This window comes from Pholcus phalangioides, unplaced genomic scaffold, assembly GCF_987345545.1.
Source record: "Pholcus phalangioides strain wild (caught in Gottingen) unplaced genomic scaffold, Ppha-v1.0 ptg000039l_1, whole genome shotgun sequence".
NCBI lineage: Eukaryota > Metazoa > Arthropoda > Arachnida > Araneae > Pholcidae > Pholcus > Pholcus phalangioides.
The window spans coordinates 11840530-11984708 of NW_028301625.1; the positions used below are offsets into that span (position 1 = coordinate 11840530).

The 144179-nt window shown below is 38.1% G+C and overlaps 5 protein-coding genes and 1 long non-coding RNA gene across 6 annotated transcripts; 2 read left to right on the forward strand and 4 right to left on the reverse strand.

Annotated features, from left to right (window-relative positions):
- Nucleotides 1–639: 639 nt before the first annotated feature.
- On the reverse strand, nt 640–58133 carry LOC149065577 (uncharacterized). The gene is made up of 4 exons (XM_089253909.1): nt 57977–58133; nt 7428–7533; nt 2597–2778; nt 640–1163 (listed from the first exon to the last, which is right to left on the reverse strand). The coding sequence occupies exons 1-4, from the start codon at nt 58073–58075 to the stop codon at nt 1038–1040; spliced, it is 513 nt and encodes a 170-aa protein (XP_089110035.1). The 5' UTR covers nt 58076–58133; the 3' UTR covers nt 640–1037.
- LOC149065578 (uncharacterized) lies at nt 8240–19505 on the reverse strand. Its single transcript, XM_089253407.1, has 2 exons — nt 19221–19505; nt 8240–12193 (listed from the first exon to the last, which is right to left on the reverse strand). The coding sequence occupies exons 1-2, from the start codon at nt 19446–19448 to the stop codon at nt 8444–8446; spliced, it is 3978 nt and encodes a 1325-aa protein (XP_089109533.1). The 5' UTR covers nt 19449–19505; the 3' UTR covers nt 8240–8443.
- Nucleotides 19415–22777, forward strand: LOC149065579 (uncharacterized). Its single transcript, XM_089253408.1, has 2 exons — nt 19415–20073; nt 20684–22777. The coding sequence occupies exon 2, from the start codon at nt 20688–20690 to the stop codon at nt 22089–22091; it is 1404 nt and encodes a 467-aa protein (XP_089109534.1). The 5' UTR covers nt 19415–20073; nt 20684–20687; the 3' UTR covers nt 22092–22777.
- Nucleotides 28153–39418, reverse strand: LOC149065580 (uncharacterized). The gene is made up of 2 exons (XM_089253412.1): nt 39134–39418; nt 28153–32106 (listed from the first exon to the last, which is right to left on the reverse strand). The coding sequence occupies exons 1-2, from the start codon at nt 39359–39361 to the stop codon at nt 28357–28359; spliced, it is 3978 nt and encodes a 1325-aa protein (XP_089109538.1). The 5' UTR covers nt 39362–39418; the 3' UTR covers nt 28153–28356.
- LOC149065581 (uncharacterized) lies at nt 39328–42690 on the forward strand. Its single transcript, XM_089253413.1, has 2 exons — nt 39328–39986; nt 40597–42690. The coding sequence occupies exon 2, from the start codon at nt 40601–40603 to the stop codon at nt 42002–42004; it is 1404 nt and encodes a 467-aa protein (XP_089109539.1). The 5' UTR covers nt 39328–39986; nt 40597–40600; the 3' UTR covers nt 42005–42690.
- An 18487-nt stretch (nt 58134–76620) lies between the features above and the next one.
- On the reverse strand, nt 76621–88143 carry LOC149065582 (uncharacterized). The gene is made up of 3 exons (XR_016195608.1): nt 87704–88143; nt 85997–86071; nt 76621–78086 (listed from the first exon to the last, which is right to left on the reverse strand). It is a non-coding gene; the product is annotated as an uncharacterized LOC149065582 (long non-coding RNA).
- Between the last annotated feature and the right edge of the window lie 56036 nt (nt 88144–144179).

Here is a 144179-nt window from a genome sequence, read left to right on the forward strand (position 1 = left end):
TAGAAAAAACTGTGGAGTTCGGGTTTTTCGGGGCCCTTTAGAAGTCGAGGTCCCGGGCGCGCACCCGGGACCCAGAGCTGTACTCCCCTCCAAAAAGTACAATATATACATATTAAATGCGTCTCTCTGTTTTGGTTGGAAAACAATTGTTCTTTGTTGGTGCACAGGCGCCATCTGTTGCGAAAATATGTAAGTGACGTTGTCAAGAGTGCTCACGCGCATGTGTCCTCATTTCAAAGTTCCATAAGTCATTCTTTTATTTCAGCAATTTTATAAAATTGGCTTTTAAAAGGAAAATCATTGCCAGCATGACACTCATCCTGGAGACGGGCCCCTCTTTATGTCGAATTTATAGTGTAAAAGTATAAAAATTATAAGATTTGTGCATGGGCGGAGATACGGGGGGCCGTGGGGAGGCATTGCCCCCTCCCCCCAGCGTCAAAGTGGAGTGGGCAGATCTAATGTATATGTGTGTATATGAATTGACATCATCATCGTGCCCCTCCCCCAGACTTCCAAGTCTATCTCCGCCTATGGATTTGTGGTAGACCTAGGAATGGAATCCTAACCGGGGCATGATTGTCAGAAATTTAAAAATTCGTTCCTTTCGTGCTTTAAATTAACAATAGATGGCGCCACTTCATGTATAAACTATTTATTGCTGTCATGTACATGATTTCAGAAAGCATACTATTATACAATGACAATTTTAGCAATCGAATGACTGTCATATAAAATGATTACACAAATAATCATGGAATCAGTCCACGCAATTCCGTCCACAAACAACTACAGTTCTTATTTATCGTTCACTTAAAAATTCATTTTGAATTAAAATTAATAAGATAATAGCAGGAAATTGCAATTTTTTTTTCGATAAATAAATAAAACTAATCTAGGTTATGAGAAAATAAAACTAAACTCATTCATCACAGTCCTGTGCGTAATTTCATTGTTCTCTCATTATTCGTAGCAAAAGTTCCCAACAGATGGCAGCACTACAACGAAAACATTCTACTGTTTTTTAATTGGTTTATCTACCCCGATGTCTGTACAGATCCAGCTTGGTATTTGCATATCACAGTTTTCACTTCGTCGCCATCGAGCTCAAGAGTTGGATGATACCTGATCACGAGGGTGTTTACGAATGTACCAGGATTACACTGAAAGAAAGAAAAAAAACAGCATATTTTGAGTTCATTTCAATTGGGGGTCATTCAAGTATTACGTCCGCATCGATGGGGTGAATTTTGATAAGAAGGGTTTGAATGATGCTTACGTCATCAACCACCTTTTATTTAGAAAAATATGAAATATTCTTAATGGCATCTTACTCGGTGTGCCAGAAACGAGAAAAGCTTTCACTAGTTTGTGGGCACCTGAACTACTAACATTCTACCTATTGATAATCCTCTACAGAGCCACTTTAGTGATCGCCAGATGTTCGGCGGATCACTTAAGTAATCTGGGAATGTGCCGCAAATCATTGAAGTATTTGTTCTACGGGTAACTTGAGAGTGATGTAGAACTGCACTGGAGGGGGGGGGACTTAAGTGCCCTAACACAGTGCCACATATCTCACTCAAAAGATCTCTAAATGTTCCACGGACCGCTTAAGTGTTCTAGAACTGTATCGCAGGTCACTTAAGTGATCTGTTAATGTGCCATGCGCCTATTAGAGTGATCTCAAAGAGTGCTTAAATGTTCTGAAATTATGCCACGGGTCATTTAAGCGATCTGTAAAAATTCGCCGCTAAGTTCATTTTTATAAAATAAGGTTTGATGTGGCGAGCCACATCAGATAACCAAAAGGGCGTCATTTGGTCCGCGGGGACATTGGTTTAGCATATGGCTTAGAGGGTGGGCCGCAATGAATTTCTTAAAAAGAAATTTTGAGTTCTTAGCCTTCAAATAGCATTGAAATGAAAAGAAATTGTTTATAATAACATATAAAAGATATTTTCTTCCGAAATTTCAATTTTTTGTATCAAAAAAATAAATTTTTGATCATTTGGGGGAGAGCGGCATGACCCCCCTCCCCCACATGTTCAGCCCCGCGTACGCATAGGCGGAGATTGACTTGGAAGTCTGGTGGGGGGGCAAGGTCATTGCTGGGGGGGGCACGATGATGATGTCAATTCATCTATATATATATACATTAGATCAGTCGACTCCACGTTTGACTCTGGGGGGCGGGCAATGCCCCCCACGCTCCCCCGTATCTCCGCCCATGCGCGTACGTCTTTGACCCCAATATACGTTAGGAGGTAAAGATAGGAGGGCAGAGCTGACGAAATTTTGCTGACAAAGGGGGAGGGGGTCAGAAATGACTAAAAATATGATAACGAAATAGTTGAACGGCCCCTTAGAAATTTTAAATTTCAGAAAAGTGTGAAAACAGTGTAAATTTTGAACAGTTTGCATAATTTACCCTTTAAGCGGTTTTTAAAATTTTCCTGATACGCATTATAACTACCACATTGGAAATAAAAGCGTGTTAAGAACACGAGATATTTCGAGTTGGCCGAAATAAAGCAGATCAAGTTTGACGAGATATCTCGGGATTGCCGCTGTAAAGGTAAAGTGTCACACTTACATTATGGCCTTTGCATGTTCCGCATCCATCTAATGGCACTGTAAGAACGTAAGACTGTCTTCTACTGTCGCCGCGGATCATGCAATCACGTGTAGCCTTGGGTCCTATTTGAGCTACACCACGGAAAGGCTGCACAAAATTCATCTTCAAGACAATTTTGCCAGTATCGCAGGACAAAGCAACTGTAATAAAATAAAAATTTAAAATAAATCATTTTTTAGCAAATAAAAACGGAACAGCAAATTTTCTGTTCATTGCAGAAACTCTGGCACCCCTGTTGAGATGCGGATCTAGGATGAGGTGTTGGGATTCACCGTTTCGATTCATTGTTTAGGTTTGTCGGATCGTCCCGTATTTTTTACGGGACATACGTTTTCCACAAATTTTTAGTTCTTGGGAGGGGCGATTGCTCCTATCGCCCCCCTCTCGCATGAGTTGAGGCAGACGTCTTCAGCTGCGAATAGGGCCTAACCAGTAATTTCCAGCTACGAATGGAGCTGAGGCAAACACCATCAGCAGCAAATAAAGCCGAAGTGATATCTTCAGCTACAAATGAAGAGAAAGCGGACATTTTCAGCCGTGAATGGAGTAGAGGCAACCGGACACTTTGTCACCCGGGACAAACCGGCAATTTGCTTCCCCCCCCCCCCGCAATGTAGAAGAAGCAGTTAATGGGTGAATTCATCACCCCTCATGGTCCAGCGCTCAGCAGTGCCGTCTTAACGCATGGGCCCACCCAGGCACGGCCCGGAGGCCTCAAGAGAAGAAGGGGCTTAACAAAAATGAAATGTAGTTGAAATTTTCGAGAATTTGCCTGATAGGGCCTCAGAAAAATCACTTGGCCCGGGGGCCCATGATGCTCTCAAGATAGCCCTGGCGCACGGGCTCCAGACCCGCCTGCTCTCCCCCCTCATCAGTTGTGGCTCTGAGTAGAGGCACACATCTTCAGCCTAGAATGAAGCGGAGGTGGGCATCTCCAGCTGCGAATGAAATCGAGCAGACACTATCAGCTACGAATTCAGATGTTTTCAGTTTGGAATGGAGCAGAGGCAGATACCTTCACAGCTGGGAATGAGGTGGAGGCAGACACCATCAGTTGGGAATAAATCCGAGGCAGATTGCCTCCACCTCATTCCCAGCTGTGAAGGTGACACCATCAGTTGGGAATAAATCCGAGGCAGATGTCTCCAGCTCCGAATGGAGCAGAGGCAGACATAACTCAGCTTTGACTTGAGTGGTCAGCTATGAATGAAGCCGAGGCAGACATCTTCTGTAGTGAATAAAGCCGAGGCAGGTACCTTTAGCTTCGAATGTAGTGGAGGCAGACACCATTAGGTTCGTTGAATCGTCCCGTAATTTACGGGACATACATCCCTCATTTTTTAGCTCTTGGGAGGGGTTTCCATTGCCCCACACTGGATCCGCGAATGTCCCTGTCCTAGAGTCTCAGTCACTGAGATTATGACAGGAGTAATCAACGTTTTTCGGAATGCGAGCCACTTAGTTATTATTAAACCTGTCGCTGGCCACTTGTTTGGTTTGACAGAAGGTCGCGTGCCGCAATCTGTGAATTTTAGCGATATTCAACCTTTAGGAAAAAGTCCTTTCGATATTCAACCTTAAAGAAACCTATCGCGAGCCACTTGAGTAATTAGTGAGTCCACTCGCTCGGTTTGATAGATAGTCTCAGGCCGCAATCAAATGAAATGTTTCAAATTCAATAATTTCTAGAGATACACGCATGTGTACTTCTGTTTTTAATGCTTTTATAAATGATTTTATACGATTATTCTTTTTCCAAGTTAAGACCTGAGGTACACATATGTGTATCCAGAGGTGAATTTATGGTATTGCCGCCTGTGGGCTACACGAATGTTGCCGCCCTTTTCTCATTTTAGTCTAATTTGCTTGACTACTCTTTCCTCGAATTCGCCACGCTGTGCAATAACACGCTTTGCCCCCCCCCCCCCTGCAAGTATATCCGTGCCTCTAAGTCACTCTTTCGGTCACTCCCATTCTCACACTCTCCAAGTCACTCTTTTAGTCATTCACATGCTTGTACAATGTTTTGGTCACTCACGTGCTTGCACACTGTTTCAGCCTCTCACATGCTCGCACACTGTTTTGGACACTCTTTTGGTTGCTCACTGACACGGTTGTTTGCTTTATGGGTCACTCTTTTATTCATTTACACATGCTCTAGATCAGTGGTTCTCAACCTCTTCAAGCCCGCGGTCCGGTTTCATTCATTATTGTCAGTCGAAGGCCCGGTCAAACACACGACAAACGGAAAATGAATGAGGCAAAAATGAAACGGCTAATCACTCGCGGCCTGGTATGAATGATATCAGGGCCCGGCGGTTGAGAAACACTGCTCAAGATCACTCTTTTGGTCATTCACATGCTTTCACACTCTGTAGGTCACTCACTGACCTGGTCCTTCACTTTGTAAGGTCATTATTTTGGTCATTCACATGCCTGCTCAGGCTCCAAGTCACTCTTTTGCTCACTCACGTGTTTGCAAACTCTCTAGGTCACTTTTATGATCACTCACTAATCTAGTCCCCAGCTTTCTAGGCAGATGGGGATTTATTGAGGGTTATACACACAAATTTTGACACCCTTCACCCATTCTACTAATTTTCTTTGTCACTCATTCCGCAAATTTGCCGCCCTGAGTCCGCTACCCCCCTCGTAAATACGCCCCTGTGTGTGTCTGTTGCTCAAATTGTTCAAGTAAAGATATCGATAGTAAATGTATTATGATTAGGGTCACATACCCTTTAACATGGGAGAAAGTCAAAATATCAGTAAACGTACTGTTTAACCATTCATTTATAAGAATTTTTTCCCCGCTTTTCTGATTAAATACGCTATCCTATGCCAGTATAAAATTTTACATACCTCTGTTATTTAATTTTTTGAAAATTTTCAAAAAATACATTAAAAACAGCTTATGCGCATGATAAAATGACATGACATCAATGTAACCATACAATATTGAAATTAAAATAAAGAAAACGGTACATTTTTCATAAAATGGACTAAAAGACTGAAATTTCTCATTGACTCATTCTTATTTAAAATTTAAATTTTCAAAAATTAAAAAAAAAAATGAATTTAGATTTTTTTTAATAAATCAAATATTTATGTATGGATCTGAAATCTTTTAGTTCATTTTATGAAAAATGTACCGTTTTCTTCATTTTAATTTCAATATTGTATGGTTATATTGATGTCATGTCGTTTTATCATGCGCGCAAGCTGTTTTTAGTGGATTTTTTTTTTAATTTTTAAAAATTAGGTATTAGATATATGTAAAATTTCATACTTGGCATAAGATAGCATATTTAATCAAAAATGTGGGAAAATATTTCTAAATAAATCAATGGTTAAATTGTAATGATATTTTAACTTTTCCCCACATGACATCCATGTTTGTTATGGACATCTTTTTCCCAGCCACTTCGTTGGGCATTTTGCCTGTTGTGGCTTTGTATTTGTATTTAAATGGTATGTGACCCCTTAAAATTTCAAACTAACATAATTTTTTTAAATGCGGCCCATCTACGCTAGATGGAGAGGTAATTAATTTTAATCAGGGCCTATTGGAATCCGTAGTGGAAGCTACAATGAAAAGGTTTCCAATTTTGGATAGCCACTGTTCAAATCAGCATCACATAATAGTAAGTAAGACCAAACAATACTAACGTGGAGAAAATCATTCGGTTCATTTTTTATAAAATCAGGTTCGAGCTCGTGGGCCACATCAGAGAATTTCGAGGACCACATTTGGCCCACGCGGAACATGGATCGGGAATATATGCTCTAGGACAGCGTTTCTCAACCTTTGGTCCGCGACGATGGTACAGGTTGTACGCAAGCAGACTTGGTAATTTTATACTAAATGAAAAATGTTCTTATTGATTTTAGCAAATAAATTTTATTTATTTGCAATAAATTTTATTGATTTTAATAATATTTTTATGGGTTCAAATACAGAAATTAGACTTTCACACTTAGGGTAACCATATGTATAATTGATATCATTGAGGAAAATACTGTTTATCGCAATACTAAATATGAAGTAAATTGTAGCTAAAAATGCAATTTACGACAAATTTGCTGCTTATTGCTAAAATTGCTGAAGAGTGGGGGAAATAAAGGACTAGCAAGTGCAATAAACTAAAATGTATTCCATGAAAAAGCTTTTATCATGACTGAGACCATTTCCATTGAGCAAAATAAGGGAAACTGATCTGAAATACAGCAAAATGCAGGATATTGCCAGTTGTTTTCTTATACATTGTCACAGTTGGAAAAATCACCAATTTTTGCTGAAATGGCTGAAAATTATGAATGGGTATAATGACAGACTATTGGAACTCGCACTAACTTGAAATGGTAAAAACGTTGATCATGACAATTATGTGAGATGAGTATTCATATATAGTCATAATTATCATAGTATAATTTATAAGTTTCGGAAATTATCTTCATTGACCATTTTAGGTAAAGATTCCAAATTCGAATAAGCATCATTGAAAAAAAACGGAACTATTGTTTAAAGTCGGAACGGACCAAAATACAGGAATGTCCATGTGTCCCGTAACTCATGCTGTAAGTTGAAGGCCCGTCGAATCATCTGAGATATTTTACTAGCCCTTGGGTTCAGTAAGGTTGAGAAACGCTGCTCTAAGACAAGAGAGAGGAGCGATGTTTGCTTCTTCAATTCCAAAATGAAGTGCAATAGAAATTTAGATAAATTTCAAACTTTGTACCGAATCCTATATGATCACGCGCATTTACTAAATGGTTTTGTATGACGTACCTTTACTTCGTGCTGATGTAAATTCACTTTGCACTGCAGGTTTCTGAGATCCGTACCTGTTTCCTTGGTAGGTGGGTCTACCTCGTTGTGCTTCAACAAGTAGAACCTAAATAATGAATGAAATGTGTAAGTACGTATTTCTTCAGAGCGTAGTAGGGTGATTTTAGCGGTTTTGGTGCACAATAGGACTGCGCATTTGCTGCGCATCAAACAATAGGGCTCCCCACTTGCTGCGCATCAAACAATAGGGCTCCCCACTTGCTGCGCATCAAACAAATGGGTGCTTCGCACTTGTTGAGGCTCGCTAGATGGCGCTTCCTATGACGTCATTCCTAAATTATCGTTCTTGCCTATGATGTCATTCCCAAATTATCGTTTTTCAGGGGGGTCATTCCTAAATTAAACTTTATTTCCCAAGTGATGATTTTTTTCAGGGAACATTCCTAAATTAAACTTTTGAATTCATTTTCTGACTTAGAAAAAATTTGCTCCTAAATTAAACTTTATTTCCTGACTTGTTTTTTTTTTTTTGGAGGGATGCTCCTAAATTTTTTTTTTCCATCCCAAGTGATGAGATTATTTCAAAGAGGGGTCATTCCTAAATTAATCTTTTCTTCCACAAATTATTGTTTTTTTACTGACTTAGTTATTTTTCTAATGATTTTTTTTTTTCATTCCTAAATTAAACTTTTTTTTTCACATATCAAGCTGTAAAATAAAATTCCCTCAAAAAGAAATGTTATTGACTTTTCATCATACTCAAGCTGAAAAAAAAAAATCACACGTAACTCAATTAATGACAGAAGCATTGATGATAAAGAAAATTAAATTTTAATGATACACAAAATAAATGAGAAAAAATATATATACAAGAATAAATGGAAAAAATATATATACAAAATAAATGGAAAAAAATATATACAAAATAAATGGAAAAAAATATATACAAAATAAATGGAAAAATATGTTAAAATAAATGGGAAAAAATATGTACATCAGTGTCCATGTAGCACTGTTCATCGAATGGCATAGTGGCCATACGCATATGTTTTAATGCCATCACCGAGAATATAGCGTTTATCGTCGCGAGGGCACAGCGACGTTTTGCGGAGGGCAACCGTTTGAAGTTTGTGGTTACTGGAGGAGATTTTTAGCATAGTATTTTTGATCGAGGAGTTGTTACGGAGGCAAGTCAGATAATCTTGATGTTTTAGTTGTTTTTTAACAACCGCACGAACGACCCCTTTGGCGGTCTTTTTCTCCGCGACTGCTGTGACCATGCTGTACATTTTTGATCTTAATCCGACGAATTCCACAACGGGTTCGCCGCCGTTCTCGTCCTTCATGACGCCCACCACTTTTTTATTCTGCAGGCTAAACAGAGGATGATCACCGGGGTAATTTGACGTGTCGAATCTGTGGAGCTCCTCCCTCATGTCTTTGTAAATGTCACCGGTTTTTATCTCGTAGAGGAATGAATCTGTATCTGTGAACAAAACTTCCACACTGGGTCCGTATTTTTTCTTCATAAAATTATAATGGAAGTCCGCCATCAAGTGTTTGGACAGGTCCAAAATCGTGACACCGGTATATATGGGCCTGTCCAGATGGATTTTCGTCTTCAACATCTTGATGACGGCTAACTCACCGGTGATTATCCTGAAGCATTCGAATGCCGGGGATGATATTAGCTTCCTCAAGCTCTTCTGATTGTTGGCGAGACGGATGTCGACGTGCTTCCTCAAATTTTCTAGCGATTTCCCGTACACAGCGTTGTTGAGGAGCTTATAGAAGTCCTTTTCGAATTCGCACCGGGCTTGCTTCCTCTTTTCCGTATTGAACGCTATGTACGGGCGTATCCAGGGCTCCTGTGTGAATTCGACTGCACGCCGAACACCCGTCAGCTTCATTCCCAGCGACGTGTATAACTTCAGGCACCGGTAATGGATCACATAGGAAGTTTTGTTCATCAGATTTGGTGAGAGCTTTTTGGATGGTTTATCACCGGGTCTTCTGATGAATGGAGAGAGCATGTCACCAGTAATTTCAATGTTTTCTGCCGCCAAGGGGAAACAATTGTGCTCGTCGTGCAACTTCACCGGGTATTCCATGTCCACTTCTAAAATATACCCCTTGACGGCGTTGTCATCGATGTTGAGAAAATCGATGCTCTCAAGTTCACTGGGGGACAACCATCTGAAGTCTCTCACCGGGAGGGGCTCCATCATACACTTTCCATATAAATTATTCACATCATAGTACATGATATATGATGTAGGTTCACTGGGGTTATAACCGGGTATTAACGGGTTGTTGGCTCGCGCATACCGCTTGGAGATCACTGAGACCCCACCTCGGATACCTTTCTCCATGAAGAGATGCATGTCCGGATCGTTGATCAATTCGAGCTTGACACCGGTCATTCGCAGACATGCGTTCCAGGCCAATCCCGGGGATGTGAACGTATGCACCGGGTCGATCTTGTAGTTTTCTTCGCAGAGTTTTCTAAAACTCTCGAACACATCCCCGAGAAGCAGCACGTCAGTCTTCACGTAGAGGTTGTGGTAATCACCGAGGTTGGAACACCGGAATTCTCTCCAAACGGTATGCGCATATGTATACTCGTCACTGGTTATATGTTGATCCCCCAGAGAGGTGTAAAAGGCCTCTCGTGGGGGCAGCACCGGATCTTCGAACTTCTCAAACGAGTCAACGTACTCGTACGGATAACATCCTTTACGTTGAAGAAGATGACTCGTAGCTCCAAAACATTTCTTCATGTTGTTGAAGTCACCGGGGTTCATCGCTTGCACGAGCGAATCCAACGACGCCGCCAAGAACTGGTTGGAATCCAGGAATCGCAGGCGACCGAGAGAAAAGGAGATAAATTTCTCCATATTCCTCCCGATCACCTGGATCCTGCGATCGGGGTACCGGGAAAGTCCTTGCATCAGGAAATGAGCGTCGTAGTTTTGTAAATTGTGAAATATAACCGGGATGTGACGTCTTAACCTGAGCTGGAGATTGCACTTCTGATGCAGCGCCGCTCTAAAACCACCGGTGATGTGACAGTGGTCACGAACCCTGTCGTCACCGAGTGGGCGGTCGCACACCATACAAGTGGTCGCATTCCCGAATCTCTCTTCATCTTCAGCTGTCATCTGCAGAGGCACCGGGTTGTCGAGCTTGCCCATAACCACTCGTTCTTCTTCGACGAGACACCGGAAGAAGACGTCCACGCAATCTTCACCCCTGTACACTGTGGGCTCTTTCACGTATACACCATCGGGCCCCACGACCGTATACGCGAATCCACAGGGGCGGTGAAGGCTCTTCTGGGTTGTGCTAGAGAGAGACGGGTTCGGCTTACAGCTGTCCACCTTCTCCAAGATCGCCTCAAAGTCCGCATATATGACGTATGGAACGTGCAGCTGGTAATGGTTGTTCTTGAAGAACATCACGTTGTCGTCTACACCGGGATACGTCACTCGTTGCAGACCGTGTGTCTGGCAAAGTGGTTCGTGCGCATTCAGCTGCTCGAGGGAGGAGAAGCGTTGCAAGCAATAATTGCAAAAGTGGGATGCACCTTCATACTTGGTCGTGTAGGAAAGCAAACGAGACATGTTTTGGATGAGGCAGTAGTGCGACGTTGTCTCGTTGCTGATGAACAAGAGGTTGATTGGTGTACCAGACACCACCTCACTAATCCTGAGAGGAAAGACTTCTCCCCCCTCCAACCCAAAGACGTTAATGCGCACTGAATTCGCAGCTTCGAACCGTGGGATTTGTTTAAGTGTCACCGGGTATACTAATTCACTGGTATTCAATTCATTCTCATACTGAATATAGTTGAACACCCTTTCGGGGTTTTGCTTCACCGGGTGTAGGGCAGCCAACACACACCAGAGAAAGCATTTCTCATCATCGTTCTTTACATTTACCACTGCTCTTCTGCTGGCTACCCCCTTTGGCAGCGGAATATAAGTGGCGGCCGCTAGTGGTTGGTATTGCGCCGTGTTTAGCTCAAGCAAGAGCACGCGCTCGAGCACCCAACCACTTCCGCTGCCTTCAAAATCCTCTGTCGCCTGCTTTACCTTTACGAAGGCTATTTGTAGGTGCTCTTCTATCTGGTCGGCGGTTAAAGTGGTGAGCATTTTACTTCGAAGATACCCGTTGCAGAACTCGTCCTCGCCGTCACTTCCTTTCCTGGAAAAAACAGCAGTCGCGACGATGTTCCATTTAAGGGACCTGTGGGTGGTCATGTCCTCCCTCAACAGCCGCGTCAACTCCTCTCTCACGCTGTCGAGGAAGGTGGTCATATCCATTTCGGTGTCTGGGGTGGGGATCAATTCGTGCGTCGACAACATGTCGAGTGCGCGCCTGACTTGCCCTCCTCCTCCTAGCTGTGCTCCTCCTTGGGGTGCTCCAAGCTGCTGCTGTGCCCCATGGCTCGGTGATGGCCGCTGTGGTGGTGCTCCTCCTTGCGCCCACTGTGGGGACGCATCATGCTGGGGTGGTCCTGCTCGGTGATGGCTCGGTGATGGCCTCTGTGGTGGTGCTCCTTGTGCCCACTGTGGGGGCACACCATGCTGGGGTGGCGCACCATGCCCCATGGCACGCTGGTGGCGCATCAAATCGCTCTTGCGGTGAAACGCTGCATCGCACACCAAACACTTGTGGCGACGCTCGCCATGCGTTAGCCTGTGCTGATTCAGATTCCTACGCAAGGAAAACTCCTTGCCGCACGTCTCGCATAGGTGTCGCTCCTGAAAAACAAATAAAAAGGGAATGTAGGACACGTAAGTCTAACACAAGCAATGGATGAGAGGTATAGAAACCCACGTCTTCCCGCTAGTTTCGGTGGCGTATCCGCCCTCAAGCGCGTGCTCAAGTCATCAAAGAAAAAAGAAATCAGAGATTGGTTGGCTGGCGAGAGAGCGTACACGTTACACAGATCCATTAAAAAAGTGTTTCCCCGCAACAAAACAATAGTGGCCGGTCTAAACAGTCAATTTCAAATCGACTTGGTGGACATGCGTAATCTAGCAATTCACAACGATGGTTACAACTATCTTTTAACGTGCATCGACGTCTTTTCCAAGTACGGTTTCGTCGTGCCTCTCAAAAGGAAAACCGGTGACAGCGTGGCCAAAGCTTTAGAAAGCATCTTTCAACAACGTCAACCAGTGGCGCTACAGAGCGATAAGGGGCGCGAATTTATAGCGTCACCAGTCCAGCGCTACCTCAAGCGTCAAGGTGTAAAGTTTTTCACTACGGAGAACGAACAGATAAAGGCCAGCGTGGTGGAAAGATGGAACAGGTCTCTCAGAAACTGGATGTACAAGTACTTCACTGCCAAGAACACGTATCGCTACATCGACATGATCGAAGACCTCGTGTGGAGTTACAATCACAGGTATCACAGGTCTATAAAAATGAGGCCCGTGGACGTGAACCCCGGAAACGAGCCGGAGGTGTGGAACAATCTCTATGGGGATACACCCAAGAAACAAGATTGCAAGTTTAAAGTGGGTGATCACGTGCACATCACAAGATCAAAACACACCTTCGAGAGGGGGTACGATTCTAATTTCACCGAAGAGATATTCGTGGTGACCGAGTGCGTGAAAAGGGAAATTCCCGTTTACAAGCTCGAGGACCTGATGGGGGAAGAAATCAAGGGCACATTCTACGCTGAAGAGATGGTAGGTGTAAAGATGGGAGAAAAATTTCCGATTGAAAAAGTTTTAAAGAAGAGGAGAAGAAAAGGAATTATTCAATACCTCGTGAAATTTCGGGGGTATCCGAAAAAATTCAACGCGTGGGTGGTCCTATAAAAACCCGGAAACAGTGCGCGCATCTGTCATTTCAGAGATGGCTTCTTTCTATCTCACTCTACCCAGCGATGCTTCCAGAGACTTTTTTCCCGACAACACGCTCTCGAGTTTCGTGGTTAAACTTCCAAACACCCTGGAATTCGAATCCGAGATGGAAGTCGCACTGTCGGAGATAATTTATCCCCATTCATTCCACAACATCACTCAAGAGACAAACACTTTCGAATTCGATGTCGGAAACAAGATAATGAAGACCGGTCGCATAGCCCCGGGTTTCTACGAGACGACCCCCGAACTGATCAAAGCCATATCCACTCAAAATTTTCAAGACAAGATTGGTGTGACGTACAATAAAATCACGAAAAAAGTTAAGGTGAACCTCAAGAAAGACACCAAGCTCAGTCTCAGACACGGTATAGCCGAAAACCTGGGTTTCGAACCCGGCCTGATAGAGGGTCCGACCATAGTCGAGGGTCCTTTCACAGCCGATCCTAAATTAGACTTTCATCTCTTGTACGTGTACTGCAACCTGGTCGAACCTCAGGTCGTGGGTAACACCTACGCCCCGCTACTGAGAATCGTGAAAACTAGCGGTCAGGACGGGGATATCGTCAGCGTGTCTTTCGAACGCGCCCATTACGTGCCGCTGGCCAGAAAGAGTTTCGACATCGTTCACATGTATTTAAGGACGCACATGGGCAAGTTTTTCACATTTCAACGTGGAAAGGTGATAGTGAAACTACACTTTAGACTGCGACATGCATTATAAACCGTATCGGAGCTGTGCACACAGCATCAACGATTATTATCTCGCTCAGGCTGGAAACGGACTCGGATATTATCAGGGTAGCGCCCTGCAGAGGGGGTATGGTCTCGGATCTATATTCAGCTCTCTCTTCAGATCGGCCGTGCCCCTGTTGAAACGCGGTGCCAAGGCAGTCGGTTCTCAACTGTTGCGCTCTGGTGTGGATTTCGCCAACGACATAGTTCAAGGAAAAGACGCAAAGATCGCAGCTCGCGATCGTGCCAAGGAAGCCGGAAGGTCCCTCACGGATAAGGGGGCCAATAAAATCAAGTCCATGCTCGGAGGAAAGAATAAAAGGAAGAGACTCGTCAAGAAAACCGTCAGTAAGAAGAAAGCTAGAAAGCTGTCGACACCCGATATATTCAGCGATGGTTTTTTTAATCCACGAAAATTCTCATGAGTGTTTGAAAAGCGAAGCCGACCTGTTCACGGTGCCGCCCACGGAAACCTCTATAGAATCAGCCGAATGGGTCCAGTACCATCCGATATCTCAAGTGCGCGATTCGGGGGCCCCCATCGAATTTCACGTGGCCGGAAGTGCGGAAGAATACGTAGACCTTTCCGCCACTCAGCTGTATGTCAGAGTAAAGGTGACAAAACCAGAAACCGCCGAAGCGGTCTCGACGGCGAATAATTTCTTGCATACCCTTTTCTCTCAGATTGACGTCACGTTGAATGGAAGAACGCTCACAAACTCATCACACACTTATCCGTATCGAGCTTACCTGGAAACGCTGCTTAACTACGGATCGGATGCAAAGAAAGGACCCCTGACAGCCGAGGGCTACTACAAGGACACTGCAGGTCACATGTCTGACCTAACCAAGAACGAGGGGGCCAAGAAAAGAGCTAAACTCTTGGAAAACTCTTTCGAAATGATGGGCGTACCTCACGTCGACATATTCTATCAACCGAAGCTGATGCTCTCTCTGGTGGACTTGAAGATGAGACTGGTTCGCTCGAAACCCGAGTTCTTTCTGATCACAGCTGCTGAGGGTTGCGACGTGGTGATCGAGCAAGCGAGTATTTTTATGCGTAAAGTAAGAATGAACCCGGCTGTGGCTGTAGCGCATGCCATGGCGCTCGAGAAAACAACAGCCAAATATTGCATTAACCGCGTGATATGCAAGGTTTATTCGATATCCATGGGGAGTATGAGTTTCGTTCAAGATAACGTATTTCTCGGGGTCATGCCCAAGAGATTGGTGATTGGTATGGTGGACACGGAAGCATTCAACGGAACGTTCAATTTGAACCCCTTCGACTTCAAGCACAACAACGTCAACTTTGTTTCTGTTTCTATCGATGGAAGACCCGTCCCCCACACGTCGCTACAACCAGACTTTAGGAACAGACACGTCATCAGAGCCTACAACACACTCTTCGTGGGCACCGGAAGGCCCGGAGAAGATAAAGGATGTGACGTGAGCAGAGAAGAATATGAAGCCGGCGGTTACAGCCTCTTCGCCTTCAACCTGATACCCGACATGAGTGACTGCGGACACGTGCACCTACAAAAGCAGGGTAATCTGCGAGTGGAACTCAAGTTTTCCTCAGCCTTGACCAAGACCGTGTCGGTTATCATATTTGCCGAATTCGAATCGTTGGTGGAAATAACAAAGTCCAGAAGCGTCTTGTGTGACTTTGCGGGATGAACACTAAACAGATAGAGCACGCCCTCTCGACACACCCCCACACTCGAAAGGCTTTCCTAGGTGTTTTTGCGAGTGACAATTTACCCGAAAATGTGATCGCTTATCCCGCTGCACTGGTTGTGAACACGGACAGAGAGAATGAACCCGGAACGCACTGGTTGGCTATTTACATCGAAAACGAAGCGAGAGCTGATTTCTTCGACTCTTACGGGAACCCGCCCACCTATTTCAAGAAGGGACACATAAACAGATTTCTACGACGCTACTCGCGCGTCGACTATAATGACGTCATGTTACAATCAGATAAGACAACCGTGTGCGGTCACTATGTGATTTTTTTTATCTATTCTCGATGTATCGGCAAAAGTATGAATAATATTGTATCGCGTTTTAATATGCAAAACGATATGCGCGTAGCAAGCTTTGTAAAGAAAAATTTTTCTGTTAAATAAAAGAGAAAAAAAATTCATTCATTTGTCATTTACTATGGAACCTTTCAAGCTGACACATCCGAGCACCGTGCTCATTGCCGGACCCACCGGTTCGGGAAAAACATATTTTCTCAGAGAACTATTAAAACACAGAAACGAAATGTTTCGAGAGCCTCGTCCGAAACGAGTTATATGGTTTTACGGCGAATATCAGACTTTGTTCGAAGATATGGAGGACCACGTGGAATTTCGAGAGGGGAGCAATTTCGAAAGCGTGGAAGAAGACAGCTTGGTGATTTTAGATGACCTCATGAACGAGCTATCGGGCGAGAAAAAATTAGCAAACCTTTTCACAAAGTACAGTCACCACAGAAAATTGACCGTGATTTTCATAGTGCAGAACGTGTTTCACCAGGGGCGGGAAATGAGAAACGTTTCTCTGAACGCGCAATATATGTTTCTATTCAAAAATAGAAGAGATGTCAGTCAGGTGACCCACCTGGGACGTCAGCTGTTTCCCAATAAAATCAAATTTTTCAACGAGGTGTTCGAGGATAGCACGAAAAAACCGTATTCGTATTTAATGGTTGATTTACGACCCGAGACGGAGGAGGAAATGCGCCTGCGCACTAACGTGTTACCTGGGCAGACGCAATATATCTATAAACCCAGGAAATGAAACTTTCCATTTTCGAACATGACGGCTGTGATAGAGGTCGAGGGTTTCCAGCTGTCGGATAGAACATTCATAATCAAGGAGTTGGCGTGGTGTTTCATGCATTCGAGAGAAAATTTTCACTATGTATATAAACCGCCCAAAAAGTTTTCGGAATTATCTCCTAGAGATAGACACCAATGTCTCTACGTCACCAACAACATACACGAAATATCGTGGTCGGCGGGTGATGTACCTTTTGAAATGCTGGAGCAACATTTGCAGCGATTATCAAAAGTCGTATTGTATACGAAAGGCCACGACAAGTGTCGGATGCTACTGCAGCAGTACGGGTTAAAAGTTTATAATCTAGATGCGATTCTCTGCCCCAACATTGTGGACTTGCCAGAAGTGAGCGCGAACTGTTTTCTCCACGAAAACATGATAAAGCACTGCGCGCTGAAGAAGGCTATAGCATATAGCATATGGTTGGAATAAAAACATCGTTATTTTAAAGTATGGCATTGGAGAAGCAACAAGTGCTTCGTCTACTCTCTGCCTGTCCGAGGAATAAACGTAAGGATTTGTTGAAGAAATTACCGAAATCAGCATTAAAGACAGTCTGCGAGTGCTCACTCAATATTTTGAAGGGTGTCATACCGTTATCCTCAAAACAGAAAAATAAACTGAAAAGGCACAGAAATACACTTCGCAAACTCGCCTGCAAAAAGACGCCGCTATACGAGAAAAAGCGCGTGCTGATTCAGAAAGGAGGTTTTTTGTTCCAGTTAATCCCAGCCGCCATACAAACCCTCGCCACTTTGTTCACGAGATAATGGAGCACGCACAGAAATTCGCTCTGGTTCCAGAACAATTGTTATCGCGTCATGTGACCACAAAAGAGCAGCTTTCTGAGTTGGACAACGAGATGTTGAAAATACTGCGAAGCAAGGAGCCCGAAGCTATAAAAATTAAACTCTATCAGAATCTGCTGAACAAGAGAATCAACGTCGCCGAGAACAATCCACCGCGGTTACCAGAACCGAAAATTCAAGAAGTAGAAAAAGAGAAGAAAAAGAAAGTTGACGAATTACCAATAGCTCTGATTTCTGTCCCGAAATCGCAAAGAGGGCACTCAGAAAAAATTATCACGCATATAAATAAGCATCCGAACATATTAAAAATTAATTCTAACGGCTCGATCGTTTATAAGAGCAGACTCATCAAAGGAAGCGACATTCGCGATTTGATATCAAGTGTGGTCGGTCGGAGAAAATCACCCGTGGTGGGTCAAGAAATTTTCCTGAAAGCGCTAGAAGAAACCGGAGCTCCGAGAGATTATATAAAAAACCCATTTTTGAAACATATTTGGTTAGAGCTTTGAAATGCCAACAACAGTGGAAGCCGTGATCTACGATCAAAACAATAGAAAGCAGGGTATCGCATGGAAAACGGATGTACCGTCATTCGATTTACCGAGCTGCTGGTCCTACGAATTGGAGAGTAATGGAGAACTGATAAGACACAAGAGAATGTTCGCCATATTCACGATACTGATTGTTATATTATTTACTCTTATAGCAACAACATATAAAAATCAAATGGACTTTGAAAGATGTAATTCCTCTCTTCCGCTGGGAGGAAATATTTTTCTCACGTATTGTAATAAAACCTACGATATACGCTATTTTAGCGGAAATGCGCCCACTACGAAAGCCGTTAATCTCACCAGTGCGCAAATGTATAAATTGATTCACGAGTCTGCTGATGTACAATTGAATAAAAAAATTTCTATTTGAATTCTTGTGTCGTTTTGAAATTGTTTCGCGACATGAAATTCCCAGATGTTTCGCAGCTCTACCATTAAATAAAGTTTAAATACCTTACATGAAATAAATTTAACTTGAAATAAATTTACGCCTGAGAAATTGTTTCGCGACATGAAATACAACTGAATAATTTTTTTTTCGATGAATGAAAATTTAACTCGCGACATAAATAAATTTGATTTGAAATTAAATTTACTCCTAAAATTTAACTTGTAATGAAATTCCCAGATGTTTCGCAGCTCTACCATTAAATAAAGTTTAAATACCTTACATGAAATAAATTTAACTTGAAATAAATTTACGCCTGAGAAATTGTTTCGCGACATGAAATACAACTGAATAATTTTTTTTTCGATGAATGAAAATTTAACTCGCGACATAAATAAATTTGATTTGAAATTAAATTTAACTCGAAATAAAATTTAACTTGTAATGAAATTCCCAGATGTTTCGCAGCTCTACCATTAAATAAATGAGTTTAAATACCTTACATGAAATAAATTCAACTCGAAATAAAATTTACTCCTGAAAATTAATTTGGAATAAAATTTAACGCGCGATAATTTAAAAAAACAACTAACCTCTTTCTTCTTCTTCTCTGACGGAGCATATCCACTTGGTCCAGCTTCTACTGGCGCAGGACGCTTCAGGCATTGCTGGATGAAATTCTCCTCATCCTCAATCATTAATTTTATATCGCGATCACTAACTAAATCCTCGTTGAGACATTCATTGACGAAATTATCGTCATTTTCCAACAATCTAACTAATTCTTCTTTACTTATACCGAAATCGATAAAACTAGCCATTGCGCGAACGTACGAAGCGAAAGCTAAAAAACTTGATGCTGTCTGGACAAAACTCAAAAACGAAGTGAGAGGATCTGCAAAGAAGATGATACTTTTAATGAGATAAAGGGTTAGGAAGCGATAACGAGTCTCGTGTGCTATGCGTCATTACTCGGGCAGACAGTACTCATATAGTTATCAGTGTCGCGTGCAGAATAATCGAAGCAACGCGAGTGATGCATACTCACGTCAATATCATTATCAGTGATTTATGTAACATTGGATAGTGTATCGTTAGATATTGGTACTGTATCAGTGATGCATGCTCACATGAATATATTGTATCAGTGATTCACGTGAATGAGATAGTGATGCTACTCACATCATTATCAGTGATTCATGTAACATTGGATAGTGTATCATTAGATATTGGTACTGTATCAGTGATGCATGCTCACATGAATATATTGTATTAGTGATTCACGTGAATGAGATAGTGATGCTACTGGGTGCACTTTGAGATTCACAGTATATTCCTATACTTATGCTTATCAACTGCAACTGCAGTATATAAACTGCGGGACAGACACAATTCCTTAACTTAGTTCTCTCGCTCGCTTGGATACACTTCTCTCTCCGCAACTTGGTAAGATTTTTTTTTTCTATGGCTTCTTGCGTGTTAGATTTTGAGGGATTCTTGCTTAAAAGTGGGATATATGTTGTTAAGGAAATGGCTTGCTTTGATTTAAGCACAGGGAGAGTATATCACTCTCTCTACAAGCCGCCATTCTCTAGCAAGGAGCTATCCGAAGAAGATTTCCCACAAATGCTCTGGGTTAGCAGAAATCTTCTTAATATTAGATGGGGGGAAGGGCTTTTCGATTATAATTTAATGAAAATTCATCTCACCACTGTTAATAACAGATATAGTTGCATTTATGTGAACTGCAGGCAAAAAAAAAAATTTCTAGAGCAACGATTCAACCTGGAGACAGTGAAAGTCTTAAACTTCCCAAAATCCTTGACTTCTTGCGGGTTTCACCCTCTGCAAAAAGGGCATTGCGCAAGAAGCAAGGTCGTAGCATGCGCTGAATGGTTAGATGCATAAAAATTTAATTTTGTAAAATAATAATAATAATAAAAATTTAAAAAACTTAAAAAAAAAAAAAACTTCTGTTAAAATATATATTTCGCAATTTTTTTTTTTTTCATCTTGAGAGTTGCGGAGAGAGACTGTATGCGTTGTTTTCATTTAGACAGATGGAAAGCCTCCGCTATGAATACGCTCGGAACGTACTGGATACTTCCGTTGCGATACTACACCAGCTCGAATCTGAAATCGTGTACCGTCCAGCAGAGGAATGCGTCTTCAAGTTTGGCGACAAGACTTATCCGATGCCCAGACAGCATGCTGGGTATGGTGACGCTGGCCTACACTACACCTTTTCCGGAATGACCCTCCAGGCCCAACCGTGGACACCTCTCCTCTTGGATTTGAAAGCCGTGGTCGAGAGCATCTCAGGCCATGACTACAACTTTGTTGTCGTCAACCGATACTCTGATGGAACCAAGAGCATCTCCCCGCATTCCGATGACGAATCACAGCTCGTCAAAGATTACCCCATCGCTTGCCTCTCCCTGGGCGCTGAAAGAAAGCTCGTGTTCTCTCGACGGGGGCACCAATCCGTGGACCGAATCCTGGAACACAACAGCCTGCTGACGATGCTACCTCCAACCAACCAGCTGTGGCGTCACGCGATACCTAAAGACCCAAAAGTAAAAGACGTCCGACTCAGCCTGACGTTCCGGAAAATGGTTTCGAGTAACAAGCGCCCATCACCGAACACTCAACCACCATCGGCTAAGAGATCTCGCAGCAGTGGATTCAATAAGGAAGCGCCGCCTCCCAACATCTTTCACGTGAAGGAGAACTTTTTCGTCAGCGTCGTGATCTTCAGTGGTGAAGTGCGCGTACATATTCGAGAATTTTTCGAACGCGATGGACTCATGCACCCAGCTAAAAATGGAGTGACTCTTTCGCCGTACGTGTGGGAATGTTTGAGAACCGAATTCTCTCGTCGTACTATGCTGCAACGCGTTGATAGAACTTTCCTAGTGTCGGAGAACCTGATCGTGGACTACAGCGGTGATGATGTGCTAATTCAAACTCTACATCGCGGGGACAACAAAATTTTCAAGTGCTCCGAAAACCCCCTCAAAATGACTTTCCAGGCAATCGAGGCACTCTTCTGGAGCGAGGATGATAAACCACTTCATACCGTGATCAGTGAGCTCGTGCAGAAAACGCTCTGCTTGGACTATCTGAAAGTGTGTGTGCGCGAAAACCAAACTAAAGGAACGAGTTCTATGGATATCACCGACATTTTGGCTAAATTGGTGAGTGAAAAACTTTTTGCTAGCATCGAAAAAATTGTTGACTGCCATGGGTGTTCCATGGGATATGCTAATCAGTTGGGTCATGAATGTCTGCAGTTGAATGATAATTTAATGTTTTATAAATATTTTGATCATGCTTTAACCCTGATTGACTTTCGCGAAGTCGCTAAAACTCTGGCGGAAAATTACGATGTAGCGGAAAAATGTTTTAATGCGATTGATTTTGATGTTTTGAAATCTAAGATAGAAGAAATTTATTTGAAATAAATGAAAATCATATAAAATGACTTTGTATTTTATTGCTCCTTTGGTTTATTTTTACTTTTCAGCTTGGACATACAAAAGTTTATTTGTGACTTGAAAAAAATTTTATTTTAAAATTAATGAAACGATTCATCTTTGTTTAGTTTAGAAAATAAAGTTTAATTTAGGAATGAAAAAATCATCAGAAAATAAAGTTTAATGTAGGAAAGATCCCCAAGTTAGAAAAAAAAAAAAAAGTCTGAAATTAAACGATAATTTGGGAAAGATCCTTCTCTTTGGTGATATCTTCGAAGTGACGTTATGGGAAAATCTTGGGATAGAAAAAAATTAAGTTAGAAAATGCATCCCTCCAAAAAATAACAAAGTCAGAAAATAAAGTTTAATTTAGGAATGACCCCTCTTTGAAATAATCTCATCACTTGGGAAGTCAGAAAATAAACGATAATTTGGGAAAGAGTTGAAAGAACGGTAATGAACTTTAAATTTCCCAGGGTGTTGAGAAAAAAAAAAAAACCAAGTCAGAAAATAAAGTTTAATTTAGGAGCAAATTTTTTCTAAGTCAGAAAATGAATTCAAAAGTTTAATTTAGGAATGAAAAAAAAAATCATTAGAAAAATAACTAAGTCAGTAAAAAAACAATAATTTGTGGAAGAAAAGATTAATTTAGGAATGACCCCTCTTTGAAATAATCTCATCACTTGGGATGGAAAAAAAAAATTTAGGAGCATCCCTCCAAAAAAAAAAAAACAAGTCAGGAAATAAAGTTTAATTTAGGAGCAAATTTTTTCTAAGTCAGAAAATGAATTCAAAAGTTTAATTTAGGAATGTTCCCTGAAAAAAATCATCACTTGGGAAATAAAGTTTAATTTAGGAATGACCCCCCTGAAAAACGATAATTTGGGAATGACATCATAGGCAAGAACGATAATTTAGGAATGACGTCATAGGAAGCGCCATCTAGCGAGCCTCAACAAGTGCGAAGCACCCATTTGTTTGATGCGCAGCAAGTGGGGAGCCCTATTGTTTGATGCGCAGCAAGTGGGGAGCCCTATTGTTTGATGCGCAGCAAATGCGCAGTCCTATTGTGCACCAAAACCGCTAAAATCACCCTACTGAGCGTTATCAAGATAAAGAAAAATTCCCATATACCGTCCCCCTAAGCAAAATCGTTAATTCTGAAAATTTGTTTGGAGTTGAAAATAATTAAAAAACTGATTTAAGTAACTCACAACTCAGCAACCTAATAGTGCTACAAGTGCGCAGGGGCGGCTTAAGCGCGGGGGCAAGGAGTGCGGTGCACCCGGGCAGCAGGTTCTAAGAAGCGGCAGCTAAGGATTCAGTTGGACACCAAAATTTTTAATAATTTTCAAGCTTTGATAACAAAGATGTTGAGAAAACTTGAGGGAACATACAGGGCCTGGAGCCGTAATACCAGAAACAAGAATACTCTGTCACAAGGGGGGAAAGTGTGTATTTTGGTGCCCTCAAATTGTAATATATTTCTGGAACGGTCAAATAATAGCAGATTTGACATTTTACTTGTCCAGCTCTGGAGCACCATAAACGAATTCGAAATAAATTTAAAAAAAAAAAAGTTACCTCGTTATACTTCATTAAACTAAAGTTACCTCCTTATATACTTTACGGGATAAGGCTCGGGATAAGGATTTATATTGCTCACACATTCATTATATTTTATTATATTATTATATTTACATAATCAGTTTTTTTTCATGAATAAGACATAGAAGTGTTAAACACTGTATAAAAAGGCGATCATACATCAATCAAAATGAATCTGAGTATAATCAGGAAAAATATGTATATATATTACAAGAATACGGGGTGTTCTGTTAATGGACCGACAAACTCAGAGGGTTGTTAGTAGGCATCAAGAGAAACAAAAATTGCAATGGAACATGGTGTCGCAAACCACGTTGAGAGGGAGAAAATCGCGAAAAACGCACGCAGGTTTCGACGTCACGCTGGAACGACAAAAAGTACAATAATAACAACAAAGATTTCTTTTATTAATTTTATTACAAGAGCTGTTGGAAGTGGCGGCCGCTGACGTCATTGCGCAGTCTACAACGACGTGAAAACGATTCCCGGACGCGCTCGAAGATACCAGGTATGCTTTTGATGTCTGCCGCAGCGACGGTAATCCGCTCTATGAGATCCTCCGGTGTGTCCACAGGCGTCGCATAAACGAGCGATTTAAGGTGATCCCATAGGAAAAAGTCACACGAATTGAGATCCGGCGAACGTGGAGGCCAAGCAACGGGTCCCGCACGTCCAATCAGCACCTCCTAGAGATAGAAGGTCTCCGCAGTCTGCTTGTGAGGTCAGTAAGTAGTCCATTTTCCCTCCGAATATTCAGGAGAAAAAAAATTCCCTTCTCGTGCAGTATCATCGTTGTGGGGAAAAGAAATGTTCGGACTCAGAATTGGCGATTTCTATGCCCCACATCCAATCACCGTGCGGTATTTGTGAGCCAATCAGGAAGATTCTACGCCAAAATAAGAAGAAACAAAATAGGATGCTGTGTTTCAAAATGTGGCAAACTTGCTAGGTAGTCTGAATGACGTTTATGGCAAACAGTGCAGAGGTCTTCTATCTCTAGGAGGTGTTGATCCAATCCACCTCCTCTGGACTCAGAGCCCCTGCATGCGTTTTTCGCGATTTTCAACCTCTCAACGTAGTTTGCGACACCATGTTCAGGTCTATTAACAGAACACCCTGTATATATAATGAGTAGAGCCCGGATTATATGCAAATGCATATGTGCATATGCATTTGCATATTTTGGCGTTTTTTAGCACTAATGCATAAAAATCAAAGAATTTTCAGAATGAGTGCATATTTTTAAAGGTTATTTAAGCTCAATCGCCTTTTTTGTAATATTTCAAATAAATATTACTCATAATATTTTTTGGTTTTTTTCCCCCACAGGTTATATATAGTAAATTAATAGAGATGTTTGTAAAAAAATACTTTATTTTCAAAATATCAACCGATTTTTTGTAAGGCTATTTCTAGAAATATATGAAAAGTGTTATATTTTTTTAGAAATAATGGTTTTTGTAAACCAAGACGGTTGGTTTGATAAAAGTCGTGCTAGCACTTACAGGACACCCTGTATAATGCATGTAAACAGTTTTTATTAAAATATGCTAAAAAATACTTCTAGTGCAGATAGAACAAGAATTTGAACACAATTAGACGCAGAAAATTTTATAGTATTAAAAATTGAAAAACTCGAGAAAAGTGTTTTTTTTTTTTGCGTGCACCAACCCCTCTAATCCGGTTAAGAGGGGTTCTACTGTAGCTGTCTTCGATTTGAAACAGAATAACACTGAACATCAACATACCCGTCAAAAAAAGGTTATACAAAAAGGTTTTTTTGATAATTTGATTAGGATCGCACTATCGTTGGAAACAAACCTTTTTTCCAGTTAAAGACTAAACATCAAAAAGCTCTCTTTCTGCTGAGTTTGATGCGCTCTAAAGTGCTAAAGGATTGACGAGCTCTTCGTGTTGCAACTCGGCGATTCCCAAATGCAAACACACTTTGCAACCAGTTTGAAATAATTATTCCGTCTTCATCTGTTAGGCCGGGATTACACTATAAAAGTTGTATAAAAGTCCTTTTTTTTATAAAACATGGAAAATTCAACCAATAAGCTTATCGGTTGCATTTGCTCGAATGTAACCTATGAGCTTTATTGGTTGGATTTTTTAAGTTTTATAAGAGGGATTTTATCAAACTTTTATAGTATGATCCCGGCCTTAGGCCCCTTTCACACGGAGCGGACGCGGGTCCGCATACCCTTTCAAACGAGCACTGAAGATGCGGACGAATCGCCCGCATCTTTAGTTCGAAATTCGTGCATAAAAACTGTTTTTTCGCAATTTTTGTAATTATTTTTCTCCTTCACCCCTGATTCAGTGCCCATAGGCAGCCGAGAGGCATTCTTTGGTAGTTTAATCTTGAGCCCCATAGAATATGGGTATAAAGAGGCCTTCATTCCGATCCTCACAAGTAGTCGATGGGAGAAAATATCTTAAAATATTTTCAAAAAATTTTGAAAAAAAATCTGTCTCTTCGGAAAAATATGAAAGAAAATTCCAAAAGCACATCCAATGTTCGAAAAATCCAATCCAAAAACATCCAAAACATTCGATGTTCCAAAAAAAAAAAAAAAATTCAGGAAATATCAAAGAATTTGCAAGTATAAAAAAAGGGAAGGGGTGGAGACTTTCAAAATGTCTGTGCTTAGAAATATTCACATCACAATTCTGTCTTAGGCCGGGATTACACTATAAAAGTTTTGTAAAAGCTCTTTGATAAAACGTGAAAATTTCAACCATTAAGATCACCGGTTGCATTTGCTTGAATGCAACCGATGCACCTATTGGTTGAATTTTTCAACTTTTATAAAAGATCTTTTACAAAACTTTATAGTATAATCCTCCTCACTTGTAATAATGCTCCTCACTTGGGGTCACGTTCTTGGAGCTTCCCGCATTTACCGATAGGTGGCTTCGTTCGGATGGGATCCATCTAAATAAGAGAGGGGTCTGGGAGGTTTACGATAGTCTTAGGTCAGGTTTTTTACTCCCAGACCACGTAGTCGGGAATGCGGGTTAGTTAATGATAATCACAACAGTACTGACGGGGAATTACCCACCTCTGACTTGGATGGCTTCTCGATTGACAACAAACCACCGGGCAAATTAAAATGTGTGTTAATAAATGCCAGGAGCTTGGGTAACAAGAAAGATTTTTTAGAAACTATGATAGTTGTGGAGGACTTGGATCTTATAGCCATTACAGAATCTTGGGCAAACGATGGGGATGAATCTTTCTTACACATCTCCGGATACGATACTTTTTTGAGAAATAGATCTGATAGGAAAGGGGGTGGAGTGTTGATATACGTGAAATCATGTTTGAAGGCTAGAGAGTGTAACGTGCAGAGAAGTGATATTGAAACCATATGGGTTGAACTTGAGAACAAAAGACGTCATAAGCTTATTTTTGGGGTTTGTTACAATCCACCGAATAGGGATCAAAACTATATCGCCAAAATGCATGATGAAATTTCCTACATGTGTAAGCGAAAGAGGGTTCTCATACTAGGGGATTTCAATTACCCGGGTATTGATTGGGAGAACCTTTCATCTGGAAATCAGTATGAAAGAGACTTTCTTAAGTTGGTGCTCGAAAATTTTTTGTATCAGCATGTATCAGAAGCCACTAGGGGTACTGCTATTTTGGATTTAGTTCTTACTAGTTCTGAGGATCTAGTTGAACATGTTTCGGTGGGGGAAGAGTTTTCTTCCAGTGATCATCGTATCGTCAGATTTCACTGTAACTTTTCCTCGGGTAAGGTGGTTGATAGTAGGGTGATTTTAGCGGTTTTGGTGCACAATAGGACTGCGCATTTGCTGCGCATCAAACAATAGGGCTCCCCACTTGCTGCGCATCAAACAATAGGGCTCCCCACTTGCTGCGCATCAAACAAATGGGTGCTTCGCACTTGTTGAGGCTCGCTAGATGGCGCTTCCTATGACGTCATTCCTAAATTATCGTTCTTGCCTATGATGTCATTCCCAAATTATCGTTTTTCAGGGGGGTCATTCCTAAATTAAACTTTATTTCCCAAGTGATGATTTTTTTCAGGGAACATTCCTAAATTAAACTTTTGAATTCATTTTCTGACTTAGAAAAAATTTGCTCCTAAATTAAACTTTATTTCCTGACTTGTTTTTTTTTTTTTGGAGGGATGCTCCTAAATTTTTTTTTTCCATCCCAAGTGATGAGATTATTTCAAAGAGGGGTCATTCCTAAATTAATCTTTTCTTCCACAAATTATTGTTTTTTTACTGACTTAGTTATTTTTCTAATGATTTTTTTTTTTCATTCCTAAATTAAACTTTTTTTTTCACATATCAAGCTGTAAAATAAAATTCCCTCAAAAAGAAATGTTATTGACTTTTCATCATACTCAAGCTGAAAAAAAAAAATCACACGTAACTCAATTAATGACAGAAGCATTGATGATAAAGAAAATTAAATTTTAATGATACACAAAATAAATGAGAAAAAATATATATACAAGAATAAATGGAAAAAATATATATACAAAATAAATGGAAAAAAATATATACAAAATAAATGGAAAAAAATATATACAAAATAAATGGAAAAATATGTTAAAATAAATGGGAAAAAATATGTACATCAGTGTCCATGTAGCACTGTTCATCGAATGGCATAGTGGCCATACGCATATGTTTTAATGCCATCACCGAGAATATAGCGTTTATCGTCGCGAGGGCACAGCGACGTTTTGCGGAGGGCAACCGTTTGAAGTTTGTGGTTACTGGAGGAGATTTTTAGCATAGTATTTTTGATCGAGGAGTTGTTACGGAGGCAAGTCAGATAATCTTGATGTTTTAGTTGTTTTTTAACAACCGCACGAACGACCCCTTTGGCGGTCTTTTTCTCCGCGACTGCTGTGACCATGCTGTACATTTTTGATCTTAATCCGACGAATTCCACAACGGGTTCGCCGCCGTTCTCGTCCTTCATGACGCCCACCACTTTTTTATTCTGCAGGCTAAACAGAGGATGATCACCGGGGTAATTTGACGTGTCGAATCTGTGGAGCTCCTCCCTCATGTCTTTGTAAATGTCACCGGTTTTTATCTCGTAGAGGAATGAATCTGTATCTGTGAACAAAACTTCCACACTGGGTCCGTATTTTTTCTTCATAAAATTATAATGGAAGTCCGCCATCAAGTGTTTGGACAGGTCCAAAATCGTGACACCGGTATATATGGGCCTGTCCAGATGGATTTTCGTCTTCAACATCTTGATGACGGCTAACTCACCGGTGATTATCCTGAAGCATTCGAATGCCGGGGATGATATTAGCTTCCTCAAGCTCTTCTGATTGTTGGCGAGACGGATGTCGACGTGCTTCCTCAAATTTTCTAGCGATTTCCCGTACACAGCGTTGTTGAGGAGCTTATAGAAGTCCTTTTCGAATTCGCACCGGGCTTGCTTCCTCTTTTCCGTATTGAACGCTATGTACGGGCGTATCCAGGGCTCCTGTGTGAATTCGACTGCACGCCGAACACCCGTCAGCTTCATTCCCAGCGACGTGTATAACTTCAGGCACCGGTAATGGATCACATAGGAAGTTTTGTTCATCAGATTTGGTGAGAGCTTTTTGGATGGTTTATCACCGGGTCTTCTGATGAATGGAGAGAGCATGTCACCAGTAATTTCAATGTTTTCTGCCGCCAAGGGGAAACAATTGTGCTCGTCGTGCAACTTCACCGGGTATTCCATGTCCACTTCTAAAATATACCCCTTGACGGCGTTGTCATCGATGTTGAGAAAATCGATGCTCTCAAGTTCACTGGGGGACAACCATCTGAAGTCTCTCACCGGGAGGGGCTCCATCATACACTTTCCATATAAATTATTCACATCATAGTACATGATATATGATGTAGGTTCACTGGGGTTATAACCGGGTATTAACGGGTTGTTGGCTCGCGCATACCGCTTGGAGATCACTGAGACCCCACCTCGGATACCTTTCTCCATGAAGAGATGCATGTCCGGATCGTTGATCAATTCGAGCTTGACACCGGTCATTCGCAGACATGCGTTCCAGGCCAATCCCGGGGATGTGAACGTATGCACCGGGTCGATCTTGTAGTTTTCTTCGCAGAGTTTTCTAAAACTCTCGAACACATCCCCGAGAAGCAGCACGTCAGTCTTCACGTAGAGGTTGTGGTAATCACCGAGGTTGGAACACCGGAATTCTCTCCAAACGGTATGCGCATATGTATACTCGTCACTGGTTATATGTTGATCCCCCAGAGAGGTGTAAAAGGCCTCTCGTGGGGGCAGCACCGGATCTTCGAACTTCTCAAACGAGTCAACGTACTCGTACGGATAACATCCTTTACGTTGAAGAAGATGACTCGTAGCTCCAAAACATTTCTTCATGTTGTTGAAGTCACCGGGGTTCATCGCTTGCACGAGCGAATCCAACGACGCCGCCAAGAACTGGTTGGAATCCAGGAATCGCAGGCGACCGAGAGAAAAGGAGATAAATTTCTCCATATTCCTCCCGATCACCTGGATCCTGCGATCGGGGTACCGGGAAAGTCCTTGCATCAGGAAATGAGCGTCGTAGTTTTGTAAATTGTGAAATATAACCGGGATGTGACGTCTTAACCTGAGCTGGAGATTGCACTTCTGATGCAGCGCCGCTCTAAAACCACCGGTGATGTGACAGTGGTCACGAACCCTGTCGTCACCGAGTGGGCGGTCGCACACCATACAAGTGGTCGCATTCCCGAATCTCTCTTCATCTTCAGCTGTCATCTGCAGAGGCACCGGGTTGTCGAGCTTGCCCATAACCACTCGTTCTTCTTCGACGAGACACCGGAAGAAGACGTCCACGCAATCTTCACCCCTGTACACTGTGGGCTCTTTCACGTATACACCATCGGGCCCCACGACCGTATACGCGAATCCACAGGGGCGGTGAAGGCTCTTCTGGGTTGTGCTAGAGAGAGACGGGTTCGGCTTACAGCTGTCCACCTTCTCCAAGATCGCCTCAAAGTCCGCATATATGACGTATGGAACGTGCAGCTGGTAATGGTTGTTCTTGAAGAACATCACGTTGTCGTCTACACCGGGATACGTCACTCGTTGCAGACCGTGTGTCTGGCAAAGTGGTTCGTGCGCATTCAGCTGCTCGAGGGAGGAGAAGCGTTGCAAGCAATAATTGCAAAAGTGGGATGCACCTTCATACTTGGTCGTGTAGGAAAGCAAACGAGACATGTTTTGGATGAGGCAGTAGTGCGACGTTGTCTCGTTGCTGATGAACAAGAGGTTGATTGGTGTACCAGACACCACCTCACTAATCCTGAGAGGAAAGACTTCTCCCCCCTCCAACCCAAAGACGTTAATGCGCACTGAATTCGCAGCTTCGAACCGTGGGATTTGTTTAAGTGTCACCGGGTATACTAATTCACTGGTATTCAATTCATTCTCATACTGAATATAGTTGAACACCCTTTCGGGGTTTTGCTTCACCGGGTGTAGGGCAGCCAACACACACCAGAGAAAGCATTTCTCATCATCGTTCTTTACATTTACCACTGCTCTTCTGCTGGCTACCCCCTTTGGCAGCGGAATATAAGTGGCGGCCGCTAGTGGTTGGTATTGCGCCGTGTTTAGCTCAAGCAAGAGCACGCGCTCGAGCACCCAACCACTTCCGCTGCCTTCAAAATCCTCTGTCGCCTGCTTTACCTTTACGAAGGCTATTTGTAGGTGCTCTTCTATCTGGTCGGCGGTTAAAGTGGTGAGCATTTTACTTCGAAGATACCCGTTGCAGAACTCGTCCTCGCCGTCACTTCCTTTCCTGGAAAAAACAGCAGTCGCGACGATGTTCCATTTAAGGGACCTGTGGGTGGTCATGTCCTCCCTCAACAGCCGCGTCAACTCCTCTCTCACGCTGTCGAGGAAGGTGGTCATATCCATTTCGGTGTCTGGGGTGGGGATCAATTCGTGCGTCGACAACATGTCGAGTGCGCGCCTGACTTGCCCTCCTCCTCCTAGCTGTGCTCCTCCTTGGGGTGCTCCAAGCTGCTGCTGTGCCCCATGGCTCGGTGATGGCCGCTGTGGTGGTGCTCCTCCTTGCGCCCACTGTGGGGACGCATCATGCTGGGGTGGTCCTGCTCGGTGATGGCTCGGTGATGGCCTCTGTGGTGGTGCTCCTTGTGCCCACTGTGGGGGCACACCATGCTGGGGTGGCGCACCATGCCCCATGGCACGCTGGTGGCGCATCAAATCGCTCTTGCGGTGAAACGCTGCATCGCACACCAAACACTTGTGGCGACGCTCGCCATGCGTTAGCCTGTGCTGATTCAGATTCCTACGCAAGGAAAACTCCTTGCCGCACGTCTCGCATAGGTGTCGCTCCTGAAAAACAAATAAAAAGGGAATGTAGGACACGTAAGTCTAACACAAGCAATGGATGAGAGGTATAGAAACCCACGTCTTCCCGCTAGTTTCGGTGGCGTATCCGCCCTCAAGCGCGTGCTCAAGTCATCAAAGAAAAAAGAAATCAGAGATTGGTTGGCTGGCGAGAGAGCGTACACGTTACACAGATCCATTAAAAAAGTGTTTCCCCGCAACAAAACAATAGTGGCCGGTCTAAACAGTCAATTTCAAATCGACTTGGTGGACATGCGTAATCTAGCAATTCACAACGATGGTTACAACTATCTTTTAACGTGCATCGACGTCTTTTCCAAGTACGGTTTCGTCGTGCCTCTCAAAAGGAAAACCGGTGACAGCGTGGCCAAAGCTTTAGAAAGCATCTTTCAACAACGTCAACCAGTGGCGCTACAGAGCGATAAGGGGCGCGAATTTATAGCGTCACCAGTCCAGCGCTACCTCAAGCGTCAAGGTGTAAAGTTTTTCACTACGGAGAACGAACAGATAAAGGCCAGCGTGGTGGAAAGATGGAACAGGTCTCTCAGAAACTGGATGTACAAGTACTTCACTGCCAAGAACACGTATCGCTACATCGACATGATCGAAGACCTCGTGTGGAGTTACAATCACAGGTATCACAGGTCTATAAAAATGAGGCCCGTGGACGTGAACCCCGGAAACGAGCCGGAGGTGTGGAACAATCTCTATGGGGATACACCCAAGAAACAAGATTGCAAGTTTAAAGTGGGTGATCACGTGCACATCACAAGATCAAAACACACCTTCGAGAGGGGGTACGATTCTAATTTCACCGAAGAGATATTCGTGGTGACCGAGTGCGTGAAAAGGGAAATTCCCGTTTACAAGCTCGAGGACCTGATGGGGGAAGAAATCAAGGGCACATTCTACGCTGAAGAGATGGTAGGTGTAAAGATGGGAGAAAAATTTCCGATTGAAAAAGTTTTAAAGAAGAGGAGAAGAAAAGGAATTATTCAATACCTCGTGAAATTTCGGGGGTATCCGAAAAAATTCAACGCGTGGGTGGTCCTATAAAAACCCGGAAACAGTGCGCGCATCTGTCATTTCAGAGATGGCTTCTTTCTATCTCACTCTACCCAGCGATGCTTCCAGAGACTTTTTTCCCGACAACACGCTCTCGAGTTTCGTGGTTAAACTTCCAAACACCCTGGAATTCGAATCCGAGATGGAAGTCGCACTGTCGGAGATAATTTATCCCCATTCATTCCACAACATCACTCAAGAGACAAACACTTTCGAATTCGATGTCGGAAACAAGATAATGAAGACCGGTCGCATAGCCCCGGGTTTCTACGAGACGACCCCCGAACTGATCAAAGCCATATCCACTCAAAATTTTCAAGACAAGATTGGTGTGACGTACAATAAAATCACGAAAAAAGTTAAGGTGAACCTCAAGAAAGACACCAAGCTCAGTCTCAGACACGGTATAGCCGAAAACCTGGGTTTCGAACCCGGCCTGATAGAGGGTCCGACCATAGTCGAGGGTCCTTTCACAGCCGATCCTAAATTAGACTTTCATCTCTTGTACGTGTACTGCAACCTGGTCGAACCTCAGGTCGTGGGTAACACCTACGCCCCGCTACTGAGAATCGTGAAAACTAGCGGTCAGGACGGGGATATCGTCAGCGTGTCTTTCGAACGCGCCCATTACGTGCCGCTGGCCAGAAAGAGTTTCGACATCGTTCACATGTATTTAAGGACGCACATGGGCAAGTTTTTCACATTTCAACGTGGAAAGGTGATAGTGAAACTACACTTTAGACTGCGACATGCATTATAAACCGTATCGGAGCTGTGCACACAGCATCAACGATTATTATCTCGCTCAGGCTGGAAACGGACTCGGATATTATCAGGGTAGCGCCCTGCAGAGGGGGTATGGTCTCGGATCTATATTCAGCTCTCTCTTCAGATCGGCCGTGCCCCTGTTGAAACGCGGTGCCAAGGCAGTCGGTTCTCAACTGTTGCGCTCTGGTGTGGATTTCGCCAACGACATAGTTCAAGGAAAAGACGCAAAGATCGCAGCTCGCGATCGTGCCAAGGAAGCCGGAAGGTCCCTCACGGATAAGGGGGCCAATAAAATCAAGTCCATGCTCGGAGGAAAGAATAAAAGGAAGAGACTCGTCAAGAAAACCGTCAGTAAGAAGAAAGCTAGAAAGCTGTCGACACCCGATATATTCAGCGATGGTTTTTTTAATCCACGAAAATTCTCATGAGTGTTTGAAAAGCGAAGCCGACCTGTTCACGGTGCCGCCCACGGAAACCTCTATAGAATCAGCCGAATGGGTCCAGTACCATCCGATATCTCAAGTGCGCGATTCGGGGGCCCCCATCGAATTTCACGTGGCCGGAAGTGCGGAAGAATACGTAGACCTTTCCGCCACTCAGCTGTATGTCAGAGTAAAGGTGACAAAACCAGAAACCGCCGAAGCGGTCTCGACGGCGAATAATTTCTTGCATACCCTTTTCTCTCAGATTGACGTCACGTTGAATGGAAGAACGCTCACAAACTCATCACACACTTATCCGTATCGAGCTTACCTGGAAACGCTGCTTAACTACGGATCGGATGCAAAGAAAGGACCCCTGACAGCCGAGGGCTACTACAAGGACACTGCAGGTCACATGTCTGACCTAACCAAGAACGAGGGGGCCAAGAAAAGAGCTAAACTCTTGGAAAACTCTTTCGAAATGATGGGCGTACCTCACGTCGACATATTCTATCAACCGAAGCTGATGCTCTCTCTGGTGGACTTGAAGATGAGACTGGTTCGCTCGAAACCCGAGTTCTTTCTGATCACAGCTGCTGAGGGTTGCGACGTGGTGATCGAGCAAGCGAGTATTTTTATGCGTAAAGTAAGAATGAACCCGGCTGTGGCTGTAGCGCATGCCATGGCGCTCGAGAAAACAACAGCCAAATATTGCATTAACCGCGTGATATGCAAGGTTTATTCGATATCCATGGGGAGTATGAGTTTCGTTCAAGATAACGTATTTCTCGGGGTCATGCCCAAGAGATTGGTGATTGGTATGGTGGACACGGAAGCATTCAACGGAACGTTCAATTTGAACCCCTTCGACTTCAAGCACAACAACGTCAACTTTGTTTCTGTTTCTATCGATGGAAGACCCGTCCCCCACACGTCGCTACAACCAGACTTTAGGAACAGACACGTCATCAGAGCCTACAACACACTCTTCGTGGGCACCGGAAGGCCCGGAGAAGATAAAGGATGTGACGTGAGCAGAGAAGAATATGAAGCCGGCGGTTACAGCCTCTTCGCCTTCAACCTGATACCCGACATGAGTGACTGCGGACACGTGCACCTACAAAAGCAGGGTAATCTGCGAGTGGAACTCAAGTTTTCCTCAGCCTTGACCAAGACCGTGTCGGTTATCATATTTGCCGAATTCGAATCGTTGGTGGAAATAACAAAGTCCAGAAGCGTCTTGTGTGACTTTGCGGGATGAACACTAAACAGATAGAGCACGCCCTCTCGACACACCCCCACACTCGAAAGGCTTTCCTAGGTGTTTTTGCGAGTGACAATTTACCCGAAAATGTGATCGCTTATCCCGCTGCACTGGTTGTGAACACGGACAGAGAGAATGAACCCGGAACGCACTGGTTGGCTATTTACATCGAAAACGAAGCGAGAGCTGATTTCTTCGACTCTTACGGGAACCCGCCCACCTATTTCAAGAAGGGACACATAAACAGATTTCTACGACGCTACTCGCGCGTCGACTATAATGACGTCATGTTACAATCAGATAAGACAACCGTGTGCGGTCACTATGTGATTTTTTTTATCTATTCTCGATGTATCGGCAAAAGTATGAATAATATTGTATCGCGTTTTAATATGCAAAACGATATGCGCGTAGCAAGCTTTGTAAAGAAAAATTTTTCTGTTAAATAAAAGAGAAAAAAAATTCATTCATTTGTCATTTACTATGGAACCTTTCAAGCTGACACATCCGAGCACCGTGCTCATTGCCGGACCCACCGGTTCGGGAAAAACATATTTTCTCAGAGAACTATTAAAACACAGAAACGAAATGTTTCGAGAGCCTCGTCCGAAACGAGTTATATGGTTTTACGGCGAATATCAGACTTTGTTCGAAGATATGGAGGACCACGTGGAATTTCGAGAGGGGAGCAATTTCGAAAGCGTGGAAGAAGACAGCTTGGTGATTTTAGATGACCTCATGAACGAGCTATCGGGCGAGAAAAAATTAGCAAACCTTTTCACAAAGTACAGTCACCACAGAAAATTGACCGTGATTTTCATAGTGCAGAACGTGTTTCACCAGGGGCGGGAAATGAGAAACGTTTCTCTGAACGCGCAATATATGTTTCTATTCAAAAATAGAAGAGATGTCAGTCAGGTGACCCACCTGGGACGTCAGCTGTTTCCCAATAAAATCAAATTTTTCAACGAGGTGTTCGAGGATAGCACGAAAAAACCGTATTCGTATTTAATGGTTGATTTACGACCCGAGACGGAGGAGGAAATGCGCCTGCGCACTAACGTGTTACCTGGGCAGACGCAATATATCTATAAACCCAGGAAATGAAACTTTCCATTTTCGAACATGACGGCTGTGATAGAGGTCGAGGGTTTCCAGCTGTCGGATAGAACATTCATAATCAAGGAGTTGGCGTGGTGTTTCATGCATTCGAGAGAAAATTTTCACTATGTATATAAACCGCCCAAAAAGTTTTCGGAATTATCTCCTAGAGATAGACACCAATGTCTCTACGTCACCAACAACATACACGAAATATCGTGGTCGGCGGGTGATGTACCTTTTGAAATGCTGGAGCAACATTTGCAGCGATTATCAAAAGTCGTATTGTATACGAAAGGCCACGACAAGTGTCGGATGCTACTGCAGCAGTACGGGTTAAAAGTTTATAATCTAGATGCGATTCTCTGCCCCAACATTGTGGACTTGCCAGAAGTGAGCGCGAACTGTTTTCTCCACGAAAACATGATAAAGCACTGCGCGCTGAAGAAGGCTATAGCATATAGCATATGGTTGGAATAAAAACATCGTTATTTTAAAGTATGGCATTGGAGAAGCAACAAGTGCTTCGTCTACTCTCTGCCTGTCCGAGGAATAAACGTAAGGATTTGTTGAAGAAATTACCGAAATCAGCATTAAAGACAGTCTGCGAGTGCTCACTCAATATTTTGAAGGGTGTCATACCGTTATCCTCAAAACAGAAAAATAAACTGAAAAGGCACAGAAATACACTTCGCAAACTCGCCTGCAAAAAGACGCCGCTATACGAGAAAAAGCGCGTGCTGATTCAGAAAGGAGGTTTTTTGTTCCAGTTAATCCCAGCCGCCATACAAACCCTCGCCACTTTGTTCACGAGATAATGGAGCACGCACAGAAATTCGCTCTGGTTCCAGAACAATTGTTATCGCGTCATGTGACCACAAAAGAGCAGCTTTCTGAGTTGGACAACGAGATGTTGAAAATACTGCGAAGCAAGGAGCCCGAAGCTATAAAAATTAAACTCTATCAGAATCTGCTGAACAAGAGAATCAACGTCGCCGAGAACAATCCACCGCGGTTACCAGAACCGAAAATTCAAGAAGTAGAAAAAGAGAAGAAAAAGAAAGTTGACGAATTACCAATAGCTCTGATTTCTGTCCCGAAATCGCAAAGAGGGCACTCAGAAAAAATTATCACGCATATAAATAAGCATCCGAACATATTAAAAATTAATTCTAACGGCTCGATCGTTTATAAGAGCAGACTCATCAAAGGAAGCGACATTCGCGATTTGATATCAAGTGTGGTCGGTCGGAGAAAATCACCCGTGGTGGGTCAAGAAATTTTCCTGAAAGCGCTAGAAGAAACCGGAGCTCCGAGAGATTATATAAAAAACCCATTTTTGAAACATATTTGGTTAGAGCTTTGAAATGCCAACAACAGTGGAAGCCGTGATCTACGATCAAAACAATAGAAAGCAGGGTATCGCATGGAAAACGGATGTACCGTCATTCGATTTACCGAGCTGCTGGTCCTACGAATTGGAGAGTAATGGAGAACTGATAAGACACAAGAGAATGTTCGCCATATTCACGATACTGATTGTTATATTATTTACTCTTATAGCAACAACATATAAAAATCAAATGGACTTTGAAAGATGTAATTCCTCTCTTCCGCTGGGAGGAAATATTTTTCTCACGTATTGTAATAAAACCTACGATATACGCTATTTTAGCGGAAATGCGCCCACTACGAAAGCCGTTAATCTCACCAGTGCGCAAATGTATAAATTGATTCACGAGTCTGCTGATGTACAATTGAATAAAAAAATTTCTATTTGAATTCTTGTGTCGTTTTGAAATTGTTTCGCGACATGAAATTCCCAGATGTTTCGCAGCTCTACCATTAAATAAAGTTTAAATACCTTACATGAAATAAATTTAACTTGAAATAAATTTACGCCTGAGAAATTGTTTCGCGACATGAAATACAACTGAATAATTTTTTTTTCGATGAATGAAAATTTAACTCGCGACATAAATAAATTTGATTTGAAATTAAATTTACTCCTAAAATTTAACTTGTAATGAAATTCCCAGATGTTTCGCAGCTCTACCATTAAATAAAGTTTAAATACCTTACATGAAATAAATTTAACTTGAAATAAATTTACGCCTGAGAAATTGTTTCGCGACATGAAATACAACTGAATAATTTTTTTTTCGATGAATGAAAATTTAACTCGCGACATAAATAAATTTGATTTGAAATTAAATTTAACTCGAAATAAAATTTAACTTGTAATGAAATTCCCAGATGTTTCGCAGCTCTACCATTAAATAAATGAGTTTAAATACCTTACATGAAATAAATTCAACTCGAAATAAAATTTACTCCTGAAAATTAATTTGGAATAAAATTTAACGCGCGATAATTTAAAAAAACAACTAACCTCTTTCTTCTTCTTCTCTGACGGAGCATATCCACTTGGTCCAGCTTCTACTGGCGCAGGACGCTTCAGGCATTGCTGGATGAAATTCTCCTCATCCTCAATCATTAATTTTATATCGCGATCACTAACTAAATCCTCGTTGAGACATTCATTGACGAAATTATCGTCATTTTCCAACAATCTAACTAATTCTTCTTTACTTATACCGAAATCGATAAAACTAGCCATTGCGCGAACGTACGAAGCGAAAGCTAAAAAACTTGATGCTGTCTGGACAAAACTCAAAAACGAAGTGAGAGGATCTGCAAAGAAGATGATACTTTTAATGAGATAAAGGGTTAGGAAGCGATAACGAGTCTCGTGTGCTATGCGTCATTACTCGGGCAGACAGTACTCATATAGTTATCAGTGTCGCGTGCAGAATAATCGAAGCAACGCGAGTGATGCATACTCACGTCAATATCATTATCAGTGATTTATGTAACATTGGATAGTGTATCGTTAGATATTGGTACTGTATCAGTGATGCATGCTCACATGAATATATTGTATCAGTGATTCACGTGAATGAGATAGTGATGCTACTCACATCATTATCAGTGATTCATGTAACATTGGATAGTGTATCATTAGATATTGGTACTGTATCAGTGATGCATGCTCACATGAATATATTGTATTAGTGATTCACGTGAATGAGATAGTGATGCTACTGGGTGCACTTTGAGATTCACAGTATATTCCTATACTTATGCTTATCAACTGCAACTGCAGTATATAAACTGCGGGACAGACACAATTCCTTAACTTAGTTCTCTCGCTCGCTTGGATACACTTCTCTCTCCGCAACTTGGTAAGATTTTTTTTTTCTATGGCTTCTTGCGTGTTAGATTTTGAGGGATTCTTGCTTAAAAGTGGGATATATGTTGTTAAGGAAATGGCTTGCTTTGATTTAAGCACAGGGAGAGTATATCACTCTCTCTACAAGCCGCCATTCTCTAGCAAGGAGCTATCCGAAGAAGATTTCCCACAAATGCTCTGGGTTAGCAGAAATCTTCTTAATATTAGATGGGGGGAAGGGCTTTTCGATTATAATTTAATGAAAATTCATCTCACCACTGTTAATAACAGATATAGTTGCATTTATGTGAACTGCAGGCAAAAAAAAAAATTTCTAGAGCAACGATTCAACCTGGAGACAGTGAAAGTCTTAAACTTCCCAAAATCCTTGACTTCTTGCGGGTTTCACCCTCTGCAAAAAGGGCATTGCGCAAGAAGCAAGGTCGTAGCATGCGCTGAATGGTTAGATGCATAAAAATTTAATTTTGTAAAATAATAATAATAATAAAAATTTAAAAAACTTAAAAAAAAAAAAAACTTCTGTTAAAATATATATTTCGCAATTTTTTTTTTTTTCATCTTGAGAGTTGCGGAGAGAGACTGTATGCGTTGTTTTCATTTAGACAGATGGAAAGCCTCCGCTATGAATACGCTCGGAACGTACTGGATACTTCCGTTGCGATACTACACCAGCTCGAATCTGAAATCGTGTACCGTCCAGCAGAGGAATGCGTCTTCAAGTTTGGCGACAAGACTTATCCGATGCCCAGACAGCATGCTGGGTATGGTGACGCTGGCCTACACTACACCTTTTCCGGAATGACCCTCCAGGCCCAACCGTGGACACCTCTCCTCTTGGATTTGAAAGCCGTGGTCGAGAGCATCTCAGGCCATGACTACAACTTTGTTGTCGTCAACCGATACTCTGATGGAACCAAGAGCATCTCCCCGCATTCCGATGACGAATCACAGCTCGTCAAAGATTACCCCATCGCTTGCCTCTCCCTGGGCGCTGAAAGAAAGCTCGTGTTCTCTCGACGGGGGCACCAATCCGTGGACCGAATCCTGGAACACAACAGCCTGCTGACGATGCTACCTCCAACCAACCAGCTGTGGCGTCACGCGATACCTAAAGACCCAAAAGTAAAAGACGTCCGACTCAGCCTGACGTTCCGGAAAATGGTTTCGAGTAACAAGCGCCCATCACCGAACACTCAACCACCATCGGCTAAGAGATCTCGCAGCAGTGGATTCAATAAGGAAGCGCCGCCTCCCAACATCTTTCACGTGAAGGAGAACTTTTTCGTCAGCGTCGTGATCTTCAGTGGTGAAGTGCGCGTACATATTCGAGAATTTTTCGAACGCGATGGACTCATGCACCCAGCTAAAAATGGAGTGACTCTTTCGCCGTACGTGTGGGAATGTTTGAGAACCGAATTCTCTCGTCGTACTATGCTGCAACGCGTTGATAGAACTTTCCTAGTGTCGGAGAACCTGATCGTGGACTACAGCGGTGATGATGTGCTAATTCAAACTCTACATCGCGGGGACAACAAAATTTTCAAGTGCTCCGAAAACCCCCTCAAAATGACTTTCCAGGCAATCGAGGCACTCTTCTGGAGCGAGGATGATAAACCACTTCATACCGTGATCAGTGAGCTCGTGCAGAAAACGCTCTGCTTGGACTATCTGAAAGTGTGTGTGCGCGAAAACCAAACTAAAGGAACGAGTTCTATGGATATCACCGACATTTTGGCTAAATTGGTGAGTGAAAAACTTTTTGCTAGCATCGAAAAAATTGTTGACTGCCATGGGTGTTCCATGGGATATGCTAATCAGTTGGGTCATGAATGTCTGCAGTTGAATGATAATTTAATGTTTTATAAATATTTTGATCATGCTTTAACCCTGATTGACTTTCGCGAAGTCGCTAAAACTCTGGCGGAAAATTACGATGTAGCGGAAAAATGTTTTAATGCGATTGATTTTGATGTTTTGAAATCTAAGATAGAAGAAATTTATTTGAAATAAATGAAAATCATATAAAATGACTTTGTATTTTATTGCTCCTTTGGTTTATTTTTACTTTTCAGCTTGGACATACAAAAGTTTATTTGTGACTTGAAAAAAATTTTATTTTAAAATTAATGAAACGATTCATCTTTGTTTAGTTTAGAAAATAAAGTTTAATTTAGGAATGAAAAAATCATCAGAAAATAAAGTTTAATGTAGGAAAGATCCCCAAGTTAGAAAAAAAAAAAAAAGTCTGAAATTAAACGATAATTTGGGAAAGATCCTTCTCTTTGGTGATATCTTCGAAGTGACGTTATGGGAAAATCTTGGGATAGAAAAAAATTAAGTTAGAAAATGCATCCCTCCAAAAAATAACAAAGTCAGAAAATAAAGTTTAATTTAGGAATGACCCCTCTTTGAAATAATCTCATCACTTGGGAAGTCAGAAAATAAACGATAATTTGGGAAAGAGTTGAAAGAACGGTAATGAACTTTAAATTTCCCAGGGTGTTGAGAAAAAAAAAAAAACCAAGTCAGAAAATAAAGTTTAATTTAGGAGCAAATTTTTTCTAAGTCAGAAAATGAATTCAAAAGTTTAATTTAGGAATGAAAAAAAAAATCATTAGAAAAATAACTAAGTCAGTAAAAAAACAATAATTTGTGGAAGAAAAGATTAATTTAGGAATGACCCCTCTTTGAAATAATCTCATCACTTGGGATGGAAAAAAAAAATTTAGGAGCATCCCTCCAAAAAAAAAAAAACAAGTCAGGAAATAAAGTTTAATTTAGGAGCAAATTTTTTCTAAGTCAGAAAATGAATTCAAAAGTTTAATTTAGGAATGTTCCCTGAAAAAAATCATCACTTGGGAAATAAAGTTTAATTTAGGAATGACCCCCCTGAAAAACGATAATTTGGGAATGACATCATAGGCAAGAACGATAATTTAGGAATGACGTCATAGGAAGCGCCATCTAGCGAGCCTCAACAAGTGCGAAGCACCCATTTGTTTGATGCGCAGCAAGTGGGGAGCCCTATTGTTTGATGCGCAGCAAGTGGGGAGCCCTATTGTTTGATGCGCAGCAAATGCGCAGTCCTATTGTGCACCAAAACCGCTAAAATCACCCTACTGAGCGTTATCAAGATAAAGAAAAATTCCCATATACCGTCCCCCTAAGCAAAATCGTTAATTCTGAAAATTTGTTTGGAGTTGAAAATAATTAAAAAACTGATTTAAGTAACTCACAACTCAGCAACCTAATAGTGCTACAAGTGCGCAGGGGCGGCTTAAGCGCGGGGGCAAGGAGTGCGGTGCACCCGGGCAGCAGGTTCTAAGAAGCGGCAGCTAAGGATTCAGTTGGACACCAAAATTTTTAATAATTTTCAAGCTTTGATAACAAAGATGTTGAGAAAACTTGAGGGAACATACAGGGCCTGGAGCCGTAATACCAGAAACAAGAATACTCTGTCACAAGGGGGGAAAGTGTGTATTTTGGTGCCCTCAAATTGTAATATATTTCTGGAACGGTCAAATAATAGCAGATTTGACATTTTACTTGTCCAGCTCTGGAGCACCATAAACGAATTCGAAATAAATTTAAAAAAAAAAAAGTTACCTCGTTATACTTCATTAAACTAAAGTTACCTCCTTATATACTTTACGGGATAAGGCTCGGGATAAGGATTTATATTGCTCACACATTCATTATATTTTATTATATTATTATATTTACATAATCAGTTTTTTTTCATGAATAAGACATAGAAGTGTTAAACACTGTATAAAAAGGCGATCATACATCAATCAAAATGAATCTGAGTATAATCAGGAAAAATATGTATATATATTACAAGAATACGGGGTGTTCTGTTAATGGACCGACAAACTCAGAGGGTTGTTAGTAGGCATCAAGAGAAACAAAAATTGCAATGGAACATGGTGTCGCAAACCACGTTGAGAGGGAGAAAATCGCGAAAAACGCACGCAGGTTTCGACGTCACGCTGGAACGACAAAAAGTACAATAATAACAACAAAGATTTCTTTTATTAATTTTATTACAAGAGCTGTTGGAAGTGGCGGCCGCTGACGTCATTGCGCAGTCTACAACGACGTGAAAACGATTCCCGGACGCGCTCGAAGATACCAGGTATGCTTTTGATGTCTGCCGCAGCGACGGTAATCCGCTCTATGAGATCCTCCGGTGTGTCCACAGGCGTCGCATAAACGAGCGATTTAAGGTGATCCCATAGGAAAAAGTCACACGAATTGAGATCCGGCGAACGTGGAGGCCAAGCAACGGGTCCCGCACGTCCAATCAGCACCTCCTAGAGATAGAAGGTCTCCGCAGTCTGCTTGTGAGGTCAGTAAGTAGTCCATTTTCCCTCCGAATATTCAGGAGAAAAAAAATTCCCTTCTCGTGCAGTATCATCGTTGTGGGGAAAAGAAATGTTCGGACTCAGAATTGGCGATTTCTATGCCCCACATCCAATCACCGTGCGGTATTTGTGAGCCAATCAGGAAGATTCTACGCCAAAATAAGAAGAAACAAAATAGGATGCTGTGTTTCAAAATGTGGCAAACTTGCTAGGTAGTCTGAATGACGTTTATGGCAAACAGTGCAGAGGTCTTCTATCTCTAGGAGGTGTTGATCCAATCCACCTCCTCTGGACTCAGAGCCCCTGCATGCGTTTTTCGCGATTTTCAACCTCTCAACGTAGTTTGCGACACCATGTTCAGGTCTATTAACAGAACACCCTGTATATATAATGAGTAGAGCCCGGATTATATGCAAATGCATATGTGCATATGCATTTGCATATTTTGGCGTTTTTTAGCACTAATGCATAAAAATCAAAGAATTTTCAGAATGAGTGCATATTTTTAAAGGTTATTTAAGCTCAATCGCCTTTTTTGTAATATTTCAAATAAATATTACTCATAATATTTTTTGGTTTTTTTCCCCCACAGGTTATATATAGTAAATTAATAGAGATGTTTGTAAAAAAATACTTTATTTTCAAAATATCAACCGATTTTTTGTAAGGCTATTTCTAGAAATATATGAAAAGTGTTATATTTTTTTAGAAATAATGGTTTTTGTAAACCAAGACGGTTGGTTTGATAAAAGTCGTGCTAGCACTTACAGGACACCCTGTATAATGCATGTAAACAGTTTTTATTAAAATATGCTAAAAAATACTTCTAGTGCAGATAGAACAAGAATTTGAACACAATTAGACGCAGAAAATTTTATAGTATTAAAAATTGAAAAACTCGAGAAAAGTGTTTTTTTTTTTTGCGTGCACCAACCCCTCTAATCCGGTTAAGAGGGGTTCTACTGTAGCTGTCTTCGATTTGAAACAGAATAACACTGAACATCAACATACCCGTCAAAAAAAGGTTATACAAAAAGGTTTTTTTGATAATTTGATTAGGATCGCACTATCGTTGGAAACAAACCTTTTTTCCAGTTAAAGACTAAACATCAAAAAGCTCTCTTTCTGCTGAGTTTGATGCGCTCTAAAGTGCTAAAGGATTGACGAGCTCTTCGTGTTGCAACTCGGCGATTCCCAAATGCAAACACACTTTGCAACCAGTTTGAAATAATTATTCCGTCTTCATCTGTTAGGCCGGGATTACACTATAAAAGTTGTATAAAAGTCCTTTTTTTTATAAAACATGGAAAATTCAACCAATAAGCTTATCGGTTGCATTTGCTCGAATGTAACCTATGAGCTTTATTGGTTGGATTTTTTAAGTTTTATAAGAGGGATTTTATCAAACTTTTATAGTATGATCCCGGCCTTAGGCCCCTTTCACACGGAGCGGACGCGGGTCCGCATACCCTTTCAAACGAGCACTGAAGATGCGGACGAATCGCCCGCATCTTTAGTTCGAAATTCGTGCATAAAAACTGTTTTTTCGCAATTTTTGTAATTATTTTTCTCCTTCACCCCTGATTCAGTGCCCATAGGCAGCCGAGAGGCATTCTTTGGTAGTTTAATCTTGAGCCCCATAGAATATGGGTATAAAGAGGCCTTCATTCCGATCCTCACAAGTAGTCGATGGGAGAAAATATCTTAAAATATTTTCAAAAAATTTTGAAAAAAAATCTGTCTCTTCGGAAAAATATGAAAGAAAATTCCAAAAGCACATCCAATGTTCGAAAAATCCAATCCAAAAACATCCAAAACATTCGATGTTCCAAAAAAAAAAAAAAAATTCAGGAAATATCAAAGAATTTGCAAGTATAAAAAAAGGGAAGGGGTGGAGACTTTCAAAATGTCTGTGCTTAGAAATATTCACATCACAATTCTGTCTTAGGCCGGGATTACACTATAAAAGTTTTGTAAAAGCTCTTTGATAAAACGTGAAAATTTCAACCATTAAGATCACCGGTTGCATTTGCTTGAATGCAACCGATGCACCTATTGGTTGAATTTTTCAACTTTTATAAAAGATCTTTTACAAAACTTTATAGTATAATCCTCCTCACTTGTAATAATGCTCCTCACTTGGGGTCACGTTCTTGGAGCTTCCCGCATTTACCGATAGGTGGCTTCGTTCGGATGGGATCCATCTAAATAAGAGAGGGGTCTGGGAGGTTTACGATAGTCTTAGGTCAGGTTTTTTACTCCCAGACCACGTAGTCGGGAATGCGGGTTAGTTAATGATAATCACAACAGTACTGACGGGGAATTACCCACCTCTGACTTGGATGGCTTCTCGATTGACAACAAACCACCGGGCAAATTAAAATGTGTGTTAATAAATGCCAGGAGCTTGGGTAACAAGAAAGATTTTTTAGAAACTATGATAGTTGTGGAGGACTTGGATCTTATAGCCATTACAGAATCTTGGGCAAACGATGGGGATGAATCTTTCTTACACATCTCCGGATACGATACTTTTTTGAGAAATAGATCTGATAGGAAAGGGGGTGGAGTGTTGATATACGTGAAATCATGTTTGAAGGCTAGAGAGTGTAACGTGCAGAGAAGTGATATTGAAACCATATGGGTTGAACTTGAGAACAAAAGACGTCATAAGCTTATTTTTGGGGTTTGTTACAATCCACCGAATAGGGATCAAAACTATATCGCCAAAATGCATGATGAAATTTCCTACATGTGTAAGCGAAAGAGGGTTCTCATACTAGGGGATTTCAATTACCCGGGTATTGATTGGGAGAACCTTTCATCTGGAAATCAGTATGAAAGAGACTTTCTTAAGTTGGTGCTCGAAAATTTTTTGTATCAGCATGTATCAGAAGCCACTAGGGGTACTGCTATTTTGGATTTAGTTCTTACTAGTTCTGAGGATCTAGTTGAACATGTTTCGGTGGGGGAAGAGTTTTCTTCCAGTGATCATCGTATCGTCAGATTTCACTGTAACTTTTCCTCGGGTAAGGTGGTTGATAACAAAAGGCTGGTTCCTTGTTTTCGGAGAACTAACTTTGATGTTTTGCGAAGAAGGTTAGCGGAAGTTTTCAAAGACCGGTTGGAATCAGTAGGGGTGGTAAGTCAATGGGAAGAATTTAGTACGAAGCTGTCCTCTGTTTTGCACGACGTCATACCCTTTGTTCGAAAAAAGCGTGTTTGTACATCACACCCTCTATGGTTCACGGATAGCGTGCGGAACCTTTATCTTGAAAAGAAAAGAGCATTCAGAGAGTATAAAAGTGGACGAGGTGACCTATCATTGTTTACTGATAAAAGAAGACTGTTGAAGAAAGCGATAAGGGATAGTAAAAAGCAAGTTGAATCTAGGTTGGCAGATAACATTGGCTCTGACCCAAAATCATTTTTTCGATACGTCAATAATGGATGTAAGGGGACAGTTGGCCCCCTCGCGATAGGAGGCTCTAAGGTAGAGAGCAATGTAGGCATGTGTAGTGCTTTCAATGACTTTTTCGCGTCTGTTTTTAATGGAGATAATGATATTCGATATACGGGTGTTGCATGGGGTAATAAAACCCTCAACGATATTCAAGTAGAAGACGTGGAGGTCCTAAATCTTCTAAGAAATGTATGTGCAAGCAAAGCACCAGGACCAGATGATATCTATCCCAGGGTTCTCAGGGAAGGTGCTAATGAATTGTTGGGGCCAGTCGCACAGATATACAGGAGTAGTGTTGCTGAGGGTATCGTCCCGAGAGATTGGAAACTGGCTAACGTTGTTCCGATATTTAAGAAGGGTAGTAGAGAAGTGGTGTCTAATTATCGTCCAGTGAGTTTGACGAGCTCCCTCTCGAAAATTTTGGAAATTATCATCAAAAGGCAGTTTGTGAAGTGGATAGACGAGAATAATGTATTGTCGGATAATCAGCATGGGTTCAGGAAGGGGAAGTCATGTGTAACTAACCTCCTTTGCTTCTATGATTACGTGACTAAGGCTTTGGGTAAGAGCAAAAATGTCGACGTTGTTTACCTTGATTTCCAGAAGGCATTCGATCGGGTCCAACATGGCAAACTCTTGAAGCGTTTACACGAGATTGGAATAGGGGGCAACTTGCTGAATTGGATAGAATCGTGGTTAAGAGATAGGTCGCAACGAGTTATGGTGAACGGGGAATTCTCTGGTTGGACAGACGTCACAAGTGGAGTTCCTCAGGGAAGTGTCCTTGGCCCCATACTTTTTTCACTTTTTATCGACAAACTCGATCAGGGTATCGATGGAATTACTAGCAAATTCGCAGATGATGTGAAGCTAATGGGGGTAATCGGAAATGAAAGCGATAGGGAGTTGCTCCAGACCAACTTAAACAAGATTGCAGCATGGGCAAATGAATGGAGCATGACGTTTAGCGTAGATAAGTGCATGGTCGCTCATTTTGGTTCGAACAACCCACGGTTCTCTTACGAGTTGAATGGTGTCACTATCCCGGATGCAACTAGAGTCACCGATTTGGGAATTCTCATTGACGAGCGACTTAAGTTTTCTGAACATTGTTCAGCGGTTGTCAAAAAATCGAATAGAATGCTTGGTCTCATTTTCAAAAAGGTCTCTTCGCGTTCTCCTAAAGTCATTCTTCCGCTTTTTCGAGGCTTAGTTCGTCCTGGACTGGAGTATGCTGTAAGGTTTTGGAGACCATACCTACAGAGGGACATAGACTTGGTTGAAGGGGTGCAGAGAAGAGCTACGCGTGTCCTTATTGGCACACAGGGCTTGAGTTATGAAGAAAGACTTCATTTTTTGAATATGTTTACATTGGATGAACGCAGGTGTCGAGGAGATATGATCGAAGTGTTCAAAATTTTCAATGGGATGGATAGGATGGACCATGAACTTTTAATACACCGCCAATCGACTGCTTTTACAAGGGGACACCAGTATCGATTGGTGAGGGACAATGCAAGGTTATGGTGTCGCAGGGAATTTTTCTCCAATAGGGTTGTTAATAAATGGAATAGCTTACCCCCGGAGGTAGTAAATTGTAACACAATTGACACGTTTAAAAAGAAATACGATAAACATGTTGGGGTAAATCGAGAAGCTATCCATTCTTAGAATAAGACAACCATAAGTATTCTTTATGGGCATTGTATAATATTTTATCATGTGTATATATTGTTTGTAATTTGTGTTAATTGCATTTTTAATTGGGTTGCTGTATTTTTGAAACATATGACAACCATATTTTTATGGGCATCTTTTTATCAGCCACCTCGTTGGGCATTTTGCCTGTTGTGGCGTTGTATTTGTATTTGTATTTGTATTTGTATAATCCCGGCCTCAAGTCCGGATTACACTATAAAAATTTTATAATAATTCTTTTAAAAAAGCAACTAATAAATTTATCGGTTGCACTTGCAATTTATTAGTTGCTTTTTTCAAGTTTTATAAAATAACTTTCATAAACCTTTTAGAGTGAAATCCCATCCTTAGATTAGTCTCACTTCTGAAATATAAAATTTCATTTTTTTAAGTTTATAGACTAAATATTGAGTAAAATATACTTGTAGGTATCGAGGGAACCACCAAAAATATTCAAGTGCTAGGGTCTTCAAACGTCTTAATCCGGCCCTGAGTGAACACCGTACGTGGATAACGTTGTTTAATAAAAGTATTTTTTTTAAAGTTTAAAAAAATTGACAGATTAAAAATTTAAAAAAATTGACAGATTAAAAATTTAAAAAAATTGACAGATTAAAAATTTTAAAAAATAACAAATATTTAAAATAATATTTCAGATATTTATATTTTTTAATAATTTTAAAAATTTAAAAAGAAAAAAATTAAATTTTTTAAATTAAATTTAAAAGTTATTAAAGTATGTAGTCAATTAAATATTCGTAATGAACAGAACGGCTTATAATTTTGGTCCCGTCAGTGGCCGTTGGTGGCATGTTTTATTGTATAAAATTGTAAAGTATGGACAAAAGGCAGTTAAAGTTGCTATATCTCAATCTCAGAAGGAAACGGAGGGATAGACGTATGTAGGTACATTGTATTAATGAGCAGGGACCATCATATGGTGTTTTTAAGGGTATTTATGGCAAATAGTTAAAAAAATTCCGTGAAAAATCACCTTCAAAAAGTAGCCAAAGATGCGGACGAATTCGCTCCGCATCCGCATCGTGTGAATAGCGCCGAATAAACCTATTGTCAAAACTTCTATGTGCGGATGCGGAGCCCGCACTTAGGTTTTGACACATACGGACGACGTCCGGACCCGCATGAACATTTCCTAGGTGCGGAGATTTTTCGGCTCGTCTGAAAGGCGCAGTATATTCCAATTGTTAAAACTTCTTCCGGACCCGCGTCCGCTCTGTGTGAAAGAGGCCTTAAGCGCTTCTCGGGCTTAAAAAACTCTCTCTCTCTTTACTGTATTTTTCTCCTTCACTCTCTCTAAAAACCAGATAGACCAGAATGGAATGCATCTGGTTATTATAGGGGGGCAAAAATTACCTTTCAACGGAGATGATTGCTTACACTTGAATTTCTGTACTGTGAAGATATACAGGGTGTCCTGTAAGTCCTAATTCGCCCCTTAAGTCATCAACCGTTCGTCGTAGAGGTATAGTTCTACTTTAAAAAATGCTCAAAATGTGTTCGGGAATTACTCTGTATCTCTTTTGAGGTGTGCATGCTCTTTTAGGGTGCATGTGTGGTGTAGCAGTAGTAGGTAGGGCTCGGGGATCCATGATGTTCTTAAGTCAGCCAGCTCGTTGGGCAATTTGCCTGTTGTGGCGTTGTATTTGTAATTATGTGATCTGGGAAAGTGGTGCCACTTCAGTGATGTAAAAATGGCTTACCGCGGGCCAATTAAGTGATCTGGAACCGTGCCATCAGTCACTTGAGTGATCTGGGAATGTGCCGCGTGTCACATACGTGATCTGTAATGTGCCACGGAACAAAGTGACGTGAAATTGAAGTGAAAGTGAAGTGAAATTCCCCGCGGGTCACTCAAGTGATCTGATTATTTGTCGCTTAGTTCATTTATACAAAATTAGGTTTGAGGTCACGGGCCACACACCAGATGTCTTCGAGGGCAACATTGGGTTGAGGATGACCATGGGTTGAGCATGTATGGCATAAACTAAAGGGACAACACTTCTTTCCCTCATTTTTGCTGCTCTTTCCCACCTTTTATCTCAGAATTTGAATTCAAGTATCTCAACGACAATTGCACTTAGAAACATGAATTTGTTTAGTTAGCCTCAAGAGAGACAGAGTAACAACTTTCTCTAATTAGAAGTTAAAGGACCGGGAAAACGTATAAAAATTTAGATTTTTTTTTATTTTAGGACACACTGTATTTTCACTCTTGAAACTGGCACAGTTTCCGAACACATTTAAAGCATTTCTTAAATTAAAACCATACCTCTACGATGAACGGTTCAATGAGATAAAGGCGGAATTAGGACTTTTTACAGGCCACCCTGTAGAGCTTTTTCAGTACTTCGGATTCTTTTTTAAAAATAAAATCATCTACCCCTTGCGTTACTGGGAGGTTCTAAGGGGCCACGGGAGAAAATCAAGTGGAAGAGGAGCCATGGCGGATAGTTAGGGGGGGGGGGGGGCACAAAGAAAGAGGTGAAAAAAATTCATGTGTGAAGAGACAAAACTTTCATATGGTGGGTGACTACACTCATGTCCATAAATTAAGGATAATGCCAGCTCCGGCAAATAAAGGTTCAGAAACAAAACAAACGTTACTTATTCATAAAACCCATTTATTAAACAAAAGATAAAGAACAAAAACGATGGTGTATGTATGATACTATTCATAAAAACTATGATTTTTGCTCCCTGGAGCAATTGTAAAAAATATCTCCTTTACAAAAACTTACTATTACATGGTTGGTATGATAGTTAATACATTGTATGTCTCCCATGCGATGAAATACAGTCCGTACAACGCCTAGGCATGCTGGGTATCAAATTATCGATCTGATCTTGGGGAAGATCACTCCACTCAGCAAGCAATGCTCTCCGAAGTTCCGGTACACATGTAGGAGGTGGTTGACGAGCTGCAACTCGTCGGCCAAGCATGTCCCACACATGCTCTATCGGATTCAAGTCAGGTGAGAATGCTGGCCATTCCATACGGGTTATATCCTCAGATTCAAGGCATTCGTTTACGATGTTTGCTCGGTGAGGACGGGCGTTGTCATCCATAAACACAAATTCTGCGCCCATGGCACCCCTAAACAAACGTACATGTTGTTCCAGAATGATGTCCCGATAAATTTGGGCTTTCATAGTTCCGGTTTGAACATGCAGATCTGTTCTGGAACCCAGTATAATTCCACCCCGAACGAGCAATGCTGCACCACCGTAACGGTGTCGTTCAATGATGTTGTCTTGGTGGTAACGCGTACCTGGCGTCCGCCGTTCTCCATATGAAAGTCCGACGTGAATCAGACTGCAAGCTAAACCTGGACTCGTCTGAAAACATCACACAAGCCCACTGTGACGATGTCCACATTGCATGGTGTCTACTCCAGGCTAATCGCTGCCGACAGTGAGTTGCCGTGAGCGGAACACATCTGACAGGCCTGCGAGCATATAGACCAATATCTCCCAAACGTCTGTACACGGTTTGCCTTGAAACTGTGGTACCCGTGGCTGCAGATAGCTGACGAAACAGGTCGGATGCTGTGCTCCGTCTGCTTCCTTTGGCAGTTACTGCCAAATACCGGTCTTCATTCGGCGTTGTAACTCGGGGGCGACCTGTACTGTAACGTCTACTGACATTTCCGTTATCTTGGAATCGCTGCCAAAGCCTAGAGATGACACTTTGGGCAATTCCAAGTTACTCGGATACTTCCATCTGAGTACGCCCACATTCCAGGCGGCCGATAATACTACCACGTAAAAAATCATCCACATGCGTCCTCTGTGTCATAACTATTCGCTTATGGCACTGAGCGCCTTACAGAACTCTTGTGAACAATTTCACTTCTTTGCCACCATTCCTTATATACCCCCTCTTACACTCTCGTCATTGTGACGTATTATCGGCATCATCTGGTGGCTTCCTGAAATTTGCATATCATTCTTGCAGACGTGTGTAATAATTCTACAGGTGAAATTTTTACTTTAGATTTCGATTTCCGTGTGATTCTGAATTATCCTTAATTTATGGACATGAGTGTATTTTCAGAATCCAGCAGAATTCCCTATTGAATTCCCTATTGAACCAGACCATTCGGGGATAGGTCATAAGGGCAGGTTTCATTGAGTAGGTCAGACGTAAGGGCACCCAGGGGACGGATGACCCGGGGCCCTTATCTCCATTGGGGGCCCAAATGATAAGATACTATGATTTTCGAGAGTATGCAACTATGTAAGCTGTTTCATCCAGCTAAGTATAGGGCCCCAAAACATCACTTGCCGTTGGGGCTTATGATGTTGAGGCGGCCATACATAGACCTCCCACAAGAGCGAGCCTCGCTGATCTCTAGCCCAGAAGGCCACAGAAATCGATCGTGTTTCTAAAATATTTGTTCACTATAAATTTACTCCAAAAAAAAAACACACACACACACAATTTAGTGAGTAGAAAGGGTCTTGTTTCTGGATGATAGTGGGAGGGCTTGGATGAAGTCAGGAGGGGCCCCCCTAGAAAAAAAAATATGGTCGAAAGGGGGCCATGAACGAAAAAAAGTCAAGAAACACCGGCCTATAAAGTACAGTGAGGGCAAAAAGTCCGTAGAAACTTCAAAAATTCATAAAAACCGGAAAAATAACCGAAATAAAAAAAACGGTTTGCAGGGTTAGCATCCTAGATCAAGGAAATTTTTTAAGACAGTAAAAAAAACTGAAAAGACAGCCGATAGGTGGCGCTGACGTCCCCAATCAAAGAAAAGATACGCAAATAACGAACATAATGCCTCCAAATCGTTTATAACAGCAGTATGTGCTCCACATGATCACCATCACAGGGGATAACACATTGCAGGCGAGTCACAAATCCAGCAACGGCAGAGTGCAGCAGGTCCACATACACGGTTTACAACGGTGAACTGGTTGTGGATTAACAGCGCAAGTTCTTATAACCGTCTCATTTGCATATTTCCACCGAAGTCGCTCATACCAGCGCCACCAATCGGCTGTTTTTTAAGGTTTTTTCCTGTCTTAACCCTGCAAACCGTTTTTATTTCGGTTATTTTTCCGGTTTTTATTCATTTTTAAAGTTTCTACTGACTTTTTGCCCACCCTGTATATAGGCAGAAATGCTTCGACCTTGAATTCCCTTTGCCCGTTTGAAGTACATCGTATATATCGAAGTTTGAATATCCTTTATTCAATCCAAAGTGGGCGGCTAACATTCTTATATATTGCAGAGGATATGACTAGCCTGGTTTTCTTTCCGCATTTTCAAGGGCTCGTGTTTTATTTTTTACCTTCGGTGCTTCAGAATTCGTAGGAATTTATGAAGAGGCGTCAGTAAACTAAAAAAAAAATTGAGCAAAATCAGCCATCAACAATAAAATGAGGCCGGTTACACGGAAACTTTTCTGATAAATGACTCGGTTTTTTGAGTTGGTGCCGCCCAATTTTTAACCCTTCGGCTCATGGTAAAAAATATGATTCCGTGCTAAATGTCATCAAACTTGATAGCATTTTTTTTTACAGTAATTTAATACAGTGAAACCTCACTGAAAGGCTTGTTTGCTCAGATCTTGTTTGGAATTGTCTTTAGTTAAGGGGGTTGGTGCACGGAAATTTTCCAAAAAAAATTCATTCGCGAATTTTTGATTTTCCAAATACTATAAAATTTTCTGCTTGTCTAACCATGTTCAAGTTTTTGTTGTAACTGTACTAGAAATATTTTTATGTAAACTGCTGGCAGGCATTACATATGCTAATGTTTTCCACTGAAAAAAAAAAAATGCTCTTTTCTCAAAATTTTGTTTTTTGTTAGATAAAGAACATTTTTTCGAACACCAAATGTCTTGAAACTTTGTTTCTCTCAATGTACTATGGTGTTACATACTTTAACATGAGGATTTTTTTTTTATTAAAATTACTTTAAAAAACGTTATGGCACAAAATATGGGTACATTTTGGTGATTTTTGAAACAGTTGCATGTTGTTGAAGTTAAAATTCGGGATAAAAAAACAATCAACAATTAAAATCCTAAATGCTCGTGTTAAATTGTATAAAAATATTCATAGAGTATCTGAGAAAAAAAAATTGAGCGCCTAAAGTGAATAAAAAAATTTTTAATGTTCCTTAAAGGAAGGAGAATTTTCCCATAAAAAAGCATTGGAAGCCAAGATCGTGCATCAACCCCCTTGAACTCCTCTCGATACAAGGATATCCTTTACTACGATAAACCCCTCTCTAAAACGATTTTTTGAAACCACTACAACGAAATATTATTTGTTTCACTCAAAATTATCTTCGGTATATTTTTTAATTCCTCATCAGTGTTTGTTCTTTCGAGGGTGTTTAATAACATGTGTATCTTGCATTACCTGCCGTGAAGCTACTTCTACACGAAAGCGCGGTAAACACCTTCACAGAGCGGAACAAGTGAGTTTTATTAATCAATTACAGTGAAATTACGATATAACGATACTCTAGGGAAAAGGAAATATATCGTTGTAGAGGAGTAATTGTTGTAGTAAGAGGTAGCGTTATTACGCCACGCTACTTTAGGCGCCACCAAATTTATGCTGATGTTCTGAATTGGCGTTGTTAGTACAGCGATAAAATGCATTTATAAGATATTTATTCGCAGGAAAAAGTGCTAAATTATTAGCTGATGAGTAAAATTCTGTTGTTTCGTCCTGTAAAGTAGTAGCTGACACAATACATTTGTGTACTACACAGAAAACAGCTTCACGGAAACTTCATTAACACTTTTGGACGATAGATCGTGTAAAATACAAATGCTATTACACACCTTTGAAAAAAAAAAAACACACTGGCGGGGAATAAAAAAATATATTGAAGGTGATTTTTTTTGAGCGAAATATAGAGAATATCGCTGTAACAGTTTCAAAATGTCGTAAAAAAAATCGTTATAGAGGGATTTACCGTAGTAAAGGATATCGGTGCATCTCGAGAGGAGTTTAGCCTCTTTAGACAATTCCTCTTTAGACATTTCCTCTTTTGTCAATTCCAAACAATATTAGAAAAAATGTTGTAGAGGGATTTATCGTTGTATCGAGTATCGTTATAGCGAGGTTTCCCTGTATAACTTTTTGTTGCGAATAAATGCTTATAAATGCATTGTATTGTGGTACCAACAACGCCAATTCAGAAAAGATGCCAATAACAGCATAAATTTTGCGAAGACTGATAATAATGCTACCTCTCGATATAACGATAACCTCTCTGCAACGATAGTTTTCTTAGTCCACAGCGTATCGTTATATCGATGTTTCACTGTATATTAATGGTAAATTAACGGATGCTGTATAGCATATAATCAAAATTTTTTATCCCTGTAATCTGTTTCATTTATAACACTGGCTCTTTGTTAATGAACTCTTTTGTTCTAAATGTAATTGTGAGTGTATCACAAAAAATATAACACCCTTTATTCACAAACTCTTTTTACATTTGAAATTCCTTATGGTATGAATACAACCACAACGAATCTAGAAATGTTTGGGGAATGTTAATGATAACCAAGAAATATTTATATCTGTAATGTTAAATTCTTGGCAAAACACGATATAACCAAAAAAGCAAATTATTTCCTGTCGTCTCAAGGTCTCTCGTTGAAATATCAAAAAAAGCCCTCTTCTTTAATCGTTTTCTTTTCTTGGATCGTTGAAAATTTCACTTCGAAAACTCACATACATACTTCTTGCTAAGGAACCTGCCTTGTTTGAACTTTGAAACTAATTTTACTAACACGAAAAATCTAATATATCACATAGTTTCTAAAAATACCAAGTACACAGGAGATTTAAGCTCTTAAGAAAACATGTTTTAGGTGGTATTTTAATTTTTAAAACATTGAGATTACAGCATTTAAGATAATTTTAAGACCTTGTAATATAAGATAATTTTAAAACATATTGTGACTACAGTCTTTAAGATAATTTTATGACCTTCAGAATATTGAGACTACAGTTTTTAAGATAATTTTAAAACCTTTACAACATTGAGACTAGTCTTTGAGGTAATTTTATAACCTTAAGAATATTGAGACTACAGTACTTAAGATAATTTTAAGACCTTTAGAATTCGATGATGATGTACATTAATTACTTCCTGGAAAAAAAATGTTTTTTTAGACATTTTTCACTTGAAAATTGGTGAGTATTCGAAATCATCATATAAAGTTTTAGCATACCTTGAAAAAAAATCTATTTCTTATATATTTTACATGAAAGTCTTATGCCTTCGAGGACGTAATAATCCGACTTAAAATCTCTAGTACGTCTGTCTCATCCGCCTACACAAATAGGATTGTCTACATTCGCATAACACGCGCATATCACGGCGGATGAATGAAGTGAATAACCCATTGTTCCCGATGAAATTTACCACACATTGCATAATCAGTTATTACTTACCAAGAAGCAGGTACAGAGGTAAATCTGCAGCGCTGTGGTCTTCATTTCAAGGCAGTTTGACCAGTTCCCTTTGATTGCCTTCTTTCCAAAGATACTCATTCAAAAACTGCCTCCCACTTATTAACTTCAGAGACACCTAGCGGAATATATAGTCACTTTCCATGACCTGGTTTCGCAGGTAATGAACGTCGGCAACAACTTAAATACAGATGGAAAGGAGTAGAATAAATCTTATAACTATAGAGGAAAGAAGAGAAAAATCGCCAACACACATATGAAAGGTTAGTTTAGACTGTTGCTTATCCCAACACGTCCAGCAGCTGATGGGTCCCGACGTCACGTGCAACAAAAGTAGGCGACATTGATTCGTGACTTCAATGAAAAGTGGAGAGTTTTTAATGTGAAATCTTGAAACTGAAATACTTTTTCCTTCGATTGTTAATAGTTTTGAACGAATAACTTTGATTTCGAGGTTGTTGTTATCCTTAAACAGAAAGGATAGAAATACGGTCGAGCCCGCTTTTAACCGATTTGGATATTACGAAGCAGGGCCGGACTTGGTCATTTAGCATCCCGGTGCAAGAACAGTTTTGCGGCCCTCTTTAATTTTCATATGTATGCCGCTCCCTCTCGCCCACGAGAGATATGATAGAGGGTTAAGCTTGGAAATTAACTCATTTTTGTTAACACATTCACCAAAAATTAATTTATGGTCCCCTCTAAAAGACTTGGGATTCGGGGTCTATCAAAGAACATTTCCAAGGAAGTTCCAGCGTGCAGGGGCCGTTTTAACGCATGAGCATAGTCCCACTAGGTAGTTTAAGTGGATAGAGAGCCTCATGTTAACGAGACACACGCAGATCAAAATTACGTGAAAAGATATTTTGATTTTTTTTCGTGACTGACATCTCAAGTCTGAAAGCGAGACGTGCCCAGGGAATCTCTTTTCCTGAGGGCTCGTGGCGCTGCTAAGGCCATGGGTTCTCCACGTGGGAAAGGCTGACAGGGCTCTGGGATCTTGGGAATTGGTCTTATATTTTTCCAATATTTAAAACCATCAATTTTCTCGAAAATCAATATAAGAAGTCAACTAAAAAAATCTCAGTCTGTGGTCTTGACACCATTGAAGGATGATGTGGACAGTTTGTATGTGTGCCGCCTTAACGCATGGACCCACCCGGGCACAGTCCAGGGGGGGGGGGGGCTCAAGAGAAGAGGGAGCTTAAAAAGGTGAGAACTGTTTGAAATTTTCTAGATTAAGCATGTAAATTTGCCAGATAGGACCTCAGAAAAATCGCTTGGCCCGGGGGGTCCATGATACTTTTAAGACGGGCCTGATGTGGGGCCAGGGATCGACTGCGATAAGCTTATGTGTCTGTTAGTAAATCGACATATTTTTCAGCAGTAGATCGGCAGAACTTTAAGGTCTGGCTTTTTAAAGCAGTTATAGTTAAATTTACCTAATCGATGTAAAAAAGTTCAGTTTTACGACCCTTAACATTTTGCGGCCCTGTGTGATCGTACCCTTCGCACCTGCCAAAGTCCGGCCCTGTTACGAAGCATCGATTATAACGAATTATTTTCCGTCCTAGTGAACCTGCAATACCAAAATAATGTTAAACATATCGCTGATAACGAAGATATCGGACATAACGACGTTTTTGGCAAAAATTGCGTTTATTTTCACAGGATTGATTCCCATAATGTCATGCCCCCCCCCTAAAGGCGGCCCGGGACACTTACCATCATTTTTCGATTTTTTTTTATGCTATAAATTCACTGTAGAAGGGCCCGTGAAAAGTCTGTCTTGGGAGCCCGCCAAAGATACCAGCCTCGGGGTCCTGCGTACTTGCAGCTCGTAAGCATCCTTCTGCTGAATTTATAAAGAATTGGCAGATGCTGGAACGTAAGTTTGAGTATATGTGGGGCTCTAACGTATTTACGTTGATCCTCAGAAGCTGCGGCGCGCACTTTGAGAACTACCTGACTTACAGTACACGGGCTGTAATATTTTATTCACACTTACGTTAATATCGTTGATATTTGGAACGTATGTGAATAATTTCTTATTATACAGTAAAACTTCCCTTTTGCGGTCGCCGGCGGGACAAAAACATTCGTCCCTGAAAGAGAGGTGACCGTTAATCAGGGGTTTGAAATGCACTCTTTGATTATGTAAAGGGAAATTATTATTTGGCCGTAAAAGAGAGATGACTGCATCTGAGGGGTGTCCGTTAAGAGGGGTTTTACTGTATTTTCAAGTCTGCTGTATTAATTTTGCGGACCAGAGTCCGAGAGAAGCTGTTTTGAGCAAATTCCTCTCATCTAAACTTTAGTACTTATCGTGTATCGGTTGTAACGAATATCGGATATAGCAAATGTTTTTCATTTTCCCGTATGACTTCGTTATATCCGGGCTCGACCGTAATTATTAAATTGAATGGAAATTAAACAAAAAAAAAGACAGATTTTTTTTCTATTTCTTACATTTCGTCGTGGACGTATCAAATCGTCCTGGACTGGAGCGTGCCGTAAAAAAAGGTTTCGGAGATCATAACTCTCACCGAGGCACTTAGATTGGGTTGAGGCGTGCAGCGAAGAGCTACGCGTGCTATTGTGGGCACACGAAGAGAGATTGAGTGAGTGACCTCTAGAGATAGAGTAAGTGACCTAGTGAGAGTGAGACCTAGTGCCTAGAATGTGCTACCTAGTGATTGACTGAGTGACCTGGTGAGTGAGTGAGCGAAAGCGAGCTAGCGCTCTACTGACAGGCCGATTTCGCTCTCATTCATTCACTCACTAGTTCACTTGATCAATCCTTCACTCGTTCATTTACTCACGTCGAACTGATGTAGGCGAATTGCTTGGCGATTAATTTTCCATTCAGTGAATTGTTGGTCAGGGATTTTTACCTGGCGGTGAATTTTCCGGACACGGTTTTTTTTGTGATCTGTGCTCTTCTTATATTGGATTGCTATACTTTAGTTATATTTGACGTCCATATTTTTTACTGGCATCTTTTTTTCTGCCACCTCGTTAGGCAATTTGCATGTTTTGGCCTTAGTACTTGTATTTCGTATGTAGTTATAATTTATAATTTACTTGACGATCCTCTCTGGCAATCGTTATGAATTCGACTTCACACTAAATCTGATGGCTCCTCCAATTCGAAAATACAAGTGGTATCAAGAGAAGCGGCTCTGCTAATTGCGTGGATGAACCCGACGTCATAATGACTAGCATATGAATTACCGAGATAAGACGGATGTCACATACTACTGTTTACACCTTACGTCTTGCATTCCTTACGGAAAGCAAATGTTGTCTTCACATTGCCGTGTAGACTAACTGGTGGCTCTGAATAATCAATCTTTGCTCTTTATATCATCCCATTTTCTTCCTTATTTATCGTGGCTGATATTAGAAGCTTTTCCAAGAGACAATGAAGCAGACAAATTTAACATCCACGTAATATTTGTTCACAAAGCTTACAAGATTCACCTTTAAATTCTCGAACAAAGTATACGAAATGACCTATCGAAAGTTTCCAAATTTAGAATCCTCAGGGGAAAGGGGAAATCTACCATACTTCGGGAGCACTTTTTAAATTGGTTTCTCCTAAGATCACACCCAAGGGCGGATCAATCTTCGTCAAGCTCATGACGTGATTTTGCAGATGCGCTGTTCACAATCATACACTACGCTTACTTCTACTCAGACGTCTGTCTGTTCCTTACTTCCGCGTGCCAAGGTGTTTTCGTTACACAATTCACAATAAATTGGCTTTATGAAAAATGAAATTCTCTCTGTCACACTAATACACCCCACCAAAGTTCTTGCTGTTGATGACTCTTTTTCGGAGAAGACCTTTTTCTATAGTAGACGTTGCCATTCTTCAGGTCGTTGAACTAAAAATTAACGTGAATGGAGTTTGGAATAATGCTACCGAATCTACAATTCCTGAGATGAATTAGTTTTTACCAACTTGAGCCAACACCTTTCTGTATCATAGGAGGAATCCTTTTATACGGTTAATCGCTGCTCTATACATTAGTTTCATGTGAAACACACTTCATAAGAATTTTCCGCAAATTACGAAAATAAGAAAAAAATTAAATCATTCTATCATTCATTGAATGATGGTTTACATTTTTGATAACTCAGCAAGTAACGTTGAAACTTGCAGTTATTTTTATGATGTGTTATTGGAACGTCAACAAAAACGGATTCAAAAGCAATTTTTTTGCATTGCAATTGATTTTAAAAATGCGCTACTATCAGGAATCAGTTATTTTTGGCAAATGTTTTTCTGCTTTCATTTATTGCTATCATTTTCATGTGACTTCAGTAAACTAGCTTGATTGGTGACGGTAAGTAATTTTTGAAAGGTAAAAACGTATTTTCAAACTTCAACTGCTGTGAATACTTAGGGGCGGGGATATTTCACTTTTTTTCCCATTTAATCAGATAGTAAAAGCGCGTGCAGTTCGAAGATAAATAAAAGCGCAATCATAAGCATGTGTTGTCAATGTCAAGGTCAAAATAAAGTAACATGGCACAACACCAGGTTCGGGAACAAATTGGGCTAAGAATTCAGGTCTTGTACGACAAACGCATAATAATAAGGAAGCACTCACATACAGATGTAGTTCCATATCTACTCAAAATAGTTATCAACTCTAAATCTACCTCTTACATCGATTACCAAACCTAATTATATATACCTCGGACAAAACAAATTGTATCAGAGAAATATATAAACATATAAACATTTTTTTAGCATTTGTAAAATTTGAAGGCCTGACTTTAATATCGAATTAAGCATCCTCCATGAAAACTTGCACTTTCGCAGCTGAGGGCTGTATTCACAGACATGGTTTAAACTGTAGTCACAATTTTTGGATAAGAGATCAACATACATTGGTTAAAAACCTGAATTTAACCAATCCGCGTGTCGATCTCTTATCAAAAAATTATTGTGACTATAGTTTAAACCATGTCGGTGAATACCGCCCTAAATGGATTAGTCTGATTTTTTAAAAGGGAGAATCTCTATAGTGCGAATTCTCTTAATTATTTAGACAGCATTTTACACTGTCTCGAAAGCATGATGATGATGATCAGATGTCCAATCACGCACAAACAAAAACTTACACTAACGTGCAGTCTCATAAGAGCCGCTGGCTGAGAGAAAGCCAAAAAAAAACACATTACTTAGATACAGGATATTTTAAACAATGCCAACGAGAAACTCTCGACACTATCTTGTTGCAGTGGGTTGGATATTTACCGTTCGTTTTTTACTTTTAAACTGCCCTTGAAGTTGAAACATCGTTATTGACTACAATAGTACTATGAACAGTGACGTTTGAATGTAGAAGGTTATCTGATAATGTTCTCTGTTGATTTAATCTCGTGGGTCATCAGCATTAAAACACAAACAAAATAACCAAAAAAAAAGCGATGAGGATACAACCTTGATTTCTACACATATATTCACTCGTTAAATAAAACTAATTTAATAATTCTTATTTCATGATAAAATTCATACCCACAAATTTGACATTAAGATAAAAATATTTCCCAGTTCAATAGCTGTATTCAGATTTGGGTTCATAAGTCATGATGATATAAATTGGCATCGACCTACATGATCTACATTCAAGTTAGCGAACAAGAAAATTTTCCTGCTGAAATCACTATTTCTATACATACTTGGAATCACAAATATCTAATTTGAAAAAGCAGTTTTCATCAAATAAGTTTATTTTGTGACCTTAACTGTCATTACTTAAAGCATTTTCAAATAATTCAAGCAAAGATAATTATTTTAGTGTAAAACTGGATCAGCTTTACCCGCGAAATCATTTCCAAAACCGCACTTTCAATCCATTTATTAGCTTTGGTGAGTCACAAAGTACTCGTATGCCTACGTAAATGAGTGACTCCGATTTTAAGGGTTAAGTTTATGTTTTCACTTGCAGAGACAACGCAGGAAAATACTGAGTTCAACAATTTGAGCTTGGTATAAGGTCGGTCGTCCACTGGACGCGACTTGAAGCGATAAAGAAGTTATTGAAATTTTAAAATTAAATTTTTATGCGAACACTCTGTCATCAAAAATCTAATTAGAAAGTTATTTCCCTGTCTCTCCTGAGGTCAACAAAATTTTTTACGCTTCTAACTGCAATATTCGTAGAGATATTTGGATTCAAAAATCGAAGGAAAGTTGGGAGAGAACAGCATAAATAAGGGAAAGAAGCGTTGTGCGTTAGTTCACGCTGTTCTTTCGTAAACTTCCTCCGATTTTGGAATTAAAATACTGTATCTCGGTGAATATCACACTAAGGGCGGTATTCACCGACATGGTTTAAACTATAGCCACAATTTTTTGATGAGAGATCAACACGGATTGATTAAATTCAGGTTTTTAACCAATCTATGTTGATCTTTTATCCAAAAATTGTGACTACAGTTTAAACCATGTCTGTGAATACGGCCCTTAGAAACGTGGAATTTTTTTTGTTGGCCTCAAGAGAGAGAGAGTCCGCATAAAAATTTAAGTTCAAAATTTCAATAATTATGCAACCTCTTGCGTCATGAACGACGTATCTGAGTTTTACACGTTATTCAGATGCATTTTCTAATTGGAAGTGTGCTTCTAAGGTGAACGGTACGCCAGTAAAATGTGGCAAGGGGCACATTATGGAATCACCCTGTATACTAGCTAAATTAAAATACAATAATTAATGTGGTTCTTTTCAACTTTCGTCAAAGGGTTATTATTCAAGAGAATTATTAGGATCGCATTCAAAAATAAATATCATGCAATTCACAGTTCTCCAAACTTTTTTGTTCCATCGCCTCCTTCTTCAGAAATTTTTCTCTCTCATCGCCCCCAACTCAAACAAGCCCACAGAATCCAATGGTATAACAGTAGCTTCCATCGCCCCCTGGAGCATTCCATCGCCAACCAGGGGGCGATATTGCCCTCTTTGGGGAAAAACACTGATACACACAATTCAATCTCCTTTTTCCATGGTATCATTATTATTTCTTTTACGTTATCATTCGAATCTCTGAGTTGTGCCAAGATAAAGACGGTGATGATATCTTGGCGTCGATTGACGAAAACCACTATTTTCTGACTACCGCAGACCATATGATCTCCAAAAAACAGATAGCTTGTTTTCAAGAGAAAGATTTGGGTGCAAAAATGGTAATTAACATTAATTGGACACTTTTTGTGTCGGATTTCATGTGTTATGTCGAGCTTTTATTGAAGTGAAACTTCTTTAGCCAATGCGTAGTGTATTTGTTTCATAGAAAATCAGCGTCACGAAAATTGAAATGTTTCTATGACTACATCTACAACACGAGTCTAATAATGAATCATTGGGAGGGTTAATGGTAAAATCTTCATCCATAAATCGCAAGAGTGTCGATGGGAGTGGATTCGACCTACGGCACGGAATAACCACAATATTTCTAATTGTCCCGGAAATCTTTCATTTTGTCATTCTCAGACTATGCACGGGCATATGTACAGTAATAGTTACACACATGATTATAAGTTGTATATTCATTTAAAATTCGTCACTATCGTATCAATTAACCGCGTTCGAAATTGAGTTTTCAAGTTTCACTTCAATTTCGCACGAGATTCTCTCATGCTACTTTTTTTTTATGATATAGCGCTATCCATGAGTGAAATTTTCAATTATTTCTTTAATTCGTGAAAAAAAGAACAACTTCCCTACTATATGAAAATCATTTTTGGATGGCAATTGTTACCAATTTGTTAAACAGCTCAAGTTCTTGAAGAACTGCAGTGATGGGTTGATAGACACTTGAAAAAATTCTTCTCCGTAACCAACGGTTGAACATTGTTTCTCTTCGTATATTGCCGTTTCTTCCGAGGTTTTTTCCCTTTGCTTTCCAACAGCTGTCATCTAACAGCCACGATTATGTGTATAGAATTTACTAAAAAAAATATGCAATGGATATTTCAAACATGGTAGAAAAGAGCTGTTCTGAGACAGTCGTGGATCCAAGACTATGTGACGGGAGGGGCGAATTGTGGAAGTTCATTTGATCGTCCCGTATTGTACGGGACACGTTTTACAGACAAAATCTCCCATTTTATTTGGATGTTGGAAGGGGCTGTCACACCCATGCCCCCTCCTCCTCTGTATCCGAACCTGAGAGAAGGAACGGCCGCAATTAGGATTTCTTTCCCCCACCCCCATATCTTTAAAATTCTATAATTTTATAACTGTGTTATTTGTTCCCAACTAAAACTGCCCTAAGTTTTGCCGGCCGGGGTACAGTTGCCCTCCCCTCCTCTAGTTTTAGTCCTGGGAAGACAGACATGCTCAACTACGAATAGAGCGGACGCAGGAATCTTCAGCGGCGGATGAAGCCGAGGCAGACATCTTCAGATTCGAATGAAGCGAAAGTAGATATCTTCAGCTGTGACTGAAGCTGAATAGACATCTTCAGCTGCGAATAGATAGCGTTCCGCAGTGTGCGTACCCGGTCTATTTGTGTAGGTGCATCAGATCCATGGCCGTCTTTAAGGCATTATGGGCCCCCGGGCCAAGTGATTTTTCCGAGATCCCACCTGGCAAATTCTCGAAAATTTTAACTGGTTCTCATTTTTGTGAGGCCCGCATTCTCTTGAGGCCCCTGCGCCGTGCCCGGGTGTGCCCATGCGTTAAGGCGGCCTTGATCAGATCATCCTACATTTTACGGGACAGGCAAAATTCTCTCATATTATTCGGCTCTTTGGAGGGGCGATCGCCCCATCGCCTGTGCATTTTTGATACTCAAAACATTAATTGAAAACATGTCATCTCAAATCTTTTTTATTTTATTATTTTTTTCAAATATTCAATTTCTTTTTGTGAAAAAATAATTCACTTCGTTCAAATGTTTTCAACCAAGATGATGCGAGGTATATTTATCTTCACGTGCAATTTTTTCCAGATTTTATTGCTAAATTTTATATAATAAATCACACTTTTCCCAGAGGCGCTTTCATTTACTTATAGCTCAGTGGGCGCTTACCCCTGGAAGCCATCTCAAAAACCCCAGAAAGTTCAGCTTAAAAGGCTGCCCTCTGGTGAACACATATCTGCTAAACTTTTCTGCAAAAATTCAAAATTTTTCGGGTAGTTTTCTTTGAATCTTACAAATACAAATACAACGCCACAACAGGCAAATTGCCCAACGAGGTGGCTGACTTAAGAACATCATGGATCCCCGAGCCATTTTTTGGAGGCCCTACCTACTACTGCTATACCCCCCCCCCGCGGAACCCCCAACGAATCGGTACATGCGGGAATGTGCGTGTACGTGTAGTGAAACCTGACGTGAAGTTTTTTTGTTTCTCTGTAATGCTTGTTATGTGTAGTGCTGCCATCTGCCACCAGTTTTTCTAACTATGAGTGAAGTGTTATGATTGAATGATTTATTGTTGTAGGACTGTCGCTCTCTGTGGCGAGACTTTTTAACGGGGAGATCGGCTCGCATTTGCGCCTTGAAGTTGGGAACCACAGAAAACCAACTTCAGCCGACCACCACTGTGGGGTTCGAACCCGGATCCTCGCATCGCGAGTCCGTCACTATAACCACTCGACCACTTACGGATGAGCTCAAAAACTGCAATCTGAGAAAATAGCGTTCAAAGTGTTTTTTCTTGTATACGTTTACACTATAATTCATTATTTCTTTCTTTAATTACGAAAGAACAAATTAACCGGTTGATACGAAATTTTTAGTATTTTATTTGCGTTTGAATGAAATATTTTTTGAAGTCATTTTTGAAAATTCGACTTTTTCAAGTCGAAAGAGTAGTGACTCCTTATTAATATACATATAATCCTGAAATTTTTCTCCTTTGGATATTTCAATGCTTGCCAATTAAAGGTTTAAGAATAGATAGCGTAGGATAGCGTTTCTCAATCTATGATCCGCAAGGATGGGATAGGTGGTCCTCAGGAAGACTTGAAAATTTAATGATAATTAAAATTAGAGAATTAAGATTAGACCCATATTCCAGAAGTTAGTGGTCTATCGAACTTTTTCAGACATTTTACTGGTTCTCGTACTCGGGGAGGTTGAGAAACGCTGCAGTAGGAAATAAGCTTGACTGCTAACGACTTTTTAGCGGTACCGCTAGTCGCTCACTTGTAAGCAAGGAGACGTGGTGGTGGGGGGAGTTTGGAATCTGCTATAAAATATACAGTGAAATCTATCGATATAAAGATACTCTGTGGACCAAGATAAACTATCGTTGTAGAGGGATTATCGTTCTCTCAAGAGGCAGCAATTTTACATTGAAGTTTAGGCATTTCCAAACAAGACTTGAAAAAATATCGTTGTAGGATTTATCGTTATATCGAGAATCGTTGTAGTGAAGTTTAATTTCACATCACGGTCTGACTGGTCCTCGAGTGTACAAAATGCCCATGGTGCGACAAAAAATAAATCAAACAATCATACACTTATTTGCAATTTGTATTTTCTATTCATACGTTTGAGCATGAAGTGTTGAGATGCACCTCATCATTTCATGTCACGCACTTGTACATAACCCATCTCTTTTTTTTCTGTCTCATATCATGTTGAGGGGAGTGCTTTATTGGTGAGAGTGGGGTCTCGTTCGGTCGAGTCACCGGCTGGACTTTTCCGACATCCGCAGGGCCGGACTTGATCTTTTAGTGGTCCGGTGCGAGAACAGTTTCGCAACCCTTTTCAATAGTATGAGAGAGATGTGATAGGGGTTAGGCCCAGAGAGAAATTCATTTTTGCTCAAAACATCCACCAATATTCGATTTCGTGCTCTTGCCAAAAGTTTTGGATAATAAAATAATGTCTGGTACAGGAAATACAATTTTGAATTCGGGTGACTATCACTTCTAGTTGTCTGACGGGATCAGAGAATCCCTTTTCTCGAGGGCTCTGATGTTGCTATTAAGGCCATGCCCCCCCCCGGCATGGTAAAGGTTGACAGAGCTCTGAGGAGCCTTAGTTATCGATCCTATATTTTTCTAATGTTCAAAACTATATATATATAAACTTTCTTTAAAATCAATATTATGAGCTAGGTAAAAATCTAAAAATCTTGTTCAAGGATGTGAGAGCCATGGATACACTATAATATGCGAGTATGTTATTCATTTAAACTTTTTCCGGGGGGGGGGGGGGGAAGGAACAGGTATTCAATGTATGCATATATATTTGTATGTATATATACCATTTCTAGTGTATTTTTTAACGCCCAGAACCAAAACCTGACACCCCCCCCCCAAATAATGGGCCTGGTGGAATTTGACTTTTTAATGTAGTTTTCAAGTACTGAGACTTTTTAAAACAGTTATGATAAAATATTATACATAATAATGTAGAAAAATCCAGTTTACGAGGCCCTAATGTTTCGCACCTACTTAAGTCCGGCCCTGAACATCCGTCGGGACACTGAGCTGAAATCATTTCGATGACAGAGTCTGGTTGTATCGGTTTACTTTGTTTAACCCTCCCCATTATAACGCATAAACAACCCGTTATAGGAGAGAAAAATATTGAATTTTCAGTACCCGTATCTATGATTTACTCACTTGATCGTAAAAAGTGTTTGCATAGGCGGAGATAGCCTTGGGAGCCTGGGGGGGGACACGGTCATTATTGCTGAGGGGGCACGATCATGTCAATTCATATATAGGCCTACACATATACATTAGATTAGAAGACTCCACCTTTCACATTCGGGGGGGGGGGGGGGGTGCCCCGTATCTCCACTCGTGAGTGTTTGTCAAATAGAAAATGTTAGCATGCATCAAGTGGGGCAAAGCACTCTAAAGTGAGTCGTTCATTATGGTACCGACATTGCAAGAAGAAACTCTGCAGAAAGAGAGAAGTTAATAATTATTTAGAAGAGGGAGAAGAGCCTTGTAAAACTGGCTAAAAATAGGTTTTTTCTCTAACAGGAAGCACCACCAACGAAAGAAGCAAAGTTCCCATTATAACTAGGGTTACCAAGTTCGAAAACTGAGAGGACGAAAGCGCGCATCCTTAGTAACGTCACTTTCCCCGATTTCTACAATAGATGGCGCCACTATTCCTACCAATATATTACCAGTCACGACAATAATTTTTCCTAACTAAAACAGAACCGCTAACTAGAACCCCTTTATACACCGATATGAAGGCGTCTTACCGCTAACAAGAGCAAAAACAGAAAAAAATTGTAGGAATTTCGACGGTTATTGGTGAATGCGTGTGGGAAAAAAACCTCTCAAAAACACTCATATCAATGAAGATATATACTGTATGTTTCAAAGTGGAGAAAAAAAAATTTGCCCCTGAAAAAAAAATAATAATAATAATGCCGCAAACCTAAAAAGGAGGACAAAAGGCGGAATTTCTGAAACGTAGGACGACTCTTGAAATGACATCAAAAAGGAGGATGGTTGGTAACCCTAATTATAACACACAATCATATTTTTTTTTGGTTTGGAAATGAATAATAAAAAAATAATGACAAATTGTTAATAGTAATTTGTTTTGGGGGAAAAAGGAAAACAAGTTCAGGATGCAGAGCAAAATCTGCGAGATTTTCAAGGTTTTTTTTAAAGTTCTAAAAAAAAAGATAAATACACGATTTTTTGAAGTCCTTGAATGTTTAATATGTAGATACAACCATACAGAGAAAACTGTATACAAGATATTTTCTATATATATGGTACAAGTTGTTTTAAAGTTTCTTAGAACAAATGAAACAGCAAGGCGCAGCCCCTTTTTGCCCATGTCATTCATAGGAAGGTTTTTAACAGCTGGCTGATGCGAAGATACATTTTGGAAAGAGAGAAAATTCAACTGCCCTTGCTGGGAATCGAACCCACATCCTTTCACTTCGCAATCTTTCCTTGCAAAGAACATCGCAATCTTTCCTTGGAGCTCGTGTGCATTGAACGGGACCGAACATGGACGTTCGGACCTAACTCAAGCCAAAGCTCACCCGGAAAGTGAAAGGCGGTAGGGTCGATTCCCCGCAAGGACAGTTGAATTTTCTGTATTTTCAAAATGTATTTTCGCATCAGCCAGCTGTTAAAAACCTTCGTATGGATAGCGGAGAGTCACATCATCCTCGGATAAGTGACCATCTGGTGGCAGTGTCGGCAATTGCGAGCTTTGGCCTGCGTTAGGTCCGACCGTCCATGTACGGTCCCGTTCAGTGCACACGAGCTCCAAGGAAAGATTGAGATATTCATTGCCTTTGTAGTCTAGTGCGTTCACCCGGAAAGTGAAAGAACGTGGGTTCGATTTCCCGCAAGGGCAGTTGAATTTTTTCTTTCTCCTAAATATATCTTTGTATCAGCCAGCTGTTAAAAACCTTCATCGTTTAGATTCCTTGTTCATCTTCTGAAAAATGCCCCCTTCGGCCAACACCATACTATTTCTAGTATGGTGTTGGCTACGGTAAAGCCTATCTTTAGCGTGTTGCTGTTTCGGATCAGGAATGTTTTTTGACTGCTCATTCTTTTTTTGTATACCAGTGGCTCCTATGGGCGTCGCGTCGCGGTGAGCTTGTGATATTTATATGCGCCAGTTTGTTGCTTTGAAGTGGTTCTTTGTTAGGCTGCTCTGGGAAGCTGTCGATGAACGTTCACTACGGCAAGGAAGCCACGGGTGAGAAATGTTTGAGAGCCACTGCTGTATACCTGTGTCTGTTCTCCTTCAGTTTGTTATTGGAACTTTACTTTCAACAAAAAACTGCTCTTGTCACTGTAAGATAGAGGGAGAGGAGTCCGCTCCATATTTTCAAGTTGCTGTAGCTATAGCGATAATACTGTAGCCACACTTGTGCTCAGATATAGAGATGAGTCAGCATAGGGTTTATTATGTCTATGTAAGGATCATCATTTGCTCATTTTTGTCGCACCACGGTCATTTTCTGCATGCCAGGGATTATTAGACCGGGACCTACAATTTATTGCCGGTTCTGAACGGCAGGCTTGTTTTTTATACTCATCGAGAGGTTGGTGCGCTAATCCCTCGATGGGGGACTCCAGGGGCGTAGCCAGAAATTTCGTTCGGGGGGGGGGGACCAAAGTGACAGAACAATGGATTTGACCATCTTTTTCCCTTTTATCGGTCATTTTCTCACATTTCGGGGGGGGGGACCAGACCCCCAAATCCCCCCCCCCCCGCTACGCCCTTGGGGGACTCCCTGAGGTAGCAATTTTTTTTTTCCGGTCATGTCGCCGTTTCTGTGGTACCCCTGTGTCAGGAAAGTTTTCTGACAAGGACGAACCGGTTATCGAACTCGCGACACCTCACATCCTTTGGTACTTTAGGCGAGTATCTTATCGACCTGGGCTACCGCGCCCCGTCTATATAAGGAACAACAAATTAAAATGAAAGTGTTACATAGCTAGAGCTAAACTTTAGATAAATGATCACTATCCATTCATAAAGGGCTATAATGCAGAAAAAACAACTGAAAATGAAAAATTAAGTATGAATGAAATTTTAAAATTGGTTGTATGCAAAATTGCATTAAAAACTATAACATTGATGAACATGTTTTTAATGAAAAAGAGATGTAAATGTTTTACATTAAAAAATTCTTGGATATCATATAAAAATATTTTTGCTTTTGGAACTTCTACAAATATGAAAAAAATGGGGAAAAAGAAAAAAATAGATGAATTTTTATTTTATTTATGCAATAGTGTTTGGTCACGGTCTATACATGTGGGTGCGGTAATGAGATTTGACATAGGCTATTTATGCTACATACAAAATCAGAGATTGAAGTACAGTCTACAGAATTTGATGGAAGGTTGTTCCAATCAATAATTGTACGGGGAAGGGGAACTAATGAAGCAATCTATGGATGCAAAAAAGGTTTCAATTTTTGGGAGTGATTGAATCTATTGGAAAAATGTGAAGATTTGATTAGAATGTGGTTAGTGTCAATGTTAAAATAGCCATGGATAATTTTGAAAAGTAATGATAGGTGAGTGATATATCTACGGGAGGTAAGTGGGGGGGGGGGAAAGATATTAAGTTGGAGTTTGAGCTGTGTGATGGAAGCAGAAAACGACCAGCAGTTTAAAATAAAGCGGGTAGATTTATTTTGGATAGATTCCAACTTATCTCTATCCCAGAGATCCCAAATTTTACACACATAGGAGAGGACAGGAAGGATATTATAAGTTTGGAAGCATAGATGTTGGAGGTGGCGGGTGGAATATTTGGGGTTACGATGGAGGAAAAAAGTTTTTGAAGGCATTTTTGAAATATACAATCCGTGTGGAGGTTCCAACAAAAGTCGACAGAAATTATCAGGCCCAGGTATTTGTAATGGGAAACCTCTGTGATTAAAGAATTATTAATTGAGTAAGGAAATTTGAGGGTAGATCTTTTATGGGTAGGTTTCATGGAGATTGTTTTGGAGATGTTTAGGGTAGTTGCCAAGACGAGCACCATTCGGATATAGTGTTAAGGTTGTGCTGAAGAGAATCTTGGTCGGATCTGCTGTAAATTCTTTGATAAATAACACAATCATTGGCAAAAAGTCTGATGGAGAAATTGATTGATAATGGTAGCTCATTAATATAAATTAGAAATAATAGAGGGGAGAGGACCAATCCCTGAGGCATGCCAGACAACTTGGAGGTATGAGGAGTTTTGGCCCCTGAAACAGACAAACTGACTGCGATCAACAAGGAAGGCCTCCTCTCATTTCAGTAATTGAACACATAAGCCAAGATTTTGGAGTTTAAGAAGTTTACTATGGGGCACCCTGTCAAATGCTTTGGAAAAATTCAAGTATACGATATCAGTTTGCAGGTTGTTGTCAATACAATTAGATAAGTCATGAAAGAAAAGGGCTAATTGGGTGGAAACGGATAATGACGATCTAAAGTCGTGTTGATTAGGAAAAAAGAAGTTGAGTCAAGATGTGAACAAATTTCCTTGGCAACTGTGCTAAAAAAGTTTGCAGCAGGTAGAGGTGAATGAAACGAAATATTTTGAAATTAAAGAAAGACTATATAAAAAAATTTGAATTAAACGATGCTAGTAAGGAATTAGAAATAGAATACAAAAATTATATCAAAATGACTGAAAAAAAATCAAGATATCTAAAGACAATATTTTTTACAATAAATTCTGTAATTTTGGCAACAATATAAAAAAGTAATGGAAAATTATTAATAAAAATCTGATAAATAAAAGCCATGGGATACCAAAAAAACCTATAAAACAAAATGGTGAAATAATAAATGAGGAAATAAATTAGTATTTTATCAATGTAGCTAGAAACAAATTAGCAAAGTCAGTTTCAATTCAAACATTTTATCTATTAACATTGAAACAAAAAAAGGATGATGACTATCAACCTCAACAATTAATATATTATAACCAGATGAATTCTATAATAACTCCTATAAAAAATCAATAGATCTGTATGCTGGAGGTAAAGAGCAAAATTTAAATTTTTTTGTCAATATTGGAATAATAATTTCAATTTGTACGTTTGTTACACTACACAGAGGTATGGGATAAAAAGTCCTATTGCAATAAATAACAAGGATATTCACTTTATAAAACAGGCAATCTGTATCGAAAGACGTACAAATAAAAAATTTTAAACTGCTCTCCTGTAAAATTTCCCTTTAGTGACATGGTGCCCTTTACCTCTGGCTTAAAGATATAAAACATGTAATTATTAGATTAAATAATGATAAAATGAATATGATGACATCAATGCTAAAATGTTGCAAATGTTTTGTATAGATATCATCTAAAATTTTTATCTCACATGATAAACATTTCATTTACAGGGGTATATTCATTGACGAATTGAAATATGCTATTTTAAAATTGATTCATAAAACCAGAGATATTAATGTATATAGTAACTATCATCCAATATCACATCCACTGATCATGTCAAAAATATTAGAACAAGCAGTTAAATCAAAATAATTCATTTCCTTAACTCTGAATCATAGTTTGTAGAAAATCAATTTGGTTTCCTTGGAAATAAAAACCACAGAGATGGTAATTCTGAAACTTTCTGATTATATTTACAAAAATGTTAATAACAATTGAAAAAACCATAGAAATTTTTTTAAATTTGCATAAGGCATTTGACAGCGCAAACCATAAAATAGTGTTGCATGAGATATATAAAGCTGTAATTAGAGGAAATGCTCATAATCAGTTCAAAAACATAACTCACAGATAACAAGCAATTAAAATTGATTTTAAAACTAGTTAATTCAAGGAAATTGACGGTGGGGTCCCACAAGGATCAGTGCTTGCAGCAATGATCTTTCTAATTTATGTCAATGATATACAATATTTACAATTAATAAATACAAATACAAATACAACGCCACAACAGGCAAATTGCCCAACGAGGTGGCTGACTTAAGAACATCATGGATCCCCGAGCCCCTACCTACTACTGCTACACCACACATGCACTCCCCCCCCCGCGGAACCCCCCAACGAATCGGTACATGCGATAATGTGCGTGTACGTGTAGTGCAACCTGACGTAAAGTTTGTTTCTGTGTAATGCTTGTTATGTGTAGTGCTGTCATCTGCCCCCAGTTTTACTAACTATGAGTGAAGTGCTATGGTCGAATGATTTACCGTTGTAGGACTGTTGCTCTCTGTGGCGAGACTTTTTAACGGGGAGATCGGCTCGCATTTGCGCCTTGAAGTTGGGAACCACAGAAAACCAACTTCAGCCGACAATATGAATAAAACCGTAGTAAAAAAATAGTTTTTATAATTGTACCTAAAAGAGCATTATTTAAATCAAGAAATAAAATCATAAAATAAACAATTTAAATAGTTATAGTGTTAGTTTTAATTTATGTGCTTTACATCATTTCTGAATGCTGTATGGACCTATACACATAACGGTAGTCTGTTGCCAAGTGTATCCTTAATCAATAAACATTGGAAGGATCATGTGGTCCTTTTCATGTAAATGGAATACAAAATGTGTTTGTGGCTTTTATTGATTATATTGTATTGGATTGAATAAATTTCAAATGTTGATGACACACTAAACTACAATGCCTGATTGATGAATAGTGTGACGTTCAACAGTAGTGTCATAATTAGCTACACCCTTACATCGTAACCCACACAACACTCTTACAATTTACAAACACAGTTGCTATACTTTTTGATACTACACTGAAGTACTGATATTGAGTTGGAACAAAGATAAGCTGTGTGTGTAAAAGTGAAAATGAAAAGTCTTCCAACAGCTGTCCATAGGGTCAATAAATACAAAAGGTCAAATATGACCCACTTTTTGGGGTATAGTGAAATATTATAAATTTTTTCCTGGCTCATAATCTTTGACATTACTAAGCTACTATAAATGAACATCCATGTAAAGCAAGGGAATAAAAGTTTTGAACATTACTTTATAAGGTTCTAAGTGCAGAAAAATACAGATATTCAAAGTTAATCATTTTGATTTAAAATGTTGTCTTGATAAATCATGAAGAATAGCTTGAAAAATATAAAGCATTTAAAATAATTCAATATATTGTTGGAAAGTCATCATTACTTTCAAACACTCATTGAATCAGTGTCATGAAGTGTAACTATAATCATAGGCGATTAGATACCACCATTCACTAAACGGCACATACATACTTCTAAAACATTGATATGTGTCGGAATGTATATGCTGTTACCAACATGAAGTTTATTTATAAAACATGCCTGTCATGTAGTGCTGCCATTTCTCTCCTGAATTGAAAAGCAAAAAACTTGGCAAGTTATTTGGCAATTTGTATTATGCATGAATTTTTTATTAATGTAGGCTTACATTGCTCTCGGAGGAGAGCCTTTTTAACCACTTCCAGTACAAGAAGCTGGCGATAAATTTGAATGATCTGTATTAGACGTATAGGCAATAAATGTGGTCACCTGGTGGCCTGGTTCATATGTTAAAGAAAGGGAAAGAAATAAAGAAAGAAACAAGGGTGGGGGAGGAACAGTACACAGAGTAGATGATTAGATAAGGAAGTATTAGTACAGTGCCTCTTGCTTTTCCGCCCTCACCTACAAACTTGTTTTGTAGGTTTTTACTTGTTCTTTTTCTTACTTTCATGTACAGTATATAATAGAAGGATTAGTTCTGAGAAAGACATTATATATGCGTGTGGGGAAGGACGGTATATCACTAAACATAGGAGTGTAGAAAGATTTAAAAAAAAGCTTTTTGAATGCAAAAGTGCTGTTCACTTGTTCCTTTACAAATCACTTATAGAGATAAATATTTGTACAACTCTACAAAGACGGTAAATTGGGGAATGCCATGGAGAACAAAAAGGAGAAAAAGCTGAGGAGAACAGAGAGCAGGAAAACACACACACAACTTTGTTTTGTAGGGTTGCAATAAGTTTCACGTTGAGGAAAAAAGAAGTTGAAGAAATAGCTAGTTTGAATGAATTCAGTCCTCTGGCATTTGGATGCAATATTATGTTCCTGATCATAAAGAAGTTAAATGGAAGATAGACTCACAGTCACACATCTTGAAGAAAACAAACTTCAACCGACCACCACTATATCCCAGAACCTGGGTTTTTGTGATATGAGTCCATCACAATGTCCCCACAGCGGCACCTATTATTTTTGATTATTTTGCATATACCTAAGCATTCCATAATGTACTATTTTCCCATGTGTCAGGTATAGTATTTAAAAGCTTTCATGTTTTGAGAAAATCTTAGAAAAAAGAGCAAAGAATCATAAAAACATTCAAGTGTATTGAGTAAACAAAAGAAACTCAAGAACTGACAAAATAATTGATATAATGATAATTCACTGACTGGTTTGACAAGGAGCACCTTCTCAATTATCTGTTATGGTAATGTATCAACCTGGTCTCCTGGAGGTTATCCTGAGTTTTTGTCAATCTATTAATAGTTCTCCAGCAGGTATGGCAAATCAAGTCATGTATTAGAAGAAAACACATGAACTTGACCATCATTTCTGCAGGAAATTACATCATGCATCTTCACACAGAATATATGGTTTTAAGAATACTCTGACACAATCTGCAATTGAAAAAAAAGTAAGTGCAAGTAAAATAAAAAAATCATCGTGATCAAATTAGGTATTTTTCAAAACAAGTTTACCTGAAATAACATTTTCAAGGATTGAAAATTCCTTGTCTTCAATTTCAAAAAAAAGAAATAGAATTTTCAGCTGTATATTTCCAGTAAATCTTTACCCCACAGCATGCTCCCATCATCCAGGGATGATGAAAGTAGCAGTGTGTTCCATCATCTTGAGATGATCTGAATTTTTTTTCAAAGAAATTTTTCAACATGAAGTTCTTAAAATGATATATAGATGATGTATGCATATATATATATATATATATATATATGTAGTCTAGGTTTTTAATTTTTTTTTATTATTTCTCTACTCTCTAACGGCTTTGATGGTGCTATGTGGGATGATTGTACATTGTCAAGTACGGTAGAATACCTGTCTGCCCCCAATCACTATTTTGTTGGTGATTGTGGATTTGAACCCAGATTCTTTGCATCACATTTTTTTTCATTGTATTACACAATGAAACCTGTATGAAACTGAACATATGGAGACTGAAATGATATTCCATTTTAGACAGGTTTCTATTTTATAAAGGTACACACACACATAAAAGCATCAATCCACGAAGGAACTGTTTTTTGATTCTGTCAAAGACTGGTTTTTTGTCTCATAAAGTGTCCACATCTTAGATAACATCGGTTAACAAAGACCTCAGCTTACAAAGTTTTTGGCTAACAAATGCGATTCTGGAACAAATTATCTTCATTAGAAGAGGTATCACTGTGTTTGCAATGTATGAGTCATCTATCTTTCACAAAAGATAACTAAAAGGAAAGGGAAATATTTTTATGCAGCCACTTTGAGAGCAGCTTCTATCCCACTATTCTTGCAGCTTAGGGGTTAAGGTGACAGTTTCTAAATCAGTGGTTTCCCAACCACAATATCAATCCCATATTAATTAAACTTGAAAATTAAATAATCAACTATTGAGAAACAATATCTATAATTCAAGATTTTGACAGAGGCAGTTTGGTACTTGAATTAAGTGTGACTGAAATAAACCACAAACCTGCTACACACAGATGCATTGAATTATTCCTTAATAATGAATGGAAGCCATACTCCCCGGAGCCTTTGGTTGGAATGAGATTCTCCCAGGATAGTTTTTAACACACCACGTTTTTTCCCTACAAAGTGCATTTATAGTGCAAAACAGAAAAATAAGAATAGTGTTCATCTGGACGGAAGCCTTATCATCTCCCCATTCCTATTCATTTAGAATGTAGTTCAGTTAAACACTCTGAACTTGAAAAGTTTCACAGATTATGGCTTGCTACAGTTTGATTTTCATCTCAACAATCAGAAGCTTACATCTAGTTACAGAGATGGATGTAAAAACGCACATCGCAAAATCATCACACATACAAATGTTTGATATGAATAATCGATAAAAATAATATGGCTTCATAGAATTCTAAATTTCAAATGTGTGATTTTTAAATTTTAATAAGACCTATCTGTTATCTAAAGGTTTTGATATGAACCTTTGTCATCTGTTTTGATTTTCCTTTCTTCCTTTCTTGTGGTGAAATGCACAAGGTGTGTTCAGAAGTACTATTTCAGTATAAAAATTCAAACTAAATGTTTCTGATAAATTTAACACTTTCTAAGGCTGTGGGAAGTATATTTCCCACCAAATTCATCAATTTTTAAATGTTCATGGTAATCTATTTTACCACCCATTAGAGCTACCACTATTAATAACTTCAGAAACAACAACAAAAATTAATTTATCTAAATAATCTAAAAAATTAATTGATTACTTAACTATTTTTTAAATTAATTTTATCTAATAAGCTCTAAATAAATTTATTTTATTTATTTCTACAATATTGTCGGCCCTAGGCCTATATAAGAGAATGCAGTTGAATGAAACATAGGTAATGATGAATTGATATTATGCAAAAACTAGTGATAGTTGGGGAATTGACAATAAAACAGGGGAGTTTGTTCCATTCACCAATGGTATGAGGAAAGAAGTTGTATTTAAAGCAGTCAATGTGGAAGCAAAAGTAGGTTTCATTTTACAGGGATAATCAAGTCTTCTAGATATGAAGTATCAAAGTTAAGATGGCCATGAAAAGTCTTATAAAACAGGGTTAGTTGAGAAATAAGACAAAGAGTAGCGAGGGGGAGGAGATTAAGTTCGAACATGGAAACAAAAGGTGACCAGCAATCATGGATGAAACAGGTGGATTTATTTTGGATCGATTCGAGTTTGTCCATATTACTAGAAGTGTAGGGGGCCCCACATTTCAGTAGTGTAGGAAAGTACGGGAGAGATGTAAGTTTAGTAGCAGAGTAGTCTGATATCATGAATGGAATATTTGAGGTTGCGGCAGAGGAAGAAAAGTTTGTTGAAGAATTTCTGGAAGACGTAATCAACATGTTTGTTCCAACATAGGTCAGATGAGATCATGACGCTGAGATATTTAATTTCTGAAACTTGGGAAATGGATCTTTTCTTGTCATTCTCAAAATCCCAAAAATATTTTAATGTACACCATTACTAGAAAAAATGGCTTTTTTTAAGGGTTAATGCTCACAATTGGTTTTTACCATAAACTCTACTTTTCTACACAATTTTCTTGCTGTAAACACAGAGTTACATGAGAGATTACAACTTCAGTTTGGAAACTTAATGTATACAACATTTTACATGCCTCACATCATAATGTGTGAAATAAGAAAGACATTGTTGTGTCTCCAGTGGTGTTCATGGTAGTGCACTTTCCCAGTTTGCAAGAACTTGAATTTGATTCCCGGTGGAGACCAGATCATGGGTGGAGATACGGGGGGCGTGGGGAGGCCTCGCCCCCCCCCCCCAGCATCAAAGGTGGAGTCTATTGATCTAATGTATATATATATATATATGAATTGACATCATCATCATCGTGCCCCCCCCCCAGCAATAATGACCGTGTCCCCCAGACTTCCAAGTCTATCTCCGCCTATGAACCAGATGACTTTTCTCTTTCTCAAATTCACCTCTGCATAATATTCAGAAAAGGCCCATTTCCTTTATACTACATTTTGTTTGTTACTTTTCTAATCCCTCCTAACAGAGCAATGTAGCCAGTGATGATGATCAATAATGCACAATATATTTAACATTTTCAAATCTTTGTCTAGGAAGAAACAAGCAACTGGTGACAAGATTCTGATACCTTGCATCACTCCTGAATCCAAGCACCAGTCCAGGAGATGGAGAGGCTCACATAAGTTCTCCAAAAACAATAAAAGTTCAGAACCAGTATTTCAGCTCAAAAAATCATTTGCATCATGTTCTGTGATAGATAAATTAAGACTTCTTTAAACCAAAGAGATTCCTGACTGGAGAGAAATTTGATGAAAATTATTTGTTATCATAAGGGGTTGTTCTGTGACAAGATGGAAAATTTAATTATCCAACATGAAAAGTGCCTCAATAATGGTGGAAATTATACGTAAAAAGTAGTTTACACACGGTTAGGTAAATTTGTAAAAATAAACAGGTTTTTTTAATATCTACAGTAGAAGGTTCATATCAGAATCTTGCAAATGAAAGGTTAAAAATTGGCAGATAGGATCTCAATAATATCAGATATGCCAGTGAAATCAGGTTTATCACAATACAAAGAGAATGCCTTGATAAAGCTCCACAGAATACTGGCAAAATGAGTATGGAATGAAACCCAATATATATTTTTAAAAAAACCAACCTTCATATTCGGACATAATACGCAAAGCAATGCAAAATTAGCATTGCAAATTCTGGAACATACAAACGATTTTTCGAACTTGAAAATACAGATTTCTCTTTGATAATTTTAAAAATGATAGAGAACAAAATTCGTGAATTTATTACAAATTAGTTCAAAAGATAGTCTCCTATAGTGTAATAAATTTAATTTTCATTCCACGTATGGGACTATATGTCCTAATATGGAGTCTACCTGGGACTTCATTATATCCAGGCTAGATTGCATTTCATCATTCTTTAAAATGAATAGAAAGTATGACAGGGTATTTTCAAAAGCGCTATATCAAATGTTGATAAAACAAATGTTTTTCTATGTTCATCAGTTATTTTCAAACAAATCAACAAAATGAGAAAACTACAGAGACCTATTTCTATGAAAAAAAATTGCCTGGTAGCTAAATGATCACAGCAACAAACACATACTCAACCAAAATTTGAATTCTGTTTTAAGCATGAATATTTGCAGAAATTCAGAATTGAAATTAAACTTTGGGGGATCCTGATTTAATCAGCTCTCAAAAGCATAAGAATAGCAGTAAAACTAAAACTACAGGATGAACTTATTAAAACCTAAATACCTAGTCTGGTATATATATATATATATATATATATATACAGGGTGCACAGGTAACATACTGTATGGCATTTTACAAGTAAGCCGTTGATCCTAGAGGCATACTTCCAATTAGAAAAAGTATCCAAATAACATTAGTACTCAGATATTGCATTCATGTTTGAAGAAGATTTATAGTTATTAAAATTTAAAAAAAAATTATTTTATTTTATAACAAGAACCCAGTTACAAAGTTGTTGCCCTGTCTCTCCCGATGCTAACAAAATACTTCCACATTTCTAAGAGATTCCACATTTCATATTCACTGAGATATGTGAATTCGAAAAATGGGGGACAGCTGGGGAAAAAACAGTGTTAAATGTGGATAAAACAGTTTCCCCGTATTTAATGTTTTTTTTTTCCAATTTTCCTCCATTTTTCTAATTCAACTATCTCAGTGAATATTGCACTTAGAAATGTGGAATTTTTTTGTTGGCATCACAAGAGACAGGAAAAAAACTTCCTAATTGTGTTTCGGGGCACACAGGACTGTATAAAAAGTTAATTTTTTTTATTTTAATACCTATACATTCCTTTGCAAACTGGTTGTTACAACAATAATATCCAGTGCCAAACTAAAAGTACTTATTAACAGGGTAAAACTTAGTAATAGGGTAAGTTTGTTAACAAAAATTTAAATTAAAAAAACAACAACCATTGTTTGTCCCTAACAAAACAGAGGTTCAATACATTTGCTAAATAAATAAAATAAAAAAATTTCAAAAAATTTAATGATGCAACCTGGGAAGGGGGTGTATATGCCCTGATAAATGTAACAGTTTATACACATATTCAACATACAAATATAAGAGTGGGCTGAAAAAAATTATGTAATGAAAATAACAAAATAAAGAGAAAAATACACAAAAATAACATCCAAATCATGTAGAAATTCTGAACATGAGGATGAAATCAGAAATGCTTTCATCATCAGGATTTCAAAATCAGTGTGTTTTAAGATTTTTCTTGAGGGATGAGAATATATAATTTGGGAAAGAAAATGAATATGTTTTTTCACAATGAGTAAGTGAAATTATATCGCTCAGATGTATCTGATGAGTAGATGATAACTGAGATAGGTCCTTAATTGTTCAAGTTATTTGGATCTCTATTTTTAAAAACTATTTCTAATTTGAGAGACTCTAGGAACTCATTTTTTTTTAATGCAGTTATTTAATTTCATTATTTAAATTTCATAACTTGAAGATAAGTTCTGACATCAGCTGAAAAGTGGAAGAAAGGAAACTTTTAAGTATCTTTGTGTTTATTATACCAGAGTAAGAAATAGAAGTTGGGTCATTTTTACTAAATTGGTAATTATAATTAAATTGGTAGTTGCCCAAAAAATAGACTTATCACTGAAAGATATATTTTTGAAATTATCCTTTTAAATTTGGTTGTGTGCAGAAATATTCATAAAATGGTTGAAGTCTGATTCAGGTGACATAGTTTTGTTTGGATTATCAGATCCAAGAAATTGTGTTAATTGATTTCAGCATTTGGAAGGTGTAGTGAGTGCAATTAAAGAATTGATTTGAAAAAGAATTTTTTTTTTAAATTTAATTCTTGAGAACTGATGAAATGTTTGAATTTAAATAAAATACCATATTGACACTCTTTTGTATTGAGAAAGAGTTTTTGCTAAATTTTAATCAGGTATAGTAGATCAGTGGTAATCCAAGGTTTGCAATGATTTTTGTTTGGTTGAATAGATCAAAACATTATATTAAGTATGAATATTTATGATGTTCAGTTTGAATATTAATTGAACTAATTGTTAAAAATTAGTCCAGGATTACCAAAAAATATAATCAATATTATCACAATCAACCTGGACTAATTGTTAAAAATTAGTCCAGGAGATTCATTGTCAAAAATGAAATTTTAATTTTGAAGATACATTCTAATTTGAGAGATTCTGATTGAAAATTTAAAAATTTTGGATCAGATAAAATAAATTTAAGTTTGCAAGAAAATGGAAAGTAATTCAGTAATATCCACAATGATGATGGCAGAAAAAATTGCATCTAGTTTGGATGAGTTATGCATGAAAATATGGTGTAAGCAAGTTTCAGAGGCTTGGTCTTGTAACATTTGAAGTTAATATATAAAAATTGTGACGAGGAAGCATATTTTGGTAATGTGAATTTATACTAAGGATATCAATGTTTATGTCGCCTATTAATATGATATTTCTGTATACCAGAATCAAGTTGTTCAATAGATTGTTTAACTAAGAATGAATGAGCTCTGCACACAAAGAGGGTTCATCTTTTTTTACTTCCCAAAAGTGAAGGGTTTCATTTTTTTAATGCAAAAAACACTGTACTAAGCACTACTCTCGGCTCAAGCAACCCCTTCTTCCGGCATACACCAGCGAACTCTGTATTCTATATTACCACACACTATTCAATGATCCCCTTCTCTCTCTCTCCCCACACACTTCCTATATTCCTATAAATGGATTCAATGAGCAAAAGGCTAGTTTTTCATCTTAGCTGCAATCACGTTTCACTGTATCCCAAAACAACTGAAAACCGCTAGTTTAGCTTTAATTGTTAACATTGCTGCAAACATCCATGCAGAATAACTCTCCTAATGATATTTTTTGTTAAAATTTTGCTCTCACAGTGAATACATATTTCATTTTAAATATTATTGGGGTTTACAAGCTCAAACATTCACTAAACTTAAATATAATTTTTAGGATTGATTTGCTTATTTTTTATATTATTATGAACAACATATTCTGATTTTTTTTTTTACCTGTGTAGACCTGTTGTTACTTTGTATGATGTGGTATGATTCTTGGTGTGTAGGAGAATTTTTGGCAGTGCATTCATGTAGTGCAGGAGGAACATAGATTGTGCAGATAAACTGACATTATATGCTATTGAATGATGCTGCATATAAGTTGAGATAATGAAATCAATCACAGGCATACATGCAAAATTGCAAATTCTGCTACAATTACCCTTGTTACAATTTAAGTGTATTTATTGCCCTTAAAAACTAGTGCATTTTATTCTAAAAATAGCCTGTATTTTTCAATCATGATGAAAAATTAATAATTGAAAGAAAAAAACAAATACCATTCACCAAATATTTTATCAAATACTATTTATTACTATGCATGGGAATTCTTATGATTAATGTTGAACTGACAAATAGTTTTTCAATATATTGCTTGAAAAGAATGGCAGTCAGTCTTTAAAGAAAATGTAATTCAAGCTCTTATCATTTTAAGTAAATCATTCAATTAGTATTGTCAAGAGAATAACTTTCATCAAAAGCTCAATCTATAGGATTTGTTTGATAAATTTTATATGAGATCCAGATTTTGATTGATAGGTTTGTTATCTAAGTGTACAATGTTCCAACGGGGGGTTTTTTTTTTTCCTTTTCATGCATAGCATATGTCATCACAGTATTATGAATGTGACCAAGAATAGTGAGAATGAAGCAGAATGTCAAAACAAAAAAATACATACTGAATTAATTCTCAGTTATCTGAAACTTGCTTCCAGCTCATGCTAGTTATTGTTGCATTTTATATAGTCTGACAGCTGCAAAATATAAAACATTCAGGGCTAACATTCATAACGCATACAAATTATTTATATGCAAACAAATTATACACAACTAAATAAATTTCTTAAGAAAATTCAGTATATTCAAGCATGCAGAAGAGGTTTTAAGAAATTGAAACTTTTTATGAAACAATGCCAATGTCAACTTTTGATATTTTTATTTTGTTTTATATTTATAAAAGTTCTTATTCAGTTCATTTTGACATTCTCAATTTGTTTGAAATTCATGAAGTAGATTGAGTTTACAAGATAATTATGAAAACATGGTTTTTTGCTAATAGTAGGTATTCATGCTATGCAACGTGCATTCAGAAATGCTGTCTTCCTATAATTAATATTTACAATTTGTTTGGAACATTCTATGATCCCTGATTAAAAGGACTGTTCTCCCTGGAATCACACTTATAGTTCATTAGTTGAAACTGAGGGTATAAAATATATATAACTACAAACAATAAAAAAATTTTCAAACAATAAAAAAATTTTTTACAGATTTATAGCCGAGACATCGTAATAAAACTGTGTGATTGACTTTTTTCTCCAGTTTCACAAAGAACCTAATTCTTTGGTAAGGTTGTCCAAAATCAGATAATCAATAGCAGAGCCAGCACATTTTGTGAAGACAAAAAAAACCTAATCAAATATACTTTTAAACCAATCAAGTGTTACTGTCTGCTTTTATATATTTAGTAAAACGCATAATAAGAATAAGAATAATTAATAAACAGTGTTTTGATCTTAAAAAATATCCTTCAAATAAGATTTTACTTTTGACTTTTAACAGTGATTTTTTTTCTTTTAAATACAAATGTCAAGAAAAAGAGAGATTCAGAATAAGGTATAGACAGAGCAACCAATTAGATATGAGCTAAAACAATTCAATACCATCGATAATATCTGACAGTTTAAACAGATATTTAGAATAATAATTAAAAAGAGGAAAAGATCTAGTCATATATTTCCTAAGCAAATCATTGTATTTTAACGAACACACACAAATGCTTGTTTTAACATATATATTGAGCATTACTTTGCTGACCCATCCTTATTTCCATATTACCCCTAAATGCAATTTTATTAAGTATGACTAATAGCCGATATACTTTGCTTGAATCAATAACTTTGTCTGAGACTAGAGATGAAAGAAAAAAAAAACAGCAATATTTGATAATATACTACATTGATATACCTTGTAGTACATAGTTTCTCAAACTTTTTGATCTATTGCCCCCTTCTTCAGAAATGTTTTTCATCTTATCACCCCCAATTCAAGCAAACCCGTAGGATCTTATGTAACCCATAGCTTCTATCACCCCTGGACCATTCCATCACCCCCTTTGGGAAACACTGTTATAGTATATGCATAAAAACTGGTGTAACTTAATTGAAATTATCATTACTATGCAGAAATCTAAAACAAATTCAAACAAGGAAAAACTATGAGAAATATTTTAATTTATTCTATGTTGAGACAAACTAGGTATATAATTTTTCTATATAAACTTAAAGAAATTAAAAAAAATACTTATTAATATAATAACAAAAGAGTTGAGTTTTGATAATGTTTTAATTATTTATAAAGGGCATATTGGTAGAATTCTTACTTACCCTAATTGTAGAGGCACAGGATCTGCAGGTATTCAATACTAAAAATGAAGAAAAAAAATCAAAATTAAGATCTTATTTCACATTGGAAAAGACAGAAGACAAACACAGTTGCTGCCATGAAGTCCTGCCATCCATAGAAAAAATTCTGAGGACATAAAACCTCGACCACAAGTGGCAAAGGCATATCTGGAAGTGTGTTCACTTTTCACTTTACCTGAAATTGTGGGGTTTCCCCCCATTCTTATATCTATTCTATTAACATAGGTCTGCTTTATTCTCCTAATTTTTTTTTATTGACAGAAATTTAACATTTATTGGAAATTTGTTTCAACTACATTTGAATCTTAGAATGCATGCCAGTGTTTCTTCTTGTCCAAGTTTTTATTCAATTTTCTTGTGATAGCACATAGATTTATGGAGTTTTTTTAAACTCATTACACAGTTACTTACCACACTCTTATTACAAGATAACAAAAGAATGGCAAGAATTCATTATTTGAAATGCAATCATTAGTAATATAAATTCATGAAACAGATACATTCTGAACTTAAAAAAAACTTCTTTCAAGTTATCAGCAAAAAGAATTTTGATGAAGTGCTCAGACTTGTGAGAGAATAGTGGATTTAAAAGAAATAAACACATAAGATATAACTCATTCAATGTATAGAAGCTCTTCATATCTTTGTAAAAAGTGAAAAAAGTAACTGTTTAAAAATAATGACAAAATTTCATTAAAAAATTAAGGAAAATTTGAATGAATATCATTGAACTACATTTTGTTTGGCATTTATTATTACAATTTATAGATTACCATAATATTAAACTTAACTTCATTACTCTGTGCTATAAGTGACCAAAAGGTGAACAGAAACATTCATTATGCAGTTGAATCCCGTTATAATGAACTCTGAGACAGGAGAAATCACTTAGTTATAATGAAATTTTGTTATAAAGGAATTTCAGGTTGTTTGCATTGTTCCTATGTAAACTTATTTGAGGGATTAGAAAAGTGTTCATTAAAATGAGATTTTTCACTATAACAGTATTAACAGTTAAAACAGGATTCGACTGTATAGCCCATGAGTTGCATGTTGTGGTAGACTATATTGTGCATTCTCTAAAGAACAAAAATATCAGTGCTTCTAAGAGTGGTCTAGCATACTTTCCCGGATTGCAAGAGGATGGTGGTTAGATTTCCAGCAGAGGCCAGTAAAATTAATAAAAATAATAAAATTATTAATTATTAATAATAAAAGTAATAAAAATTCATTTCTGCATCGCATACAAGTTAGTTCTCATATCATTAGCCTAAAATAAAATATAAATATTTTAAATTAAAATATAGTTATATTATTATTAAAAATAAAAAAATATATAAAATAAAAATCTTCAACAAAGACAATCTACAAGTATTTATTTTCACCCAAGCAAATAGATACTTGCTTCCATGTAGCTGAATTTGTGACAAAATGTTTGACAATAGAAAATTAGCAAATATTCGATTATTCACATATTCACTGGATAGTCAATGAGACTTGGAATCTATATATGTATAGGTGCTATTTATATCAAAGCATAAGCCTAAAGTTATTGTAAATATTGGGAGGGCTCAAAAATATATAGGGAGGGGTCTCAAACCAAATATTTCCATAGATATTATGGAGATGGTGGCAAATATATTGAGGTCTAGGGCTCAGGTCCATGGGCCGGATACAAGTCTACATCTATGGATGAAAGTAAAGAAAAATATTAATAATTTAACATCTTGTAATTAGAAAATATATACAGTGAAACCACACTACAACAATTACTTGATATAACCATGGCCCCCACATCCTGTAGCAGGGCCCCTAGGCTGGGATCTTTTGCGGGCCCCTTGGCCAGGCTTTTAACGGGCCCCTTCTGTAGCTAATTTATAGCGTGAAAAAGCAAAAAAAAAATGATAATCGTCCCAGGCCCCAGGGCTAGAGCCCTGTCAGCCCCCCCTATGTGGGGGCCATGGATATAACAATTCCCTTTACAATACTTTTATACGTCTTATTTGGAAGTGCCTACAGTCTAACGTTAAATGGCTACCTCTCTCAATATAATGTTAATCTCTCTACAACATTTTTTCTTGGTCTGCAGAATATCATTATACCAAGATTTCACTGTACTGAATTAATTTTAGAATATGCAAATAAATGTGGAAATATAAATCTTGCAAGTTATAAAGAAAACATGAAATTTTAACATTCAAATACATTTGCAATAAATCTGACTGGATGGATTACACACTGGCTGTTGACATTGATCGATTCCAAAGAATATTTTCCAGAATCTACCTATTTGTATAAATAAGGGTTTGACAAATTAAAAAAAGAAAAAATTAGACACTAGGAGGCAACTATTTTGCTCTCAAGATAAATGATCTTAAATAACCCTCTTTTTTAACTTTCCCTGAACTTGGTGACCCTTTTCCATGCTAGTAGACATGCAGACATAAAATTCCAAAAATTTTGTATAGTCCTCAATGCGTTACCCATGTCATCCATGTGCCAATAAAATGGAGGAGGGGTCAAACCCGATATTTCCATATGTATTACAAAATTTGTAGCAAATATTGGGAGGGACTCGGGCCCATGGGCCAAATACAAATTTACTCTAATGCTCCGACCCTCAATTTTATGATCACTCACAAAAACCTATAGGGGCCAATACCAATTTTCCAGTTGCCATGGTATATACCAATGTTTCTTAACTTTTTCTCATGCGTGGACCATTACTACTACTTAACCCAGAGGGGTATGCAGAGAAGGGCCCAGGGTAATCGTGCCTCCCTCCAAGACGATCAAAAACTAAAATATTTTTAATATCTTTGGAACATGATTAAAACACAGAAAGAAAACACATTTATATGCTATTTTAATCAATTTCTGTTAATTCAAAATACTTTTTGAAGGTTGATAACTGAGAATTCTCTGGAAGAAATTCATTATGGCCCTCTCAAATGCAGTGTGCTCCCTCCAAAGGCCAATGTCGTGTACACCCCCTGAGCCAGAGTCCTGTTGGCCTCCCTCTTGTAAGGGTTCCATAGGTATACTGGATTCTATGCCTAACAGAAGTCACACTTTTTTTTTTACCGTAATTTGCTTAAATACTTCATTCCTTGGCATCTTTTTTTTCACAGCTTTCTGTGCACTCCCCATACTACGGCTCTGTGTTGAGAATCACTGATACAGGCGCGGATTAAGAAGGAGGGCGTGATCACCTCTCCCAAGAAAAGAATAACACGGGACAATCCAATGAACCTACACAATAAATCGCCCCGGATCCACGCTTGCACTGGTATAAACTGGACGAAGAAGCCCAATCTTGTGAGCAACAGCTCAACATTTCCCACAATTTATCTAACGATAATTTTTTTTTCATCTCGAAAATCCACTTATGGACCATCCCGTGGATTACCGGTATAAACAGTTTACCGCACTTCGATTATGCAATCGCGATCATCTATTTGAGCTAAATTTTAATTTTAAGATTCTTTTTATCCATGATTTATTGTCTGTGAGACTATTTACAACCAAAATATATCTCTCCGCAACAGAATAAATTAAAAGCACCTCAAATTTCATTTGTAAACAAAAATGCTGAAGGGTGAAAATGCCTTTTCATCGGCTAACACCACAGCATCAGTGGCCTCTTCTTTTCTAAGATAGCTGCTGCGCATGCCTTCTCCCCTCCCGTCTTAAGGGGTGCTGAGAGGGCTCCAGCACTCCGACAACACTGAATTGAGTCGGCCATGCTCCAGCTCTGGGGCCCAGGACACTTACCATCATGCTTTTTTACGCTATAAATTCACCGTAGAAGGGCCCGTGAAAAGTCTGGTTTGGTGGAACGCCAAAGAACCAAGTCTTGGTGTCCTACTTCAGGCAGTGCCATCTTAACGCATGGGCCCACCCTGGAACAGCCCGGGGGGCCTCAGAAAAACGAGAAGTATTTGAGTTTATTTTTCGAGGATTTTCCATTTAGGGCCTCAGAAAAATGACTTGGCCCGGGGGCCGGTAATGTTCTTGAGACGGCCCCGGCTTCAGGATGTGAGGGCTACGTTCGCTCCAGTTTAATTTTTGTCTCTTCACAGATTTTCCTATTTATTAGATCTTTCAATGAAACAATAATTTGCGAACAACGCGCTTATTTGTATTATCATTTTTGTATTAATTATATAGCAGTCATGGAGGGCCGAACAATGTAATGCAACATGCTCAACCGTATGCAGTCAACAAACAAGGCTTACTAATTTAATCTTTCGGACGTCAGGCCCCCAGTCCTGGGCCTTTGACGATTCTCATCATTTTTTTTTGTTTTCTGCTCTATAAATTCCCTGTAGAGGGGGCCCTGTTGTAGGATCTGGGGCCATACCTCAAGTCCGTTCATAAACCGAAACAATTTCTCCCATAGGAATCAATGTAGAATGAATTAATTCGTTCCTATGACTCCAAAGATTTCTCATGTAAACTTTTATAACAGCTCCTGTGTATAACGCAAAATCAATGGAAATTATTGAACTAACGCTGAAAAAATAACCATGACATAAAAGAATGAAGACGATGCCTATCTGGTTGCGTTATTGTCATCTCAATTTTAAAGCCCTAAAAATTTATGCCTAGTCACGATATCCTTCAAGCCCATGGTACTGTAAAACACATGCTACCATACATAATTACATAATGGGGTGACCAAGAGATACGGGAGCGTGTAATAGAGATTAACGACGAAAACAGTTGTATTTGTTCTACACCGCACATACTCGAGAATCGATACAAATGAGAGAAAGAGGCCACTCAATAAAGGGCGAAAATTGAACAAACAAGTTTGTTTTCATCTCGATCTGCTGATTGGGCCGTTTTCTCCCTTTTTTTCCTCTTCCTGTTTAAAAAAGACGAGCTTCTGCAGAGGGATCATCATCATCATCATCACACCTTTACATTTCAGAACCACTCCGGTCATTTTCTGTATCCTCCTCCTCCTTTACTATCTGCGGACATCTCTTCCACCCCATGTGATTTTTTTCTTCCTAGTCACAATTCTTGTACCGCATACCTCTTCGTCCCACTATGTGCGCAGCCTTAGTGTTCGTGAACTAAGATTATTTCGCAAGCTAAATAATTTTTTGTTGTTCGTAAAAGCAAAGGTTGACTGAAAATTCATCATTGTACTATACTAATACAAATAAAGGGGCACGGTAGCCCGGTCGATAAGATGCTCGCCTAAAGTACCAAAGGATGTTTAGAGGTGTCGCGAGTTCGATACCCAGTTCGTCCTTGTCAGAAAACTTTCCTGACACAGGGGTACAACAAAAAACGGCGACTTGACCGCAGCAAAAAATTGCTACCGCAGGGAGTCCCCCATCGAGGGGTTAGCGCACCAACCCCTCGACGAGTATAAAAAACAAGCCTGCCGTTCGGAATCGGCAATAAATTGTAGGTCCCGGTCTAATTAGCCCTCGTGTGCATAAAATGACCGTGGTGCGACAAAAATGATCAATGACTAATACAAATACAAATACAACGCCACAACAGGCAAATTGCCCAACGAGGTGGCTGAACTTAAGAACATCATGGATCCCCGAACCATTTTTTGGAGGCCCTACCTACCACTGCTACACCACACATGCACCCCCCCCCCCGCGAAACCCCCCAATGAACCCCCAACGAATCGGTACATCGGTACCCCAACGAATAGTACAATGTTGAATTTTCTAGTAACTAGAGTAGCGGTTCTCAACCGGTGCTACGTATGCACTTCTCAGGGGCTCCGCAGCCACTAAAAGAGAAAATAAAATAAATCAGTAAATTTCATAAATAAATAAAAGAGAGGAGATCCTATGGGGCTCCGCCATAGAAATTATATACTAAAAAAGGCAATGCTTATAAAATATTATATACTAAAAACTCAAGGCCGTGAGACTGAAGCTTAGAAATCTGGAAAGAGTGCATGTCTTTCTTTTACGTCTAAAGATCTGGTTCTAGTATTGAAAACAATGATGACGAGGCAATATCAAGGACAGGACAGCAATTTAACAAATTGCAAATTGCGCGATATTAAGCGACTAGAAAATATTAGAGACCGTAAAAGTGGATTTCAATGCATTGATTAACTCTTTATCTACCTCATTATGAAAAGTAGAATAAGGAGAAAATGATAATAAATAAAAAATAAAAATATAATGATGAAGTAAAAAAATAATTATCATGTGAATTATTAGGTAGGTCATTTTAGTTGTAATTAAGGACAAAAATACCATCTTTTCTAACAATTAATATGGAGAGTGACATCACCCTCGAATAAGTCCCGATCTGGTGGCAGTGTCAGCAATTGTGAGCTTTGGCCATAGTTAGGTCCGACCGTGCATGTACGGTCCCGTTCAGTGCACACCAGGAAGTGGTCCAATCTAAGGAAAGATTGAGATATTCGTTTCTTTTGTAGTTTAATAGTCTAGGGTGCTCACCCGGCAAGTGAGAGGACGTGGGTTCGATTCTCCGCAAGGACAGTGGAATTTTCTCTCTTTCTTAAATTGATCTTCGCATCAGCCAGCTAAAAACGACATAACAAATTATCTAATCTGATACTTTAAAGTACCTCCGGTAGATAAAAGGTCAAGCATTTTGACGTCAATTGCGTAATAAAGCAGTAGCCATGGGGGGGGGGGGAGTGATGATAGGCAATGCCCCCCTCAAGATATCAAAGATCTGAGTGGATGACCTAACTAATATGTAGGCATTCATGTATTGACATCATCATGTCCTTCCCTCCATACCTTCAAGTCTATCTCCGCTTATGTAGCTGTAGCCTGTAGAGTGTAGTTGAATGTTCAATTTAAATTAGACATTATTTTGTTTTGCACATGATCTTGTTAACATGAGACAACTCGCCCTATTTTTTTCCTATCAGGTAGGCCTATGCGTTAAGACGGCCCTGCCAAAAGAAACACCTCTATAGGGAGGACAAAGGTGGATTTATGGCTTTACCGCCTGGCAATTCAAAATTTGTCGCCATTCTCCAATTAGGATTTGATGTTCTAATAAAAATAATTCCAATGAATAAAATTTGCCGTCCCTCTGGACTTGCCACCCTGGGCTACAGTTAGCTTAGCACCCCCACCAATACACCTCTGCTCTAGGATATGGTTTTTATGTAGAATCCAACCCCTAAATTGATATTCGTATAGAGAAAAAATAAGAATAAGTTTATATCTCTAGGCTAGACTTTTCATAGTTGGCTCTTGTCACAGTTTAGGTCTCGTTCTTTTGTTTTCTGGCCTAAAAAGTTGATGTTCCAGTTTCACCCCTATTTTGCATATGCCGCCACCAACGATGTTGCTCCAAGGGCAACCGTGCATATGGAGGACTTGGACAATTCAGAATTTTTATTATTTTGTTGTTCGAGGACTAAATCTGAGTTAATATAACTTAGATAGGGGCTGGGAGACGGCCACACAGATTACTTCCACAAAATGTTTTTGCACCTTATATCTAGGTATCGTGACATGTTTACGAGTTTGTGATTCCAAAATTTCAAAAACGCATATCAGCACAACCCTCATTCACACAAGATGGGGCACTTCTTCACGTTGCTAATTTTGTTCAACATGTGTTGAGATGTCGAGTGGTCATTCCTTGATAAGCGCGGATACAGAGGACGCGATGAAAGCAATCGCCCCTCCAAAGAGCCAGAAATACAATGGAAAATAAAAGCTCTGTTTTTCGTAAAATATGAGACGTATATTCACTGTACGCCCTTTACTCTCACTTATTCGCCCTCTCCGATGCATAGCCCTGAATCAGCGCCTACTCCAAGCTCACCTCACTGACCCTATGTGCTTGGCCCTGACAAGGGATATCCGGAATATCCCTTTATTTAAAATATTATTAATTAAAAATCATATCCATATACAGCCAACCTAGTAAAATAAATTACACACAAATTACATAAACCTCGCTACAACAATATAATAATAAAATACCTCTACCACAATATTTTCTTTAAATCTTGCTTGGAATTGCCTATAGTCTAATATTAAACTCCACTCGATACAACGATAACCTTTACTACGATAAAACCCTTTATAACGATATTTTTAAGAATATTTTGAAACCACTGCAGCGATATTTTTTATATTTCTCTCAAAATCACCTTCATTAATATTTCCTCACCTGTTTTTTATTCTTCCTAGAACGAAAAAAAATCGATATTTTGAACCACCTAATCACCGAAAGTGTTAATGAAGTTGTTGGTGTTGCTACTTTTGGTGTAGTACACAAAAGTATTGTGCGATAAACTACTTTACAGGGTGAAACAACTAACTGAACTTTATCCATCAACAATTAAAATTTGTTGCTGCGAATAAATACTTGTAAAATCATTTTTATGGTGGCATTAATAACCCACAATTCAAGAAATACCAACAAAATAAATTTGGCAGCACCTGATGATAATGCAACCTCTCAATATAGTGATAACCCCTCTATGACGATATTTCTTCTTGGTCCGTAGAATATCGTTATATCGAGGTTCATATAAAATGAGCACGTAATTTAAATACTTTTTTCAATTGAAAGTATGGTTCTATAACCAACGGTTCACGAGTAATTTGAGCTGAAACGAACGAAGTTTTTATTATAGACCAGCGATTATCAACCGGTGCTCCGAGGAGCCATTCGGGCTCCGTGCTCTTCCCAGAGCCTCCGCGGCCACTCGAGGAAAATCAGTGAATTTAATACAGTCAAACTCGATTATAACGACATCAAAGATTTGTCGGAATTTTGTCGTTATAACCGAGGTGTCGTTACTACAGAAGGTCAACGGTTTCAAGACCATCTAAGTATGAAAAATATAATCAGATGCAATCAAGTAGTGTGTATATATATGAAGTTATATTATATTCAGGGTGACCATATTTGATCAAGAAAAATACGGGATATTGAGATCATAAATACGGGACATCGGCAATTCTCGATAAAATGTTGCCACTTGGCATTGAACATGGCAAATATGTGAGATTAATATTGATATTTACAGTCATAATTGTTACACACACATTCGTCCCCTATTTTTGTCAGGTTTATGAATTAAAGTAAGCTTTGTTGAAAAGAAAAGACATTTCTAATAAGAACAAAATGTCAAGAAGACCAAAGTTACGAAATTCTCCGTATACGTGTCATATTATCACCCTAATTATGATAAATAATACGAAATAACTACAAAAAATGTGTCGTTACATCCGAGATCGTTGCGTTTTAATTGACGTTATAAGCGAGGTCCGTTAGCATTATTCTCCATGTACATTAGTCAGAACCGCCAATTAATGAAGTTATAAACGCGTTGTTGTTACAACCGTAGTCGTTATAATCGAGTTCAACTGTATATAAACAAGATTCCTACTGGGCTCCGCCATAGAAATTATATACTGAAAAGAGCTCCGTGAGTCAAAAAAGGTTGAGAACCAATGCCAAACTATGCACCGTTATTACTCTATGGCTTTCACCCTGTATATGAACGGCAACAGAAGAAATTCTCAAAAAAAGAAATATTGGAGGGAGATTTTTCGCATCTCTTATTTATTTTGGAATAAATTTATTCGTACCAAACAAACAGTTACAACATACAAATATGCAATGAGAAAAACAAAAATACTTTTTTATTTATGAGATTTTGAATTCCAACATTCGCATTTTTTCTTTTCGGCATTAGCATATGTAAATATTCGTCGGTGATGTTTGTTCGAATTGACCAAGAGAACCGTGAGTTTTTAGTAAAGACAGGTTCTTCCGCGAGGATAAAATATGAAGGTGGAGCAATTCGTTTTGGTCATTTACAGAATTGCGTCAGAGTATGTATACTACGTAAGGTGACAGCCTTCCTGCATTTCATCTGAAATATTTTCCCCCCTTATTAGCCCAAGAGACAGAGATGCACGCCACACACACAAAAAACAACAACTCTCTTTTTTTGAGAACTGTAACGTCCTTGTATGCCCATCAAGTAAAAGAAAAACCCTTTGCTTAAAGGTCATGGCTAGTAACCTCTAAAAAAAAAAAACCTGAAAGCAAAAAATAAAACTTTAATTCAGTCTTGAAATACGTCGCAACTTTTATAACTAAAAGATTGCCTATTAAATATTTTCAACTATTTTCTGAACACTATTAAAACACGAACTATGTATCATACAAATCATTTCAGTGACGCAAGATCGAAGCCATTACCCAATAAGCTGTCATCGTGGATCACTAATGCTGTACAAAAAGATGTTTATTTACATCAAAAAGAGTTATTTCTTCGAGAATGACAAGGTTTGCGTGTGTTTTGCATTAAGATGTAATTTGGAGGTTCGCCATATCTGTATATGCATAGACGACGTCCATTCAATTCGATTGCATTATTAAGACATCAGAAGTTAGTTCCTCCAGTGCTGTCTGGGCTATCATCGAAATAAATTCTTAGTTGTTTATGATTCTTCAAGAGCAAAGAGTTACCATCATCTACTTACCATTATATAATGGACACGAAAAAATCCTTGAGATGACCCATGACGTTGGACTGACCGAAAAATTTGCAATAATAATATTTAAAAGGAAAGAACACGTTTGGAAAGCTTTTACTGCTATATATGATTATGTTTGTTTCCTGACTTTCAACATATATATTGGTGTTGAGACGGGGTGGATGAGAAGTTCAGAACATATTTAAAAAAATTAATCCATTATATGCCAAAAACTCTATTATTTAAGTTTAAAAAAAACATTTTGTGATAACATGAATGAAATATGGAAGGAAAACTGTTTGGGAATTTTTTTTATTAAATTAAAAATATTAATTATTAATTAATTTTTATTAATTTAAAAAATTAAATATTTTTATTTAGTCTGTACTTTTTATAGCAGTCAGTTCAAAATTTAGGTACAATAAAAAACTAAAAGTTCTACAATTCAAAAAGAAATGAAAACAAGCGTCCCAAAAAAGGGAAATTGGTAAATAATGGGTTAATGACAAATCGACCAATTTACATAAAAAAGGTGCGGTTTCTACTGAAACACTTTATCATGGCCTATAATATTTTTTATTTATTTATTTTTATCTTTTTGGTAAATTTAAAAAAAAAGTTCAAATTTCACTCACAAGTGGCGCTGTAAAACGAAAAAATCGGCAAAACACATAAAATGCAACACAATGTTTATGACAATTTGAGTTGCATAAAAATACCATATTTCAACGTGAGCACTCTTTCACCCGTTTAGATGCAGTCCGAGCTAAACAGGGCTCTCGTATTGAAATGTGCTAGTTTTCTGTAACTCAAATTGTCATAAACATTAACTATGTACTCTTCATGTTGCATTTTATGTGTTATGTCGAGTTTTTTGTTTTACACTGCCATCTTTGAGTGAAAGTTGAACTTCTTTTTAATTTATTAAAAAAAAAATTCTAGGCCACGATAAGTATTTCGATGCAAACAGCACCTTTTACGTCAATTATTTGATTTGTTAATAATTTTTAAAATGTGTCCAGTACTTCTCGTCCACCCTGTGTTTTTAATTATTCTACAAATGCAAAATTTCTGTTTCAACTGTAGAAATTTAAGACGAGAAAATTTTGAGACATTTTTATTGAATAAAGACTAAAATATATAAAATAAATCAAGAGACTCAGATGAATTGGTCAGATACACCCCCAGGGCTATCTCAATGAGTTCTGGGGTGGGGGTCTGGAGCCCCCCAATACGTTTTTGGCGTTAACCCACACCCGAACTCCAATTTCACATATTTAAAGGGAGAGGAGTCGGCATACATAACGGCAGAATGTACAGAAATGCAGAAAAATACCTGCACAAAAAAAAGAATCAAAAATAATTCTGACATATTTTAAATAAGCTGTGAATTAAATAAAAATTCAGAATTGATCATAATCAGCATTGATGAAAAAATTGGGAATGAATGAAACAAATAACTTCAGAATTAGTTGTAGGAAGAACTTCAGAATTAATGAAAGTCTTTAAAATTTGGGGGGGGGGGGAACTCATTCTCAGGCTGTGTTTGTCCACACCCTTTAAGATGCCACTGAATACCACATAAACTTGAATAGAGCATAAATAGCTCAGGAAAAAAATTCGTTGGTTTATCGTATCAACTGAAAAGGAAGTTTCGCCGATGTCTGTTCTGGAAGTTCGGCCAAGGCTAAATAAAGCTCTATAAAAAGAGGTAATTGATAAAGCACTTCATGTTTCCTGTTCTATCCAAATGGAGCCTTCAAAGATCTACTTCCGCAAATGGAAAAAAAAATGTTCCCATAATCCACGTACAGTATTCGGTGTAGAGCATTTGATATACTGTATCAGCTTTTGCATAATTCTCAACCTGTGCATGAATTGCGGTCGGAAGACACTGTATTACACCTCATAAAACTTCCAAGTTTGATTTTGCATTTCAATCGCCATACTTAGCTTTTGAAACTACTGATAAAAATCTTTTCGAAATAATAATTACGCATAAAATTTAGTCCCAACTTTATAGTTATTGCTGCTCACGATTCGGATGAGTCATCCGAACGGTTTATAACACCCGAATTCCGAAAGAACGTACTCGAGAACGTCATTCTTTTGTCGGAAATGATCTCATCGAACCGCAATAAAATTCTCCAACATCCATTGCAAGGAATATACATACATCGTGGGGTGAGACTTGCATAGATAAAACGGTAAACGAAAAAAAATGTAACTTCATGATTACGGACATTTATAGCCCTCCTGCACATCGTTAATTCTCCTGTGCATTAAGTTACATGTGCATGACGGCAAAATGAAAAAAAAAAAAGGTAATTTGGAGGCCCTTTTCTAGGTATAAGGTAATCGGCGTCGCTTGGAACGTGCGGTTTGGATCATGCGAGATATATCAGAAGCTGAAAAAAATAACACTTCATCAACAAATCGTGGAAATTTTGGACAGTAAATAAAGTTCAGAGAATTTTTTCACAAAAATATCATCATTAACCTTTCAAGTTCTCAATTTTTTTTCGAGCCTTTCAATAATTTTATTTCATTAGTTAATGAAAGGCCGGAACTAGGGGGAGGGGAACTGCCCCCGGCAAAATTTAGAAGGTGGCAGTTTTAGGTGGGAACACGATTAATAAAACTATCGAATTTCAAGGTTTTGAGGCGGCAAAAACCCGCATTACGGCCCTGGTTAATGACACGTATTGAAAGCCGAAGAAATCTTTTAAAAAAATTATTTCAAATTATAATGCTAATATAGGGGCTAACTGAAGACGTGTAAAGCCTCAAAAATCACACTTAAAACATGTGTATTGAAGTAATATTACTTTCCAAATATACAGGGTGATTCCATAATTGCTCTTGCCGCATTATGGAATATGGAATTGGATGGATTATGGAATATTAATTTTACTGGGGAACCCCCTTGAAGCATACTTCCAATTAAAAAAAGTATCCAAATATTGTGTAGAACTTAGATACGTTATTCATAATGCAGTCATTAAAACATAATAATTAACTTTTTATGCTGACACCCTGTCGTCCAAAACCGAATTAAAAAGTTGCTGCCCTGTTTTTCCTGACGGCATCAAAAAAAATTTTGCGTATATTTGAAATCAAAAACCGAGACAAGAATACCAGGGAAAAAGTATTGTCCGTTAGTTTTACTGTTCTTTCCCAAATTTTCCACGGTTTCGGAATTAGAGAATATTTCAGCGAATATTGCACTTAGAAACGTGGAATTTTTTTTTGTTAGCCTTAGGAGAGACAGGGCAACAACTTTTTTATTTAGTTTTTGAGGACAGGGTAACTTTTAAAAAGTTTATTTTTATATTTTACTTCGGAAAATAAATAACGTATCTGAATTCGATTGGATACATTTTCTAATTGGTAGTATGCCGCTAGGATCAAAGATTCACCCGTAAAATCCGCGGTAATTATTAAATCACCTTGTATAACTTCTTTGTGATTCAAATTATAGTAAGAAAAACATTCGGATGCGACTTCGTGAAAAAAAAAGAAATGCAAACAAAACATTTTTTAACAAATTAGCGAAATTACAGCCACTCATACTCTGTAACAAACAAAGAGTCGTCGTTGATTGGGACATCTATCTACCAGCAAATTCAAAATTTAAAATGGAAAGAATATGACCCCACCTTATGTGTAAAGGCGACTCTGAATTTTTTCTTCAAAATAGCTCCAGTAATGAACGTTTAAAAAACCCTTTGTACATATGCAAAGCTACACATTTAGGGGTAAAATTTGAAAATTTAACTAAAAACAATTGACAAAAAAATAAAATAAAATCAATAGCTACTGCATATTGAAAAATGTAATTTGTTTTCCTTTCCCTCAGACGTTCTTTTCGCATTGTTTGTTCATTTCACAAAGGGTCAAACGCCTGCGTAAACGGTCATTGTTGTCTGATGGTAATAGCTGTTTTGCACGTAAGAAGGAAAATAAAAACATAGCCTTTTTTGCTTTTTAGATGGGAAAATCCCTAGAATTGGAAAACATTCACCGCACATATTATATATATATATACGTATATTATTCATGTTTAACCTATAAAAAAAAATTACGAAACAAAAAAAAAATAGATTTCACATTATTCTGATGAACAATTTCTTTTTTACGTCATCTTCGATTTCTTGTAAAAAACGCAAAATGATATCAATGGCCTGAATCTTACATGGTAACTATGTGTGTGGTCTTGATGATGATGATATGATCTCGATTACGAGACTGGTATCTGATGTTACATGTGGATGGGTCATTTTCCTTTTTTTCTTATTATTAAGAATTTCTCAAATCAGATAAATATTGATCAATGCCAGAAGAATCGGCAATCATTCTTCAAGTATCGAGATAATTGAGGCAAAAAGAAAAATAAACGAAATTTTTGAATTATTATGTTGATGTTGAATTCAAAGATACTATATCTTAAAGATGAATGATTTCTCGTGAAAATTGATTAAATTCTAAAAATAATGCCGATTATTCTAATTAAGGTATCTGGCTACTTTTAAAACGTCATTTTGGAAGAAATTTATCGATTTTTACTTTTTGTAAAGCCTCATTTTTTGATTCCAAAACAGCTCTTGTTTTGTTTATACAGGGTGATTCAGAAAAACTCCGCTAATACACAATATTTACTTCAATACATTTATTTTATGTATAATTTTTGAGGTTTTGCAAGTCTAATAGGCCCTGTATAAGCTCTACGATTCAAAATAGTTTTTTTTAATGATTTTTCCGGCTTTCAATACGTGTCATTAACTACGAAAAAAATTATCAGCTCGAAGGAAAAAATCACGCATGTAAGGTTAAAACCGAAAATACGTCCACTCCAGGGCTACGTTTTTACATACAAGTAAATCCGTGAATAAAAAATTTAAAGGAGTTTCACGAAGAATGCAATTTTGACATGTTACTTTAGCTAAAAAACTATTGATTGTATACAAAATTTTAATATGATATTTTGCCATATATATTGTCAAGGTCTATCATATATATTTGTCTAATTACAGTGTTTTATACACGATAAGTCGAATGAAATTTCAAGAAATTCACAAGTGCATTAACAGATTTGGGTATAACTTATGAGCGTACCATACAATCCTTTAAATTTCCATACTATAAATATGCATCATTACTGGCTAAATCTGCTGTGAAAAAACAAAACATCTCATTCAGAGAATTGTTTTGGAATCGTGTTTCAAATATTACATGAATTTTGCTTAAAATTTGAAATAAAAATTACTTTTTCATGAAAAATGACATAGGTAGTCCAAAATTTATTATTGCTTTCACCATTTGTAGACACTTTCTGCCAAAAAAAAGTATTAAATTTCACTCCAGTTTCATTTTATATAAAAAGTGACAAGAAAGACAGTCAGATACCTAAGTAGTTCATAATCATGAACAACATGAGAATACAACATGAGAACAACTACCAAACCTAGTGTATGGTAGGGTATAGTACCTATTGCTACTAGATTTTTTTTAGATATTTACTATATTTTCTGTTTCATGTTAGGGCGTGCTCTCGTTTTTGACCCTTTTATAGAAAGGTGACTAAGCCTGTTTTTAGTGCACCTGAGCTACAAAATACCTGATCTTTGTTGAACAGGTTATCAGGTTATCTCTTCTTTGTAATTTATTTCATTCTTCTTTTTTTTAGAGGGGTTGGCCGGATCTTCGTCCGACCCATACTTCGTAGACGCCAATTCTCACGTCGCCAAGTCTCGTATAATACGAATAATTTACAAATTGGACCCATTTCTCCAAAAGGAATTAACGTATACTTTGGGAGAGCTTCAAATTGAAATTAAATTGGTGACGAACCTAATATCTTGAGCTTATTCATGAGATTTCCTAATGTCTGCTTTTTCCAGGGTTCCTTAAAGTCAAATATAAAATACATTTTTGAAAAAATGTTAGAGAAAAAAATTGTTCTATAAGTGCTTTCTCAATCTCATCAGTCACCTATAGCTACGGCCGCGTTAATGAGGCTGGGGCTAAAAGCGCATTTCAAGAGCCCTCCTTTAGTGGATTTATATCATGAAAAGACAAAAAATGATGGTAATTGTCCCGGGCCCCAAAGCTGGAGCCCTGTCAGTCCCACCCCATAGCGAGCTATATCTCAGTTCCGAAAGTTGGCACATTTAAGTAGCTGAAGGGTGAGAGGGGAAATCGGCAAGTCAAGAAAATTAGAATTGGTGGAAAGATGGCAAAAACGTACAGCCAATAAGCGGTAAAAACATAGATACGTCTCTGCCTAAGCATTTTTGGGCCACTTTTCCAACTTTTATAAGAAATATCTTCAGCATTTGAATACCGAATCAAATTAACAATAGCAAAATAAAAGGAAATATTTCAGTTAAAAAAAAAAAAATTAAAAAATTCAGAATTAGTAAAAATTTTCAATAATTGGGGGGGGGGGGGAAGGGTGGCCCTGTTGGATTTGACGAGAAGCCGTTTTAACTAGTTCGCGAAACAAACATTTTTAAAACCTCTTTTCAACTTCTTTAAAAGTCTTTTAGCCATTGAATACTAAACACAAAATTAGCAGTAACAAAATTAATCTTTAAGTAATAAAAATTAAAATCTCAAACAATGTGGGGCTTCTGTTTTACTCAGAGCAGGGCCGTCTTAACGAATACGAGTTTTAAAATTTTTGGGACTTCTTTCTAACTTCAATAAAAAAAGTCGGTAAAACACTATTAAAAGTGTAATTTATCAGATTTTCAACAACAAGATATGACATTTTAAGCCAACAAATTCAAAAAATTGAAAAGAATGAATAAAAATCTTGGATGATTTAGCAGCTGTTTCAATTTTAGCCCTGTGAGTCTACCCGTTAGCTCTCTATGGTCCGGTATATATTTGAATATGCATGGTCAAAATAAAACCCCATTATACCTATTCCCTTTCTCAATTTTTTTTTTGGGGTTCTAGAAAGTATATCTCTTTATAGCGTCATTTCAGTACAGAATACAACTATGTAAATACAATACTTTGTTTATCTAGAATTTTATCTAGAATGAGTTCATTCCTTGTCGGGGTCATTTTTTTGAGAGCTGTTGAAATTTTACATTTTCAGAGATTCAAATAAAATTCAAAGGAAAAAAACTATTCAACTTTGCTAAGCAAGATTTTGTTTATAAATATCATTAAAATCAAAGCAAACTATATATTTTACCCTTATGTATAATTAAGCTTTTTTTAGCTAATTAAAAAATTCATTCTAAAATCCAGGGACTAAATTGCTGCGATGATGTATTGTTTCAATTGAATATATGCTAGCTGAGCCAATATTTACACATCCGTATTTTCTAAAAGAATTTTGGGGGGGGGGGTGAACTATAGAGGGTAAAGACACCATTATCCATTTGCAGTGCTGTATTAAAACGGGGGCCCACCCAGGCACGGCTCGGGGACCTCAAGAGAAGAGGGGCTTCAGAAAAATGAGAAATAGTTGAATTTTTCGAGAATTTACCAGGTAGGGCCTCAGAAAAAACACTTGGCCGGGGAGCCCATGATGCTCTCAAGACGGTCCTGCTCATTTGTCTAAATCAGTGTTTCCCCAAAGTGGGCAATATCGCCCCCTGGGTGGCGATGGAAGTTTTCAAGGGGACGGTAGAAGCTTTGGATTTAGTATAGGATATGGGGTGTCTTGAGTTGGGGGGGCGATGAGAAGACAAATTTTTTGAAGAAGGGTGAGAGGAGTGCAATGGATCAAAAAGTTTGGGAAACTATGGTCTAAATATAAGTGGATAGTACTTTACTAATCTCGGGTGAAAGGGTATCAAAGTTCCAAAAACTTTCAGGGACTACACATCAAATCGTATTTCACATAGTAAATATTTCCGTAATCTGCCAATCGCACGCCAAACCGACAATCAAACGCCAATTAAGCAAACCCAGGCGCGAGATATTCCAGACAGTTTCAAGTAAAAGCAAGAAAAATCACTTTACAGGTTTGCGACTTCCAAGAAAACGATAGACATAAGGAAAAAACCTGTTTTATTATATTTTTGCTTCTTTTAAGCAGTAACTCCGTTAATAGTTAAAGTTCTTGAAAATATAAATAATAAAAAAGGTTACACACACACGTGTATATATATATTCCCTCATAATAGGCCTAGCCTAAAAACTATTTTTCTTTTGAAAAGGGGGGCAGCAGGTAGGAGACGGAAAAACCAGTTATGAGGTGCATGCATGCCTAAATCAAGGTGGCCATAGTGTGTCAGCCTGCCCCCAGTGACAAGATGATGCAACTTCAGGCATCCGTTGCATTCTCGAAATTCGAGCTAAATGACAACATAGATTATTTAGAGCTTCGCGAATTCTGTAGAAATGTCCAGTTTCTGACATTTTATGCAATCACAGTCAAACCCGGTTGTAACGCCGCCTCGGATATAACGTTATTAATTGGGATTCCCGACTGATTCCCATAGAGAATAACGTTAACGAGCCTTCCTTATAACGTCGATAAAATGCAGTGACCTCGGATATAACGACACTTTTTTGACGCTTTTGCCTCTCTTTTAATGGCGTTTTCCCAAGCAATCAATAGAATTAGAACTCGGTACAGTGAGAGAATGTGTTCGTCTCTCTGTCTATTGACAACTAACGATAAAAAAAAAAAAAGATTCATTACATGTTTGGTGGTTCAACTTGATTATTGGAATGACTCGTATATATACGGAACATTCCTGTATTATCCCGTAATTTTGCCTCGAATTTGTTTTAAAACTAGCTTTTCTCAACTAAAATCGGGGATATGATAATTTCCATAATTCACGAATTTCACCTCTCATATTTGTCGTGCTCGGCTTTTTTTTCGTGAAACACATATTATATCCCTGCAGACTTGCTGTATGCGATTTCGCCGAATTGGCAATATCCGTATTCATGATCGCAATTTCCCGTATTTTTTACCTCGCCAAAATATGGTCACCTTAATTATGACGAAATAACAATTCCGTATAATATAGTATGTCATTGCATATGATTATATTTTTCCTTCCTAAATGGTGTACAAAATGCCAACCATGGTTGTAACGACACCTCCGTTATAACGAAAAAATTTCGTGAAATCTTCGATGTCGTTATAATCAAGTTTGACTGTATCTTCGTAAATGTTACGAGTGTCCTACTTTCATTGATATAGGACGATTTTAGTACATTGAATGCTTAGAATTAGAAATATTTATTTACTTGACCTATATGTTATTCATCATAATAATACTTCCCGGACCTGTATTATATCTTAGAAATTTGCGAGCTATGCTTATAAATTTAAATTTTCTTCATTCAAGAATGGCAACGATCCCCTACTATTACTTATCCTAGCAGAAGTTTACGAGTTTGTTTTTTTTTGTGATTTATTCTTATTTTATGGTGATATATTAGACATTTTTTATAGGTACGTGTTCCAGCTGCTGCCGCGCGAGTCCTTTTTATATCATTTTAAAATTAACATTTTGCTATTCAATATTTGATCAAAATTTCAATTTTAGACACTCGCTGTTGGAAAAAATATGAAGGAGCAATGCTGCTGAAACTTTTACAAATATTTATGAAGTCTATGGAGATGATGCTTTACGTAGAAGACTGTTTGGCAATTTTTAAAATATAAAATGCAGTTTCAAATCCGAGAATATGGGGATAGAATTAGATGACCATTTGCAATCGATGACGATATCTCATATACAATGAAAAAAATTAAAATTAATCATCCAAAATTTCTAAACATTTAGGTTAAGTTCGCAAATATTGTTATGAAATTAGTCGTGGGAAAACTCTATGACAGCGTTTCTCAACCTGTGGTCCATGACGTTTGAATAGGTAGTCCACAGGCAGATTTGATTATCGAATTTTAAATAAATGAAAAATTACTGAATTGGGAAAATTGATATTCTTTTGGGTGCAAATAAAAATTGTATATATCATATATATAATTCGTTTTAACATACCTCATCAAGAAAAATGCGAGAAACTGTGCGATCCTAAATACGGGATATCCCTAATTGTAGCCAAAAAATGCAATTTACGACAAATCTACTAATTACTGCTAAAATGGATGAAAGGTGGCGAAATAAAGGACTGCTACAAATCGCAGTGAACGAAAATGTATTTGACGGGAAAAATAATTGAATGACTGAATGGCCATATTTCATTGAGAAAAATAAGGGGAACTGCGATCTTTTAAATACGGGACGTCGCCCAATGTTCATAAAAAAAAATTAGAAAATTCCCATTTGTTAAAATCACTGAAAAATTGAGGAAAAGACGTTGAACCTTACAAATATGTGAGCTGAACATTTGTATTTATAGCCGTAGTTATCATAACTTATGAAAACGCTGTTTATATTCACGATTTTAGTAAAAATTACAAATTAAAATAAGCATCGTTGAAAAAACAGGTCAAATTTATAAAAAAATAAATAAATAAACCACAACAAAATGTCCCGTAATACGGGGCACAAGTAGTCCGTCGAATTGTTTCAGACTTTTTAGTGGTCCTTGGGTTCAGAAAGGTTGAGAAACGCTGCTCTATGATATGCTTCTGATATGCAACGAAAAGAGACAATATTTTTGGTCACGAAAGAAGAGATGGGCTGGAATTTTATCTCATCCGTCATGCTGACCAGACATTGCATCATCTCACATCGATTTATTTTTCCACCATCAAAATTCTTTGTGTAGAAAATTACTCGCTGAAATGATGCTGTCAAAAGCCACATAGATGATATTTCTCCTCCAAAAATTAACTAAATTCTACAAAAACGTGGAATTTCGAAATTACCAGTTATTTTTAGCACAAGCCTCTACGGTCCGGTGTACACTTCAAAATAGACAGTAAAACCCTTCTTCACAGTCAGCACTTTTTTAAGGTCAAATAATACTTTCCTTTGTATAATAAAAGTATATGCATTTAAAACCCCTTATTAAAGGTCTACTCTCTTTTACGAACGAATTTTTTTTGTCCCACCGATATCCGCTAAAGAAGGGGTTCACTGCACATGGCAAATACATGGCCAAAAAATTCATTTACCTTTATCTTTTAGTGTCATTAAAAAAAAATACGGCTGCATAAGTACAATACGTTTTAAAAAAGTCTCAAGACCCCCTGAAGTCGATTTTTCAAAAAATGACTGAATAACATTCCATATAATCGCAAATCAAATGCAAAAAATTTCATGTCAATCGATTAATTTGTTCTTTCAAAATAAAAGAAAGAAGTAATGTATTAATATATAAGTAAGTAATGTATTAATATATAAGTAAGTAATGTATTAATATATAAGTAAGTAATGTATTAATATATAAGTAAGTAATGTATTAATATATAAGTAAGTAATGTATTAATATATAAGTAAGTAATGTATTAATATATAAGTAAGTAATGTATTAATATATAAGTAAGTAATGTATTAATATATAAGTAAGTAATGTATTAATATATAAGTAAGTAATGTATTAATATATAAGTAAGTAATGTATTAATATATAAGTAAGTAATGTATTAATATACAAATACAACGCCACAACAGGCAAACTGCCCAACGAGGTGGCTGACTTAAGAACATCATAGATCCCCGAGCCATTTTTTGGAGGCCCTACCTACTACTGCTACACCACACACGCACCCCCCCCGCGGAACGCCCAACGAATCGGTACATGCGGGAATGTGCGTGTACGTGTAGTGAAACCTGACGTGAAGGTTTTTTTTGTTTCTTTGTCATGCTTGTTATGTGTAGTGCTGCCATCTGCCACCAGTTTTTCTAACTATGAGTGAAGTGTTATGATTGAATGATTTATCGTTGTAGGACTGTTGCTCTCTGTGGCGAGACTTTTTAACGGGGAGATCGGCTCGCATTTGCGCCTTGAAGTTGGGAACCACAGAAAACCAACTTCAGCCGACCACCACTGTGGGGTTCGAACCCGGATCCCCGCATCGCGAGTCCGTCACTATAACCACTCGACCACATATAAGTAATATATAAGTAATGTATTAATATATAAGTACAATATATAAGTAAGTAATGTATTAATATATAAGTACAATATATAAGTAAGTAATGTATTATAGTATTAATGTATACAAGAAGAAACACTTTACAACCCGATTTTCTTAGATTGCAGTTTCTGAGTTCACCCGGAAGATTGCAAAGAAAAAAATACGGCTTCAAAAATGGTAAAATTTTGCAAAAATGTTTATTCGAAATATGTTAGTAAAATGAACCTCCGATTTATAGCAATCGACTAATGGAAAGTATTTTTACAAAGATATTGAATATACATATTTTTGAAATTTATATATTTTTTTATCAAACTTTGAAAATTCATAGAACTTAAACTTATAATCAGATATATCCAAGTTCTCGAGGTTCATTTTACAAACGCATACAGAATAAACATTTCTGCAAAATTTCAGAATCTTAGAGCAGTAATATTTTTTTTTTAATACTTTTACGGATGAACTCAAAAACTGGAATCTGAGATAATCGCGTTCAAAGTGTTTTTCCTTATACAGGGTACATAGCAAACATGGGGGTATGACATTTTACTGGAAAACCATTGATCCTAGAAGTGTGTTTACAGTTACAAAAAGTTTTCAAATAACGTTTAGTACTGAGATATGTCGTTTATGTTTCAAGGGGTTGTATAGTTATTAAAATAAAAAATTTAACATTTTATACAGTTCCCGTGTGGCCCAAAACCCAATCAGAAACTTGTTGGCCTATCTCTCTTGATGCCAACAAAAAAATTTCACATTTCTAAGTTCAATATTCACTGATATATTCGAATTCGAAAAACGGAGGAAATTTAGGAAAGAACAGCGTTAAATGCGGGTAAAACTGTTTTCCCGCATTTAATGCTATTTTTTCCCAACTTTCCTCCATAATACTGTTGTACGAGAAAAGCCAAGAAGGTTAGCGGCTTCAAAGATATTGAAACCGCCCCTTCTGGCACCTACAATCATGCCGCGTCCAAAGTCACTCAACTCTCTTGTTTTGCCCTTAAACAGGCAAATTGCAACGTTTACTGGTGCTTCTGATCAGGAGAAAGCTTTTTATCAGCACAAATCCGGTTTATTACGTCAGCGCAGGTGCTGCACGGATGAGCCGAAGTTTGAGTGAGGGTTGCTCTTAATTTTTTGGCCACTGAGTGTATTTCGAAAATTAAATATTTTGTTAGTCCAAAATACTTAATAACAATTTTTCAATTGAAAGTATACTGATGTGTCGCAAGGTTGATTATGTCGTTGGATTTTGGATCACGGTTTTTGGATCACGCAGGGTTTCGAGAAGTCAAGAGAAGCTTGTGAAAAGGACAATAAACTGGAAGAATTCATTTCAAGTGTCCGTGTACTGAGATTCGCCGAGTTGTGTGCGCGTGTGTCAATGACTTATTAAATCACAAGAATGAATAGTCAATGGATCCTAGTGTCATATCATATGCCCTAGCGTGCAATGTTTGTCAACATATGCAGGAAGTCATGCGATTCCTAAGAGACAGCGCTGTATTATTGCAAGTCACACTTTACTACGGAATTGAGAAAAAAATAAATAAATAAAGCCGTTTTTATACTAAGCTTTAAAGCAAAGGTGCTCAACCTTTTGGAGAGTGTGGGTCACTTCACTGGTTCGAAAACGTGTCGCGGGTCCCCTTAAGTGATCTGAATATGTGCTATATGGGCGGCTTAAATACTGTGGGTCACCCAGGCTCGGCCACAACAAAGGAAGGACTCTAGGATCTGATGCTCCAGGCTCTGGAACAGGAAGGGCGCTGAATTTACTATTTTTCCGTCAAAAATTATGGGCTAAAATGGATACTGTCCCCGAGCGACAGAAAAATTTTTCGTTTCTAGTTGCCCTGCACTCAAGCGATCTATAAATATGCCGTGGGTCACTTGAGTTACCTAGGAATGCACTGCGGTCCACTTAAGTGATGTGGAATTGCCCCACAGGTCATTTTAGTGATCTGGAGATGTGCCACAGGCCGCTTGAGTGACCTGGAACTGCGCCACGAATCACTAAAGTGATCTAGAAAGTGATCTTAAAATGCGCCGCGGTAGGCAGAAATGCTATATAAATGTGCCGCGGGTCACTCAAGTGATCTCTGTAATATGCCGTGAAGCACTTAAGTGATATGGAACTGCACCGCGGTCCACTTAAGTGATCTAGTAATATGCCGTTTAGTTCATTTTCACAAAATTAGGTTCGAGGTCACAGACCGCATCAGATGACAACGAGGGGCTCCTCCATAGGAATTACACACCAGAAAGGGCTCCGCGAGTCAAAAAAAGGTTGAGAACCGCTGTTATAGATAATTTAAGTGGCTCCGCGACGCGTTTTCATACCAACGAAGAGACCCTCGCTCTAGCGTCAAGTCATGGAATAAACATGCTCAGTTGCCAAATAGGAAAACATAAAAAAAAAAGATTATGTAAAACATGAATATAAATAGTGATAAAAAAATTCAATAATACTGAATTCAAATAGCACCAAATAAAAATCCGTGGATTCTTTATTTACTATATCACGTTTTATTTACAGTAACATTACTGTTAGTTCTTTATGGTCTGTTGTTGTATTTTATTTATTGTATGTGTGTGTGTGTATATATATATATGTATCAGCGACCAACGACCCATGTTCTAGTCTAAGAGACCAAGGTCACGAAAACAACACTATCCATATACAAGAAGAAAAATGCTTAATTGACTCGCCTCAATATTTTTGAAATGCCGAGTTTTTCTCGAGTTATGAAGTAATATCCGTAGGTATTTTCATATACGTGCGTGTATTATAATACAGTACATTACATAGGTGAGTGGGTAATCATTGTGCTACATGTCACAGAGTCAGCACCGAAAGCACCCGACCGGAGAGATTATTCCAAGGCATGCATTTTCTGTTTGTTTCTTCGACAAAAAATCCCGTAAATAATAATAATATTATTATTATTTGCTTCTCTTGGAAATTTTTTGCATATTTCCGTTTTGCTTGATCGATTATACTATAGAACTGCCATTTTTGACCTTTAGACCGAATTTTAATATAGTATTTATTTTTGTATTCAGTATTTATAACTATAAGTTTTTTCTTTAGCTTCTTTTTAATATGTTTTCAAGAAAAACACCAGTACGACAGGGGCGTAGCGAGGGGGGACTTGGGGGTCTGGTCCCCCGAAATGTGAGAAAATGACCGGAAAAAGGGAAAAAGATGGCCAAATCTATTTTTCTATCGCTTTGGTCCCCCCGAACGAAACTTCTGGCTACGCCCTGTAGTATGAGCAGGTATTTAGAATATACATGATCTACCCATGGCCCGCGAGTCAAATGTGGCCCTCGGATTCGTCTGATGTGACCATGATCTCAAACCTAATTTTGTAAAAATGAACTAAGCGATAAATAACCAGATCACTTGGCACTTGAATGACTCGCGGTGCACTTCCACGTCACTTTGGTCCGTGGCACGTTACAGATCACGTAAGTGACCCCGCAGCACATTCTTACTTCACTTGAGTGGTCTGAAGCACATTTTTATTTCACTTACGCGTGACACCAATTTTTCCAGATCACTTTAGCGACCTAGAGCACCATTCAAGCTCATTTAAGTTGCCAGCGGCACATTTCTAGATCACTTGAGTGACCCGAAGTACTTCTGCAGGTCACTTCATGGAACATTTTCATTTGACTCAAGTGACCTGCGGCTCATTCCCGGATCACGTAAGTGACTTGCAGCACATTCTTGCTTTATGTGAGTGACCCGCAGCACATTCTCACTTCACTTGAAAAGTCCGCGACGCAGTTCCAGATCACCTAAGTGTGGAGCATGTACTTGAGGTCACTTAAGTGGTCCGCGACAGTTTTCAAATCAATGAAGTGGCTCGCACACCCCAAAAGGTTGAGCACTCTTGATTTAGAAGGTACATTTATGCGCGGTTTGCGCCTTTCCACATTCTATATAGGCACTCTACATGCGGGCCCATATAGAGTCCTGTATATACGGGACGAATGGCTATTTTCAGCTCCCCTCCCCCCAATGTTTTCTTCATGTCGGTGCTTCTGTATGCGTTCCATTTCTTGCATATGCAAAAGTTTTTAAATAAATTTTATATTTAAATTTTTACAACTATATTTCCCAATGTGCAAAAAAAAAAAAAAAAGAAACAACCCCTTAAGTAATTTTCTTAAATCACTGAAATTGCAAATTTCTATACTATTACAGTATTTAGAAATCTGTTGACGGGCCGGATAGAACCGCCAAGTGGGCCGTAGTTTGACCATAACGTCCATAGAGAATAATGTTGATGAACATTACTTATAACGTCGATTAATATGAAATGAATAATTCCGTTCTTGGAACTCCGAAGATTTCTAGTATGAATTTTTACAACAGCTCTTGATCATAACCAATGGTTTTAACACTAAAGAAATAACCATTATTCGAAAGAGATGAAATGCAAACGGAATGGAAACGATGCCAGGGCGAAGTTTGGTTTCGTGAATATGTATCATGTACATTCTCGGTGTCAAAGTCCTCAAAATCTCCGCTTACAACACTATCTGGCCACAAAATTGATGGCTTGAAACACTATTTGGCTACAAAATTAATGGCTTGGAGCACTCCAAGGCAAATTTATGGTTCTGTAAGGCATTGCTGCCAAGTTTTGCTAATAAGAACTATGTATGGATGATAAAATAATGTTCCCAGAAATTACCAACTGTTAGTTCTATGTTAGATAATATTGCACAACAGCTTTGAAGAAGTTCTTTCCCAAAGGCCGGGATTACACTATAAAAGTTTAATAAAAGTTCTTTTATGAAACTTGAAAAATGCAACCAATAATCGTACCGGTTACATTCACGCAAATGCAACCGATAGTATTATTAATTGTATTTTTGAAGTTTTGTAAAATATCTTTTATCAAACTTTTATAGTATAATTCCGGCCTTTAAGCTTCATAAATTTTGGAACGACCTGCTGACCCATGTTCTGGATAAAGACAGAAACACTCTACACTGACATGATGCGAAATCACGTCACGTCAGTGTGTTTCGGCTTTTTGAGGAGTCATATTTTTGGTGGAGGGCTCTGCTGAAATATAATTCTTTAATCAAATTCTGTCAAAAAAAACATTGTTATCTCAGACTTCCGAAATATGCTTCTTTCGGGATTCGAAACGTTTTTCCCGTTCGTAAACCGAATCCTTTTTTGCTCGTAAACCGAAATGTCCGTAATCCAAGACGTTCGTAAACCGATGGTTGACCGTATATCAAATATTTCATGTCCGGTTTATTCCTGAAGCAACCGGACATGAAATATTTGATATACAGTCAAACTTGGTTATAACGACATCTACCACAGTCTGAAAGCAACTCTTCAAAGAGAATACGTCTATTATGACGAACAGAACAGTTTTTTTATATTCGAAGGATTTGCGCTATGCAAATGAAGTTAACTTACAAGAAAGTACGCATTCATGTGCACAAAGTTGCTATTCAAGATGTTTTTATTTTAAATTTTAATATATTACGAGAAACGACAGCTGGATTCGATCTTAAATGAATGAGCAATTGATGTCGTGAATCGGGTGTTTGAGCACAACGTGACATCATAACTGGGCCGCCCATACCAGATGCGAGGCCCGGTGCGAAAAAGAATAGTGGAGCCCCTTAGCCCCAATTTTTTTTTATTCTGTGAGAAGGGAATCGAAAATATTCAGAAAATGAAACTCAGAATAAATGAAAGAAATAATTTCAGAATTGGTGAAAATTCGGAGTAAATTATAGAAATAATTCCGGATTTGATGAAAAATTAGAATAAATTAAATAAATAATTTTACAGAATTGAGGTAAATCCAGAATAACTGAAAGAAATTGTTTCAGAATTGATGAAAATTCAGAATCCCACAATTGATGAACGTTCAGAATTGCAGAATTGATGAAAAACTTGGAATTTATATTAAAAATAACAGTTCCAGACATGGTGGAGATTGAAAATTTGTAAAAGAAAAATAATTCCAGAAATATATTTATTTTTAGATGAAAAAATGCAGAAAAAATTCCGGAATTATATTATTATTTTCAGATTAAAATGCAAATTTACTGAATTGGTGAAAATGCAGATTTACCGAATTGATTGGTGAAAATGCAAATCTACAGATACGATGAAAATGCAGATTTACAGAATTCATGAAAGAAATTATTGTTACCGTAAATTCAGGCCCCCCAAAATCAGGCGTGGATCCAGTACGATATGACGGGAGGGGCGAATTGTGTAAGTTCGTTTGATCGTCCTGTATTTTACGAGACACATTATTTTCCCATATTATTCTGCTCTCGGGATGTCGGTCGTTCCCATCTGGATCCGTGCCTACGTGAAGTCAAACATCTTCAGCTACGAATGAAGCCATTTCAGATATCTTCGGTTGCGAATTGAGTAGAGGCAGGTATTTTCAACTGCGAATGAAATGGAGGCAAGTATCGTCAGCTGTGAATAGAGCGAAGACAGACATCTTCAGCTGCGAATGAGGTGAAGGCAGGAGGATCCAGGGCGATGTGTCGTAGAAACGAATTATTGTGTAGGTCAGGGGTCTTCAACCTTTCAGACACGGCGGCCAAATTGAAATTTCCCACGAAGCCCGCGGCCACCAACCCATATTTAGTGGCATCTCAATAGAAGGGGCCGATGGGGTCCCGAGTTAATTATTTCTTTCAATATAATTGTGAATTCTCATCAATTCTGGAATTATTTCTTTCATTTATTCTAGAATTTCTTATTTTTCAATGTTTTCAACTTTTTCTGGAAATGATCGGCGGGCCACGATAAAAAGCTCCGAGAACCACATTTGGCCCACGGACCATGGGTTGAAGACCCCTGATGTAGGTGTATCGTATCATCCCGTATTTTACGGGACAGATAAATTTCCTCAAACTATTAGACTCTTGGGAGGAGAGATCAGGCAGTACCTCCTAGAGATAGAAGGCCTCTGCACTGTTTGCCATAAACGTCATTCAGACTACCTAGCAAGTTTGCTACATTTTGAAACACAGCATCCTATTTCGTTTCTTATTATTTTGGCGTAGAATCTTCCCGATTGGCTCACAAATACCGCATAGCGATTGGATGTGGGTCATGGAAATCGCCAATTCTGAGCCCGATCATTTCTTTTCCTCACAAAGATGATACTGGCACAAGCAGGGAATTTTTTTCCCCTGAATATTCTGAGGGAAAATGCACTACTTACTGACGTCACAAGCTGAGTGTGGAGGCCTTCTATCTCTAGGAGGTGCTGGATCAGGGTCGCAAATGGGGGGGGGGGGAGCAGGCGGGTCTGGTGCCCCGGGCGCTGAACCAAAAGGGGGAGCCGAATTCACCCTTTAACTACTACTTCTACATTGCAAGGGGCGCCAAAATGCCGGCTTGCCCCGGATAACAAAGTATCTAGTTGCGGCCCTGGGAGCGATCACACCCCTCCCCGGATCCGCGCTTACCCAAAACGCGGGGCTCGGTGTGACCGCGCCTGCATCATAACAAAGCTTTCAACGACCAATTCAAAGATGAATGTGGGCTTTGGCATCAAGTTCTTAGAACAAACTTCTCATATATATAAAACGAAGACACAAAAGAATAACCACGGCACGGCAATGATTTTGATATTCCATTCCATTCTTTTATCTTCTATGGCTTCTATTTCATTGTCATGGCTGTCAGGAAATTAGGATTCCTTCATGCATGATGCAAGAAACTCTCGGCGGACATCACGTTACGGGGGTTTCGGACGGTGATGGTAATACCAACTTTTATTGTCCAACCGGGGTTTTTGTTTTTTTTTTTTCTTGAAGATATCCCAATGATTTTATTATTATTATTCTTGTTGTATTCAATGGTATGAAGGAGAAGAATTCTTGAAAGTGATGCGTATCCATTACTCGTGCGTCACATCAAAACAGCTGCAACAATACTTGACTTTGAAGTTGAAGAAGCTATTCTATATGATGGTGTTTTTTTTAAGGTTTTTTCTCTTTCTCTGTTTGTTTTTCAACATTCGCCATTTTTTTTCCTTGCGTTTTAATGCGGGGGCAGCACAACCATGGGATGACAACCATGACGTTGTGGGAGAAAACAAAAAAAGCAAACTTTCACTGCCATCAACCTCGCAATAAGAGGAAAGAACACTTCCGACAGACAAACAGAACTTGTTGATTTCAACACTGTAAACATTTCGTGTATTTGTTACGGTAAATGTGATAAATCCGGTTATTATGCGTAATCGCCGAGCATTTTGATTTGATAAATTTCCCTAAATTGCCCACTTTTTACCGGTGATTATGCATAGCACCCAAACTTCGTTGATAAATTTAATAAGCAATAAGGGGCAAAAGGGGCAAATCTAAATAGGAAAAAATAAGAAAATAAGTCGTAAACTTTTTATGATGCCTTGCTAGTTTAGAGTAGATAATGGATAATGATTGACATTTTCTTAATTAGATGTAAAATTGTAACAAGTGTTGAAAAAAAAAATGTATTCTCTAAGGCTAGCATTACAGTGTTTCAGAAAATTTCTTTTATAAAACTTGAAAAATGCAACCATTAAGCGTATTGGTTACATTCGTTCAAATGTAACCAACAGGCTTATTGGTTTTTTCAAGTTTTGAAAAAGGCCTTTTATCACACTTTTATAGTGTAATGCCGGCCTAAATAATATTAAAAGATACAAATTGCATAGTTAAAATTCAATATCAATCATTTGAAATTACCAATAATTTTATTTTTTCAATTAAAAACACCAATTTTATTTATAATTGTGATGAATTTAAAAAAAATTTATATTCGGTCAAATCACTATTCATCCCATTTCTAATTTCTAATTATGTCACACCTTCAATTATCAAGCCCATTTTCAGGACTATAATCAAACTGCAGACCAAATTTTGCACAGGCCGCACAGTTTTTAAAATAACTTTTTGAAATCGCGTAAAGCGGGGATACCTATACTCCGAAAAAATGTTGGTGCTGTACCGTTTTCTCTCATACAACACGGAACAAATATTTTCCATTCGCAGTAGTACACCAAGGAGAAAACAGTGGCATCTTTCACAACGGGAACGAAATTCAGCCAGCTTGATGTTGTTTACTGCGGTACATACAAATAATACAGAACACCGACTGACCTCCTGGGGGACTTTGACCTCGAAATATGGGACGGGATGAGGGGGGGGGGGGAAGAAAAATATCTGTTCATAGAACATCAGGCGGAGGTCAAAGATGGAATTTTCTTTCAGAAGGGAGGGTAAAAAAGAAACCCAAAGTCCTGTTCTATCTCGAGTCCCTTTTGAAGAAGTTCGGGGGTGTTTGGCGCCCGATAATAAGCTCTCCTTCTTCATTCGTCTTCATCATCAGCAAGTCTTGTCAATGTGAGACGACCACGAGGGCCTAAAGATTTCCGAGAACCTCATCGTTCATACGAAAAAAAGAGGTTTTTTTCTAGGAATCGCAGCTCCAAAAGAGAAAATGAATCCACCAAGTGGTCCGGTGTTTTTTAACCTCTTTTCGCCCATGTCTCTCTTTGGACCATATGATCTTCTCGTGCACCCCCGCCCGTCTTATTTGCCCCCCCCCCCTTCCCCAACAGGGAGCGAGATCCTTTCCACTTATTGAATTTATTTTTTCAGTAAATTCATTCGGACCGCTGGACGACAGTTCACTGCTCGTACTTGGCTGGAATCAAGGCTGCAACAACTGGGGGGGGGGGAGCAAGCAGGCATAGTGCCCCAGGCGCCGGACTAGTAATGCCTAGCCCCGGCTAACCAAGCATCTAGTTGCGGCCCAGCTTGAAACAACTTACATACTTTTTCAAAAATCATAGTACCAGATATCATCCTGCCCCCCCCCCCCCACGGGCCATGCCCTAATGGGTCAATGCATTACGACAGTCCTAGTTTTATGAACCAGAGAGCATTTCTCAACTTTTCTGAACCCAAGGACCACTAAAATGTCTGGTAACACTTCGACGGACTCACTATTTTTTACTAATTTAGACATAATTTCTTATTTAAATCTATGTGAAAAAACATTAATACTAGTTGCAATGCGGGTAATTTTAATTTATTTTCAATCAAAATTTTTAAGTCTGCCTGCGGATCACCTTGTCACGTTCACGGACTACCTCTTTTCTGCGGAGCATAGGTTGAGAAACATCGCTTTGGACAGTTCTGTTAGAATCGGAAAGATTACACTTTCTCTCTACCATATTCTAACTTAAAAACTTCATATCTGATTTTTTTCACAGCTCCCTGTGGCCACCCTAACCTCCTATCATGGATCCCCTTCCACTTGATTTTGATCCATGCCCCCCCCCCCTGAAAATATCACAGAACCCCAATCATATTTGTATATTTAAGCTCCCCCCTCCCAATATATATATATATTTACCACCACCTTCAAAAAAAAAAGATACAATCTACTATTAAGCCTAAATCTATGGGTTCATTGATATTTTTTAATAGAACTTTTTTTATCGAAAAATTGTTATGTCATATTTCTTGCCATAATTTTGTCAAATCGGTTTCTATTTTTAAAAAAAATCATCATTCATATACTCAAAAGAGGTTGCTGTCCTGTATAGGGTTTTGACGTTTTTCAAGCACTCTCCGTGCCCATTATTTTTTACTTGAATAAAGCTAGTATTATATTAGCATTATTTTCTTCGTATGAAGTGTTATTGTTCCTTGCATAAGTATGACGTTAAATAAGTGCTGTTTTTTTCCTTTAATTAGTCAACCAAAGTCACAAAAAATGGTTCTTTTCATTTCTTTGAAAAAACATATCATTCCGCTGAGTTGATCGGGAAACAAAGGTCATTCTATTGCATGATGGCGTCGCAGAAGTTGTTTTCTTTATCCTTAACAACATACAGGACCCCATCTTCACAGTAAGTTTAAGAAAAAAAAAGCCCCTTAACGGACATTTAATCCTCCTAGAGGGCTTACTTACTTACCACAGATGGTGAAAATGTTCGCTTCAAACAAAGAAAGAGTCCTTGAGAATGTTAAAACAATGATAAGTCTTGAAGTGATATCGTTGATCCTTTAGTAAAGAAAGATTCTGTGGCAAAGAGCAGAAGCAGCCACACAATCTCTCTTTGGATCTTCCAGTGTTGAAGCAATGAATGGTGAAAGATAAGATTTCCCGGCTAATATCTTTTATCTTAATCCACCTAATTCCTCTTATAAGTTGATCAGAGGTCGTAATGTAACTCGTCTCCTTGGATAATCTTTAATAACATCCTTTTATCTCTGTCTGGATGGCATTTCAAGAATAAATAATCCAATTTGATGTTTCCACATAAGCTTTGAACTCTTTTTTTGTGTATTTAAATTAATTTTTTAAACAATTTAGTTTGAATCTGCATCTACATATTAGGTCACTCCATAAATAACACCGTTATAAAGAAGACATTTGACTGGAACGTAATCTTCGGTAATTACAATAATTGTTTCCTAATTTTATAATCCTATCAACTAGTTTTGATTACCCCATTTGAAGAGAGCTGTAGCTTTGGACCAATAAACTCGTCCACTATTTGCATATTATCCATGTTTTGCACTTCTTTATTGGCAGGATGGTTCAGGAGTCAGCAAAACAGACGGAAATCCGTTGGAAAAAGTACCGGCAAATAATTCTGATGATAAATTATCACCCTTCAAAATTGTTTGGGTCATTAAAACACTGCAAATAACCACCTGCTGCTGATTCTTCTTTTTTTACAAACTTATCTCGGACTCATTTTTTCAGTTTCCTCTTAGAATGCCGTTATCCAGCTCAACAGAGCTTGATAGTAAAACTCTTGATTCAGATCGGAATTTTGCAAACTGTTTTGACATCTAAAGACATCTAAGGTCGTCCCGTGATCATCCACAATACTGATACAGTATTTTGTGCCACTAAAAGGGCTGAATATTCCAGATGGAACTCAAAGCATAGCAAGTCAGAATGTCCTTCAGACATTGCTATGTTCAAACACTCGCCACTGTCACACAACTTGTTTCAGACCAATATTTCTCCTTGTACAGACACAGATAAACATAAATAACTACTCTATAGAGCTCTAATCTCGCAATGTTGGAGTTGTCAGCAACTCACTCGTCACATAGCATACCTTTCCCAACCATGCAAAAAATCGACATTATTTATTGGATGACCTAATACATTTTTATGTAATTTTTACCGTTGTCTGTTCAAAAAAATATCCTCTCTGGAAATAATAACTATTATTGTAGCGAAGTTTATGCAGTAAGATATCTTCGCACCTATTGTATAGTGTCCAATTCATGTATGGAGTAGGCACTGATTTTTCAAGGTTAGACAAACAATCATATACAGTACTAGAGGCGGCAACGCTTACATATAGAGAGAAACTTCCTAATTCAAAGACTTACGAAAAAAAAAAAAAAATAACTACAGCTGCAATAAATTCCCACTGGCATATATCCAGTGGGAGGATTTCTTACAGCACAGCAAAAATACATAAATATAAAAGAAAAAACAATAAAAATAAAAAAGATGCTTCTCTCTCTCTCTTGGATTATTATTATAATGAGATGGAAAAGAATAATAGACATGGTTATCAGGTTTTTAGATGCCTCTTGATGTTAGTGCCATTGAGTGGCACTAAAAAAAACAAGCGAGACCGCAGACAGTTAAACCTGCCTATAGAAATGGCAGTCTAGAATTAACGGGTTTAGATCTCACATAGGAAAATGACCAAAAAGGCTATAATCAAAACCAACTTTCACCTTGAACCTTTCGCTTAGACATAAAAACAGAGTTCTATCAACTCTACATATCCTTGACGTAACTGGCAAGCTGCGTCTGTAACTCTACTTTAATTTATGTTGGACAGGTTCATTTGAGAAATTTAGTATTAACGCTTTTTTTTTCACATGGTTTACCCGAGGGGCCAAAGGATTAACCTTTTTTCCAAATTTCTTAAACTATAAATTTATTTGGTAGAGTAGATGACCGACTAATAATGCTCAAAAAATCGCAACGAATAAGGCAAATACCAAGAATTCCTGGTATTTGCCTTATTCGTTGGTGATTTTTTTATGTATAAATTTATTTATTTTTATTTAAAAAATCTTCCTTTTTAACTAGAAAGAGAACCCACCAGAAATCTTGGCCTGAGTCCCATTGATGTCACAGGTTTACAAAATAAAAAAAAACTTTTTAATAGCCTTTTCAGTTCGATAACTGATACAAATACCATTAGCACAATAAAAAACCATTGAATAAAACCATGAATAAAAACCATTGAATAAAACCATGAATAAAAACCATCACCATACACTCGAATAATAGCAGAGATCAATTAAATTTAAAGAGAAATGTATGCATGTTCTATATATCCTGTATGTACTGCAGGTATGTATGCCCTGTGCGTACTTCACAGCTCCAATAAATTTTCAAAATTCCTCAGAAAGATATCAACCAAAAACTATATATTCATTCTATATTAAATTTAATTACCTGCTGTATAATAAGCTTATTTTGTCCGGGGCAATCTGAATAATGCACTTTATGCATACATGAAACTATCATATTCGCTAATTTCAAGACCTTGCCTATAACATACACTTCTCAAATCACCAAGGTGTATATTATAAGTGAACTCGACTGTAATTCACATTTATACCCAAGCTCTGTCATTATAATGATAGGTCCTAAAATCAATAAAATATCTTTGGCAATGATGTACCGTGTTTATTCATAACGCACAGTTTCAATGCGATTTGTATACTGCTTATGTATTGCCATTGACATTTGATTTTCACTCTTAGAAAGTAGAGCCAATGTGACAAAATCAATGCCAAATTCGGAATCAGCGCTCAAAAATCATTTTAAAATCACTGAATTATCTTTAGCAATAATTACTATATTTGTTTATAGCGCAGTATCAATGTGATTCGTATGCTGCTTATGGTATAACTATTGAAATTTAATTTTCATTTTTTCTCAAAAAGTAGGACTAACATGACAAAACCAATGCCAGATTCGAAATCAATGGGTAAAATCATTTTAAAATCACTGAAATATCTTTGGAAATGATTCATTATATTTTTTTTTAGCACACAGTTTCAATTTGTTTTGTATGTGCTGCCTATGCATAACAACTGAAATTTAATTTTCACTTTATCTCAAAAACTATATTATAACTATAGACATGGAGGAACATTTTAACTATTTTTTCAGTAATTAACAATTAAAAAGAAATTAAAATCACTAATTATTTTTAAGAAAGCTTTTCCATCGCAGATCTGTGTATTTTGTGACCCGTAGCGGTGGCACCCTTTGCATCTGTTCATTTCACTTTATAAATTATATAGTGCCTAATTTTTTTTATAATTTTTCAAATAAAACGTATTCTTTGATAACTTAGCAGAATATGACATCTTTTAAGACCGATTGAACAGATTAGTCTTAGGTTCTAGACAGTGGTGTATTTACAGGGGGGGGGGGGGCTATAGTCCAGGGCGGCAAGTATTGAGGAATGAGTGGTCAAGAAAATTGGACTACAATGATAGAAGGACGACAAAACCATGAATCCTCCTTTACCTAAAGATGAACGAACTAGGTCAGGGAGTGACAGATATGGCTTGCAAGCATGCGAGTGACCAAAAGAGTGACCTAGAGAGAAAGGGACTAAGTCGATTAGCGAATGTGAGTGGCCTAAAGAGATAGAGGCTAGGTCGATGAGTGAGAAAGAATTTTAGGGACTAAAAGAGAGAATTATAGAGTGTGTACAGGCACGTGAATGGCCAAAAATATCGATCTAGAGAGTGTGATCATTGGAGTGACCTAGAGAGCATGTAAGCATGGGGAAGTATTGGAAATGCAGACGGGGGAGGGGGGGGGCTATCAAGGATGGAGATTTTGGTGCTTTTTCTGCAGTAAAAAACCAACCCCCACCAGCTATCCATTGAGGAAATACTGCGTTCGCCTATGCTTAGGAGTGATTAAAAGAGTAACCTACAGAGCGACGGATGACGTCATTGAACGACCAAAAGAGTGATGAAGGAAGTGTGGAAGCGAGTGAGTGACCAAATGACGGATTTTGAGATAGAGGCGTATTTCCTGAAGCTAAGTGAGCCATAGCCCAAGGAGACTAATTTGAAAAGTGAGTGGTAAAAGTGAAGGGCGGCAAAATTTGTGTAGCCCGCAAACTGAAAAACCTTAAATCCGACTCTGGTTCCAGACACAACTATTTTTTGAGAGTACGACTATATAAGACAGTGCTTCTCAAAGTGTGCGTCACGGTTCCTGGGGCATCCCCAACCTTTGTTTTGTCAGGGGCGTCGAATTGAGCTAGAGATATTGATTTGTATGCCTATTTATGCTTTGAAATGGTTCTTTTGTAGGAGAAAATAGCTACTATACAAACTATTCTGGGAGTCGCAGTTCTACCGTGAATTGGGCAAGGGAGCCGCTGCTGACAAAAGTTTGAGAACCACTGATGTAAGCCCTCTTTCCTCAGACTCTTTTTTTGCTTACGAAATTGTCCATAAAAAATTAAAAGTGATTAAGAGGGAGGTTGGTGCATGAAATTCGCTTCCCATGCTTTCCTATGGGAAAAATCTCCTTCTTAGGCCGGGATTACAGTATAATAGTTTTATAAAGGATCTTTTACAAAACTTGAAAAAACAATCAATAAGTCTACTGGTTATATTCAAGCAAATACAACTGATACGCTTATTGGTTGCATTCTTCAAGTTTTGTAAAATATCTTTTGTCAAACTTTTATAGTGTAATCCCGGCCTTCGGAACATTTAAAAACTTTCTATTCACTTTAGACGCACGATTTTTTTCTCAAATACTGTAGATAATTTTATACAATTTAACACGAGCATTTAGCACTTTAATTATTGTCTATTTCTTTTTCTTGAATTTTAACTTCAACACCATGCAGTTTTTTCAAAAATCAATGAAATTTACTCATACTTTGTGTCATAAATTTTTACAAAATCTTTTTAATAAGAAATCCTCTTGTTAAAGTATGTAACACCTTCGTGTTGAGAGACTCATAAAGTTCCAAGACATTTGATCAAGTGATGTTTGTAAAAATGCTCTTTTTGTCTGACAAAAAAATTCAGTTTTGAGAAAAAAGCATTTCAATGGAAAACATTAGCATATATGTATAATGCCTGCCTATGTTAAAATACTTCTAGTGCAGGTAAAACAAAAAGTCGAACACAAACACAGAAAATTTTATTGTATTTGAAAACTGAGAAATTCGAAAATGTGTTTTCTAGAAACTTTGCGTGCATCAACCCCCTTAAGGTGGATCCCCCGGTCAGGGCAGGGGTTAAGTGACTAAATATCGAAATGGTAATTTTTTTTGTACTTATATATATAATCGAAATTTATGCGTGAAAAATTAATGAAAATGAATGCTTGTTAAAATTTTCTTGACCTTGCTTTTAACCTCTAAAAACCGACCTTTGTTGATTGCTGTCGTAAGATGCACAGGAAAAGCGAATTAAGACAAAATTTATAAGTCTCTTTGGATTATACGCTCGTAAAGAGCGAGCAGCGAATTGTAAGGACGAACTTATTCGTCTAACAATTATATTTAATATGAAAGGAATCGTGGTAATAATATCTAACACGAGAGAACAATGATTCGTTAACTTGCTAACGAGCTCATCTCTCGCTTTGTGTTAATGGAAGTTTGTCATATGAAAAGTATCTGGACAAAAGAAAAAAATATATTTGCAACAATCACGGTTGATTCGTAAAATGCTTTAAGAGATACGCTTACGTACAAACATACGCATACAGTCCTACATCTCCCAAGATTTGGCATTTCTAAAATAGTCATAAGTTACAGAACCGTATATCTAAATTCATTGACACTTTTGTGCTTGAGACATAAGAAAAAGATGATTATTCATTTCGACTAATTGAACAAATGAGTTATAAAATTTACTGTACAGTTATTTATGCTTTATAACAGCATTTGTTATTTTTACAGCATTTTTTAACTTTTTTATTGCCCGTAGTGCCTTGAATCACATTGGCTGTGAAATATGACACGGTAGGTACCAAGAAAAACTCCAAGGTATATGATGTGTGAAATGAATCATTTAGATCAGTTTTCCAACCTTTTTGATGTTGCGGACCTCCGTAGTAAAGGTAAATTTCGAGCAATCCCCCCTTCCCATGGCCCCCCACAACCTGGATCTTTGACGGATTCCCTAAATAGATTTTAAACGGACCCTTCTGCAGTGAATTTATTGCGTGAGAAAAAAATTAAAGAATCGCCTCGGGCCCCGGGATGAAGTCCTGTCAGCCTCACCGTTGTGGGAACATGCCCAGCCCGCATAAAATCCAAAATTATTGTTTTTTATAATTTGTACATCATAAAATATCGAGCAAATTACAATTTCACAGCACAAAATGTGTCATTCATGCAATGGTAGTAAATGAAAATGAACCCGCGGACCCCTTACAAAGTATTCACGGTCCCCCAGGGTCTGCGGACCACAAGTTGGGAAACACTGGTTTAGATCTTCCTAAAAAAGAGCTTTTTGTCAACGCATGTTTCAAATACTACAAATTGCGTCTTTATTAGATTAGAATCAATATTTTCTGATAACAATAAGAAGTTCGGCGTATTTTGAACAGCGTTCAATAGATTCTGATCAAAAGCTGAATTTTAGGCACTTGATGTTGGGAATATCACCAATTTTTTTGATGAAGGTAATGTTTCTGAAAAAAACCTTAAAATGGATTTAAATAAATATCTATAAAGTCTAGTAATTTTTCGGTCTAGAAATGAAAGGTGAAAAAGTCTGGAAGATGAAAATCGGAGAGTTGACTATGATATAATAAGGGTAGAGATCAAAGTAATCCCAAAACTGATTGCTTGAAATTCACAGCAGAGATTCTAAATATTCCTGAAAGTATAGTTCACAAATATTTTGTGTAACCGGTCTGAGGAATGCATCGAGATAATCAGGAATTTTTTAAGGAAGGAAATAACTCATCTCCGCCTCTACCGGGAGTCGAACCCGGGTCCCTCGATTGCCGGACCACTAAGCTACAGAGGAGATAGAGGTTCCCCTTCGCTCTCTCTCCTCTGTAGCTTAGTGGTCAGAGCACTCGTCCGGCAAACGAGGGACTCGGGTTCGACTCCCGGTAGAGGCAGAGATGAGTTTTTTCCTTCCTTAAAAAAATCAACATCTCAAATAATATCATCACAACATCCAGTTTTCTGTATATCTCACATTAACAAGTGGAGAGCGATATCATGTCATATATATTTTACGTTAATTTCGAAGTTATTTCCCACTAATTGGAGAAATGTTTTTTATTGATTCTGGAATTATGTTCTTTCAAATTTTCATCATGTTGGAATTTTCATTGATGTATTCATATCTTCATATACTGTTGATAATTTTCAGCATTCCTATGCATTCTTAAATAATGCCATAATATTCTGGATGTCAACTTTTCTCCGAAAATGCTACGGTATCTATAAAATCATGACTCGAGACAGCCCTAAAAATGCCTAGGTCTCAGCCAAGGCCAACGAAATTGTTAATAATTGTTAAATTGTGAGTTACTCACTGACCTAGTCACATGCTGTCTAGGCAGAGAGGTGGATTTATTGAAGGTTATACAAATTTCGCCGCCCTCTTCTCCCATTCTACAAATTTTCTTGACCACTCAATCCTCAAATTTGCCTCCCTGGGCTATAATGGACCGCTAAGCACACCCCCCCCCCGTAAATACCACGTTGTTCCTGCAGCCCCATCGTTCAAGAACTATAGTTAACAACAAAAACTCAGCCGCCTCATTGGGCATTTTGCCTGTTGTGGCTTTGCATTTGTATCAGATTTCAGTGCGATAATAAATGAACTCTTCTATTAACCACAATGTCATAAAATAATTAATTGAAATTTGGTGTTCAAGTGTCGTGCTCTGCGTGGCCAAGATGGACAGGCTTCTTCGTCAATTACACAGTGTCGCAAATACTGCATTGTGATCATTAAAAGGGCTGTCGTATATATATAAACAGGAAGGCAAAATTATCTCTACCACACGCAAGAAAGCTTTCCTAGACAACTATTACCTAACAAATGTCTGCTTGGATTAGCAGAGTAGTCAGAATAACGAATGACTTTACTGGGGTTCACAGTGGTGTCACACACATGGAATTTTAGTTTTTATCAGAAAAGCTAAACAAAATGTTTGCATTGATGAAGTAGCTACAAATGAAAATTATAGAAAATGAGATAGATTAAAATGGAGACAAAACTTTATTAGACTATTCACTATTTTGAGTACTTTGAGTCTTGTGATAAATATTCCTAGACTTTTAGAAATCTGTAGAATCATTACTCAATTGATAATTTTATTATAACTTAACACCGATTTATTTTTATTAGGGCTGGCCCGATCAATCAGGTCGGTTAATCGATCAATTGTTAATCGCAATTAAAAATTTTAGTTGAGTTGATTCATCCGAATAAATTCGATTAAAATTTTTATTACAGGTTCATATAATTTAACTTGATTTATTCAACTAAATCGATTACATGTTTCACACACACACACACAAATTATGTACCCCTATTGATAACATTTCAGATAAGTGAACGTATTTAAAAATATTTGAATCAGTATTTTGATCAAACCTTTCGACATGGGGAAATACAAGTGGATTCAAGAAAAATTAGTAATGATTTAAGTTTCAAATCGAGTTTCATGGAAGTTTTGGAAGAGAAAACCTAAGTTTATTGTCCCACTGTGTGAATAGCATTTTTCTCATTCGGAAAACATCAGCTCCCTACACCACCACTACCATTTAAGAGCAGTTTCAAGGGGAGAAAAAAGTATGAAAATCGGAATTTTTTTAGTTTCAAAATCGCTGACTAACCTAAAATTACATTTAAAAAAAAACAAGATACAAGTTAAGAAATTCCAGGATAGATAAGTATGTTCAGCATATTAACACATTGTTGCCGGGTTACGTGTTTTTACGTTTTTTTCAATCGGTCACTTGAGCGCGGGTCACGTAAAAGTACGTATTTAGTAGACTTGTGCGGTAGAGAGCGGATGTCGTATGAATACGGGTCATTGTAAGTGCTTATGTTGTTTGTATCCCTTCTACATAGATAGTAAGTACCACGCAGGTATAAACATTTCCGGAGCATTGCTATTTTCATCTTTTATCACGTAAAAATGTTTGTGAATAAATAGTAAAATTAAAAAATTTCTATTTTATCCTTTGATATTTTTCATTTTTATTTCACTATTTTATATTTACCTATTCAAAAAATGTCTTTTTTAAAACAATAATCATAGAGTATGTATTTGAGTGTAAAATATAAAAATTTTCGTTAAAAAAACGAAGTCGTTTTCGATTTATATAGCGATTTTACTGAATGACTAAAAAATCCCGCAAAATTCACGACAAAACGCCCGCTACACGCATACGTCCGCAGCGCAATATACCCGCATACATTGTGTTAAATAGATAAAGCGAGTAGCCTTCATTTCTTAATCTATTTATATAGATTTATTTACATCTATTCACAGTGGATAGATGCGCGAAATGAATAGAACATATTTTTATAGCATCAATTAGTATTATATAGTCACCTATACTGCGTTTGCTATGAATGATTAGCATTCGAAAATATTAGATTAAAATTCGATTAAATATTTTTGATTAACCAGTTAAAATTTTTAATCGATTCTCAGCCCTAATTTTTATACGGCCAAATTGCATCGAAATGGAAGCTTTGGATTTCGAAGAAGCGACACCACAGCCTGTAACTATGAAAAAAATGGGAGATTATGAACATGAAACAAAAGCTGCATCATAATGACCCAGGGATGGCAATAGTGAGAAAAAAACACGCCAACTTGTTCCGTTTGGATGACCACATACAAACTCTTCTTTTGTGTTATTACCCGGTGAAGAGACATCAAACATGCTCACTTTTTGTTGATACCGCAATCATTTACCGATCAAGGAAACTCATGGAAGATTGAAATCGTTAATGTATCGTGAACATGGAAAATATATATCACAGTTTTTGATGAGCTTTGCGTTCAATTTTTCTAAGGAAAATACCCTTGCATCTCTTGAATTTTTGCGTAATATAAGGATGTATTGTTTTTCAAATCGAAATTATACTGATATGGAAAATATATAGCACCAGATAATTTGTTCTTGATGAAAGGTATTGAATACCAGTTCTAATTATAGCATTAACGATCAGAACTGTAAAGAGGAATATTACTGAGAATACGGGGTGTTTCACCTACGTGTCCTAAAGGAATATAAATTAAATGGTTCATTTTAAAATTAAAGTAAAGTATGATAAAAGCTCATCGAAGAGAGAAAATTATATGTGTGATTATTGAGTCCCAAAAAATAATAATCGTTGGAAAGTAAAAAAAATTAAAATTTTTATACGATCCCAATCAAAAAACATCGTCAATTAGTCAAATTTGCGTCTCTTTCTATTATACCTGAAGAAATTTATTTCGTAAGAGTTGAAAATTCATTGAGATATATCATGATGGAAATTTTTTACCTCTTTTCCAAGTTCTGAATTTTTTAAAGTAACTGAATAGACAGTTACTTTATCTCGTAAAAAGTAGCATAAATTAAGAATTTAAATCACCAAATACTTCAGTAAATTTTCATTCAATTCTTACTGAATAAATTTCTTTCGGTACGCCAAAACAGAGGCGCAAAATTTTACGGATTGACAATTTTTTGAACGGGGAATTGTATTTCCTTACATAAAAATTTTTTTGGAGGTTCAACATTCACACAACGAAAAATTCTCACATTTTTTTTAATTTTATTTTTCATATTTTACTTGAATTTTAAAATGAACAATGAATTTTTATTCCTTCGGGACACACATTTGGTGAAACACAGCCTAATAATAGCCCTTATAATGTCATGTCTGAAACTTTAATTATTTTTAATTCTAGAAAAGAAAGTCAAAGGAACTATTATATGATGAAGATTGTTTATACTGTAGCTACTATAATTCATTTGAATTTTCGTGCAATAACACATGGGTCTACAAAAAAATACTTTTTGAAAGATTTTTTAGTTTTGATAATGTAATTTTTATACTATTTTCAGTGCTGATTCCGAAAACGCAGTCCGAAAACGCGATTTCAAATTTTGGGGGAAATAACTCAAATAAAAATATTTTGGAATTTTTATTTATATTTTATCACCTCATAAATATACCTACTTAACATTTATATCCTAGATCTGTCATTATAATGATAGGCTATAAAATAACCCTTAAATCAATGAACTCTCTCTCTCTGGTAATGTTTTACTATATTCATTCATAACGCACAGTTTCAATGTGATTTGTATGCTGCTTATGTATTACCACTGAAATTCAATTTTCACTCTACCTCAAAAAGTCGAGCTCATCCGACAAAACCAATGCCAGATTCGGAATCAACGCTTCAATATCACTTTAACAATCACTGCATTATCTTTGACAATGATTTACTGTATTTGTTTATAGCACACAGTTTCAATACGATTCGTATGCTGCTTATCGTATTGCTACTGAAATTTTTAATTTATCTGAAAAAGTAGAGCTCATCTGACGCTCTATGAACGACAGATTTGGAATCGGCGCCCAAAAATCACCATAAAATTCCCTGGAATATATTTGTTTATAACGCACAGTTTTAATGTGGTTTTATGCTCTGCCTATGCATTATTATTGAAATTTAATTTTTACTTTGTCAAAAATTAGACGATGAAATTTTAAATTCTTTTTCCAGTAGTTAGCATACAAAAAACTATAAAAACACTAATTATTTTTAAGAAAGCTTTTTAATAGCAGACCTGTGTAATATACAAAATTTTTGCACTGTAACCCGCATCAGATAAAGCGATGTTTTGTCAACTAATGCTTCAAAGATGATGTAGACGAATGTAGACCATATTCGATGCAAAGATTAACCACTGTGTTCCCCGTTACTTCCAGGTTTTTTTAAATTTATTGCATTCGTGAAGATGTTTCCACTTAACTAAACAGCTGTCTTTACTTACTGGATGTATGTAGTCGTCTATTCTCACTAGTATCTTGATGAAGGAAAAAGTGTGTTAGTTTGCTTTTTTTTACGGGGGCACTTGTTAAACTTCTACTGCATATACTAATACGTTATTTGAGTCACCGTCATTACCTCCTCAGACAGCCCTTTTACTTCTGGAACACACATTTGAACTTATCCTACAACCACGACCACAACTACAGTTGGGTCTCATGATGCTTTAGTGAAATTATTACTTAGTCCCAGACTGTCGTGGCTTTGACATAATTTGTTAGATCACTGGTCTTTGAAGTAAATCCTCTTATCATTGATCTCGTAATTTATTCTAGTCTGAAAAATGTGCGAGACAGACGAAATCCTCTGCGAAAAGACCCAATTTCCACACCGATAGCTAAATACGAAAGTGATTTCAAAACCTATTCTATATTGTTGAAACGTTTCGAGATTCCAACAAATTGAAATACAGTGAAACCTTGATATAACGATATTCTGCGGGCCAAGAAAAAATCGTTGTAGAAGGATTATCGTTATATTCTGAGGCAACGTTGTCATCACGTGCCCCCAAATTTATACCGTCGTTGGCGTCTTTTCTAAATCTTCGTATTAGTACCAGATCAAAAAATACGCTTTAAAGTGTTTATTCGTCGCGAAAAACTAATTAATTAGTTGACTAATGAAATTCATTCACATGCATTGCCCCTGTAAAGAAGTTTACTGTATTGCACTTTTTGTGTGTCTTATAGAGATAGTGTCAATATACCAAGAGCTTTATCAACATTTTCGGTGATCATGTGGTGCAAAACACGGATGTTATTAAGACGCTCTTGGAAGAATGAAAACAAGTGACGAAGTTAAAACTAAATTCAAGATGATTTTGAGCGAAATATAGTATGATATCGTTGTAATGGTTTCAAAATCTATTAAAATACAGGGTGCTCTGTTAATGGACCGACAAACTCAAAAGGTTGTTATAAGACATCAAGAGGAAAAAAAATTGCCTTGGAACATGGTGTCGCAAACCACGTTGAGAGGGTGAAAATCGCGAAAAACGAATGTTGGTTTCGACGTCACGCTGGAATGACAAAACGTACAATAATACCTACAAAAAGATTTTTGATTAATTATTACAAGATTTGTTGGAAGTGGCGGCCGCTGACGTCATTGCACAGTCTACAACGCCGTAAAAAAGATTCCAGGACAAGCTCGAAGATACCAGGTATGCTTTTGATGTCTGCCGCAGCGACGATAATCCGCTCTATGAGATCCTCCGGTGTGTCCACAAGCGTCGCATAAACGAGTGATTTAAGATGAACCCATAGGAAAAAGTCACACGGATTGAGATCCGGCGAACGTGGAGGCCAAGGGTCCCGCGCGTCCAATCCACCTCCTTGGGTATGTAACATCGAGGTGATTATGCACTTCGCGGGAAAAATGCGCAGGGGCACCATCATGCATGAACCACATGCCTCGCTGCACTGCGGCCGGCACACTTTTCAGCAATTCCGGGAGGACGTGTTGCAGAAAAACAAGGTACGTTGCTCCATTCAGGCGTTCGGGCAGCAAGTACGGCCCCAATAGATAATCACCGAGGATCCCTGCCCACACGTTGACACTAAACCTCTGTTGAGATTTCCAGATATTTCGTCAGATATGGTGAGCGGACCCACGAACGTATTCAGCGATCAACTGACATCCACCTTTCGTCTCCTCTGGACTCACAGCCTGCATGCGTTTTTTGTGATTTTCACCCTCTCAACGTGGTTTGCGACACCATGTTCCAAGGCAATTTTTGTTCCTCTTGATGCCTTCAAAAACCCTCTAAGTTTGTTGGTCCATTAACAGAACACCCTGTATATCGTTATAGAGAGATTTATCGTAGTAGAGGATATTGTTGTATCGAGAGGTATTGGTAATTAGACTATAGGCAATTCCAAACAAAATTTGAAAAAAAACGATGTAGAGAAATTTATCGTTGTAGGGAGGTTTCACTGTAATTTTCGTGTTGAATTTACATATTTCCATATTTACAAGAATATACTGTAATTAAATTTTGGTAATTAATGGAACTAAATTAATTTAGATGTGAAAAAATTCAAATTTATGGAAATAAGCTTAACAAAATCATGAAACTTCTTGAATTGGGGGGGGGGGGGGGGTCTTGTAATCAAATATAGGGGGAGGGTACTAAGATGCATTGCAAAAGACTTTTGAAATGCTTGTTTCTGAGTACCAAGCTTATTAGCTCTGAATCGAGAACTACTGTTGTAGTGTTGAGGTGGATCACAACACACAACTGCCCTTACAGACTTCAATTGTTTCGTGCCATTGCTGTAGCACTTTCGTTTTTTGTTCCTATTTTCTAACTTGTAGACATTTTGGCTCACGGCCAGGAATAAGAATTAAAGCCTTGTCAAGTACGGGCCATAAATGTGAAGAGGAAAGTGTTAATTTAAGCTTCTTTTCCATTTGCTCTGTTAAACGCCCATTTGGAAGGACTTAACGTTTTTAAGATACTAGCGGTTTTGATGCTCGAGTGAATTGTCTGCCGCTCGTTGAAAACATTGTAAATGACAAATATAATACGGTGGTAAATAAAAAAAATGAAGAATAATGCTTTTCAAGCGACGATTTACCCAGACCTTGGAACTGAACGGAAGGTCAAATCCCAACCATTGCTGAAATTACCTGCTTCTACTGTGTACATGTTTTTTTTTTACATACGTATAACTTGCTGAACGTCACAATGTGAAGTTGACAAGCTACTTATTGTGCCAGTTTATAACATTTATTCAATTGTGTTCTGATGTAATTTGTTTTTAGTTCGACCGTAACACATTTCTTTTCACTATTCACCTTGATGAAATGTCCGTCAACGCAACAGTTGGAATGTGCTCAGAACACACACGCAAACATTGTCATACATACTCATACTCAAAATGCGTGTCATGGAATCACACACGCATTTTGTTAGCCATAAAACTAGGTTTTGCGAGGAAAAAATAGTGAAATTCTATTAAAAAACAATGTTTTCAAAATATTTTTTAATTTTGTTCTTATAAGACTGCATTCAATACCTGAGGTTATAATTTTTTCCAACTATCCACGCTGGTGGGCGCTTTTATGAGTTCAGGATTAAATGCAGTATTTACTCCGCAAATATTAGGCACTAGCTATGATACCCGGTGCTACCCGGGTTTTCTTCAATTACTGGGAGGACTGATAATGTGACAAACCATTATAAAAGGAATAAATTATTATACATAATCAAGGAAACAGTTATTTTCCGGATATTATGCTGAGGTGAGCTCGGAAAGAAAAGTCATCACGTCTCCGCCGGGACTCGAACCCAGGCCCTCTTGCATACCGGGCAAGCATGCTAGAGGGCCTGGGTTCGAGTCCCGGCGGAGACGTGATGACTTTTCTTTCCGAGCTCACCTCAGCATAATATCCGGAAAATAACTGTTTCCTTGATATCTCTGGCTGAGAAAAAAGCCATCTATATCTCATTATACATAATACTGGCAGCATTAAAGAAGTGACAAACCAATGTAAAGGCATATACACGTCTGAAATTCATTGTCAGGGAGCCCCGAAAACCAAAGTAAACATTCCAAAAATCATTGTTGAGGCCCAGGAACCATTGATGCCCGATTGGCATAATAACCAAAAAAACCTCTTTTGGTTACTCCCTGACCTAGTCCCTTGCTGTCTCAACAGAGGCGGATTTATTTAGGGTTATACAAATTTTGCAGCTCTTCTCCCATTCTACTAATATTCTTGGGCACTCATACCTCAAATTTGCTTGCTCCTGGGCTATAGCCCGCTAAGCCACCTTGCAAATACATTACCACTAATTAGCTATAGCATACAAAAAAAATTATCGCAACTGAGTCCGCATCATCACCTAAACTTCATCTCCCAAACAATGAACTCTTCTTTTCAAACCAGTGTCATCGTGAAAGAGGAAACCACTTCGTTGTAGTGACTGAGCAAAAACGCACAGGAGAAAACAAACATGGTGAAGTACTATTATTTTCCGACTGTCATTTGCTTGCCATAAATAGTTGTATCTCATTCGAGTAGTTTTGTTCATGCTACGGTTTAGCAGCAAGCGCTCAGTCGTGACCATTGCAATGTTACTTTCCCTTTTCTTTGACTTTCGACACAACAGCTTCCGCTGATAGTTGTTGCACTGACTCAAGGCAATGACCTCAAAATCTACAAAATTTACATTAAATATCATTTTTAAGCTCGATTCATACACACTCATTAACACTGACCCATTTCATTATCGATAAATAGCTTTCATATAATGTATATGTTACGGTAAATGTGATAAATCCGTTTATTACGCATAATCGTCGAGCATTTCGGTGAGTTTGATAAATTTCCCTGAATTAATCACTTTTACCGGCTATTATGCATAATATTCAAGTGTCGTTAGTGAATTTAATAAGTACTAAAAAATTATCACTTTTTATTATGCATAATACCCAAGAGTCGCGTCGTTGATAAATCGCACTATGATACACTGGTGCAGTGTTTCCCAAAGTAGGAATATTACCCTCGGTACCATATATTATGAATATTTCGCCGGTAAAAGGGATAAATTTATCAAACTTTACCAAGACGATTGGTAAGTATGCATAATAACCGGTTATTAATCAAAATAACCGATTTATCACATTTACCGTAACATATATCATTATTAGGCCGGTGTTTCTCAAAGTATGCGTAGCGGCTAGCTGGAGATATTTATTTGCGTGCCTGCGCTGCGTGGAAAATATCCACCTAACTATTCTGGAGAGCCGCGAGTCATGGCCCCACATCCTGGAGCAGGGCCCCCAGGCTAAGACCTTCTCCCCGGTCCCTCTTTATATCGGAAGAAAACAAAAAAAATTATGTTCCGGGCCTTGTCAGTTTCACCCTTGGGGGGGGGGGGGAGCATACCGCGAGTGACAAAAATTTGAGAACCACTGTATCAGGCGTTTCCCTTACAACTATAAAAAAGCTTAAAAATATCTTAATTTCCATTAAAAATTTATATCGTCTGTCAGGGGCGTCGGAAGTGTTTCGAACCTGTGGGTGCTCGTCGTTGGTTTTATATAGGAAATTTCGATTTCGGATTCAATTCTGGGGGTGCTCGAACCCATGCCACACACTAAGCACCCACAATACCCCCGGTTACGACGTCACTGTCGTATGATGATGATAGATAACCTTCAAAACTGAATGTCATCAAAAAGATCATCTTTAATCTGTCTGAGACATTTACGAAATAGCTCTTACTAAAACTTCCTGTCAAAGAGAAAGAGGGACAACAAGAAAATCTTGAGGGGGGGGGGGGCACAGAAACGGATTTTCATTATTCTTCACCCACGAAAACAGGGTGGAGAGGCCTCACCAGCTGAACCTCTCCAGGAAGTTCTTTTTCAAGAAATTTTTTCTTTTCCGCCCTTCCTGAAGAATTTCAGAGCTTCCCTCCCACCTCCCGAACTTCAATACATAATAGGGCATTACCAACGCGTTCTCAAGCTCTTCAAAGAATTTGTATGTTATCAGGGAAGATTTCATCCATCGTCAGTTCCAGAGAGGGTGGCTATCAGCAGCCCCAAGTCGGATAATGACGAATGACGCATTAGAAAAATAAAAAACTTCCCTCTTTTTCTCTGGTTACAATCGTTTTTGGTTCCAAAAGAAACTCGTTCGTGTTCTTTCCCGCAAGTTATAGAAACTAAGTACGGTGATACCTTAGTTAACGAAGATGATTCATTCCGGAATCACGTTCGTTAGCCGAAATGTGATTTCCCAGTTTGATTCGTTCCAAATTCTGCCCAAAATTCAAAGATAAGATAAGGCCTTTTTTATTTTACACTAATATACGCGCACACACACACACAACCATCACCAGTTTTAGTCTACTAAAGGCTGGTGTTGATACAATTCAGTCGAGTTCGTAGGTGTCTCATCCATTTGTGATTTGGTCAGATCATCTCTATGTCTGATACATGCAGATGGAAGAGCTAAGCCCCTAGAATGTCCACACTGTTCGGCTTGATGCCAAGACAGGGCCGTCTTATGAGCATCCTGGGCCTCCGGGCAAAGCCACTTTCCTGAGGTCCCCTTACATGACGAAACATCTTTACTTTCGAAAATTTTAACCAGATCTTATCTTCACGAGGCCCCGTCTACACTTGAGGCCCCTGGGCTGTGCCCGGGTGGACCCATGCGTTAAGATGGCACTGCCAAGAGTCTTGAACTGAAAGAAGCTCTAAAACAAATGGATTCCTGTTTTTCTAATGCATTTTCTATTTCAAAAACTTTCTGGAAAAAAAATGGAGGTGGATCTGGAATAAAAGATTCCGAGATGGACAGTAATTCTCCGAGATCTTTATTAGTGCTAAAATTCAGCTCACGGCGTGACTGTTTTATGTTTGTGCATGCATCCATATCAACGAAAATGTTCGTTAGCCGAGGCAGAAAAATCACGAAAAAAAATCTTCGTTAGCCGAAAAATTCGTAAGCCGAGGTATCATTGTACGTTATAAGGTGATTGCATACAGGACAGACTTCACCCGTAGGGGTAAACTTGATTTGCTAACTGACAATTACGACCTTGCACCCGCTTACAGCAATCTTAAAAGGTCACTATTCACAAGATTTATCAGACCACCCACTGGGCATTTTGGCGATAACTGAAGCCATCAATTCCCTAATTCATCTCGTAAAACAGTAAAATGATTTCCTAGTGGTGTTTGTGTACATAATGCTCACTGTTTCAACCTTACTAGATGATTTCATCACTTCCTGTGTGTTTCTATTACACCATTCAAAACAGTTAAGGAAATAGCCAAGACTCGCGGAACCAGTTCCATCCAGATAAATGGCCGATTATATGACCAATAAGTCCGTCGAGATTCGTTATCAGATGTACCCCAACAAGTCTACAGACTTGATAGCTATCGTGTTCTTTGATATTTATTAAATGCTTTTGGTTGACACTAATCAATATGATCAAACAGCAAGCTTCAATAATGCATGTTTGATTACATGTACTTAGTCTGTCTTCTACTTGTGTTGTCGAAAGAAAAAAAATGCTCTTATACTTCAATTGGTTCTTTTTCCGATTTTGTCATACGTATACAGTACTACTAGGGTGAAGTAACACATCACAGTAGAGTAACTAAAGGCTGAAACACACTAAACTGACGTGGCGTGATTTCACGTCATGTAAGGGACGTTGTGAATTCTGATTCGTGGAAATTCCACATCACATAATTTCCATGAAGATGATTTCACAAATTCAACATCGTAGTGTGTTTCGGTCTTAATGCATCACACCAGTGTGCACACCGTATGTCTGATGTGATCCCGCGCCGGGGCTAACGAGAAAGGGGCTCTCTTTCTCGTTAGCCCCATCCCGCGCCATCTGACGTCACGTGGTTATACGTCACGTCATAGTAGTGTGTATCCGCCTTAAGATTTATGTTTAGAGCATAATGCATCAGCCGTTAAGCCCAGGGCCTGTTACTCGCATGGGCACGTGGCCAGGATCCACAAATTTTAAGGGCCCGAAATTGGTTGCCTTTCGCATTAACTTCTTTTGAAACCTGATTTTAAAAAAATTCATTGATTTGTATTTATTGCCAAAATGCAAGAGAGAGGGGAATCACGAAAATTAAAAAAAAATGAAAATCATGAAAATTCGGAATAAACGCAAGAAACAATTTCAAAATTGATGAAAATTCAGAATAAATGAAAAATACTTTTAGAATTGGTGAAAATTTTAAAATGTATGAAACAAATAGTTTCACACAGAATTGATGAAAATTCAGAATTTATGAAAGAAACAATTGTTACCGTAAATGCGGCGCCCGATGCGATCGCACCTGGTTAAACTACTGCCTCTCTATATAACGATAATCCCTCAGCATTATATCGAGATTTCACTGTATATAATGTCAGTTTACATTCAGCTTCAAATCGTTTTTATCTTAGAAATAATTTGTCATGGGTTGAAAAAATATTTTTTTAATACAATAATTCGAAGGCCGATATATTGATTCAAGCTCTCGATATCGGTCGTAAAGTTTCGATTTTACAAGAAGCGTTTATTTTTGAAACTATCCTTAGAGATGCACCACATAAAAACAGAATGCTAAAACGTTTCCTCTCACACACAACATACTTTTCTAAACCATATAAGATGTTTTTTAAATCCTGCACAGATGTTTTTCATTCAAATGGAGGTTAAATATACTTGATTCTACTTCCTTCACTTTTACCTAAAGTAGAGCTGCACAACTAAGTCTCGGGCTTGGCTAGGAATACGGTCATAATTGTTTTACGCGTATACTACGGAAAAACTGAACGCGTCATTTAATATTTCCTCTAAATAACACGTAGAATCAGGGTTGGTATTTTTGCTGGGAAAAATGGTTTTATGAAGAAAAAAGTAACATTTGACTCAATGTGTATTATAAGGAAAACTTGTTACAACGACACTCGATAAAACGATAGATACTTCTACAACGACGTTTTTTCAAATCTTGTTTGGAATTTTCTATAGCAATGTTTCTGAACATGGTGCCATATGGGCCCCCTTGCGGTCCAGAGATATACTTAAGAGGGCCCACGATTAAGGGGGGGGGGCATAGAGAGCTGTGAGCATATAAAGCTTTCAAGTGAAATTTGGGGGCAAAAATGAGTACTTACAGAATTCAGCAGAGCTGTCCATAGAACAAGGAATTCCCACGAATCACGATTCACAACGTCAAGGGCGTAGCGGGGGGGGGGGGGGGGGGGGGAGCACTTGGGGGTCTGCCCCCCCCCCCGAAATGTGAGAAAATGACCGAAAAAAGGGAAAAAGATGGCCAAATCTATTGTTCTATCACTTTGGTCCCCCCCCCCCCGCACGGAATTTCTGGCTAAGCCCCTGCGCCACGTCCTGTGTTTCGGCCTTACTTGGCAAAAACCTATTTTTGTCTCTCAGAAAGTTTTATTACTCCAGTTTTTTCCAACTACGGAAAAAATCTACGAACCAACCCTAAAAATTACTGATTATTAAACCAAAAAAAAAAAAGAAGAAAAAAAGAAAAAAAAGTGTTCAAGAGTTTTTCAAACTTTCCATACACACATCGCCCCCTTCTTCAGAATTTTTTTTCTCTCATCGCTCCCAACTCAAATGAACCCATAGGATCCTATATTAAATCCATAGCTTCTATCACACCCCTGGATCATTCCATAGCCCACCGGGGGATGGCGATATTGCCCACTGTGGGAAACACTAGTTCAAAACTACGGGGTGATTATAAAAAAACTATCCCGACATATGGGCCCCTAACTATCATACCATTCACAGAAACTGAATGAAATTTTGGCATAAGGTATTTTGATGTATGCGCTCAAGAATGATATGGAAAACAAGTGTCACTCAGTTACGGTTACAGTGAGAAAATTTCGAAAATATCAAATGGCAACACCAAGTTTTTTGTATTGGAATGCGATCTCCATACTGAAAAACACTAAATAGCGTTGGAATGGCACCTGTAGCACGAAAATCCCCGGAGCTAGGCAAGGACAAAGTAAAAAGGACTTTGCCGTGCACCAGAGCATTAATGTTCGTTTCATTCGTCACACCGTTTCTTCGGCTGAGATCCCAGCCTGATTAGTCCTCCACAAGGTCATGTGGAAAATTTGTGAAACACAATAAAATGCTTTATTTTATGCTGCTTCTCTGTCCTTATTGGTTGTCCTCACTTTTAGCCTATCTACCGCCGGTGATTTTCATGCTACAGTTGCCGTTCGAATGCTATTTAGGGTTTTTCACAATGGAGATCACATTCCAATACAAAAAACTTGGTGTTGCCATTTGATATTTTCGAAATTTTCTCACTGTAACCGTAACTGTTAGAGTGACACTGTTGTTTTCCATATCATTCTTGAGCGCATACATCAAAATACCTTATGATAAAATTTCATTCAGTTTCTGTGAATGGTATGATAGTTAGGGGCCCATATGTCAGGATAGTTTTTTTTATAATCACCCCGTATATCTCATTTGCAAAATAAATCAAAAAAATAAATGCATAACAATGTCTCGCATACATAAATGGGGAAAGAATCAATTTTTGCCGGGAGTTTTTACCATCTATGGCAAAAACTTGCCAACCATGGGCGGAGATACGGGGCGATGCCCCCCACCGTCAAAGGTGGAGTCGACTGTCTAATGTATATATGAATTGACATCATCATCGTGCCCCCCCCCCCAGACTTCCAAGTCTATCTCCGCCTATGTTGCCAACCCTGATACATCTTGAGGGGTTGGTACGCTAACCACTAGATGGGGAACAACTTGCGGTAGCAATTTTTTCCTGTGGTCTTGTCGCCGTGTTTGTTGTACCCGTCAGGAAAGTTTTCGGACAAGGACGAACCAGGTATCGAACTCGCGACACCTCTGAACATCCTTTGGTACTTTAGGCGAGCATCTTATCGACCTGGGCTATATATAGTCATGTTAGTTTCATTTTCTTGCCTTCAAACTTCAAGTATTTCCATCTTCTTGACGGGAAGAGAGACGGAGACATATATTCTCTCGAAGGACTACTATTGTAAATCACTAGAGAATATTCTTATCGAAAATAATGACTTTCTCAAGTTATTTATAGGGATTTATTATAGGTGTTATTACATATATTCTTGAGAATACTCTATGGAAGGACTTGTATAACTGGAGAATATTCTCTGGAAGGACTATTATTAATAACTTGAGAATAATTCTTAAGTTATTAATGATATTTAAGTTTC

Excerpts from the sequence above, each read along its gene's own strand:
- LOC149065578 (XM_089253407.1), bottom strand. The coding sequence starts at position 19,448 with ATGGCTAGTTTTATCGATTTCGGTATAAGTAAAGAAGAATTAGTTAGA. Across the intron at positions 12,194-19,220 it reads CAGAGAAGAAGAAGAAAGAG|GAGCGACACCTATGCGAGAC; the intron begins GTTAGTTGTTTT and ends TTTGTTTTTCAG.
- LOC149065579 (XM_089253408.1), top strand. The coding sequence starts at position 20,688 with ATGGAAAGCCTCCGCTATGAATACGCTCGGAACGTACTGGATACTTCC.
- LOC149065580 (XM_089253412.1), bottom strand. The coding sequence starts at position 39,361 with ATGGCTAGTTTTATCGATTTCGGTATAAGTAAAGAAGAATTAGTTAGA. Across the intron at positions 32,107-39,133 it reads CAGAGAAGAAGAAGAAAGAG|GAGCGACACCTATGCGAGAC; the intron begins GTTAGTTGTTTT and ends TTTGTTTTTCAG.
- LOC149065581 (XM_089253413.1), top strand. The coding sequence starts at position 40,601 with ATGGAAAGCCTCCGCTATGAATACGCTCGGAACGTACTGGATACTTCC.
- LOC149065577 (XM_089253909.1), bottom strand. The coding sequence starts at position 58,075 with ATGAGTATCTTTGGAAAGAAGGCAATCAAAGGGAACTGGTCAAACTGC. Across the intron at positions 2,779-7,427 it reads TACATCAGCACGAAGTAAAG|TTGCTTTGTCCTGCGATACT; the intron begins GTACGTCATACA and ends ATTTTATTACAG. Across the intron at positions 1,164-2,596 it reads GAACATGCAAAGGCCATAAT|TGTAATCCTGGTACATTCGT; the intron begins GTAAGTGTGACA and ends TCTTTCTTTCAG.